Source organism: Schistocerca piceifrons, chromosome 5 (genome assembly GCF_021461385.2).
Source record: "Schistocerca piceifrons isolate TAMUIC-IGC-003096 chromosome 5, iqSchPice1.1, whole genome shotgun sequence".
Taxonomy (NCBI): Eukaryota; Metazoa; Arthropoda; class Insecta; order Orthoptera; family Acrididae; genus Schistocerca; species Schistocerca piceifrons.
This window is the reverse complement of record NC_060142.1, coordinates 72,026,778-72,170,956: the sequence shown is the minus strand read 5'-3', so window position 1 is coordinate 72,170,956 and position 144,179 is coordinate 72,026,778. Positions and strand designations below refer to the sequence as shown.

The 144,179-nt window shown below is 42.8% G+C and overlaps 1 protein-coding gene and 1 non-coding gene across 2 annotated transcripts; one reads left to right on the top strand and one right to left on the bottom strand.

Moving 5' to 3' along the window:
• Positions 1 to 23,452: 23,452 nt before the first annotated feature.
• Positions 23,453 to 23,525, bottom strand: Trnaa-cgc. The gene has a single exon. It is a non-coding gene; the product is annotated as a tRNA-Ala (tRNA).
• Positions 23,526 to 59,156: 35,631 nt separating this feature from the next.
• On the top strand, positions 59,157 to 143,554 carry LOC124798742 (UDP-glycosyltransferase UGT5-like). Its single transcript, XM_047262269.1, has 6 exons — positions 59,157 to 59,413; positions 120,473 to 120,643; positions 126,240 to 126,561; positions 134,999 to 135,009; positions 137,909 to 138,157; positions 143,269 to 143,554. The coding sequence occupies exons 1-6, from the start codon at positions 59,157 to 59,159 to the stop codon at positions 143,552 to 143,554; spliced, it is 1,296 nt and encodes a 431-aa protein (XP_047118225.1).
• The last annotated feature ends 625 nt before the right edge of the window (positions 143,555 to 144,179 follow it).

Sequence of the window (144,179 nt, the reverse complement as noted above, 5' to 3'; positions counted from 1 at the left end):
GAAAAAAATTTGTATATGAAGGCACAGTCTGCAAAAACGTAACACAGTTCATTAAAATTATATACGTTATTACTTTATTAATGATACTTAGTCACTGTTTGAAATACATACCCGAAATGTTTAAAACTGAATTTCCTGCTTCGTACCCTCTTGGCCGGAATTCCGTGTTAACACATTATAATCTCTTCGAAAAGAATTTGTCGGCTTCTTCCACCAGTTTTAAATGGGTAATTTTGCATCCTGTATATAACAATGTTTTAGATAACTAGGACAGTGGAAAAATACGTGGTACTTAGATCTTAGACCAATGAAATCACAATTTCAAATTCTTCGTTGTGGCTTTATCATAAGCACGACATTTTACTAACGAAAATTTATTGCTTGACGAGAGCTTCATTTCTCTGCCGCTAAAGACGTATTCTTCGGTCTGTCCGTTCTCGCTCTTCGGAACAAAAGAATATGGGACTGTGGTGAAAGCAATACGTGGTGTACTCACCGAAGAAGTTGTTATACTACAAGATATCTCCACTACGATTTTGTCATCAATACTGGAATATGTTTGGCAGTATTTTCTGGTAAAATCATATGCCTGTATTCGTAATTTGATATTTCTCAGAATGCAGAAGCTGCTCAGTACGCATTATCTTTGAAATTCATTATATACTGTAGGTTCTGAAACATTCCTACTACAATTACAAATTTTGAAAAATTACAGAATGCGCACTGACAATACTGAGTTATAACTCCAGAAGCCAGCAGTTAGACGGAAAGCGTGCATGCAATATCATCGTTACGCATGACCTTCACACTGTAGTGGAGTAATGTACGGCAGAGGGCACTAATCGTGACAGCGAGCGGTCATGGAGCGGTAATTTCCAGTGTCAAACACTCACCTAAAGATGGCTGATAGTTGTGAACCGAGATATCGTGCAGAGATGGCAACTTTATGTGGCTACATTCCCTAAACCTCATGGAATATTAGCGAAAATAGTTTTGAATCATATTGTGTAATGCAAAATAAATATTATTGCATTGTATCCCAACTATGTATTTACTATGACTCTGTACATGTTTATTTTTCCCAGAGGTAAAAATACTGTTAATGTTTAAACATACTGTTATACAACAACAGGAAAGTAGGCTCACTAATGCCTTTGGAGCGTCAAGCGTTTTGACGCGCACTGATATCATAGGCAGTGTCGTTCAGTCACTGTCAAAGTCATTTACCCTCAAATGCGTGCAGTGACACATTGAAAACCCTGCAATCAATATGAAATTACTTCCAATGGAAGACTATGGTGACAGGCAGGCCATCTTGAAGCTCACTCTACAATCTGGTGATCAGAAGCTAAATTTAGTACGGTGGGAATGCTACAAGTTGAGCAGAAAATGATATGCGTTGGTGGTTCAAAAATTGGAACTGGCATATGATTTTTCAACTCTAATAAACTAGGATCATAAATTGTTACTTTTAATTTGTTGATGAGCAATGAGCTTACATTATTCTGGCTTATCATTTGTGAAAAAGACAGTAGATGTGTTTGTAGTTTTGTGATAATGACTTTGTAATTATTTGACTCTGAATTTTCTACTTAATTCTCCCTCATTAGCGTGAAAAATGAGTTAACGTCCTGTGTTTACAAAAAATTTTATTTGGGTGGTATATTTGCCATGATTAATATGTTTGCATCACAGTAATTTTAATGCGGCACCCTAATATAAGTTGGCTTTTTTGTTAATTTTTTCTTGTGCAACTTAATAAAATAGTAAAGAAAGCCTCCTACACTATCTGATCAAAAGTGTCAAAAATGTCTGGACACCTATTAATATGAGGTGTGATCATCCTTTGCCTGTACGACTGGCAGGCAGGCAGGGGACACATTTTTTTAATAGAGGTGGAGCCCCTCCACGCCCACACCGGCATGATGGCCAACACAAAAGGTCTACTGCCATCTCTGCATAAGGGTTAGTATTCACTGAAGTGAGGTGTCGCAGGATGTGGGTACTGCGATGTTTGCGTACGTCTGGTTAGGGTTAAGCATTAATACGCGCTCATCTGGAGATAGATGGGTCGAAATCGGACGAAGGGTATCGGTGTGAAGGGCAGAGGAAAAAAAGTGCCAAGGCAAGAACCAAGGGAAAAAAACCTCTGCGATAGTTAGGTCGGGTGGTAAGAGCAGTAGCGGTTGTCTTGCTGCCTGCGATAGGTCGTGCAAGGATAGGCTTTGTTAGTAGTGGGTATCATGCGTGTCGATACCTTGACGTTGTGCGTTTGTGCTGCTCGGCGGCTGGCGCTGGGTGCTGGTACAGAGTCCTCGTTCAGCGTCAGCAACCTGCAACAGTTAGGTTTGTTATCGATCTTGTCCGATAGGTCATATACTGGAAGCACAGAGTGAGGGAATGTTGGCCGCTTGTTTGTGCGTCTGTGGGCGACCTCGTCGGTGTCCCTGCTGTGGCCTGTAGCAGCTGGTAGTTGCCAGTCAGTGTTGCTGATATGCAGGGGCTTACCGACGTTTGTCGCTGTTTGCGTATGTTAGTTTACCATAGGTGGCTATGCCCTAGCTAGCAGTGTCTTTGGCCGTTTGTGCTTCCACCTGTGGTTGTGATATTAGTTTCCCAGAGTGAGGATGAAAGGATTGTTCGAGTGTCTCGAGTTCCTGTATAGTCGTGTGGCGTGTTTGTTGAATACTTCCTTGAGGGTATCAAGGCGGTATTCATGGTGAAGATCCACGGTGCGTGTGTAGCGTGGAGCGTTGCTAATGATTCGTAGCACCTTGTTCTGTATGATCTGCAGGCGGCGCAGTCGTGTAGGAGCTGCATATCCCCAGACGGGAGCTGCGTACGTCATCAGAGGTCTAATCAGTGTCATGTATATGGACCTCGACACCCTCCTATTCAGTGTGCTTTCCCTGTTGAGCATTGGGTAGAGCTGTTTGAGCCTCGCGTGCGCTCGGTTGGCAACGTATTCGATGTGGTCCGCCCATGTAAGTTTCCGGTCCAGCCAGACACCAAGGTATCTGACTTTCTCTCGGAAACGTATTGGGCGTGTATGTAGTGTTGTTGGTCTACAGTGTTGATGTTTGCGCAGTAGTTTCGGTCTGCGTGTGAACAGAACTGCTTCGCACTTGTCGACGTTTACTTTAATACGCCATCGCTCCAACCAAGGCTCAGCTGTTCTGAGTGCTGTCTGTATTCGTAAATTGGTGTTCGACGGTTTCCAATCTTGCGCAAGGATGGCGGTGTCATCCGCGTAGACGGCTAACGTCGTGTTTTGTGTTGCTGGGAAGTCATTAATGTACAGGTTAAACAAGATGGGCCCTAGGATGCTTCCTTGGGGTACTCCAGCTTGGATACCGTGTCGTGTTGATTGTTTATCCTGCACGTTAGTGTTGAAACGTCTGTTCGTGAGATATGAATGTATGAGACGTACGAGTCCGTTCGGGAAACCAACTTCGCTTAGTTTGCGTATGAGTCCGTTGTGCCAGAGACGGTCGAAAGCCTTTTCGATGTCCAGGAACACGGCCCCTATGGCTTTGTTCATGTTGTAGCCGTGTGTTATATATTTGACTACGCGTAGGAGTTGTTGTGTTGTCGAGTGGTGATTCCTAAAGCCGAATTGCTCCGGTCTTAGGGTATCGCTGGCGATGCAATGCCTAGTGATACGTTTTAGTATTACCTTCTCAACAATCTTGCTGAACGAACACAGCAGACTGATGGGTCGGTAATTTTGTGGGAGGGAGTGGTCTTTCCCTGGCTTCCTGAACGTCAGGACCCTGGCCGCCTTCCAAAAGTCAGGGAAGTGTTGGTGAGTCAGGATGGCATTCGTTAAGTGTGTGAGGTATTCTACGGCTTTATCCGTGAACTCCTGGAGGACACGGTTTTGAATGCCATCAGGCCCAGGGGCTTTTCTAGCGTTGGTGTGCTTGATAGCCCATGTGATTTCATTTGTGCTAGTACATCTAATTTCGTTGTGCGAGGGCTGGGCTACAAGTCGTGCAACCTCCTGGTCCGTTTCAAGTGTGAATACTGGGTCTGAAGGAACCAGATTCGGCATGAAAGACGCTGCAAGTGTTGTGGCCATAAGCTCTGCCTTCTCCGTCGCGGAGTAGGCTGGGCCGCCTGGTCCTTGTAGCGTGGGAATGTAATGTTTCTCCCTGGTGAAGTGTCTGGCCAGCTGCCACACGCCAGGACGTGTGGTATCCAGCCCAGCGAGTTTCTGTCCCCATTGCTCGTTTCTGAATGTTTGTATTTTATCCCGTATTATGCCCTGGAGTCTGTTGACGTGTAGTTTATAGAACGGGCGCCTGGTACGCTGCCAGTATCTCCTGAGGCGATTCCTCATTGAGATAAGGCCCAGGATCTCCTGGGGCAGGGCCGTCGAGTGTTGTCTTGGTGTTGTAAATGGAATGGCGTCAGTCATTGCGTCTTGGACGGCAGTTGTGAGAGCCTCCACAGCCTCATCGATTTGCTGTGTGTTGTTAATTTCGTGGGTGTCAGGAATGCGACTATCAAGCGTTTCCTTGAACAGTGTCCAATTCGCGCGCTTGTAGTTAAGCATCCTGCGTGGTTCGATGTCCTGCAGTGTTTCTTCCGTGTGCAGTATTACAGGCATGTGGTCTGAGTCCAGATCGTTTGGTGAGCACGTGATGCCCTTTATGAGGGCTATGTCTAACACGTCTGGCCTATGTCGAGCCTGTGTAGGCACGCACGTGGGAACGTCCGGCCCAAGTATAATGTAGTTTCGGCCTAGTGCGTGTTCGTACAGTCTCTTGCCGTTGGAGATTCGTATTCGTGAGTTCCAATCAGGGTGTTTTGCGTTTAGGTCTCCAGCGGCGATTACCCGCGGTGCTATGTTGAGTACTGTGCTGATATCGCGTGTTACTATGTTTTTAGGAGGATTGTATATCGATACCAGTGTGGTGTTGGCTCCGTTGAACTTGAGCCTGACGGCCGTGGCCTCTAGTCTTTCAAGTGCTGGGAGCTCGATGTTCGTGTGTTCTATGACTCTGTGTATGACGATTGCCGTGCCGCCTCCCCTCCTGCCATGCGCTGGGTCGGTACGATAGACGCAATACCCTGGGATGTTTAGTTGTTTGCGAGGCGTAAGCAGTGTTTCGTTCACAAGAGCGATTCGGATACCCTTTCGCTCCATGAACGCGGCGATTTCGGCATTTTTGCTTGCGATCCCGTTGGCATTCCAAAACAGGATCTGTGGGTTTGTGTTATCGTTTGCTTTTCGGGGCTGGTGTGGTGTATTATCCATGTAGTAGTGTAAAAAGTGGTGTGATAGTGGCTTGGAAGCTAGTCCAGTTGAGCGTGCTCGACATTAACTGTGAAGAGTTGTGAGACATACCCCATAATCTTCGTGACTATTTCGGTGGTCGTGCGTCCGGGGAGTAATGTTTCCATTATTCTCTGGAATGTTGTCATAATGTTGGTCATGTCGGCTTGCGTGTTGTTGGTCGTGTTAGCGGCCGCTTGTTCCTGTGTTGGCGTCTGGTGAGGGCTGGCCTGTGTGTCAGCTGTTCGTGTGACAGTTGTGGGCGCCTGTGTAATCTCTGTGGTGAGTGGGTGTGTTATGTGGGTTGTTGAGTTGGTGTCCGGGTTGTGTTCGTGAGTGTGGGTGTCCTGTTGTCTGTGTACTTGTTGTGGTGCGGTCGTGTTCCTCCTGCTGTGGCTGTTTCTCCTTCTCCTCCTCTGGCGCTGTGGTCGTCTCTGTGTTGGTGCGTTTTCTGTAGCCTATGGTGGGTATCAGTCCGCGATCTCAGGGGGTAGGGTGGTGTTGTTGCTGGTGTCGTGTGGTGCGCCCGGTGCGGGTGTGGTGTCAGGTGTGTTTGTCAGTAGTGTGTCTGTTGCTGGGGGTGTTTTTTGTGCGTGTCCTGAGCTCTGGGGTTCCTCTGACCGTCCCGCGCTGCTGGGGCTGCCAGCGACCACTCCAGCGAAGGATACTCCACTTCTTACTGGGCGCGGGGGCGGTTTCGGAACTGTTATGGCGGTAGGTTTAGCGTGCTTGGCTATTTTGCGCCTCAGAGCTGCTTTGTAAGCAATGCACCCTCTGTAGTTTGCCAGATGGGCAGCACCACAGTTGGCACACTTGCGAGGTGGTGTACGGGGGAGTTTGCAGTGTTGGGTCGTGTGACCGCCAGCGCAAATGCGGCAGCGGGGTGCGAGACCGCATCTGATACCCGCGTGCGCAAAGCGCTGGCAGTTATGGCATTGTTGGGGGGTGCGCGGCGTGTTGTAGATCTCTACATTGACGACCATGTGAAGAAATAGCTTTAACTTCAGCAGGTCGCGGGACTTGGCCTTGTCAGCCAATTCCGCCATGTAGTTATGAGACGGTGTTGCTGTGCCGAACTCTGACATTCGGTTTACCCGAATGCACTCCCACCCGAGAGCAGAGAGTTCTTAGTGTACCGTGTCGGTCGGGGTTCCTGAGTCTGTCCCCTTTATCACGTACTGCTGTGTCTTTTCAAGGACTGTCCTGTACGTGAAGTGCTCTACCTTCCTTTCTTTAAGAAAGTCCAGTAGATTCGAGTAATCTGACTTGTTCGCCACGTACAGTGCGACGTGTTCCCCAGTGAGCTTCAAAATGGCTCTGAGCACTATGGGACTTAACATCGATGGTCATCAGTCCCCTAGAACTTAGAACTACTTGAACCTAACTAACCTAAGGACAGCACACAACACCCAGCCATCACGAGGCAGAGAAAATCCCTGACCCCGCCGGGAATCGAACCCGGGAACCCGGGCGTGGGAAGCGAGAACGCTACCGCACGACCACGAGATGCGGGCCAAGTGAGCTTAGAGTAGTATGTTGTGGGGTTGTGTTTTCTTGTTAAAATCCTTGTTTAGGAGACTGAGGTCTCCGTAGTTGTGTATGATGACTGGTGGGAAGCCAGTCGCAGTATTGTTTGTGTTCTGCGTAGCTGCTTGTATGTTTGTGGATGCTGCAGTCGCAGGTTTGTTTTTGTTGGTCCCTGTGCTGCCTTTGTTGTTGATTCGCGATGTAGTTGGAGTTGGCAACAGCGCTCGGCCGTTGCCTCGTGAGTTTGTGGGCTCACTTGTTTGTGTATTTGGCGGCTGTTAGCGTCTTGGGCCGATCTGCTGCCACGGCCCGTCTTCTTCGGTGTTGGTTGTGTCCTCCGTCGGCTCTGGCTCCGGTTCCGTCGGTGCCTGGGCCGCCAGAGGTGAAATAGAGGGCATGTTCTTCGGTTTTGCAGCAGGTGCCTGTGTATGTGGTGTGGGTGTTTCTGTCTGCGTGTGTTCACTGCTCTGCGATCAGCTCTGCGATCAGCTCCTGCTGTTCCGCAATTCAATGAGAGGTGTCTAAATGTCTGTGGAAGAATAGCAGCCCATTTTTCTCCAAAAACTGAAACCGGAGATGTTGGTGATGTAGGACGCTGGAGTCTGGAACAGAGTCGGCGTTCTAATTCCCTACAAACGTGTTCCTCTGGGTTCAGGTCCAGGCTTTGGGCAGGCCAGCCTATGTTGCTGTCCACAAACCATTACGTCACATATGTTGCATTGTCATGCTGATACACACAGCCATCATGTCCGAACTGTTCCCCTACTGCACACAGTACAAAATCCTGTCAAGTGTGTTCACATAGTTCTGTATTTGGCATTTCCTTAACCGCTTTAAGGGGACCATACCCTAACCATGAATAACGCCTCCATATCACAAAGAAATGTGAGAAAGAGGAGAAAGACTAATTGAGTTCTGTAACAAGTTTCAGCTAGTAATAGCGAATACCCTGTTCAAGAATCACAAGAGGAGGAGGTATACTTGGAAAAGGCCGGGAGATACTGAAAGATTTCAATTAGATTACATCATGGTCAGACAGAGATTCCGAAATCAGATACTGGATTGTAAGGCGTACCCAGGAGCAGATATAGACTCAGATCACAATATAGTAGTGATGAAGAGTAGGCTGAAGTTCAAGACATTAGTCAGGAAGAATCAATACGCAAAGAAGTGGGATACGGAAGTATTAAGGAATGACGAGATAGTTTGAAGTTCTCTAACGCTATAGATACAGCAATAAGGAATAGCGCAGTAGGCAGTACAGTTGAAGAGGAATGGACATCTCTAAAAAGGGCCATCACAGAAGTTGGGAAGGAAAACATAGGTACAAAGAAGGTAGCTGCGAAGAAACCATGGGTAACAGAAGAAATACTTCAGTTGATTGACGAAAGGAGGAAGTACAAACATGTTCCGGGAAAATCAGGAATACAGAAATACAAGTCGCTGAGGAATGAAATAAATAGGAAGTGCAGGGAAGCTAAGACGAAATGGCTGCAGGAAAAATGTGAAGACATCGAAAAAGATATGATTGTCGGAAGGACAGACTCAGCATACAGGAAAGTCAAAACAACCTTTGGTGACATTAAAAGCAACGGTGGTAACATTAGGAGTGCAACGGGAATTTCACTGTTAAATGCAGAGGAGAGAGCATATAGGTGGAAAGAATGCATTGAAAGCCTCTATGAGGGTCAAGAGTTGTCTGATGTGATAGAAGAAGAAACAGGAGTCGATTTAGAAGAGATAGGGGATCCAGTATTAGAATCGGAATTTAAAAGAGCTTTGGAGGACTTACGGTCAAATAAGGCAGAATGGATAGATAATATTCCATCAGAATTTCTAAAATCATTAGGGGAAGTGACAACAAAACGACTATTCAAGTTTGTGTGTAGAATATATGAGTCTGGCGGCATACCATCTGACTTTCGGAAAAGCATCATCCACACAATTCAGAAGACGGAAAGAGCTGACAAGTGCGAGAATTATCGCACAATCAGCTTAACAGCTCATGCATCGAAGCTGCTTACAAGAATAATATACAGAAGAATGGAAAAGAAAATTGAGAATGCGCTAGGTGACGATCAGTTTGGCTTTAGGAAAAGTAAAGGGACGAGAGAGGCATTTCTGACGTTACGGCTAATAGTGGAAGCAAGGCTAAAGGAAAATCAGGACACTTTCATAGGGTTAGTCGACCTGGAAAAAGCGTTCGACAATATAAAATGGTGCAAGCTGTTCGAGATTCTGAAAAAAGTAGGGGCAAGCTATATGGAGAGACGGGTCACATACAATACGTACAACAACCAAGAGGGAATAATAAGAGTGGACGATCAAGAACGAAGTGCTCGTATTAAGAAGGGTGTAAGACAAGGCTGTAGCCTTTCGCCCCTACTCTTCAATCTGTCCATCGAGGAAGCAATGATGGAAATAAAAGAAAGGTTCAGGAGTGGAATTACAATACAAGGTGAAAGGATATCAATGATACGATTCGCTGATGACATTCTTATCCTCAGTGAAAGTGAAGCAGAATTAAATGATCTGCTGAACGGAATGAACAGTCTAATGAGTACACAGTATGGTTTGAGAGTAAATCGGAGAAAGACGAAGGTAATGAGAAGTAGTAGAAATGAGAACAGCGAGAAACTTAACATCAGGATTGATGGTCACGAAGTCAGTGAAGTTAAGGAATTCTGCTACCTAGGCAGTAAAATAACCAATGATGGACGGAGCAAGGAGGACATCAAAAGCAGACTCGCTATGGCAAAAATGGCATTTCTGGCCAAGAGAAGTCTACTAATATCAAATACCGGCCTTAATTTGAGGAAGAAATTTCTGAGGATGTACGTCTGGAGTACAGCATTGTATGGTAGTGAAACATGGACTGTGGGAAAACCGGAAGAGAAGAGAATAGAAGCATTTGAGATGTGGTGCTATAGACGAATGTTGAAAATTAGGTGGACTGATAAGGTAAGGAATGAGGAGGTTCTACGCAGAATCGGAGAGGAAAGGAATATGTGGAAAACACTGATAAGGAGAAGGTACAGGATGATAGTACATCTGCTAAGACATGAGGGAATGACTTCCATGGTACTAGAGGGAGCTGTAGAGGGCAAAAACTGTAGAGGAAGACAGAGATTGGAATAAGTCAAGCAAATAATTGAGGACGTAGGTTGCAAGTGCTACTCTGAGATGAAGAGGTTAGCACATGAAAGGAATTCGTGGCGGGCCGCATCAAACCAGTCAGTAGACTGATGACAAAAAAAAAAATCACAACACCATCTACTCAGTACTCCATTTTTCACACTGCCATGATGGCAAGTTTCCTGGTATTTGGCAGACCCAAACAGTTGCTGTCGGATATGCGGAGGGCAGTTGTGTGATTCATCTCTTTAAATCGCTTGTTAGCACTCATCCACTGTCCAGTAGCGTCGTTCTATACCCTATCTCTTGTGGCATTTGACACTCTATTGAAGTGCGTAGCTTATGAGTAGCTGTTTGACCATTTTATCCCTGCACACATTCAGTGTGTGGGAAAATGTCTAGCTATGTGTATGAGCTACAACCATTAAACTGCATCCGCCTACAGGTTTTAATGGTCCTGTTCACATGCTCCAAAATACTTGCATTCATGTGGGACAATGTTGAATAGCTGTTTAGTCCATATCACTCCATTACCGACTTGAAATACTTACTGTAAAATTGACCTGCGTGGTCGATCTGCAGATTGTCAGGACACTGATTCGTACCAGTCTGCAGCAGTTGTTCAAACACCTGCGCTACATTCCTTTGTCTTCGCAGGAATGTCCCATGCGAATTTAGAATATGTGTCTACACCTACATCGACTTCTACATGATGACTCCTGAATTAACAATTAAGTGCCTGGCAGGGAGTTCATTGAACCACCTTGGAGCTATCTCTTTGCCGTTTCACTCTCTAACAGTTATGATCATTCTTCCCTATGTAGGTGGGCGCCAGCAAATATTTCCACACTCTGAGGAGAAAGTTGGTGATGCAAATTTCATGAGAAGATCGTGCCACAATGAAAATCACCTTTCCTTTACCGATTGCCACCCCAATTCACGTATCATATCCTTGGCACTGCCTCCACTGTTTCGCAATACAAAACGAGCTGCCCTTCTCTGAACTTTTTCGATGACCTTCATCAATTCTATCTGATATGGATCCCACACAGGACAGTAGTACTCCAGCAGAGGTCAGACAAGAGTAGTGTAAGCGGTCTCTTTCGTAGTCCTGTTCTGTGTGTGTTCAGCAGTCTGCAGTCTTTGGTTTGTTTTCTCCAGAATGTTATGTATGTGGTCGTTTCAATTTAAAATATTTGCTATTGTAATCCGTAAGTATTTAGCTGAATGTACAGCCTTGAGATTTGTACATTTTGTCCTGTAACCGAAATTTAGTGAAGTCCTTTTAGTACTCATGTAGATGGCTTCACACTTTTCATTATTTAGAGGCAACTGCACTTTTTGCACCATAGAGGTATCTTGTCCACACAGTTTTGCAATATGTTTTGATCATCTGATGACTTTATATGACAGTAAATGAGAGCATCAATCTCATACAATCTAAGAGGGCTGCTCAGATTGGCTCTTAATTCAGTTATGTAGATTAGTAACAGCAGAGGGCCTATAACCGTTCTTTTGGGAAGGATTTCTTCTGTTTTACTCGATGATTTTTCATCAGTTACTAGGAACTGTGGTCTGTCTGAGATGAAGTGACTAATTCAGTCGCACAACTGAGATGATACTCCATAGGAATACTACTGATTAGAAATCGTTTGTGAGGAACGGTTTCAAAAGTCTTCCGGAAATCTAAAAATTTGGAATCAATTTGACATCCCCTGTGGGTAGCACTCATTACTTCGTGACAAAAAAGAGCTATTTGTATTTCACAAGAACTGAATTTTTTGAATCCGTGTTGACTGTTTGTAAAAAAATCGTTTATTTTTTCGAGGTAACCTCTAATGCTCGATCTCAAAATATGTTCCGAATTCCAACTAAAAATCGATGCTAGCGATATGGGTCTGCCAGCGGATTATTCCTGTTTTCTTTCTGTCGACGTATAAACATTTCTTTCGCTTATGCTTCAGCCCATCGGGGTCAGCATGCTGCATCTGTGCGAATTTGACCATAGCCTACAATATACTGTCAGGGTTACGTTTTGGTACACTGCCTTTTATGCAGAATCTCATTGAAATTTGGTCTATACCGATCCTTACTTAGTTTCCTTGTTTTAGCAATAATCAGAAAACCGTACTGTGAGTAATTCCAGCAATCTGCGTATATGGTAACGAATTTTACATCTACATTTGCATAGAAATTCCTCTAGTCACCTTAAGGTGCGTGGTGAAGGGTGCCCTGTGCTGTACCATTACTAGTCACTTCCCTTCCTGTTCCACTCGCAAACAGAGTGAGGGAAAAACGGCTGTCTGTATGCCTCCGTATGAGCCCTAATTTCTCGTATCTTATTTTTATGGTCCTCACGTGCGATGTATGTTGGCGGCAATAGAATCATTCGACAGTCACTTCAAACGCCAGTTCTCTAAATTTTCTCAATAGCGTTTCTCGAAAACAACGTCGCCTTCCATCCAATGATTCCCACTTGAGTTCTCAAAGAATCTCCATAACACTTAAGTGTTGTTCGAACATACTGGTAACAAATCTACAAATGGTTAAAATGGCTCTGAGCACTTAACTGCTGAGGTCATCAGTCCCCTAGAACTTAGAACTACTTAAACCTAACTAACCTAAGCACATCACACACATCCATGCCCGACGCAGGATTCGAAACTGCGACCGTAGCGGTCGCGCGGTTTCAGACTGTAGCCACCCCGGACGGCCAAATCTAACAGGCTGCCTCTGAATTGCTTCGATGTCCTCCTATAATCTGACCTATTACGATTCCCAAGCACTCAGGTAGTATTCAAGAATAGGTCGCACCGATAAACCAAAGTCGGCTATTGGCCTCTCCTACCACAGTTCTCACATGCTCGTTCCATTTCATATCGCTTTGCAACGTTACGCCCGGATATTTAAACGATGCGACTGCGTCAAGTAGTACACTACTCATGCTGTGTCCACACATTACAGATTTGTTTTTCCTACTCATCAACATTAACTTACATATTCCCACATTTAGCGCTAGGTACCACTCATCACACCAACTACAAATTTTGTCTAATGACGTGACGTTTCCTACATGGGCTTGGTAAATATGCTTTATAAATTCAGATTGTCCTGTTTGAAAACTGTAACAAGGTTTGTATGCCGGCTGTGCCTGTATCGGTTTCAAATGTTGAATGAAGTTGACCACCACTTGAAACCGATACAGGTACATACACATAGAGAAAAACAGCACAGTTGAACTAGTTATTGACGGTGTACTACATTTACAAGCAATTTTAGATTACATAGCGAGAAGTGATGTCAGGGTCACATGAGTAGAACTGACTTAAAATCACTGAAGTTACGAAAATTGACGGAAAATACGTTTAAATTCAGGGAAAATACACAAAAATGCGGGGAAATTGTGGGAGTAAATCCATGCCTACTTAGTGCAGGAAAATTATTGTACAGAAAGACGAATACGAGGGAAAGTTGACATGGAAGCACGAGGAACCAGGGAAAGTCATTTTTCGTGGTCAGCGGTAAGAAGGCTCGTATAGATTGTGTAAAGTGGATTACCATCCAGTGTAGGGCAATAAATTTATATATGTCGGATCACAAGCCCAGGTGTGACCCCAAAGTTAGCGGCAATCATCTTATAGATTTCTATAAATGCCCCCCAGGGTGTTGTTACCCAGTCGTGGTGGCGGGGCTTGTGTGGTCAAATGATCCTGAGAGTTAGGCTGGGGGTAGATTTGCTACTAGTAGGTCAAAGGTGATAATCCAGGCCACCCTGGTCCTCCAGTTGGGCGTGGGGCCAACACCTCCACACCGTAAAAACGATGATAGTTACGAAAGGCCTAGAAATAGCCTCGGAGTCGGTACGGAACAACGGAAACGACCCCATCAAGCCAAAGGTTAATGCCAGGTGATCACGGAACAAACATAGAGTGAAGTGTGGCACCTGGGATGTAAAAAGACTATTCGCACCTGGAAAAGTGATCGTACTTGATGAAGAACTCAATAGGTACAGGATAGACATAGTGGAACTGCAACAAATGAGCTGGCCTGGAGAAGGAATGCATAAAGAAAAGTTGTATAACTACTTCTACGGTGGAAATAAAGGAGGTAAACATCGGTTTGGTGTGTGCCTTGCAGTAGCCGACACAGTAAGTGGAAATATCATGGACTTCAAGGCTGTTAATGAAAGAATATGCTGGTTAAGAGTAGAAGGAAAATTCTACAACGTAACTTTGGTTTCATTCCATGCACCTACAGAAGATACGGATGACAGTGAAAAAGACGGTTTTTACAAAGACCCAGAATCTGTGTATGAAGATACTCCATCATACGATTTGAAGTTTCTCCCTGGTGATGCCAATACTAAAGCAGGAAGAGAAGATATTTTGAGACTTTATTCTGGCCTTCATACTCTGCATGATTCGTCTAACAACAATGGAATGAGATTAGTCAATCTGGCAGCTTCAAAAATCTTAAGAATTATGAGTACCTACTTTCCTCTCAAAGACATCCATAAGATGACATGTAAGGTCACCTGACCAGGAAACTTAGAACCAAATAGACCACATATTTGTGGATGTCAGACACTGAAATGCTATACAGAATGTAAAATCTCAAAGAGGTGCAGAAATAGGATCAGACCATTGCCTTGCGGTGACAACCATACAGGAGAGGATAGAAAGTCGTAACAGCAGAAGAGAAGCAGACCAGAAAATAAATGCAGACCTACTGAAAGAGGTCAACATTATGGAAAGATTCGCACTTGAAATTTGAATGAGTATGCATTCTGGTTCGATTTGCATTAATAGGGAAGCATGCGAAAATTCAGTGTCGTACAATCCATCACATCCGATAAAGCGAAGGGCTTTGAGGACGTTCATGGAAATGAGGAATCAGGGGACTGCCCTAATCTTGGAAGATAGAGGGCGACTAGGCCGAAATTTCAAGGGAAAGATTTCAAAATTGCTATAGAGGAGTGATAACTGTGTTTCCATCCAGGGTAATACACATCGATCCAAATGCATGTGGAGTGCAATTGTTTCTAGGCACGCAGGATGAGATAGATTGATGGAGGGATATAGTGAAACCCAGGCTGAGTCTATAGTGAGGCGGATTGCATTCAGCTTACTCAACTTGCGGTAGTGGGAAGCTGCTGTGAGTGGGGCAGATTAACAGAAGCTGGACGTATAAGAGGTAGTGGAATACTGATTAATGGGACCACATGCAACAGAATAAGACTTTTCATCCACCAGCTTCAGTTTCAGGTGTCACACAACTGAACATCACACAGCCACAGCAGTACTGGCCAGTGGCAACGTTAGAAGTTTTGTCCAAACGAAATATAACCATGATGAATCAGGCTTTGGAGACAGTACAGTCTGTGGATCACTTCATAGACTACCAAGAGGGACCGGTCTCAGCAGAGCCGCTGATGCAGCATGCCACTTGTTACAGAGAAGGACAGCAGAGCACTAACCTGATGTATTTCAGTACATGACTTGAAGAGGTACATTCACAAAACACTGCTGAGTAAAAATAGGGGGTAGTCAAGTAATGCCAGTGCCCTTTGTGTCACAGCTGTCTTGGACAACAGCGCTGTGCTACACGAGCAGCCATTTGAAGCTTCCGACGGAGAGCCACAATTCCAGTCTGTGTCGGAGCCATAGTCAGATCGCCTGAGTTCAAAGGGGACTCAGAGCCAGCCAGCAGCGGGCCACACCAGGTCTTCCAGCAGCACGATCGCCTCCTGCCCGCAGGCAGGGGGCTCGCATCGTAGCTGCCGCAAAGGACATCCCCCCACGAGCATCCGCCTTCTGCTGTCATGAAGAGTGGGTCAGCGTGGCGTGCCACTTGTCGTTGGATGCCGGCGCGACCCTCACCGAACAGTTGGCTGCTGGGGTAGTGTGCCTCGCCGTTGCTGTTACAACTTGGCCACGGGCAGTGGGACTGCATTCTCAGCAAAGCAGAGCGACCAAACCACCGAGCGAGCGGAATTCTACGTGAGTGCCAGAATGAGATTTTCACTCTGCAGCGGAGTGTGCGCTGATATGAAACATCCTGGCAGATTAAAACTGTGTGCCGGACCGAGACTCGAACTCGGGACCTTCGCCTTTCTCCTGCAGGAGAGCTTCTGTGAAGTTTGGAAAGTAGGACACGAGGTACTGGTGGAAGTAAAGCTGTGAGGACGGGGCGTGAGTCGTGCTAGGGTAGCTCAGACGGTGGAGCACTTGCCCGCGAAAGGCAAAGGTCCCGAGTTCGACTCTCGGTCCGGCACAGTTTTAATCTGCCAAGAAGTTTATACGTGAGTGTGTGGACGGACCCCTGTACCGCCTGAGACAAAGGAAAGTATGTTTACAGATTACGGCAGTGTTGCTTTGGAGCCGCGAGCTGCCCTGTGCCCCGATGCACAGCCTCCCCTCCTGTAACAAGTTACAACCTTTCAGTGAAACGGCACTGACGTGTCATTCAACCTGCAGCTTTTCATAGCATGTAAACGTGGGTTAGGTGATGATCAGTTTGCTTTTAGGAAAGCTAAAGGCATCAGAGAGGCGGTTTTGTCGTTGCGCTTGATAATGGAAGCAAGACTGTAGAAAAATCAAGACACTTTCGTAGGAAAAAGCTTTCGAGAATGTTAAATGATGCAAGATGTTCGAAATTCTGAGAAAAATAGGGGTAAGCTATACAGAAAGACGGGTAATATACAATATGTTCAAGAACCAAGAGGGAACAATAAGTCTGGATGACAAAGAATGAACTACTCAGTTTAAAAAGGGTGTAAGACGAGTATATAGTCTTTCGCCCCAATTCGCTAGTCTATACATCAAAGAAGCAATGACAGAAGTGAAAGAAAGGTTGAAGAGTGGGATTAAAATTCAAGGTGGGAGAATATCAACGATTAGATTCGGTGATGTTATTGCTATTCTGAGTGAAACTGAAAAAGAATTACAGGATCTTTTGAATGGAACGAAATAATGAGAACAGTATATGGAGTGAGAGTAAACCGAAGAAAGACGAAAGTAATGATATGTGGTAGAAATGAAAATAGTGAGAAACTTTCCATCAGAATTGGTGATCACGAACTACATGGAGTTAAGGAATCCTGCTACCTAGGCGGCAAAAAATAATCCATGACGCACGGAGAAAAGCAGACCAGCACTGGCCAAAACAAGTTTACCAATGTCAAACACGCCGCGCGGGCTTAGCCGAGCGGTCTAGGGTGCTGTAGTCACGGACTGTGCGGCTGGTCCCGTCGGAGGTTCGAGTCCTCCCTCGGGCATGGGTGTGTGTATGCTTGCCCTTAGAATGATTTAGGTTAAGTAGTGTGTAAGGTTAGGGACTGATGACCTTAGCAGTTAAGTCCCATAGTGCTCAGAGCCACTTGAACCATTTGTTAGATTTGTTACCAGTATGTTCGAACAACACTTAAGTGTTATGGAGATGCTTTGAGAACTCAAGTGGGAATCATTGGATGGAAGGCGACGTTGTTTTCGAGAAACGCTATTGCGAAAATTTAGAGAACTGGCGTTTGAAGTGACTGTCGAATGACTCTATTGCCGCCAACATACATCGCACGTAAGGACCATAAAAATAATATACGAGAAATTAGTGCTCATACGGAGGCATATAGACAGCCGTTTTTCCCTCACTCTATTTGCGAGTGGAACAGGAAGGGAAGTGACTACAACTACATCTACATCTACATTTATACTCCGCAACAGAGTAATGAAACTGGAATTTAACATAAGTTAAACCAAGGTAACTTGAAAACCTTGGACTTGCACACATTATTCCACATCACGTAATAAACTGAAAATGAACTCGTATTGTAGCTAAATACAGACATCCTCATCACTGCAGACACATGCCTTGAAGTTACAGTGCGACGCAACTCGCCTTGTTGGGTGAATATTGCATTTAAAAAACTCTCTTTGCTGAAGGTATGTCATTTTCTTTCGTCGTGAGATAAAACAAAAACAAAAAACAGAAAAAAGCGTCGCACCACGAAGGAATTATCTGAATGGGACGGAAATCAGTAAATGTGATGTACATGTACAGACAAACAAATGATTACAATTTCAAAAATATTACATGGTTTGTTTAAGAGAGAGAACTTTACTAATTGAGCAAGCCAATAACGTTCTGGTCCATCTTTGGCCCTTATGCAAATAGATATTCAGATTGTCATTGATTGACAGAGCCGTTGGATCTCCTCTTGGAGGATATCATGCCAAATTCCGTGGAACTGGCGTGTTACACTTGAAAATTCCAAGCTGGCTTGAAGTACCAGCCCATAATGCTCCAAATTCCCAATTGGGAAGAGATTCAAGAGATTCAGTGACCTAGGGAGCGTTTGGAAACAAAATGGGGCGTAGAAAATCGTCGACGTACCGCTGTGCTGTAAGACTGCCGTGGATGACAATCAAAGGGGTCCTCCTCTGAAATGAAACGACACTTCAGACCATCAGTAGCGGTTGTCAGGCCAGTCAGGATGGCAACCCCCAGCTGAGGGGCCGCCTCCGAGCACGTCTTCGGTGTGGAATCTCATTTGCTGGAGAAGAATTGACTTCAGTGGTGAGCCCCAATGACTGGCGAAGATATATCCAATGTCGCCCGCTGTACGGCCCGACGTCCAGGAGTGATAGTATGGCGTGCTATTTCATTTCGTAGCACGACTCATGTGCTTTTAATCAGCGGCACCTTTACAGCAGAGTGGTACGTCCTGTTCTGTTGCCCTTCATGACAAGGGCTTGAATTACAGCAGGATACTGTCAACCCGGACAAGGCGAGAGTTTCTACAGCTCCTCTTCTTGCTTGCCAAACCCTGTCCTGGCCAGGAAGTTTGCCAGACCTCCCTAGCTGAGAATGTTTGACGTTTGGAGCATTACGGGCAGGGACCTCCAGGCAACTCGGGATTTTGGCGATCTAACGCGCCAGTTACTCAAGGGAACATCCAACAACTCTATCACTCAGTGCGAACCCAAATAACTACTTGTCTAAGGGCCTGAAGCGAAGCAATGCGTTATTGACCTTCTCGGTTAGTGAGGCTGTTTGGCTTGAACAAATCATCCAATATTTGTGAAATTGTAATAATTTGTGTTTGTGCATGTACATCACGTTGACCGATTTCCGTCGTCTCTTTTGTTTGTCTTAGAGGGTATTACGCAGAGAATGAATACAGTCTTACGTCTTACATACAAGTACTCTTCAAAGGTCACGTCAATTTACGAGGGCTATTCGAAAAGTAAGGAACGATAGGTCGCGAAATGGAAACCACAGTGAAAATCAAAACTGTTTTACTTGCAACGGTTAATTATGCCTTCCAGCTACCTCTTTACGCAGTCGACGCTCAGACTTAGACATCTGTCGTAGCGTTGTACCTACTTTTCAATTCCCTCTTTACAGAAGACAGCTGCCAGTGCTTTTCGACAATTTTCTACTCTGGACTGCACCTCGTTGTCTGTGTCAAAATATTGTCTTCACAGCCAGCGGTTCATTTGAGTAGAGATGAACCTCAGGGGTAGCCAATTACGGGCTTTATTGTGGGTGATGAAACACTTGTCATCGAAAACGCTGCAGCAGCATCTTCATTACCCCTGCAGAGTGCGGCCGAGAATAGTCGTGTAGAATGAACTGCATGACAGTTATGTTATGTGGATTGCATAGCTTCAGGCGAGATCTTTCGCCAGGCCCGCATACTTCGCGAGAGACGCTAATTTCTAGAAATCTTTACGTTCTCACTGAGAGCTCAGAACTGAAAAGAGCGACATGATGCGATCGACGCTCGCACTAGACACAGTGCCCAACGAATGTGTGCAAAGCTTCATCAGATTTTCACTGTATTTTCCATTTTGCGACCGATCGTTCCTTACTTTCCTTATAACCCTCGTACATGACCACACATAACAAAAGTCAGAAAACCTTGTGTTCACAGTAACGTTCATAATATCATTTAACGAGTGGAAGAGCAATGGAAGAAACTACTTGGTGACTCAGATGAATAAACAGAAAATCGATGTTGACACCAACGTGTTTCAACCAGGTTGCGAAACCGAACCGAGGCATAAATCTAGCGCACATGGTATAAAGCAGCAAAGTACCTAATGTGAATAAATCTGAAAAACCACGCGAAGTTCAATTACACCAAAGGCCACAAGAGCAAGCAACAGTCTAACCATATCTCCGACAATTTCGTTACAATTTCCTCATTTCAGTTTCAAAAAAATGGTTCAAATGGCTCTGAGCACTATGGGACTTAACATCTGTGGTCATCAGTCCCCTAGAACTTAGAACTACTTAAACCTAACTAACCTAAGGACATCACACACATCCATGCCCGAGGCAGGATTCGAACCTGCGACCGTAGCAATCGCGCGGTTCCGGACTGAGCGCCTTAACCGCGAGACCACCGCGGTCGGTCATTTCAGTGTCACAAGACAAGCGTCAGTACCTAATAGTTGGGCATGTTCCAATGCGAAAGCACAGCATCTTCACGGCAACATGTGGAAGTTCAAGGTGTGTTCTTTTCTCTTCGCCAGCCACGCAGGGCCTCGCTAATCATTTCTCCATGGCAAGCAATATCAATGGCTGACTGACCTCAGAATTTGAGTAGCGTGCTTAAGACATGGTTTATGCGGTTCTCAACCAGACCTATTCTTGAAGACGGATCAATATGTGTTCTTTGAGGCATGTCTGCTCTGCGAAATAGTTTGTTATCCGTGGCATCTCTGCCGAAAGCACAGTGCTGGTGCACGCACAACTGTTTCGGAGCACACTGTTCATGGTACATCGTTGACCATGGGGCTTCACAGCTGACAACCCCTACGTGTTTACATGTTGACCCAACGACATCGTCAATTTCGATTACAGAGGGCACGGGACCAGTCACATTAACGTACAGAATATCATTTAACCTTCGATTAATGGAAACGCGTCGGCTCTCCGGGTGAATCACATTTTCGCTACACTAGGTCGATGGTCGTCTCCACAAACCCCGTCACCGAGGTGAACGGCGACTCGAAACGTGCAGCGCGCCATTAACGCAAACTTGTGGATCCAGTATTATGCTATAGGAGACGTTCCCGTGTGTTTGCATAGAACCTGTGGTAGTAATCTAAGACACGCTGACAGCTGCGAACCACTTGCATGACTTCATGCTTGATGTCTTCTCCGCTGGCGATGTCATCTTTCAGCAGTATAATAGTCCGTATCTCGGAGCCAGAATCGTGCTATAGTGATTTGAGGAGCGTTGTAGTGAACTCACGTTGATGTCTCGGCGACCAAATTCGCCTGGTGTAAATCTTATGGAACCTATCTGGGTAGTCATTGGATACCATCACCGCGTACGCAAATCAGCGGCCCGTTATTTACGCGAATTACATGACATGTGCGTAGACACGTAATGCAACATACCTACGCAAATCTGCCAACAAACTCTAGGATTCTTGATAAGCATAATCAGTGATGTAGTTCCAAAGATGGACAAACAAGCTATTAAGCAGGTGGTCATGATGTCTTGAGTGTATCTTGAGAGGCTCAGAAAAATGGTTCAAATGGCCCTGAGCACTATGGGACTTAACAGCTATGGTCATCAGTCCCCTAGAACTTAAAACTACTTAAACCTTACTAACCTAAGGACATCACACAACACCCAGTCATCACGAGGCAGAGAAAATCCCTGACCCCGCCGGGAATCGAACCCGGGAACCCGGGCGCGGGAAGCAGAGGCTCAGAGACATATGTTAACACGAACCAATCGACCGTACGGGCGCGGAATTTTGATTTTGTGATTGCGTGGTCAGACGAGAAATGCACTGTGTGGCTGAATATTTCTTCGTTGGGATCTCTTTGGGGCAGAATGCCGTTCTGTGAGGTGTGGACTCTGGCTGCGGTATTCACCATGCTGCATTATACGCGTTATGTAAAATCGCAGCTGACTTTTATATTAAGCCGTCTTTTGACGCGTATCCTTGTCCATACGTGTAAAAGCATTCGTATTTCGAATCATGGTTAAGTATAGTAAATTTTCGTGCGGCGTGCTTATTGAAATTGAAAGGGAACTTAGCTCTGCTGTTTGATAAACACAGATTCGTGTGGGAGCTTGGATAATGGTATAACATTATTCTTAATTCATCCGTAAGCATTCGTGGCGCTCGGTACCTCTCTCAGTGAGTAATATGGAGCAAACAGCTCTCGTGAGTTAATTTTATGAATAAACTTGGTAAACGATGCTCTTGTGTGTAATATCTGAGACTGCATGTAGTTGCCTCTATAAAGCTGTTTATTATGTATCTCAAATAGCAAACATTAGCCTGACTTAACAACAGTATCCATATCCGTCTGCTTACTGCGTTGAAACTCCCTTTGTTTGTTCTTGGAACAAAGAAGTGGCTTATCATGTTTACTACCATCATTGGTCTTATGCTGACTCCTTTTTCTGTTTACCTATTAACTCTGTTTAAACAAGCTATAGACTCGCTTCTTAGCGCCACACAGGTCTTGATTTAGGCAGTCTTTCAGTGTTTCCGTAGTTATATGTATTGTACTTTGTAGATGAATGCAGTTCCGCTGTCAGCTCTATTTTTCAGATCAGCTCTCACAAAAGTTGTCGAAAATCACTAGAAGTTACAGGTTAATATTCTTCTGGGTAATAGTTCTGATTTAAGTGCTAGTTGAGACATAGATATGCACTGCACGAGTGTTTGTCTGCAAGACGAACCTCTTTACATTAAGAATCAATTAGCTTTGCATGTCTCCTTTTCTAGTACTAACCTAACTAGGCGCCACGAGGCGTTGACCAAGGATGTACTTATTCCAGTCTTGTGTTAGTCCATTTCGTGCTTCCCACACTGTCCATCACCTCCTTCCCCCTTCTAAGTTCGTCTCCTCGGCTCTTCCAAGTCAGTCTCCTTCTACGTCTTTGCCCGTGTCCCCCTTTGGCAACCTCCTCTTGCTCCCTCTGCCCTGTCCACTTCTCTTCCCCTCTGCTCACTCTACCACCAAGTTACCATCCCCACCATAACTCAAGGGTGGCGATTCTTACCTCCACAGTATTTCTTTCCAGATGTTGAGTAATATGTGTACCAAGTTTGGCTGATATCGGTCCGTTGGTTTAGGATGAGATATGCAAGATACACATATACTGCACATACATACGTTTTTATAATATGCATGGATACGTTTCATTCTGACATGCACGAGCGAAATTTACGGCGAAAGTTTAACCGATGTCGCTAAGTACTTTCACTCAGATTGCGTTATCACATCGGCTTGCCTGGAAGTTGGCTAAAAGTCAGTTAGAAAAGTTATTTAGTTCGGACTTGAAATCTCATTGGAGGGGGGGGGGGGGGTGGTTAGTGTTTAACGTCCCGTCGACAACGAGGTCATTAGAGACGGAGCGCAAGCTCGGGTTAGGGAAGGATTGGGAAGGAAATCGGCCGTGCCCTTTCAAAGGAACCATCCCGGCATTTGCCTGAAACGATTTAGGGAAATCACGGAAAACCTAAATCAGGATGGCGGGAGACGGGATTGAACCGTCGTCCTTCCGAATGCGAGTCCAGTGCGCTAACCACTGCGCCACCTCGCTCGGTGAAATCTCATTGGAGGCAGGCGACTATAGTTATATATAATGTGCGATAGTACTGTGTTGGAGCCAAGTAGTTCGATTCGACGCTCACTCAACTCCGTCTTCCCTTTCCCCCTCTCCCTCACCCTCTTCCTTCTTCATTCTCATACCTCACTATTTCTAACCTGCACGCCATTTCAGTGGATTACATTTTGTTATTCTACACCATGCATGTTGTCCACGTAAACATAATTTAAGTGTTGTTACTAAAAATATGCAACCTCTTCGTGTAGCACTTTCACTTGCTTGCATATCTTGTGTTTTTTTTTATTTACTTGTGTAAACTAGCTACCTTGTAATTATTACAGATATCAATCAGTAACGAACCACAGTCGTCTTTACAATATTTGCCACGGCTTATTTTTCTGTATACCATTGGTTTTTACACTGTCTGCAGCCCTGCTACATGAAGCCTATCGTTTGTTCATGACTGTTATGTATGGTTATGTGGAGTTTAGTAGTCACAAAATTTTCAGTTGATATTTGTACATTCTTACTTATAGTTACATTACAGTTTGTAACTTTTGTAAAAATAGGTTAACATTTTTGTATACGAAGAGTCAGATGTGACGCCCTTGGCGCCATGGTGTAGCCTCTGCCCTCTGTGTCTCTACGAGAACTAGTAGTCTGTCAGCCTATGTTATACATACGTCTAGAAAAGCAGGTACCCTGTGACCCTCGATATAGTTGGGTAGGTTTCCATGTATTGCATTTTGTATTTTGTTAAAGCCTCTTATATTTTTCATATTCTATGTACAAATTTGTTGACAGCTTACTTTTTAGACCTGATGATGAGAACAAAGCCGAAACACGTCAAGTGCCTGATGATGGAAATAAAGCCGAAACACGTCAGGTGAGTAATCTGAGTAATAAAATCATTTGTCACCGGAAATATGGGTTTTTTGGAGCGATCTCTTCAGCTCCAATACAGCACTATATTATGATTACAAAGGAGTTTCATAATTTTAACTAAACCTTCAAGCTAAAGGCAACGGTTAGATTGTAAGGTATTTAAAGTAAAAGGTTCTGCAGGATATTCCTAGGAGAGGTAATATGCTACAGGTGGAGGGTGTTGGTAGCGATGTAACGGTAGACTGACCTACTCTCGCCTCGGGACAGCTTATGACGCTGACAACGATGTAAGACGCGGGAGAGCTTACCTCGGTAGGTTACCGCTGGAATCGGCGACTGCCTGTCAGTCTCAGAAGCCGCACTCGCTCGCAACCATGAGGGTCAGCGCCCTCCCTGCCGCTGCTGCAGAACGCGGCGGTCAGCGACGCCGCCAACATCCTGGCCGCAGTCCGGCTCGTCTCGCCCAGCCACTTCTCCATGCTGGGCCGGCCGTTCTCGGAGCTGGCCGCCAGGGGCCACAACGTCACCGTGCTGAGCCACTTCCCGCGGCAGTCGCCCCAGCCCAACTACACCGACATCAGCATCGCCGGCAGTCTGGCCTCTTATGCCGACAAGGTACTTAGCCCGCTGTAGTGGACACTTTCAGTTGTTTATGTGCATCTTCTAGCTGCGTACTCGGCGTAGCCCACGGAAATATATACTCCAATCTTCTATTAGTCCATCTGCTCCTTTCCCCTGTCTCTGTTCATCTCCTTCAGCCCCCTCTCTCCACCTCCTACTCCCCCACTATCTGTCAGTCTGGTTCTCCCCCATGTCCATCTGCTCCTTCCCACACTGTGCATCCTCCTTCCTCTTATTCAATCTCCTCCCACCTCTCTATGCCCAGCTCATGCTCCCCCTCTCTCTGTCAGTTTCTTTCTCCTCTCCCCCCCCCCCCCGTCCATCTCCTCCTCTTTTCTTTCTCTGTCTATTTCCTCCTCTCCGCTCTCTGCCCATTTCACACATCATCCTCCCCCACCCTATCTGAGTCCGTTTCTCCTTCCCCCTCATTGTCTGCCTGCCTCCTCCTCCGTGCTTCTCTCTCCACGTTCTCACACTCACCCCAAGAGGTGGCTGGTGGTTCTTACCGCCACAGTATTGTTTTGCAAATTGTAAAGTATATTTCCCAAATTTGGTTGAAATCATTCCAGGGCATGGTCTTTTGGCCTGCATATGCACATGTCATATACTGGGTAATCAAAAAGTCAGTACAAATTTGAAAACTTAATAAACCACGGAATAATGTAGATAGAGAGGTAAAAATTGAGACACATGCTTGGAATGACATGGGGTTTTACTAGAAAAAAAACGAAGTTCACAAAATGTCCTACAGATCGCGCTGGACAGCAAAACTTCAGTGACTTCGCATGACAATCGTGTATAAAAGGAGCTGTAATGAGAATCAGTATTTTGACGTTACCTGAAAAGGCACTTTTAGTGAAGCTGTATTATCATAATGGGGATTGTGCTAGATCAGCGTTACGATCCTATCGCCATAGGAAGGGGATTCGAACGGGTTAAGGTCCGTTGACAAATGCAGCTGTGGCGAGAATGATTTCGAAGTTCGAAGCTACGGGGTGTTTAGACGATAGACCCATAGTGGCCAACCGAGCACAAGGCGTAATGCTGCTGAGACAGTTCAGGAAGAAAATCCTAGAACTGTCGTGGAAACTCCATTGCACGACGAGAAAGTCACGGTATGGGTTGTATTTACCACATCTACCGTTATCGGGCCTTTTCTCTTCGACGAAATGCGTAATTCTGGTTTTGTAACTGCTACCGTGACGGGTGAGAAGTACGCCGATATGTTACAGAATCGCATCATCCCAAATTTGGTTGAAATCATTCCAGGGCATGGTCTTTTGGCCTGCATATGCACATGTCATATACTGGGTAATCAAAAAGTCAGTACAAATTTGAAAACTTAATAAACCACGGAATAATGTAGATAGAGAGGTAAAAATTGAGACACATGCTTGGAATGACATGGGGTTTTACTAGAAAAAAAACGAAGTTCACAAAATGTCCTACAGATCGCGCTGGACAGCAAAACTTCAGTGACTTCGCATGACAATCGTGTATAAAAGGAGCTGTAATGAGAATCAGTATTTTGACGTTACCTGAAAAGGCACTTTTAGTGAAGCTGTATTATCATAATGGGGATTGTGCTAGATCAGCGTTACGATCCTATCGCCATAGGAAGGGGATTCGAACGGGTTAAGGTCCGTTGACAAATGCAGCTGTGGCGAGAATGATTTCGAAGTTCGAAGCTACGGGGTGTTTAGACGATAGACCCATAGTGGCCAACCGAGCACAAGGCGTAATGCTGCTGAGACAGTTCAGGAAGAAAATCCTAGAACTGTCGTGGAAACTCCATTGCACGACGAGAAAGTCACGGTATGGGTTGTATTTACCACATCTACCGTTATCGGGCCTTTTCTCTTCGACGAAATGCGTAATTCTGGTTTTGTAACTGCTACCGTGACGGGTGAGAAGTACGCCGATATGTTACAGAATCGCATCATCCCCAACCCGGCTCTTAAACACCTGCTGGAACGTACGATGTTTATGCAGGATGGCGCTCCACCCCATATTGCTACGCGCGTGAAAAATCTCTTGCGCGCGTCGTTTGGTGCTGATCGTGTGCTCACCCGCCCGTACTTTCATCATGCTTCGCCTCCCAGGTCCCCAGACCTCAGTCCGTGCGATAATTGGCTTTGGGGTTACCTGAAGTCGCAAGTGTATCGTGATCGACCGAAATCTCTAACGATGCTCAAACACAACATCCGACGCCAATGCCTCACCATAACTCCGGACATGCTTTACAGTGCTGATCACAACATTATTCCTCGACTACAGCTATTGTTGAGGAATGATGGTGTATATATTGAGCATTTCCTGTAAGAGCATCGTCTTCGCTTTGTCTTACTTCGTTATGCTAATTATTGCTATTCTGATCAGATGAAGCGCCATCTGTCAGACATTTTTTGAACTTTTGTATTTTTTTGGTTCTAATAAAACCCCATGTCATTCCAAGCATGTGTGTGAATTTGCACCTCCCTATCTACATTATTCCATCATTTATTCCGTTTTCAAATTTATACTGCCTTTTTGATCATCCGGTATATTTAGCACACATTTAACATATTTCCAACATATTTGTACACGTATTTCACCTGTATCTGTAGCGAGTTTCGCCTGCGGTTTCATTTTCACTCAGCTCAATGTTTACGTCATCACATGCCCTGACCTATGTGCTAAAGATCGATATACACACACATCAAAATAAGTTTTGCATCACCTCGGTTCCGAGAGTTCCGGAACCTGCATGGAAAATTGGAATAGAGATCAATATAAACATCATTTCCGACCTTTTTGTTGCTCACGAAAACCACATATTGCCTCTTCTACCACCATACAGCGAGACCTTCAGAGGTGGTGTGCCAGATTGCTGTACACACTGGTACCTCTAATACCCATTAGCACGTCCTCTTGCACTGATGCATGCCTGTATTCGTCGTGGCACACAATCCACAAGTTCATCAAGGCATTGTTGGTTCAGATTGTCCCACTCCTCAACGGCGGCTCGGCGTAGATCCCTCAGAGTGGTTGGTGGATCACGTTGTACATAAACAGCATTTTTCAAACTCTCCCAGGCATGTTAGATAGGGTTCATGTCTGGAGCACATGCTGGTCACTCTACTCGAGAGATGTCGTCGTCCTAAGGGAAGTCATTCACAAGATGTGTACGATGGGGGCGCCAATTATCGTCCATGAAGATGAGAGCTTCTGTAAAGTTTGGAAGGTAGGAGACGAGATACTGGCAGAAGTAAAGCTGTGAGTACCGGGCGTGAGTCGTGCTTCGGTAGCTCAGATGGTAGAGCACTTGCCCGCGAAAGGCAAAGGTCCCGAGTTCGAGTCTCGGTCGGGCACACAGTTTTAATCTGCCAGGAAGTTTCATATCAGCGCACACTCCGCTGCAGAGTGAAAATCTCATTCTGGAAACATCCCCCAGGCTGTGGCTAAGCCATGTCTCCGCTATATCCTTTCTTTCAGGAGTGCTAGTTCTGCAAGGTTCGCAGGAGAGCTTCTGTAAAGTTTGGAAGGTAGGAGACGAGATACTGGCAGAAGTAAAGCTGTGAGTATCGGGCGTGAGTCGTGCTTCGGTAGCTCAGATGGTAGAGCACTTGCCCGCGAAAGCCAAAGGTCCCGAGTTCGAGTCTCGGTCGGGCACACAGTTTTAATCTGCCAGGAAGTTTCAAGTTTCTACGATTTTATACTGACGTTTTATGCCGTTTTACATGACTATGGACCTTGTGGAGATGGCCTCCAGCCCGATTGGGCTCTTGTACAACTGGCAGTTCTCTGTGGATGCGTGCCGCAGCGTCTACGAACACCCAGAAGTGGAGAAGCTGGTCCACTCGCAAGACGACTACGACCTGGTGATCGCAGACTGCATGGCCATATTCGCGCACAAGTTCCGCGCTTCTCTTGTTAGCATAGTTACCAGCATGGCCTTCCCATCCGCCTACGACAGGGTGCAATACTGCATGAGCTGATAAAATTCTGAGACATGTTCCAGTAGTATAGAATTACGCCTGCTATTTTCGAACAAGTGGCCTAACATCTGTCATTAGTTAACTTATCATAAGTTTCTGAAGCTTTTTTTTATTCAGTCTGGAAATAGTGGTATAAATGTACCACTTCCCTCTCCCAAATTTCTACGTATGTGTCGCTTAACTGCTTTGTATGGGGTGTAATGGGTATAAATGAGGATGTTTCTATTGGTAACTGGGGTCAGTGTACGAACATTACATCAGCGTTTACTTCCCTTTCATACTAGTAATTGTGGTGTCACCGCCAGACACCACACTTGCTAGGTGGTAGCCTTTAAATCGGCCGCGGTCCGCTAGTATACGTCGGACCCGCGTGTCGCCACTGTCAGTGATTGCAGACCAAGCGCCACCACACGGCAGGTCTAGAGAGACGTCCTGGCACTCGCCCCAGTTGTACAGCCGACTTTGCTAGCGATGCTGCACTGACAATTACGCTCTCATTTGCCGAGACCATAGTTAGCATAGACTTCAGCTACGTCATTTGCTACGACCTAGCAAGGCGCCATTACCAGTTTATATTGAAATGGAAACTATGTACAGTCAAGAGAGATGTTCACCAATTGTGGATTAAAGTTAAGTATTACAGCAACTGCGTCCGTTTTTCTAAGTTCTCATTTCCTTGTAATGTTCCAGACCTCACGCCAGCCTGCGTGAGCTTAACGCGTGCCTTTCGGCATCCTCGCATAGTGACTTGGCTGTCTTGCCAAATCACAACAGTAATTATATCTGTTAGGAATAGTATGTTTTTACGTTGCTTGGTACTTCCAAGTACACATGGCAAGAGCAAGCCATTAATATTTATTTCCCCCTGCGTAGCAGGTTAGGTGTTGAAGTGTTGAAGCACACACGTGAAACAGTTAATCGATAGTGGCAGACGTATTTCAATTAGTGGCACAGTTACGACTGTGCAGAAAACATCAGGTCATAAAGGCTGTGATATGTTTATGGGAGGACCGTTCGATGCAGAGAAAAAACTACCACCACACTGATGCATATGCATATTAAGGTACCATATATAAAAGCATCTCCACTTACACTCGCTACACCCTGAGGTATAAAATAAGAACGTGTTAGATATTACTTGTGGTATGCACTGCTGGTGTAAGGTTGCCTGGGAGAGGAAGGACTGGACGAAATAAGGACTGAAAATCATTTCTACCAAGATTTTTATCGACACTCCGCAGGAAAAATAACTTTACCAGTTAGGTCAACAGATCCTTGACACATTAAAACTATGCAGTGAGATAGAACAATTTAAGAGCAATTATTGATAATAGATCAAGAATGTTGTAAAACATTTCAGTAGGGTTCAGATTCTTGCTCTCAACTCTCCAAAAGTCGTTCATGGGAGTATGAGAGTTTAGATATACAATATATGTTAATCTCTTTCCAACCAGCTAAATTTCCAGCAAGACGCCATACATCTGTCATTAGTCTATAAAAGACGTAATTGACAAGAAAATGATTGGAAGCAATGACAACACAAGTGTGCTGCTTCCCTCCATCTCTGAGACACGACTGATCGATTTCTTTTCAGGAGTAGGCCTGTGACAGTGTCTTATTTGGTTACCAAAACATTATGACCACTGCCCAGGGCAACGCGGGATGCCGCCTCGTGGCATTGCGGGCATCGGACACGGTAACAAAAGTGTCTAAGCTGGGCGGACACGGACGGGGGATCACTCTGGTGAAGATACGGTCTGCAAACGGGGAAACCCACTTAGATAAGCGACTTTGACAAAGAGTAGGTTATTATTACACAGAGCCTGTGATCGAGTATCTCGAAAACGACAAAGGGTCCAATGTTCAAGTCTGCTGTCATGAGCATCTAATGAAAGAGATAGAAGAGCAGCAAAACTGCCATTAGGCGCTAAATGGTTGAACATCCACGACTCTTCATAGAACCTGGGATTCAGAAATTTGAATGCTCTGTAAAGTAGGATAGATGGTGATCAGTGGCATCTCTACCGAAAGAGCACAACGCTGGTGCACTCACAAGTGTTTCGGAAGACACCGTTTTTGTACATTGCAGAACATGGAGCTCCTCATCAGAACACCCCAACATGGTGACCCAATGACATCGTCAATTACAACTGCAATGGGCACGAGACCATCGGGATTCGACCTTCGATCGATGAAAACGTGTCGGCTCTTCGGGTGACCCACATTTTTGCTACACTACGACTATGATCGTCTGCACAAACATCGTCATCGAGGTGAACGGCGGATCGAAACGTCCAGAGCGCCATGGACGCTGGCTGGTGGTGCCAGTATTACGCTATGGGAGACATTTTCCAGGCATCTGCGAACCACCTTCGTCCCTCCATGCTTGATGTCTTCCCTGACGGTGATGTCATGTTTTGTTAGTATAACTGTCTGTGTCTCGGAGCCAAAACCGTGCTGCAGATGTTTGAGCTGCATTATGCGAACATACGTTGATGTCTCAATGACCAAATTCGCCTGATGTAAATCCTATGAAACCCACCTGGGTCGCTGTCAGGTCCCATCACCGCGTACGCAAATCAGCGTGCCGTTGTTTACGCCAATTACTTGACTTCTACATAGGCATTTAATGACACACAGCTCCACAAACCTACCAACAAACAGTCGCATCTATGATACGCAGAATCGGCTATGTATTTCGTTGCACGAAAAAAACTATATAGCAGATGACCATAATGTTTTAGCTCATCAGAGTAAGTGCAGATATTTTTTCTACTGATGATTGAGGACGGTGTACTGAACGCATTGTATCAGTATTTACTTCATTTGCGGAGTAATGATTATATATATTAGAATTAGTTTGCTTTTTGGAACCATTAGTACCTGCAAGTACATGTGGCAAGAGCTTATTTTGCCCTAAGCAGCGGGTCAGCTGTTGAACTGTGGACTCATGGACGCAAAATGTGTAGCCTATACTGACAGGTTCAAAATGCTTCAAATTACTCTGAGCAATATGGGACTTAACATCTAAGGTTACCAGTCCCCTAGAACTTAGAACTACTTAAACCTAACTAACCTAACGACATCACACACATCCATGCCCGAGGCAGGATTCGAACCTGCGACCGTAGCGGTCGCGCAGTTCCAGACTGAAGCGCTTAGAACCGCTCGGCCACATCGGCGAGGAGGAGGGGGAGGAGTCTGATCCTGTTTGTTACTTGAAGAGGAACATTGCAATGGGGTAGCAGCAACAAGGTATTTGAAAAGGTAGAGTGGTGTACAAATACGCACAGGGTCAGTAGTAGCTCACCGGTCAGCATGCCTGGCTGCTATGCTGAGAGCGGAGGGGAGACACCTGTACGATCACCGTTATTGTCAGAGTTTTTGCTTGTTGAGAGGACAGTCAAGAAAGCCAACATTGGCAAGAGAGTGGTGTGCTGGCTGCACGCCTCTCCGTGTCGCATTCTGTTACGCCGTTGGGAGAGGATGACATGGCGGCCGGTCGGTCGCGACTGGCCCAGCAGGACTAGGACACCGAGCCTTACTTTACGTATCGTATCCCATGGTGTTACACAAAAGCTCTTACATCTACCATTGCGAAGATGTAGAAGAACCATCTGCAGGAAAACTGTTGAAGACGTTTACACATGACGGAAAAACTGGTGAAGGGAGTAGAAGGGAGATGATGTTGAATGAGTTGCGCTTAAATAGGAGGTCTGTTCAATAAAAAAATGCGACATTTTGTCCTGAAAGCAAATTTTTTTTAGTCAGGGTTCCAGTACACCATATTATTCTTCCCATTTCTGGCTACAAAACCGTACTTTTGAACATAATTTCCGTTCAGTGCGACAATCTTGCAGCAGCTTGCTGGGAGATCCTGTACTCTCGCATGGTACCACTCTACTGGTCGAAGTTGGAGCCAATGTTCTGTCCATCAAATAGCCTTCCCATCAGTCACGTACTACTTCCCGCAGAGTGCATTCTTCATTGCGCCAAACACTTGGAGGCGTGGGAGGATGAAGAAGAACAGTCCAGTGACGCTTTGTGAGCTCCTCTCGGGTCCGCAGACTTGTGTGAGGCCTTGTGTTGTCATGGAGAAGGAGAAGTTCTTTTGCATTGTTGTGCCGACGAACACGTTGAAGTCGTTTCTTCAGTTTCCTGAGGGTAGCATAATACACTTCAGAGTTGTTGGTTGACCATGAGGGAGGATATCAAACAGAATAATCCCTTCAGAATCCCACTCGACCGTCGCTATAATTTTATCCGCTGAGGGTGTAGCTACGAACTTTTTCTGTGGAGGACACATGGTGTGGCTGCACTCCATGGATTGCCATTTTCTGTTTCGGAATGATGAAACCATGTTTCATTTCCTGTGAAGATGTTCGTCAACAAATTGTCGCGGTCTGCCTTGATCTACACGGTGGCTCTTAATGGCCTTTTGTTAGGTGGCGTGGAACCAAGCCAGCACACACCTTTGAGTACCCCAAATGGTGGAAGAGCGTGTCAGTGCTACCAGCAGAAACGCCCAGTTGAACAGCGAAGTGTTTGAGTTTGATCTGTAGATAATCTCTAATGAGATTGTCTACACGAGCCAGCATTTATGGACAAGTACAGTAAATGTTTGATCCAAAGTGTAGAAAAGTTGTATTAACAAGTAGAAGCAAAGTTATCATTGAGTAGAAGTAGATTGTGCCTGACCTTGCTGGCGCGCGCTAAGTTATTCACGGCGTTGTTGAGTTGGGTTGAAATTCCACAAACAGTGAACAGTATTGCTGATGTTGTGTATGTAGTCTAAGAAACTTTCTATGATGTTTTGGAAACGTGTAAGATCGTATAACTTGATGTTGACGAGAGCGCAGGCTCGTGCAGTTCGAGAAAGACAGAAGTTAGCTAAGCGATCAGAAATGGCGGAAGAACGGAGAGTATCTCAGACAGATCAAACTCAAGATCTTGACAGGATAGAGATCGATGTAAACAAAAGGTATCGTGTACAGGTCACGAAACGGAACGTAGTGATAGTGCAGAGGGAACGGTAGCAGTTTCAAGGTTGGTATCACAGTCTGCGAATGCGCAAAAACAAACTAATGACGGAGCTAGTGGATCGGAAACAGTCAGAGGCCGAGCAATTTCGGGACGTTGAAGCGAATATAGTAATTTTGAACCAAACGGGGGAGTTTCCAACAGAAAGAATGTGTGTAAGTGCGTTCGAACTGTACACGGAAGTTGGGGAAACGCCACGTGAAAGACGGGAACGGGAAAATTTTCGTCAAATGGTGACAGGTGACGAGTGCGAAGAATCAGTGTTTTCGCATTATTGAAGCAACTCACTATGGTTGTAAAACAGACAAATGCAGGTTAGCACATTTGTGATTTGAAACAAATACAGTTTTAAAGAATTTAAAAACTGAAGCAAATGCAGGGTTAACGAATTTAAAGACAGCAACAGATGCAGGGTTAGCAGATTTAAAAACGGAAACAAATGAAGGCTAGAAGATTTAAAGACTGAAACGGCAAAGCTCCAACTTGAAACTTACGCTGGGTTCTATAAAGTCCGCGATGATGAGCAAAAATTACGAACCGAAGTCAATGAACAGTTTACTGAAATCCGGAGAGAGGAGAGATGCTCACACGAGCTGGTACAAGCGTTGATGGCTGACCAGAAAAAGATGCGTTCTGGCGTTGACCAGGTGAAGGATGCAGTGTCTAACGTTAATCATAGAGTGGATAAGTTACCACGTAAGTCGTCTGGTAAGGTGCAACAAATCGTGGAAGACCTCAATGCCAGAAAACGTGTCACGTGAGCCGCATTAAAAAGATTTGACACACGCATCGAAAACATAGTCTCGATAAATCAGAAACAGTTTGAAGACCATCGCACAGAACTGAAACAGTGTATCGAGAATCGTACAGAAAGTAGTAGCGAGGTGGCGGAATCGGTAGTGACATCCGGCATAGTGATTGACAGTAACCGAGAAAGAAAAAAGTCATTTGTGCAATCTTCCGTAGCAGAAACGGAAACTCAAATACTTCAAGAAATTACAGTCGTATATCCACAGGAGGTTGCGCCCATAATTACGGAAGAGAAACAAAAGCTAATAAGAAAAGAACAGTTAACACAGGCGAGCGAAGTACACTACTGGCCATTAAAATTGCTACACCACGAAGATGACGTGCTACAGATGTGAAATTTAACCGACAGGAAGAAGATGCTGTGATGTGCAAATGATTAGCTTTTCAGACCATTCACACAAGGTTGGCGCCGGTGGCGACACCTATAACGTGCTGACATAAGGAAAGTTGCCAACCGATTTCTCATACACAAACAGCAGTTGGCCGGCGTTGCCTGGTGAAACGTTGTTGTGATGCCTCGTGTAAGGAGGAGAAATGCGTACCATCACGTTTCCGACTTTGATAAAGGTCGGATTGTAGCCTATCGCGATTGCGGTTTATCGTATCGCGACATTGCTGCTCGCGTTGGTCGAGATTCAATGACTGTTAGCAGAACATCGAATTGGTGGGTTCAGGAGGGTAATACGGAACGCCGTGCTGGATCCCAACGGCCTCGTTATCACTAGCAGTCGAGATGACAGGCATCTTATCCACATAGTGTAAAGGATCGTGCAGCCACGTCTCAATCCCTAAGGCAACAGATGGGGACGTTTGCAAGACAACAACCATCTGCACGAAAAGTGCAAATGGTTCAAATGGCTCTGAGCACTATGGGACTCAACATCTTAAGTCATAAGTTCCCTAGAACTTAGAACTACTTAAACCTAACTAACGTAAGGACATCACACACACCCACGCCCGAGGCAGGACTCGAACCTGCGACCGTAGCAGTCCCGCGGTTCCGGACGGCAGCGCCAGAACCGCACGGTCACCGCGGCCGGCACGAAAAGTTCGACGACGTTTGCAGCAGCATGGACTATCAGCTCGGAAACGATGGCTGCGGTTACCCTTGACTCTGCATCACAAACACGAGCGCCTGCGATGGTGTACTCAACGACTAACCTGGGTGTACGAATGGCAAAACGTCATTTTTTCGGATGAATCCAGGTTCTGTTTACAGCATCATGATGGTCTCATTCGTGTTTGGCGGCATCGCGGTGAACGCACATTGGAAGCATTTATTCGTCATCGCCATACTGGCGTATCACCAGGAGTGATGATATGGGGTGCCATTGACTACACGTCTAGGTCACCTCTTGTTCGCATTGACGGCACTTTGAACAATGGACGTTACATTTGAGATGTGTTACGACCCGTGGCTCTACCCTTCATTCGATCCCTGCAAAACCGTACATTTCAGCTGGAAATTGCACGACCGCATGTTGCAGGTACTGAACGGGCCTTTCTGGATACAGAAAATGTTTGACTGCTGCCCTGACCAGCACATTCTCCAAATCTCTCACCAACTGAAAACGTCTGGCCAATGGTGGCCGAGCAACTGGATCGTCACAATACACCAGTCACTACTCTTGATGACCTCTGGTATCGTGTTGAAGCTGTATGGGCAGCTGTACCTGGACACGCCATCCAAGCTCTGTTTGACTCAATGCCCAGGCGTATCAAGGCCGTTATTACTGCCAGAGTTGGTTGTTCTGGGTACTGATTTCTCGGCGTCTATGCACCCAAATTGCTTGAAATTTAATCACATGTCAGTTCTAGTATAATTATTTGTCCAATGAATACCCGTTTATCATCTGCATTTCTTCTTGGTGTAGCAATGTTAATTGCCAGTAATGTAGATGATGTTCGGTCACCGCAGACAATGCCGCGGGAAGCGATAAATGCGAGCATTTCAGCAGAGCGGCAGGCGACCCTCCGAAAGTACGCGGGCGACGCGAGAGCGGAATACATTGCGACGACACATGCATCAATTCCACAATTTCCGAGTTACAGAACAACAGGTGACAGACCGCAAGTCAATGTGAATCTACACTCCTGGAAATTGAAATAAGAACACCGTGAATTCATTGTCCCAGGAAGGGGAAACTTTATTGACACATTCCTGGGGTTAGATACATCACATGATCACACTGACAGAACCACAGGCACATAGACACAGGCAACAGAGCATGCACAATGTCGGCACTAGTACAGTGTATATCCACCTTTCGCAGCAATGCAGGCTGCTATTCTCCCTTGGAGACGATCGTAGAGTTGCTGGATGTAGTCCTGTGGAACGGCTTGCCATGCCATTTCCACCTGGCGCCTCAGTTGGACCAGCGTTCGTGCTGGACGTGCAGACCGCGTGAGACGACGCTTCATCCAGTCCCAAACATGCTCAATGGGGGACAGATCCGGAGATCTTGCTGGCCAGGGTAGTTGACTTACACCTTCTAGAGCACGTTGGGTGGCACGGGATACATGCGGACGTGCATTGTCCTGTTGGAACAGCAAGTTCCCTTGCCGGTCTAGGAATGGTAGAACGATGGGTTCGATGACGGTTTGGATGTACCGTGCACTATTCAGTGTCCCCTAGACGATCACCAGTGGTGTACGGCCAGTGTAGGAGATCGCTCCCCACACCATGATGCCGGGTGTTGGCCCTGTGTGCCTCGGTCGTATGCAGTCCTGATTGTGGCGCTCACCTGCACGGCGCCAAACACGCATACGACCATCATTGGCACCAAGGCAGAAGCGACTCTCATCGCTGAAGACGACACGTCTCCATTCGTCCCTCCATTCCCGCCTGTCGCGACACCACTGGAGGCGGGCTGCACGATGTTGGGGCGTGAGCGGAAGACGGCCTAACGGTGTGCGGGACCGTAGCCCAGCTTCATGGAGACGGTTGCGAATGGTCCTCGCCGATACCCCAGGAGCAACAGTGTCCCTAATTTGCTGGGAAGTGGCGGTGCGGCCCCCTACGGCACTGCGTAGGATCCTACGGTCTTGGCGTGCATCCGTGCGTCGCTGCGGTCCGGTCCCAGGTCGACGGGCACGTGCACCTTCCGCCGACCACTGGCGACAACATCGATGTACTGTGGAGACCTCACGCCCCACGTGTTGAGCAATTCGGCGGTACGTCCACCCGGCCTCCCGCATGCCCACTATACGCCCTCGCTCAAAGTCCATCAACTGCACATACGGTTCACGTCCACGCTGTCGCGGCATGCTACCAGTGTTAAAGACTGCGATGGAGCTCCGTATGCCACGGCAAACTGGCTGACACTGACGGCGGCGGTGCACAAATGCTGCGCAGCTAGCGCCATTCGACGGCCAACACCGCGGTTCCTGGTGTGTCCGCTGTGCCGTGCGTGTGATCATTGCTTGTACAGCCCTCTCGCAGTGTCCGGAGCAAGTATGGTGGGTCTGACACACCGGTGTCAATGTGTTCTTTTTTCCATTTCCAGGAGTGTAATAGAAAGGCAAAACATGGAGACAGTAACGGGAAATGTAAACGAGGAACGGTACAATGTGGACAACTTCACACCACTGCGTAGATACTATGCTAAATGGGACATAAATATGTCAACTCAAGACCTAAATTTGGTAGAATAGAATACAATTAAAAGGAACGGGTAACAAAACGCCGTATGATGGAAGAGAAAAATTTGACAAAGATCGCTTTTTGACAGTCAGAAAATTCCAACATTATAAAGAAATCGCGAACGGCTTACATCCACGCACGTTCATAAATCAGTTTCAGATCGGTTTACGAGAGCATTAGCAGCTTAGCCATAAACTTGATTTCATTTGTGGGCATATGGACGGCGCAATAGCGGAAACCATGCAAAGGGTAGCGGCGCACTCTCATTCATATGAACAATTTAAAACTGCATTCTTGGAGCGGTACTGGTCCACAGAAACACAACACCGAATAAAGTATGAGTTGTTGCAGAAAGAGTTGTTCGAAAATTCCTGAGAAAAGAAACCCGTTAGATTTTTCGAAGATATGACAAAAAAATCAGTGTTTAAATAATCTATACAGTGATGGGGAACTGATACGGATGTGGACAATGCAGTTATCGTTACGTTATCAGCAGCCATTGATTGGTAGGGCAGGAGATAACATACAAGCATTTAACGCAATGTTAAGAGAACTTGAATTCATATTCAGTGAAGATGACGCAAGAAAACAACGTACAACCAGAGAAAACAATAGTAGGGGGAATAACAGCAACCGATCAGGTTTTAATAATAATTCCAACGGCAATAATAACGTAGTGAAAAGGTAATGGTTCTGTAAGGAGTGATAGTCGTCCATGGGACAACAGTAATAACTATGGTTTTGGTAACGCACAGATGGCGAATAACAATCATGGTTTTGGGGAACCGCGGAATTACAATGGGGCATTTGGTCCTAGAAACTACGGTGTTAACTATGATCCGATATATAATCCCCGTGCAAGCGAAGGCGGAAGGTTTGGAGGGTTTCAGCAGCAAAGTCCAGGCTATTCAGCTGGAAGTTGAATGGCCAGAACGCACAAAGTTTGGGAAAATCAAGCTTCAGCGGGACGAAACACGCGAAATGTACCGGTAGAGGAAGTCGAGGTGAGGCCACCAAACCCAGGGAAAAGACAAAATTGACGAGATAAGCGGTACGAAGAGCAGTCTCAAGCAATTCGATCGAACAATGGAGTTAACTGTATAATCAAACATGTAAATAGACTTGGTTTTGATAAGCCAGATTTTAAAGTCGGTTTACAGGGAGGTCGAATACAGTTACCAGCATGCTGGGATTCAGTTGACTGGGAATCGACCGATGATGACGTGGAACAGGAGTCAGAAACGGTGAATATAGACAGTAGGACAAAAAACTGATAATGATGACCAAACTGTAGAAGATGTAGCGCGTTTATACGAGACGGAGAAAGAAACAGTATGTCATGAGGATAAAGCGCCATTGATAACACCAATAGTGATACCTAGTTAGAAGTGAAGTCCCACCAGTGACTAAAGTGAAACATAGACATTTTGTAAATTAGCACCAAGTGATAGGAAGGGTACAGCGTTTAAAGTAAAATTCTTTCCTATATACAGAGGTTAGACAAAATAAAAAGAGAGTCCACTCGAGAATTTAGTTGTATTGAATGTCCTGAAATCAAAGAATAGGAAAGAGAGAAAAATGCACACAAATAAAACTTTTAACTTGTACTTATCCCGATTAATTAAATAAAATAAATTAGTAAGAAGGTAAGAAGATAATGATGAAGAAAAGACAGGAAAGTAACAACTGTTCTGCAAACGAAATGTGTTCTGGGGAAAGATTTGAACGTAAGGAGAAAAATAGAGATCAGCGTGTGGATAGTTTAACGAAATTGTAGTAGACTCTCTCTTAAAGCCGTAGTGTGAAGGAGGAGCAAGCAGATTTTTGTAGAAGGAAAGAAGTGAAGAAGTAGGTAAGAAATAGATGATTAAGGGAGAAGGAGATAGGCATTTTAATTTTGTTCCGTTGAGGAAGGTGAACAAATAACAGAGGAGATAGTTTGGGGAATATGTGAAGCATATAGGGTTTGTGGAAGTTACCACAATCTGATATTGAAATAGAAATATGAGGGAAATAAGAATAAGAATTCGTTAGGAGGTAACTATTAGGAAAGAGAATTGAAATATTATGCTAAGCAAGAAACATGTTATTTTGTGGAAGGAGGTAGAACAGTAGGAGGTTAAGTTCAGCCAGAAAAGATTTCTATATGGAAGAATGAGGGAAGAGAGGAATGTAAAAGTTTGCAATCGAGGGGATAAGTACGAAGTTAAAAACAATACAACAGATCAATAGCGACGGCTTATGAAGCGCAATAACAAAAAAATAAAAAGTGTATTTTGAGGTTCTGTTACAGCTAAGGACAAAAAGAAGAGATTGCAGAGAAAAAGACGCTGGAGTCGGAGTCAAGATACGAAGTTTTCAAAACAACATAATATACCTGTAGTTAGAAAAAAAGGGTACTAACATACTAACCGTCTCACACATCAATCTCACTCCTATCCATCGTGATGAAAATGAGGGAACCATGACCTTTATCTTAATGTAGAATTAAGGCAAAAGAAAAAAAAGGGGGAAACAAATTTTTGATAGAATTAATGATACTTTTTGTAAAGTCATATGAGAAATTTGTTTAAGGTTTTTAAAACTGATAGTGTAAAGTTGATAGCGTAATCTAAGAATGTAAGGAAGGAAAGATTGTCACATATTGGAGATGAGGTCTGCGGCCAGATCGACGAGACTGAGCAATTAGGCGTGAGAGGAAGGAACAATGAGTGTGAGTGCCTGGGACGTGAGCTCACGAGATGACAAAAGAAGAGGCCTTGGTAGAAACGACGTTCCTAGAGGATAACTCCTCTGTGGAAAGGTTTGGAGAGATACAACGCAGCCTGAATGCAAGCAACAAGTACCCTGAAGTGAGCTTTATTCCTACGAAAGCAACCCAAAAGCGTAACAACAATGGTTTTTGTGAAAGTGTTCGTCTGTTGACACTTCTATCGCAAGCTATTAAAAGCAGCATGTGAAGAGATAAACAATTCCCACTGAACCGGAACGAAGGGGACATATTACCGCGAGGACGAGCGGAGGCTTAGATTCACCACAGGAAGAAGAAGAAACGCGTTTCTGTAACTCAATGTGCAGAATAGCGTAAAACCATACGAAATTCAATATCTGCGTGACAATCCCTGACAACACATTTTGGACGGAGCAGGAAAAGGATGGAAGACTGTTCAACTTATCTAAATGAACAACGGGTTACAATGAAGAATAGGCAACACCTGTGAAGAAGACGCCATAAGAACGGATAAAAGATAACGATGTTAAACAGGTCTTCTATCTTAACTCCCAGTCCAGAGAAGAACGAAGACACAAGTAAGAAGACAGCAAGAAGCACAATGAACAGAAGACACATCACAGAAGATTTGGAAGAAAGAAGAGCCAGGACCAGAAGATATCAAGAAACCTTTTCAAATTACTTCCCATAAAGACCATTATTATATTTAACTACCAATGAGAACCTAATTTAACTGTTCTAACAGCATAAATATTCGATGTTCTTTATGGCAGATTGCAACACCTCCAAATGGCATACCAGAAAAATGAAAGATAACAACTCGTATGGAAATCTACCGACGAAATGACCAACAGTGAATCGGCATAATGATTCGACGAATGTGGAAGTGGAAAAGTTTTGCCTGCCAAATAATGGATCTCCAATTCAACAGCAACACAGGCATATGCATAACGGAAAAAAGGCTACCATGCATGCACGACACAGACCTTCAGACCTTTCTCTGTGCCGACCGTCATTCCGTACTCGATGTGAACACGGCGAGGCACGGGCGACAGTCATGTCACACTCAACGGAAATGCAGCGAGATGCATACCAAGCGTCATACCATACTCAATGGAGACACGTAGAGGCACACAGCCGACTGTCATTCCACGTTTGGCGAAAACACGTCGAAACTCTTGAAGAAAAAGTGAACCATGGTACAGATAGGAGAAAGACTACCTAGAAAAAAAAAAACAATTTAAATTCTTATTGTATTTAAAAATATGTTAATGTCAACTTTTCATGTGTTAGTGATAATTCTTTATTAACGATGTTTTTGTTACTCATATTGACAAGTCAATAATATTTTCTTATATTGCCGTTTTCCAACATGTCTAAGTTAATGCAAACTTACTATAATCAATTTTGAATGTAATCTATTCATAAAAATGTATACGATAAATAAACATGAATGGAATTTTCTATTCCAGGATGTCAATGCAAATTTTCTAAAGTAAAATTAGGTTTAGAAATTAAATGTTTGTGAAAGTCAATGTTGATAATTTTTGTAAAGTCATAATGTGTAGAATTAAGATTTTTGGAGAATGTAAATAGGTTCAGGAATAGGATTATAGCTGTAAAATCATGAAATAAGTTGAGACATAGCTTATCAAGTTTAATTGTAAGAATTAAACATGTTTTGGATTATGAGTAATACAAAAGAAAAACTAACATTTTTTATAAAATGGGGAAGATAATATTAAATGAAGGTTTCCTAAATTTCATTACATATCCATCAACATTTAACATAAATTAGCTAAATAAAATAAAATAGTCTCAAAATAAAAAGTAGAACTCTGAAATGATGTAAATTCACAAGTATATACTCACATTACTTGAATTTCAATAACATTTTATTATTGTCAAAAACATTTAAAAGAAAAATTTTTTTGATTAGTTCAATAGAATTGTACAAAAGATCAGAAAATCAAGTGCGATGTAAAGGAAAGAGACTGAATAGAACCACTGTTTAAATTATACTAAATATTAAGATGGAAGTTGGTCAGTAAAAAATGTCAATTGCTACAGTGAGTGTTTGAATCAGTTTGGCACTGTCTTCAATCAGTTTCTCAACCATTGATTGACCCAGTATAAAATTGAAGACGGAAGGAGGAGGATATGTAAGGTGGCAGAATGAATGTTCATTTTCGCGCCTTACATGAGACCTTTACACATTGCAATGAGAAGGTGAAGATGACACCTAATGTAATTCGGCTGTTATGAGAACATTTGTCTACCGGTATGTAATGCAAAAAGGGATGACAGTCAATCGACGGTAAATAATACACCATTCCTATACAATGCATGCCATTGAGCGGAAGGTGGAACAGGGAACGTGAGTCGCTTTTAGTTTTGAAAAGCCAGCCCAAAAATGGGGTAGCAAAGCCGTGCTGCGGGAGTTACGATGGAAACCACTTAAACGGGTGGCAGGAGGAAGGTCAGCGACCCCAGGCCAGGTCATTCAGGCTGGAGAAAGCGAGTAGTGGAACTTCTGCACGAGGGAAAGAGAAAACCTTTAGAAAGGTGCATTTCGGAATTCCAACGGGATACAAACAAAAGCCAGTGACACATTTTCGTACAGTGAGTGCCACACATGGAAAGTTCAATGTACTTTATGCGTCCAGAACGTGCACAAAACGTCCGATTGGCGGAAACGCACTAGGAAGGAGAAAAATACTGAAGTTTCGATGCAGTTTGATAGAAGGGACATTGTGATTGGTAGAGTGAGTTTCTACAAATAAGGGGAACGCTCCTATTGGTCGAAAAAAGCTGTGTGTGAAAAAGGAACCCAAGTGGAGGAAGTCGGTTCTGCCATGAGTAGGACAAGAGAGAAATTTTTCAGGGGACTGTTCTCTAACCTGGCGTCAAGTGCAGAACGGAGCGCTTAATGCTCTGTACAACGCAGAGAAGAGATTTGTGTGGACACTGCGTTCACAGCAGCTGCAATCAAGCTAGAAATTAGCTGTAGCAGCGTTTAACTCCAACTGTGGAGAAACAAAACCAGTCAAATTAGTTAATTGTTTTTGCGAGAACTGTGAGGGCACTATAATTTGCATGATGCTACAACCATGTGAGTGTATATCGCCACATAATATGACTAGGGCTGAGTACGTGTTTCCTCACATAACGAGAAACATAGGGAAAGTTTCTGCTGGAAAGTTCAGCAAAGGCCAGATTAATTTTGTAAGAATTTCAATGGGAGAGAGCTGCCTTGCAGACAGCAGCACGTCGCAGCTTAAGGTAAATACCGTGTGCCGAGGTGTAAACTTTGTTGGGTCACCAGCTTGTGTCCACTGTAAACTCGAGTGGCCTTGGGTAATCTTGTGCTCAGATTTGTCGCTTAACTAACCATCCACCGTAGACTTGATTGTCGTCCTAAATAGTACCGTACTTTGAACCGGAATCGGAAGATTTTCGTAGTACTGACCAACATCATAACGTATGTGTGGGAGCAATTTTGTAAAGAAACTTCCAATTAAACTTTCATAATATTGTGCTTCGGATAAAAGTTCTTTCAGAGAGTTAATATTTAACATTGTTGTGTATAAAATTATTTCACTTTTTGATGTTGGTAATATGCGTTATACATTTCACTGTTTTTATGTTGGCGTGTTGAAAACTGTTTAAAAGCTGTAATTTTGTGAGAAACATTGTAACATTAAACTTGTCATTTCACCTTACAGAGTTGTTCTCAGTTCTAGTATAAGCAAAACCAAACTGCGCCTTACTACTGTTGAAACGTCCCCTTAGAAATATTATGCATGACTGTGTTTAAACTGACACACAATATTTTTTAGCGAAACGCAATCTGACTTTCAAAAATCCCTACAAAAGAATGGCCCTGACTAACATTAACCTATACCTTTCACAAATCACTTACCTCACAAAAATCTACATTACTCAAACTACTGCAATACAGCGAGCGCCACTACTGCCAGCTAAATAAAAGATTCAAACTACTGAAGGCACTAACTACTGATAGCCATAGTTAGCAAATGAAAGATTTTGATAGAGAACAAACAATGTATTTACCTTACTAGTGTTCAAAAGTCATAATACACTCCTGGAAATGGAAAAAAGAACACATTGGCACAGGTGTGTCAGACCCACCATACTTGCTCCGGACACTGCGAGAGGGCTGTACAAGCAATGATCACACGCACGGCACAGCGGACACACCAGGAACCGCGGTGTTGGCCGTCGAATGGCGCTAGCTGCGCAGCATTTGTGCACCGCCGCCGTTAGTGTCAGCCAGTTTGCCGTGGCATACGGAGCTCCATCGCAGTCTTTAACACTGGTAGCATGCCGCGACAGCGTGGACGTGAACCGTATGTGCAGTTGACGGACTTTGAGCGAGGGCGTATAGTGGGCATGCGGGAGGCCGGGTGGACGTACCGCCGAATTGCTCAACACGTGGGGCGTGAGGTCTCCACAGTACATCGATGTTGTCGCCAGTGGTCGGCGGAAGGTGCACGTGCCCGTCGACCTGGGACCGGACCGCAGCGACGCACGGATGCTCGCCAAGACCGTAGGATCCTACACAGTGCCGTAGGGGACCGCACCGCCACTTCCCAGCAAATTAGGGACACTGTTGCTCCTGGGGTATCGGCGAGGACCATTCGCAACCGTCTCCATGAAGCTGGACTACGGTCCCGCACACCGTTAGGCCGTCTTCCGCTCACGCCCCAACATCATGCAGCCCGCCTCCAGTGGTGTCGCGACAGGCGTGAATGGAGGGACGAATGGAGACGTGTCGTCTTCAGCGATGAGAGTCGCTTCTGCCTTGGTGCCAATGATGGTCGTATGCGTGTTTGGCGCCGTGCAGGTGAGCGCCACAATCAGGACTGCATATGACCGAGGCACACAGGGCCAACACTCGGCATCATGGTGTGGGAAGCGATCTCCTACACTGGCCGTACACTACTGGTGATCGTCAAGGGGACACTGAATGGTGCACGGTACATCCAAACCGTCATCGAACCCATCGTTCTACCATTCCTAGACCGGCAAGGGAACTTGCTGTTCCAACAGGATAATGCACGTCCGCACGTATCCCGTGCCACCCAACGTGCTCTAGAAGGTGTAAGTCAACTACCCTGGCCAGCAAGATCTCCGGATCTGCCCCCCATTGAGCATGTTTGGGACTGGATGAAGCGTCGTCTCACGCGGTCTGCACGTCCAGCACGAACGCTGGTCCAACTGAGGCGCCAGGTGGAAATGGCATGGCAAGCCATTCCACAGGACTACATCCAGCATCTCTACGATCGTCTCCATGGGAGAATAGCAGCCTGCATTGCTGCGAAAGGTGGATATACACTGTACTAGTGCCGACATTGTGCATGCTCTGTTGCCTGTGTCTATGTGCCTGTGGTTCTGTCAGTGTGATCATGTGATGTATCTGACCCCAGGAATGTGTCAATAAAGTTTCCCCTTCCTGGGACAATGAATTCACGGTGTTCTTATTTCAATTTCCAGGAGTGTATATATAGCAGTACATGACATCCAGTCTTACAAATTTCAAAACTGCGCCATTTCTCTCCCCACATCCACCACTGCTGGCGGCTCACCTCCAACTGCACAACGCTACGCGCTGTTAACATCCACCGACCAACACTACAACGCCAGACAACAGTGCAAACTAGCCACAGACTGCACACAGCACAGCCACTGATTTTCATACAGAGCCCTACGTGGCGTTACCAATAAAAAAACCTAAACAGCCTAGTTACATAGCCCCCATGCTCCCCACAAAAAATTTTACAAATTGTTTTGGGCAGTGGCCAATACAGATTTGAAAAAAATTTTTCATAATTACAATAACAAAGAAATCAAATTAACACACTTATTGATACAATGTTGGTCAAAAGCTAAAATTTTCTCACAGTCCATAAAGACATTCCTGATCGTTCATCACAGTAAAACTGAAGCGTTTTTCTCAAAGTCTGAGCAGTAAAAGAGAATGCACACGGAAGTAGTGGAATTCCATGCAGTCTTGAAGAAGTAGTGTTGTCGTTCCAACGGAAAGACAGTGCTGACTCTTGACATGAAGACAGGTAATGGGCCACAACAGAGCAAACCCACAGCAGTCAGTCGAAGTTTTGAAGAATATTGGTAGGTAGGTCGTCACAGAGCAGACCCACTGTATTCCTGGTAGAGGTTACGGTATTGGTGGGCCACCAGAGGCGCAGACCCATTGTAGTCCTTGTAGAAATAATGGTATTGTTGGGTCATCAAATGTGCAGACCCACTGCAGTCCTTGTAGAGACGGCCAGCAGCCATCTGTTGCGACTGTGCAGGTGCACAATCACCATCGAAGAGTCTTGCGGAGAATATAGCAAGACCATCAACCACCACTTGTACATGCACAAAGTTTTTGGAATTGTCCTTAGAACCAGCAATGCTGTTAACCAGTCCCTTGCTGAATTTTCAACACACGTGCAAACACTAACAGTCCCTACTTCTCACATATTGTCCATATACTATGTGTTGTTCTTGTTGTTGTGGTCTTCAGTCCTGAGACTGGTTTGATGCAGCTCTCCATGCTACTCTATCCTGTGCAAGCTTTTTCATCTCCCAGTACCTACTGCAACCTACATCCTTCTGAATCTGCTTAGTGTATTCATCTCTTGGTCTCCCTCTACGATTTTTACCCTCCACGCTGCCCTCCAATACTAAATTGGTGATCCCTTGATGCCTCAGAACATGTCCTACCAACCGATCCCTTCTTCTGGTCAAGTTGTGCCACAAACTTCTCTTCTCCCCAATCCTATTCAATACTTCCTCATTAGTTATGTGATCTACCCATCTAATCTTCAGCATTCTTCTGTAGCACTACATTTCGAAAGCTTCTATTCTCTTCTTGTCCAAACTATTTATCGTCCATGTTTCACTTCCATACATGGCTACACTCCATACGAATACATTTCGAAAGCTTCTATTCTCTTCTTGTCCAAACTATTTATCGTCCACGTTTCACTTCCATACATGGCTACACTCCATACGAATACTTTCAGAAATGACTTCCTGACACTTAAATCAATACTGGATGTTAACAAATTTCTCTTCTACAGAAACGCTTTCCTTGCCATTGCCAGCCTACATTTTATATCCTCTCTACTTCGACCATCATCAGTTATTTTGCTCCCCAAATAGCAAAACTCCTTTACTACTTTAAGTGCCTCATTTCCTAATCTAATTCCCTCAGCATCACCCGACTTAATTACACTACATTCCATTATCCTTGTTTTGCTTTTGTTGATGTTCATCTTATATCCTCCTTTCAAGACACTGTCCATTCCATTCAACTGCTCTTCCAAGTCCTTTGCTGTCTCTGACAGAATTACAATGTCATCGGCGAACCTCAAAGTTTTTATTTCTTCTCCATGAATTTTAATACCTACTCCGAATTTTTCTTTTGTTTCCTTTACTGCTTGCTCAATATACAGATTGAACAACATCGGGGAGAGGCTACAACCCTGTCTTACTCCCTTCCCAACCACTGCTTCCCTTTCATGTCCCTCGACTCTTATAACTGCCATCTGGTTTCTGTACAAATTGTAAATAGCCTTTCGCTCCCTGTATTTTACCCCTGCCACCTTTAGAATTTGAAAGAGAGTATTCCAGTCAACATTGTCAAAAGCTTTCTCTAAGTCTACAAATGCTAGAAACGTAGGTTTGCCTTTCCTTAATCTTTCTTCTAAGATCCATATACTATGACCAACAGAAATGTGTGCAGTGAAATGTAAGTTACAACTTACTTGATTTGATGAACTGGTGTCATTTACAATTTTATAACATAAGGATACAATCACAAAGGTACAAAATACATCATTAAAGAACATAATAGTACAGATAACATTTGTAGCAATACAGGCTTTACAAAAGAATAGAAATAGACATATACATCAGTGTTACAGGAATTATGACATAAGTAAATAAATAAAATAATGAGATTAGTTTTCGAAACATTAATTTCACACATGAGAATTGAAACAGAACAGAATTAATAATGTGTAAACATCTCTACATAGAAAATGACATATTGTAAATGCAAATTATATTTGAGGATAACAGTATTCTTCATCATAGTGAATGTAGCTTGGTACTAGAATAATTCTACAACATAAATCGTATTAGCTAAACACATAGAAACAGGAAGAACACAAATACACAAGAGTACACAAACACTTAGCAGAATAATACAAAGGGAAAGGACAGGGTTTGTTTTACTGCAGTATTTTGCGAACAAAACTTTCTTTACTTCTTGGAGTTCTCCCTTCATTCATCATTATTCCCAAAACGTCTTATCTATGCCTGCTTTCTGTGTTTTATTCATATTTCTTTCAAAATAATTATTTCTCAGTGTACAATACTCATTTTGGCCCAAATCTTTTTCATATGACTTCTCAATGCATTCTTTCCCTATTCTCCATAGTTAGTTTCTTATATAGTCTACCCCCTCTTTAGGTAACTTAAATCTACTGAGCTCAGATATATATATACACTAAGGGACGAGGCAATGCAGCAGCACATAACAAATTAACACCAACAGCAACGACAAAAAAAATGCAAATTGGCAAAGCAAGCAGCAGTCAATCTAAATTAGCAGAGCAATTGCAATATTACAACTAATATGAGCCAATGTGCAGCAACAAGAAAAATAAATCAGTAGTAAAACTGGCTTAGCAGAGTAATACGAAGTGAAATTCAGTAGCACTATGCCTGGCAAACAGCAGCAACAAATGCTATAACTTATATCTAAACATGACAGAGCTCAAGCACAAAAAATAGTAGACTAAAGACAACAATGAAGATAAGGGAAATGTTTATTCATATCTTAATCTCTATGTAATTAAAGTGGTGCAACACAACAACTTACTGTAAAAAAAATATTACCATGTACTTGAAAAGAAAATTATGTATGCAGTTACTGTTACTAGTCCCTTCTTATTGTTCTTTAATATCCAAGAGCTCCTTTTTTGAAGAATGTGGATCATAAAATTATTATTTAACAGATCTGTTGACAGAAAGTTTTCACATTAGCAAACGCATTTAATTTTATTTTATATAACCAATGTTGTAACACAGCTGGAAACCAGATATCAAATGAAATAAGCAACTATCTAAAGCGAAGCATAAAAATATCATTCAATAGTCATGTGGCATTTCATAAGTTTAGTAGAAATTCTCTCAACTCTCGTAGAAAGACACTTGTCATAATCAGGTGTGCATATGTTAGAATATTACCCATCAGTTCACAAGCATTTCAGTAAGTAGCACAAAGTACAATATGTTTCCAAGTAATGAGCATGTCGTATTTGCAATGCCTTCTACAAAGGAATGTCAATAGCAAGGATAATGGCCTCATTTTTTTCTCCACCTTTGCCTCTGAAAGGCACACACTAATGGCTTTTTCCCAGGCGACTATCGCGCAGCTGGGTGCCCACCACGCATTATGTGAAGGCTACTTAACTTTCCTACCGAAATATTTACGACAGCAGTTTGTGCTACAGTGACAGTCTCATATAAAAAATTTCACAGGTCTAGAATTTGCGTCGCAAAGTTGTAGAAACAAATTCCTATAAATACAACAGCGTCCAAAAAATTTTCAGTGGCATTGTGGTACATTCACACATGTACACACATTTCATAATTCTAAAGTACGATTCTTTGTTTCCAACATCCTTTTCCACAAATCAGAGTCCCTAACCACTACTCATTATTCCTTACCTTATTATACATATACATATTCGTCAACACTTCTCCAATATTTCATCATAAGAAATACGTAGCATAATCAAATTCCTCATATATGGTAGCATCATCTTATTGATCATAAACATACCTCAACAGCATAATACATATTGTCATCATAATAATATCACAACATCTCAGTCAATTCTCAAAATCGTCATACGTTCCTCCAATAATTTCAAAACCTAAAAAAAATTCTCTGCTCATTTCAGTAGTGTCATCTACCTCAAACATACTTTAAAAATCATGACCCATACCAAATACATCATTACAAGATCTCATAGTATCACAATGGTTCCTAAAAAATATGAACAGTTCACAAAGTACAGACAAAATACAATTTCATAAGTGTAAGGTTATCCAACTGTGTAATTGCGTAAACATGTGTCACTGACGTAGTAAAAAAAAATTTTTGTTTCTCTGTTATATAATCAGGTAGCTGTGTAATTCTGTGTTAGAGAAATATGGTACCGATGTGTAAAGTTGTATAAGCAAATACCATATTAGCTAGGGACCCTTGTGCTTGCCAAACACATGGTACACAAAGTAAGCGTGTACCCCCCCTGAGGATATAGACAGCCTACTTACATAGCCCCATGCACCTCACAAAAATTTTTACAAATTGTTTTGGGCAGTGGCCAATACAGATTTGAAGAAATTTTTCATAATTACAATAACAAAGATATCAAATGCACACACTTATTGATACAATGTTGGTCAAAAGCTAAAATTTTCTCACAGTCCATAAAGACAGTCCTGATCGTTCATCACAGTAAAACTGCAGCGTTTTTCTCAAAGTCTGAGCAGTAAAAGAGAATGCACACGGAAGTAGTGGAATTCCATGCAGTCTTGAAGAAGTTGTGTTGTCCTTCCAACGGAAAGACAGTGCTGACTCTTGACATGAAGACAGGTAATGGGCCACAACAGAGCAAACCCACAGCAGAGTCAGTTTTAAGTTTTGAAGAATATTGGTAGGTAGGTCATCAAAGAGCAGACCCACTGTAGTTCTGGTAGAGAGTATGGTATTGGTGAGTCATCAAAGGTGCAGACCCAGTGCAGTCCTTGTAGAAATAATGGTATTTGTGAGTCATCAAAGATGCAGACCCACTGTAGACCTTGTAGAGACGGCCAGCAGCCAACTGATTCGACTGTGCAGGTGCACAATCACCATCGAAGAGTCTTGCGAAGAATATAGCAAGTCCATAAACCACCACTTGTGTACTCACAAAGTTTTTGGAATTGTCCTTAGAACCAGCAATGCTGTTAACCAGTCCCTTCTGACTTATCAACACACGTGGGAGCACTAACAGTCCTTTTTTTATTACATATTGTGCATATGCTATGACCAACAGAAATGTGTGCAGTGAAATGAATGCTTACAAGTTACTTAATTTGCTGAACTGGTGTCAATTACAATATTATAACATGAGAATACAATAACAAAGGTACAAAATATATCATTAAAGAACATAACAATACAGATAACATTTATGGTAATATGGGCTTTACAAAGGAATTGAACTAACATATACATCAGTGTTACAAGAATTATGACATAAGCATTAAAACAAAACAGAATAAAAAATGTCTAAACATCTTTACAAGGTAAATAACATATTATCAGAAAAACATAAATCTTATTAGCTAGACACATACAGACAGGAAAAACACAAATTCACATAGTGTAATAACACAAAAATACAGGACAGGGTTTGTTTTCAGTGTAACATTTGTTACTGCAGTCCAACCCAAAAACTTCATTCCATAGATCTTTCGTCTTATTTCAACATTTGTTTCCACCAAAAAAATCCTATCCAAGCATGCTTTCTGTATTTATATGTTCACATATTTCTTACGTCATTATTTATTTTCCATTATCTTACGTCATCATTTATTTCCAAGAAAATCCTACCTAAACCTGTTGTCCATAAACCCAACTTTTTTTGTTCATATCCTCCTTTAAAGACATTTTTGGCCAAACCATTTTCTTATAGCTTCTCAATGGATTTCTTTCCATTCATCACAACTCGTTCTCTTATACAGCCTAACCCATCTTAAGCTAACTTAAATCTACTGAGCTCAGATGCTAAACTAAGGGACGAGGTAATGCAGCAGCGCAAAACAATTAACACAAACAGCAATGATAAAAAATGCAAATTGGCAAAGGAAGCAGCATAAATTAGCAAAGCAAACGCAATATTACAACTAATATAAGGCAATGCGCAGCAAACAAGAAAAATAAACCCATAGTAAAACTGGTTTAACAGAGTAATACAAAGTCAAATTCAGTAACATTATGCCTGGCAAACAGTAGCAGCAAATGCCATAACTTATATCTAAACATGACAAAGCTCAAGCAGAAAAAATATTACAGTAAAAATGGCCATGTTTAATATCTATGTCACATCTTAACACTAGAGTGATGCATCACGATAACTTACTCTACCAAAAAAATTACCAAGTAGTTGAAAAGAAAATTATGTATGCAGTAACTGTTATTAATCCCTTCTTATTGTTCTTTCCTTTCCAAGTGCTCCTTTTTCGAAGAATGTGGATCATAAAATTATTATTTAATAGATCTGTTGACAGAAAGTGTTCACATTAACAAATGCATTTAATTTTATTTTACGAAACCGATGCTGCAACACACCTGCAAACCAGATATCAAATGACATAAGCAACTATGTACAAAGCAAAGCATAAAAATATCATTCAGTAGTCATGTGGCATTTCATAAGTCAGCAGAAATTCTCTCAACTCTCGTAGAATGATACTTGTCATAATCAGGTATGCAGATGTAAGAATATTTACCATCAATTCATCAGCATTTCAGTAAGTAGCACAAAGTACGAGTAATCATATGTTTCCAAGTAATGAACGTGTCGTATTTGCGATGCTTTCTACAAAGGAATGTCAATAGTGAGGTTAATGGTCTCTCTTTTTTTTTCTACCTAATGGCTTTTTCTTCAGGCAGGTGGCACAGTTGGGCGTCCACAACGGCCACGAAGGCCACTTAACTTTCTTACCGAAATATTTACGATAGCAGTGACAGTCTCATATATAAAAAAAATTTCACAGGTCGAGAATTTGCGTTACGAATGTGCAGAAACAAAATGCTATAAATATAAGAGAATCCAAAAAAGTTTCGGCGGCATTGTGATACATTCACGCATGTACACACATTTCATAACTCTTTAAAGTACGATTCTCGGCTTATTGATCATAAACATGCCTCAACAGCATAATACACATCGTCATCACAATAATAACATCATAATAGATCAATCACATCTCAGAATCGTCGCAGCTTCTTTCAATAATTTCAAGACCTACAATAAAGTCAAACGTACTTCAAAAATCGTGATTCCTTACCAAATACATCATTTTAAGCTCTCATATTATCACAATGGTTCCGAAAAAATATGAACAGTTCACAAAGTACAGACAAAATACAATTTCATAAGTGTGAAATTATCCAACTGTGTAATTGCGTAAATATGTGTCACTGACGTAAAAAAAGTTTTGTTTCTCTGTTAAATAATCAGATAGCTTTGTAATTCTGTGTTAGAGAAATATGGCACCGATGTGTAAATTTGTATAAGCAAATACCATATTAGCTAGGGCTCCTTGTGCTTGCTAAACACATGGTACACAAAGTAAGCGTGTACCCCCCTGAGGATCTAGACAGCCTACTTACACTGTACATAGGCACATTTTTATAATGTGCATGGATATGTTTAATTCCGAAATCCATGAAAGAAAGTTTAACCGTTGTCACTGAATATTTTCACTGGGATTGCTTTATTACATGGGCATGCCTGCAAATTGGCTAAAAGTCAATTAAAATGATTATATATTTCAGATATGAAATCTCATAGGAAGCAGGTGACCGTGGTTGTATCATACCGTACGACAGTTCTGTGTTGGAGCCAAATAGTTTGATTCGACGATCACTCAACTCTGTCTTCTGTTTCTCCCTCCCCTCCCCTCCTCCTCCACCCTCTTCATTCTCATACCTTCCTGTTTCTTACCTGCACGCCATGATGCCCCAGTACCTTCACCCCACTCAATAAATTTTTAGTTAAGCTGGTCCATTTAGTGGATTACACTTTGTTATTCTAGACCATCTGTGTTGTTCAAGTAAACATAATTTAAGTATTGTCATTAAAACTTGTGTTCATATCAAATGTTTTTTTTTCTTGCTTACTTTTGTAAACCAACTACCTTGTAACTGCATGGCTATTACAAATGATTGAAGCGATTTCATAAATTCACTGTAGCTCCATTCATTGACATATGGTCACGACACACTACAGATACGTAGAAAAACTCATAAAGTTTTGTTCGGCTGAAGCCGCACTTCAGGTTTCTGCCACCAGAGCGCTCGAGAGCGCAGTGAGACAAAATGGCGACAGGGGCCGAGAAAGCGTATGTCGTGCCTGAAATGCACTCACATCAGTTAGTCATAACAGTGCAACGACATTTCAGGACGAAGTTCAACAAAGATCCACCAACTGCTAACTCCATTCAGCGATGGTATACGCAGTTTAAAGCTTCTGGATGCCTCTGTAAGGGGAAATCAACGGGTCGGCCTGCAGTGAGCGAAGAAACGGTTGAACGCGTGCGGGTAAGTTCCACGCATAGTGATGTGAAAGATTCAGTGTTTAAACCTCCTCTACCAAGAAACGTGCCAGAACTGCGAGCTCGCATCAACAATGCTTTCGAACTCATTGATGGGAACATGCTGCGCCGAGTGTGGGAGGAACTTGATTATCGGCTTGATGTCTGCTGAATCACTAAAGGGGCACATATCGAACATTTGTGAATGCCTAAAAAAACTTTTTGAGTTTTTGTATGTGTGTGCAAAGCATTGTGAAAATATCTCAAATAATAAAGTTATTGTAGAGATGTGAAATCTCTTCAATCATTTGTAATAACCCTGTATTATAGATATCAATCAGTAATGAATCACGGTCGTCTTTGCAAAATGTGACACCACTTAATTTTCTGTATACAGTAGGTTTGTAAGCTGTCTGCAGCCTTACTATATGGCACTAAAGATTTGTTCACGATTGTTACGTATGATTATTTACAGCTTACCAGTCACGAGGTTTTCAGTTGATATCTCTACATAGCGCACTTATTGTTAAAATACAGTTCGTAACGTTTGTAAAGATAGTTAGATATTTTAGTATACGAAAACGCAGATATGAGGCCCATGGCGGCATCATGTAGCCCCTGCCCTCTGGTGGCCACCCTTGTCTTCCTTGCCCCTCCGTCTCCCCATGACAGCTAGTAGCGAGGCAGCTTACGTTGCATCTAGAGACGCTCGTACCCTGTGACGCTCTGTGAACTCGGATAGGTTTCCATATACTGCTCTTTGTACATTGTTAATGCCTCTTATATTTTTTCATATTCTATGTACACATTTGTTCTCATCTTACATTTTTGCTATGTGATGGAAATAACGCTGTGCTTCACAAAAGTGTTTGACAGAGTGCAACACCATAAACTTGTACAAATTTTGAGAAGACTGGACATAGACGGGAAAAATATTCGTTGTACAGAAAATCTGTACTGGAATCAAACCGCTGAGGTCAGAACTGGCGGCCAATTGACGGAAGCACAAAAAATCTGTAGAGGAGTTAGCCAAGGCTGTGTAATCTCACCACTCCTCTGTACTCAGAACATATATTCCAGGAGGCGCTTGAAGATTGTGAGATAGGTACAAGAGTAAATGGGGTACGGATTAACAATGTAAGATATGCAGATGACACAGTCTTAGTTGCAAACAACATGAACGATCTGCAAGATCTTCTGACTACAGCGGGAGAAGACAGCAGGAATATGGTTGTCAATATAAACACGAAAAAGTCCAATTTTGTGGTAGTCACACGCAAGTCAGATGAGCATCAACATGCAGAACTGATGCATAGTAATCAACCCATAGACAAGATGAATAGATTCAACTACTTGAGGATGTGATTGTGCGAAAATTAGTCATCGGACATGGAAATCAGAAGAAGAATAGAGCAAGCCCGCAGTGCATTCATGAAATTTAACAAAGTGTTCACTAGCACTGACTTTGGTCTTAACCTCAGAGTCAGATTTATGAAGAGCTGTGTGTGGTCAGTGCTTTTGTATGGCGTGGAAAGTTGGAAGTTGAAAGTGAACACCGTGAACTAGTTCGAAACATTCGAGATGTGGTTATATCGAAGAATACTTAAAATTGCATAGACAGCAAGGAAAACAAATGAAAGGATCTTGAGTATAGTAGAAAGAACCCGCGAACTGCTAACCACAATCAAACGTAAGGAAACAGCTTACTTAAGCGATGTGGTACGAAATGAAAACTATCACCTTCTTAAACTGATAATCGACGGGAAGAGTGAAGGCAAAAGAGGAATTGGCAGGGGAGAAATGTCATGGCTCGGCAAGAACTGACAGTGTATAGGAATTAGAAACGCCGGCGACTTGATCCATGCTGGAAGACATAGAGAAGACTGGGCAAATGTGATAGCAAACATCCTTTACTGGATATGTAGCAGAAGAAAATGGAAATAATTCCGAATCGCGTCAAGTGAGCAATTTCAGTAATAAAATCAGAATGACTTTTTTGGAGCGACCTATTCAGCTCCAATACAGTACCACATTATGATTAGAAAGGACTTCCAGAATTTTAAGTAAACATTAAACTTAATGTTGTAACCTCCCAACAGTAAAAATAAGTATATCTTTCACATTCAGTATAACCGCCCAACAGTTTATTATTTCGTAACTTTGCAATAATAACGTGACTAACCTCCCAATAAAAAATATGACTTCTATATACCCTTTCAATAATTAACTGACTGTGTATTTAAACTGGTAAATTTGGACGTCAGCAGTGCTGCGTCATGGCCCTGAAAGATCATTCTGAATAAATTGAAAATTCTTACCTCAATGAAGTCGCCGGATAACGCGTATAAATCTGCTCCTATAAGAAATTTTCTGGCTCAGCCCAGTACAATGCTGGCTGCTAGATTTGTCACGTATAGAAAGAAACAACTGATTTTTCTCAACGATAATCGGGATGACCATGGGTTGCAGAAATTAGTAAATTCTTTAAATTTAGATGAATGACTGTCGAAAAGTTAATTATATAAAAAAAGATTATTATTAAAAGATTTTTTGAAACATTTATATGGCACTTGATATAACAATAGTACAAATTTAGTTTAACAAACTACACATGCTCGCGGCTGTTTTTTACCTTATACCAAATCGCTCAGGTATCGCCATCGCTCCCCCCGACTGGCCTCGCGAACTCCATACACCAGACTGCTAGATACTACCACTACTACTGCAGCCAACACTGCTCTTTGGTCTGCGATTCTATTATAGCTTACATATCGCAGGCAACGCGTGAGCAATCCATCGAAGTCACATCTGCTCGAATGCGCTAGCAATAAATTCCTTACTCATGGACCTCTTACAAGCCAAAGATTAGGTTGTAAGATATTTAAAGTACTGCAGGATATGCTGGAAGCCGCAAAATGGCTCTGAGCACTACAGGACTTCACATCTGAGGTCATCAATCCTCTAGAACTTAGAACTACTTAAACCTAGCTAACCTGAGGACATCTCACACACCCATGCCCGAGGCAGGATTCGAACCTGCGACTGTAGCAGTGCCGCGGTGCCAGACTGAAGCGCCTAGAACCGCTCGGCCACTCCGGCCGGCCCTCTCTTGCATGTCGATATGAACTGTAAGGATCACATCCTACAGAGTGGGCCTCTGCGGTTCCTCGTTTGCCACGTACTTTGGTTAATGTTTGAATTGTCTGGTAGTCATTGTAAACACGTCCAACCTGAGGGAGCGGTGACTCATAAAAAGGACACATAAATATTCAAGACCATCTGATTCGTCAGCGCCGGCTGGGAGCCGCAATATACCGCAGATGGAGGATGTTGGCACCAATGTAACTGTAGACTGCCTTACTCTCGATTTCGGAACGACTGCGTCTCGAGATAGCTTATCACACTGATAGCGATATAAGAGGCGGGAGAGCTTATCGCGGTAGGTTACCGCTGGACTCGGCGACTCTGCCTGTCAGTCTCAGAAGCCGCACTCGCTCGTAACCATGAGGCTCGGCGGCGTCTCCTTGCTGCTGCTGCTGCCGTTGCTGCTACAGAACGCGGCGGTCAGCGACGCCGCCAACATCCTGGCCGTAGTCTGGCTCATCTCGCTCAGCAACTTCGTCATGCTGGGCCGGCTGTTCTCGGAGCTGGCCGCCAGGGGCCACAACGTCACCGTGCTGAGCCACTTCCCGCGGCAGTCGCCCCAGCCCAACTACACCGACATCAGCATCGCCGGCAGTCTGGCCTCTTATGCCGACAAGTGACTTAGCCCGCTGTAGTGGACACTTACAGTTGTTTTTGATTATCCACTAGCTGAGTACTCGGCGTTGCCCACGTAAATATATACTACAATCTTCTATTAGTCCATCTCTTCCTTTCTTCTCTCTCTGTTCATCTCCTCCTTCATCCCCCTCTGTCCAGTTCCTCCTCCCCCTCTCTCTTTGTCAATCTGTTTCTTCCCCCATCCACCTGCTCCTTCCCACACTGTCCATCTCTTCCTCCTTCCTCTAATTCAATCTCCTCCCACCTCTCTATGCTCAGCTCGTCCTCCCAATATCTCTGTCAGTTTCCTTCTCCCCCCTCCCCTCCCTGTCCATCTCCTTCTCTTTCCTTTATCTGTCTATTTCCTCCTCTCCGCTCTGTCTCCATTTCACATATCCTCCTCCCCCTGTCTGTGTCCGTCTCCTCCTTCCCCCTATCTATCTGTCCATCTGCTCCTCTCTCCCACTCTCTCCACGTTCTCACACTCACCCCAATAGGAAGCTGGTGGTTCTTACCGCCAAAGTATTTCTTTCCAAATTGTAACCATGTAACCAGTATATGCACCAACATTGGTTAAAATCATTCCAGGACATGAGCTTTCTGCCTGCGTACGCACATGCCAAATATATTTCGTATCGAATGAAATTTTCACTCTACAGCAGAGTGTGCACTGATATGAAACTTCCTGGCAGATTAAAACTGAGTGCCGGACCGAAACTCGAACTCGGGACCTCTGCCTTTCCCGGGTAAGTGCTCTACCAACTTAGATACCCAAGCACTACTCGCGCCCCGTCTTCACAGCTTTAATTCCGCCAGTACCTCGTCTCCTACCTTCCAAACTTCACAGAAGCTCTCCTGCGAGCCTTGCAGAACTAGCACTCCTTGAAGAAAGGATAATCCTAGTTCGGCAAGATTCGAGGGGGGCTTCTGTGAAGTTTGGAAGGTAGGAGACGAGGTACTGGCGGAATTAAAGCTGCCTGCGAAAGGCAAAGGTCCCGAGTTCGAGTCTCGGTCCGGCACACAGTTTTAATCTGCCAAGTAGGTTTCATATTTCGTATACATCTAGCGTATTTCACCTGTATCTCTAGCGAACTTCGCCCTGCCGCTTCATTTTCACGCAGCTCAATATTTACGACGTCATATGTTCTGCACTATATGCTAAACACCGATATATATTTCACGTACATCCATTGTTATGTGTGGCTACTGTTTGCGAAATGTGTTGTCAATAGAGTTAATAGAAACTAAGTAATAAGTAAAAACGTCGTGAATGATTTGGCAATTTTTCACGCATCTCAGTGTTTACGAAGTCATATGTCCTGATCTATCTGTCGTAGAATCATATATTTCTCTAGGTAGATTCAGTGACATACGTAGATGCTGCTTGGATAGGTAAATTACGGGTATTCATGCGTCCTCGGCTACATTGCGAACACAAATGACCGAACATCAGCTGGAGTGCGGCTCGAGTTCACTACCGTTTGCTCGGCTTCCGGTGCTTGTCGATCCTTTAACGAACAATCAAAGGAAGATCGCGAACTTTTCACTTCGGCACTAGAAGCCCAGAAGGCTTTTGTCTGCTGCCTTATCTGTTTCTGGTGTTGACATGAGTTGCGTGAGGGATCTCGGGGACTGAAAAAATGAAATGTTGCGTATAAAAATGTAAATGTCATACGTGTTTCCGGGGTCCAAGGGCTCCACAGCGCAAGAGCGAAAGAAACAGAAAAATGATTGACAGAAAATTGCCCTGTAACTTTCAAAGGTGCAGCTGGAGATGTGAGACAGACGGTAAGTTCATTATACGTTTGCTTCAGAGGGAAACAGAGTGAAGCTTTGCACGTGATTTCAGTAAAAAGGAGCTGTACAATAAATTTTATTCAAAGTTAATGAATGAGAATATGTATCTATTATTCCGTCTTCAGGCCACCAGTGGCCTACCGGGACCATCCGACCGCCGTGTCATCCTCAGCTGTGGATGAGGATAGGAGGGGTGTGGGGTCAGCACACTGCTCTCCCTGTCGTTATGATGGTATTCTTGACCGAAGGCGCTACTATTCGGTCGAGTAGCTCCTCAATTGGCATCACGAGGCTGAGTGCACCCCGAAAAATGGCAACAGCGCATGGCGGCTGGCTGGTCACCCATCCAAGTTCCGGCCACGCCCAACAGCGCTTAACTTCGGTGATCTCCCGCGAACCGGTGTATCCATATGTATATTTTACGCTGATTAAAGTTGAAAATATACCAAAGACTCTTTGTTTAAATTCATGATACCTGTAATTACGTGGGTGACGTGTCACTGTTATGTTAGATATTTCTGATCATAAATAAAAATGAGTTATGCGAAATAATGCAATTTGCCCTCTGACTGAATGTATAGCAGGTTTTATCACGTAGACAGTGTGACAGGCCGTGTGTATATGTCACATTTCATTATTCACATTTTATCGTTACTGTATTCTTCGTATGTACTGCAATAAAATCCTTGAACTTCTTCAAGTATGTTACTGAAGATGTCTTTTGATATAACAGTTACTAAAATCCTAACAGTCACTACAGTAACGTAAATGTCCACACGTCCACAGTTGCAAACTATTAGAGTGTAAATGCCAGCCTTTCTTCAGGTTATGTTGGTCGGCGGTAATAAGTGTTCTTCTTTTAAATTACCTCCTCAGTTGTAAGGAAGAACCAACGAAAAGCATTAACCGACATGTGTGTTAACTTTTGAATTAATGCAAAGGAGACCTGGAGTTTCAAACTCAGTGTTAAGTGGATTACCTCCACTCACTTACCGCATATGTACAGTTTCAGCCACGTAAATTCTTTCCTCTCTACATCGTTTCGCTTGCTTCGTCAAAAACAGTACTGTCGGCATGCAAAACAGCCTCTCTGAATATCAAAATTTTGCAGTGTGGCTCTAGCCGGCCGTTGTAGCCGAGCGGTTCTATGCGCTTCAGTCCGAAACCGCGCGAATGCTACGGTCGCAGGTTCGAATCCTGCCTCTGGTATGGATGTGTGTGGTGTCCTTAGGTTAGTTAGGTTTAAGTAGTTCTAAGTTCTAGGGGACTGATGACCTCAGATGTTAAGTCCCACAGCGCTCAGAACCATTTCCAATGTGGCTCTAAATGTATAGTGTTGCATCTCGTGTGCCGATGATTAGCGCCAACAAACAGTAATGTGGCATTTATACACGGAGATGACAAAAGTCACAGAGATACCTTTGTCGGACCTCCTTTTATCCGGAGTAGTGCAGCAACTAGACGTGGAGTTTACTCAGCAAGTTGTTAGAAGACCCCTGCAGCAATATTGAGGCATGCTGTCTCTGTAGCTGTCCATAATTGCGAAAGTGATGCTGATGCAGGAACTGACCTCTCGGTTATGTCCCATGGTTCGATGGCATTCATGACGAGCGATCTGGGTGACCAAATCATTTGCTCGAATTTTCCAGAAAGTTCTTCAAACCGGTTGCGAACAGTTGTGGCCCGATGACAGGATATTGTTGGTTGGTAACATGTACGGCTGGAAATGGTCTGTAAGTAGCCGAACATAACCATTTTCAGTCAATGATCCGTTCATTTGGACCAGACAACCCAGACCATTTCATGAAAACACAGCCCACACCACTATGGAGCTAGCCACGCAGCTTGCACAGTGCCTTGTTGACAACTTGTACCCATGGCTTCGTGGGATCTGCGCCACAGTTGAACCACACCATCAACTCAAATCGGGACTCCTCGGACCAGGCCACGGTTGTTCAGTTGTCTAGGTACAACAGTTATGGCCATAAGCCGAGGAATGACCATATAAAATTAATCGTCGGTAAAGCAGATGCCAGACTGACATTCATTAGAAGAATCCTAAGGAAATGCAATCCGAAAACAAAGGAAGTAGGTTACAGTACACTTATTGGCACACTGCTTGAATACTGCTCACCGGTGTGGGATCCGTACCAGATAGTTTGATGGAAGAAATAGAGAAGATCCAACGGAGACCAGTTCGCTTCGTTACAGGATCATTTAGTAATCGCGAAAGTGTTACGGAGATGATAGATAAACTCCAGTGGAAGACTCTACAAAAGAGACGCTCAGTAGCTCGGTATGGGCTTTTGTTGAAGTTTCGAGAACATACCTTCACCGAGGAGTGAAGCAGTATATTGCTCCTTCCTACGTATATCTCGCGAAGAGACCATGAGGATAAAATCAGAGAGATTAGAGCCCACACAGAGGCATACCGACAATAGAAGGGAGAACCGATAGAGGTACTCAAAGTACCCTCTGCCATACACCGTCAGGTGGCTTGCGGAGTATGGATGTAGATGTAGATGTCGATGTAGAAGGGCTGCAGGTGATATCGTGCTGTTAGCAGAGGCTCTCCTTTCGGTCATCAGCTCCCATTTCCCATTAAGGCCAAATTTAGCAGCGCTGCCGCACGTTTCACATTGACTTACGCAGTTATTTCTGGCAGAGTTGCTTGTCTGTTAGTACCGACAGCTCTATGCAAACGCCGCTCTTCTCGTTCGTTAAGTGAAGGCCGCCGGCCACTGCGTTGTCTGTGTTGAGAGGTAATGCCTGAAATGTGATATTCTCGGCGGCACACTCTTAACACTGTTGATCTCGCAATATTGAATTGGTATCGATTTCCGAAATGGAATGTCTCATGCACCTATTTCCAACTATCATTCTGCATTAAAAGTCGGTTCAAAAATGGCTCTAAGCTTAACATCTGAGGTCAGATGTTAGAACTACTTAAACCTAACTAACCGAAGCACATCACATACATCCATGCCCGAGGCAGGATTCGAACCTGCGACCGTAGCAGCAGAGCGGTTCCGGATTGAAGCACCTAGAACCACTCGGGCACAACGGCCGGTTTAAAAGTCTGTTAGTTTGAAACGTCCCCTTAGAAAAATTATTGAATTACTGTGCTGATAAACCTCTTACGTTATTTGATTTTCAAACAGCTGAGCTGAACTGAATGTACTCAGACATTTCTCTCTTTACTTATTCTGATCAACACTAAACTGCCACACAATATTTTTAGGGCAACGCAATCTGACTTTCAATAATCCCTACAAAAGAATGGCCCTGACTAATAATAACCTATACCTTTCATGACTCACTTACCTCACAAAAATCTTCGTTACTCGAACTACGGCAATACAGCGAGCGCCAATACTGCTAGCTAACTAAAAGATTCTAACTACTGAAGGCACTAACTACTGATAGGCATACTTAGCAAATCCAGTCTTACAAATTTACTGTCTCTGATGGACACACGTCCAGATCATCCGCTCTCAAAACTCCGCCATCTCTCTCCCCACATCCACCACTGCTGGCGGCTCACCTCCAACTCCGCAACGCTACGCGCTGTTCACATCCAACTGCCCAACACTACAACAGCGAATATTACAACAATGGCAACCAGCCACAGACTGCACACAGCACAGCCAGTGATTTTCATACAGAGCGCTACGTGGCGTTACCAGTATAAAAACCTGAACAGCCTACTTACAAGTTTCCGTCGTGCGACCCTAATCACGTATGGAAGCCTTTCTCATGAATAACCCGATTAGAAACAGAAACTTCGCCAATATATTGCCATGTTATGTAAATGTGATACTAACGTCATCTGTATATGTGCTTGTGGCTATCCCATGACTTTTGTCTCCTCGATGTACGTTATTCCCAATATCTGTTACCTTCCGTTCCCTCTAACGTAAACGCTCGTCTGCACATACAAGCGAACGGTAGTGATCACTGTCGAATTTTCTGCGAATGCTCGTTCGCTAGTGTTCGCTTTCGCTCGCTCTGGTGTAAAGCAGGAGAAACAAGAGAAGCATATCCGTAACAGGTAACTGATTTCGACCCCATTTCACACGATTCTACTCTACACATAGATGTAGCATTGCTGCTCCAGTACGATACACTTCTCTAGTGTTTACTTTCACCTGCCTGTTGCATATAGCATGAGAGCACCAGCTGTGATAAGAGAAATCGTCTGAAGCGGGAGGCTAACAAGACAATGGTTCAGTCCGTCATATCGACACCCACCGTGAAAGCTTTTATGCATGAAGAGTATAGGGAAAGCAATCACTGGTAAACTTTCAGCTGCTCTGTAGCATTGTAAGTATTTTTTAAAAAAATGTTGAGGTTACTCGTTTCGGTCGCACGAAGAAGCGCTTGAGACAGCGGTTTGTAAAGCCCTTCCTGCCTATCGTGCAGTCGCTCGGGACAAGAGAGCGTAGCGCCGCGCAGTGCTAATGTCTGAAGCATCTAATCTATAAAATTAATGTGATGTCTCATTGATGTTTTGAATAACAGGCAGTCTCCACCTTTTGTCTGAGAGTCGTTCCGCATCGAGCGCCGAGCGGGAAAGTTGTTAATTTATCGTCTCACCGCTGCGCCCCGCGCGCCTGGACAGCTTTCCCTCGGTCTCGTTTGTGTCTTCGTGTGTGTCGATTCGTTGTTTAGTCCACAGCGTTAGTTTTTTATGTACGTTGCCAGCAGCGTAGTCCGCTCTTAACGTCCGCCACGGCTTCCTGGTGTGTTTCAAGAAAAGGTACAGTCAGCCTTAGTTTCGGCAAATCCAATCGTTTCGTGCAGCCCCGATCTTTCGAAATTCATTATTGGCAGGTTGACACAATTCACGAAACATCTGACCAGGTTCATAATGCCTATTTTGATTCCGGTAACTATATCTTCTTGTAAAGCTTTGGGTCCTCTACAAATAAATAGGTTGCTTTTGCGTCATGGTTCTCAAGTTCCTTTTAAGGAATGTGATGGTTTCGTAAGTAAGATGCTTCTTGCTAACGAGGAAATAGATTTTATCAATGTACGAGTGTTCAATCTCCCGTCGGGAGTCGACAACAGTTTACTTATGGATGTGCTGCACCCTTATCGTGATGTGAGGGCTATAAGACGCGAACGTTGGTCCACTCAGTACCAGCTGCAATGTTACAACGGGATCCGTTCTGCGGAGATGGTAGTCAAACGTAATACTCCTTCCCATCTGCAGGTCTGTGGTTACCCCATTCATATAACATATAGTGGGTAAGTGGGGACATGCTTTCTCTGCAATGGAAGTGGACATTTTAGATCTAACTGCCAACGGCGGGTATTTATACTGAAGTTTCGTTTGAACGGCCTCGAAAATCGACGTTAGGTGATGTCGTTTCTACTGTTGATGACGTTGGTGCTTTACTTCCCCGGGCCCAATGGAACAACAGTGGGTTGCGTGACTTACTGCTCCCGACTTCCCGCCTCCACCCTCGCGGCACAGTTCTGAAATTGTTGTTGCCAAACCGTCCGTACCCCAAGTGCAAAATAGGAGACGATGTACGCAGGATGGTGAGGAGTCGGACACGTCCGCTCCTCACCCTCCACTCCTTGAAGTAACTTCTTCGGTTGAGGCATCTTCTAGTGCTAAGTCCTACATTCCTGATGGGATCGATAGTGCGAAAACAGATGCTGAAGTCTCCAGTGTTTCTCCTAGTATTCCTCTCGTACTTCAAGTAACACTTCTGGAACCACTCGACGGTGAGGAAATCGTTGAATGAATCCAATGATTCAGCAGCTGCTAATTGAGACGCCCATTAAATTGACGTCTCCCATTCAGGTATTGTCGGAACGACCAATTGTTGTTACTACTGAGGATGCGACTGGTGGCCATAAAATCCTACCTGTCTACCCCTCTATTGCATGTCGACATGAATTGTAAGGATCACATCCTACAGATTGGGCCTCTGCGGTTCCTCTTTAGCCACCTACTTTGGTTAATATTTGAACTGCCTGGTAGTCATTATAAACAACATGTCCAACCTGAGGGGGCGGTGATTCGTAAAAGGAAGATACATAAAGATTCCAGATCATTTGATTCGTCACTGGACTGAGCAGTGGATCTTGACCACACACTGATTACGTGATTCAGTTGGTCAACAGCTCGAATTTCGCTTCTCGTTGTTAAAGTACGCAGGTTTATACATTTCTTTCTTTATGTTAATATGGTGGAATCAGACCTGGGCTCCTTTCGTTGAGTAGATTTATTTATAATTCGTGTGCGGATGTCGTATTCTTTCATGAAGTTCAGTTTACTTGCTTCTCTCCCTGGTTTTTGCACAGTGTCTAACGTTACTCCCGAATGTCCCACTGAGATTGCCTTCTTTTTAAGAAGAGCAGTCCCATTGAAGGAATTGAAGTGCTTGATATTGGTAGAGGAGGATTAGGATGTACTTTTCTTCTCCTGACCTTGATTCTCCTTTATGCACCGTCCGATACTGGCCGCACTTTGGACCGCTCCTGGTTCTATAAGGATAAATCTGCTATTCACAAAAAGTCCTCAGAATACTTTGATAGGTGGTGACTTTAGTGCGTGTTGCATCCTGTAGATCAACCTCGAAATTTTGTTTACCTTTAAACTGTAAGATGTTTGGGTCTGCAAGTATCCGACTCTTGTCAAATACACCTATTTCACTGCTACTTCTATGGCCGTTGATGTCATCGCTGCAAGCTTCAGTGTACATCGTGCAATGACTGTTGCTTTAAATCACTCGCGCCAGTCGGTGAAATTCTTTACATCGCCATGGATGCTCAATGTAGTGCACTTGGATGATCGCTCTGTCGATGAGGTGGTAAAGGAAGTCTACTGCATCAACTGAACGATAGGCCTCCATTTTGGAGTGGTGGGTTCAACTGGCAAATCCGAGGCTCAGACAAACGTTGATACGGTACTGCGCCGATAGAGCGCAGGAACTTTACTACTCTCTCTTACGTGACCCTTATGAAAGAGCTCATCAGGCACCGCTGTGGATTTCAGACAGCAGGCGTCTAAAAGCGCCATTGTTATGGTTGACGCAGCGTCAAATGGAAAGGTTAGGAGTGCGATAGAAACCACGTTCCGAGGTAGCGGATGAACTGACTTCCCTATATCATCTGATTCGACATTAGACTCGTCGTCGACCTGCGTGTACCACGTCTCTCATGACAGAGGACGCCAGTGTTGCAATGGCACAAAAGGACATGTTGCATTCTGTACATCAACTGTAAGTTGGGTTGTATGAAGTACCCGTTACTGTCAATACGACATCCGATTTATTTCTTGAGTCTCTGGATCGGAGACTTATACCTGCTCGTAATGCTGCTGCATTTTAGAAGTTACGCAACGTGACGATGTCAATGACATTATTGCCAGAACGCTTTCTCGCAATACGCTGGGATTGGATGGTCTGCCTAAGGCGACTTTTGTGCGTTTGTGGCCTTTGTTGCGTACCACTTTTACATTGCTTTAGAACCAAGAGCTCGTTCAAAGTTGGAAAAAATTGTGTTAATTCCTTAAATTTCTAGACAGGTAGTAACTGATAAATTTCGTCCGATTACCTTATTACATTCTGATTTCAAGACAGTGGCTACAGCGCTTGATAGACGGCTGTCTGCGTTGCTGGGGAAATTTGTTGCTGACCATCAAAGTAGTATTTCTGGTCGTAATGTTCTGACCCCGGTAGACGAAATGTCGTAATATCATATCCGTAGCAGCTGTTAAGTTGTTCCTGGTGCTCTGGCATTTTTGAATTTTGAGAAGGCGTTCGCCCGTGTTAGCCATGGTTTCCTGTTGTATGTGCTGAGTACGGCAAACTACAGGGACTTGCTTAGTTTGTTTACGGGTATCCAGGCTTCCATGGCTGTCAGTGGCCAATGACACTTCTTCAGGGAAGTCCACTTTCACTGTCATTGTCTATTCTATCACTTTAACGGCTTCTCCGAAGAATCGTCGCACAGTTACAAGGATGGACACTCTTGGCCGAGACGATCTCGGTGCGCACATACGCGGATGATGTGATGGTGTTACTCCGTTCCCCGCTGAGATTCCATTGCTCAAGGCTATGTTGCACGTCATTTGCCTACTATTTGGTGGCCGCATCAACATAGCCAAATGTCATTTGATGAAATTACTGGGTTTTGATAATGCTGTCGTTTCGAGGGCGACGGCCTTCGAAAGACATAAATCTCTGGGAGTCACAACTGACCGCTCCCCGCTCCAAATGGCTACACTTAACTGGAAGTCGGCGACGATGCAAGTATCAATCCTTGAACATGAACCGTATTGCCTTAACATGCTTCGTAAAGTTCGGATTCTTGACTCCTACGTCTTGGGCAAAGCATATTATATCGCTCTGATCTTTCCCCTTCCTGAGATGATGGCTCTGAAATTAAAACAGTTGTCTAGTCTTTTATTATCACATTTTGCATGGGGGCTTAATTAAATATGATTGAAAATATTTTTGGTTTTTTTAGGTAGCTGTATGTCCGATTACGCAAGTCTCGTAAACGGTTGGCCCTGTCTATTATTATTACGCAATCTGACTGCAAAGAACAACAACAAAGAATGAAATGAAAATTTTCATTAACACAATTAATTAATTAAGTCCCCAGCAACTATAAAACTACAAAACCAAAGCACAAATGTAATTGTTCTGTGTGTGGGAGTGTGACTCAACGCACATCTGGCACAGTTCTTCTTCACAAGACAAGAAATTTCAAATACCATTATACTAACGTGATAAAAGAAAATTACAAATACTACAATTGCGTAAGGAAAGCAGAATTAAACTCTAATGCAAGAACACACGCCAGATGCTTTGTTGACTGAACCTGTAATGACTCATTATTTAAAACATGGAATTAATGAAAAAACACGCAATATTTTACCTTCATATATATTGACGAAAAGCACTCTGATCGTTACAGTATTTCCATTAGAATAACATCTGCTATCTCTCCCATCAAATAACTGCATAAAACATGGAACAAACACTCCTTACTACCACATCTCACTCCGACTTCACGACAAGCAGTGCCCACTAGCACATCTCGGCACGAACTGTCTTCTACGAGCTCTGCCCACACACTGACTGCTACGAGTTCTTAACAGGCACTGTCCTCTACGAACTCTTGACAAGCACTGAGGAGGCGGCTTAATAATACTCTTTGGCGCAATCTCTGGCGCAGTGGCTCAGTGTAGCCACCTTTTATATGCCCCTCCTCCACAGGCCAGAATTTGATGGTATTTTTGCCAGCATTGGTGGTGAAAATACCACCAAATTCGTCCAGAAAAATACAGACAAAAATAAAAAATAATATTAATACCTAAATATCACATAATTAGTTAAAATTTTGGCTTTGCACTGACCTTTCACTAACCTAATATATGAAACACAGTAAGCAATACAACTTCTTTTCATACATGTGACTTTACATAAGAGTTCACACAATACACAAAAAATCAGTTTATACAAATGTTCACATAAAATGCCTTCAATGATTAATTTATACAATAAAAAGACACCAACAGGTGACATCTTTTCAATAGAAGCAGTCCATCAGTGGCACCCAGTAAAGTTTAGCAGGTACAGACACCAACAAGTGACATCATTTCAGTAGAAGCAGTCCATCAGTTGCACCCAGCAATGTTGAGCAGGTGCAGACACCAACAAGTGACATCATTTCAGTAGAAGCAGTCCATCAGTTGCACCCAGCAATGTGAGCAGGTGCAGACACCAACAAGTGACATCATTTCAGCAGAAACAGTCCATCAGTTGCACCCAGCAATGTTGAGCAGGTGCAGACACCAACAAGTGACATCATTTCAGTAGAAGCAGTCCATCAGTTGCAATGTTGAGCAGGTGCAGACACCAACAAGTGACATCATTTCAGCAGAAGCAGTTCCATCTGTGGCACCCAGTAAAGTTGAAGAGGTACACACAGCAACAAGTGACATCATTTCAGTAGAAGCAGTCCATCAGTTGCACCCAGCAATGTTGAGCAGGTGCAGACACCAACAAGTGACATCATTTCAGCAGAAACAGTCCATCAGTTGCATCCAGCAATGTTGAGAGCAGGTGCAGACACCAACAAGTGACATCATTTCAGTAGAAGCAGTCCATCAGTTGCACCCAGCAATGTTGAGCAGGTGCAGACAGCAGTCCATGATATTCATTATCACCGATCACTCAGTTCAAGCATGAACAATAGTTTGAATGCACATACTAATCACACTGTTCATCAGCAAAAATTAAACATGTCCTAGTGACACCAAAGAAATAGTACAAGTAACAGTCCATAATATTCACTATCACTGATCACACAGTTCAACAGCAGAAATTAATCATTCCTAAGTGTCACACATTATTTTGAAAAAGTGCAGGTAACAGTTCATAATGTTTACCTTCACTAATCAGACAGTTCAGGCATGAACAATAGTTTGAATACACATACAAATGCCTTTAAACACTAAACATATAAATTCTAATAAACACAAAAATGATATCAGATAAATGTCATATTAACTATTACAGATACTCAAATATCAGTAAACCTATAATATTTATGGGTGTCAGTGCAAGCCACAACAAACAAATAAAATAATATTTAGGAAATAGGTGGGTAGGATTAGGAAAGGAAAACACACCAAACACACTCACTCATCTTTCGTCCACATTAAGTACTACTGTGTAATTGAATAGTGTTAACTGTGTAAATGTAATTCTGTCAAAATCTGATGTTCATCATGTGTATCAAGTAGTAGTGGCAGCAATGTATAACAGTCAATAATAGTTAGGTCAACGTCATAGTCATCATGTCAAGACCAATGTTTGCCAAGCCAGATCAAATGTACTGTTGTTGAACAACTGTCAGTGAGCCAAGATATGCAAATACTTCCTCTCTTCAAAAAAAAAAGTATATACTGCTTAGTGATTTAACGAAGTGTGTGTATAGACTACCTTCCTTCTACTTTAGTGTTCTTGTCTGCTATCTTCATCCTCCTTGTTCCATAAGACCAACAAAAAAAATATGCTCCTCACTTACTTTACCTCTTATACACCAAAACTCCAATAATCATCAGCATCACATAATCTCAATACTTCACTAATACTTCTTACGTCGATACATATAACTCTTATCATCAATATCATTTACCTTACCTCTTGTCCACAAAAACTCCAATAATCATCAACTTCATATAATCTCTATACCTAAATAATACCTCTTTAATACGTCGATAAATATGAACCTTATTGCCAATATCATCTCACTTCCACCACAACTCTTCCCTCTAGTCAGTCTCCTCGAACAAGTACAGATAAAATCCTAATGCAAACCTCATCATCCCATACAATCCGAAGACACATTGTCAACACACAACCTCTGTGTAATCCATCTGAGCCCAATCTTCCACTCATTATGAATTATAAACAAAAGACATGCATACATGACCTCTAACAGACTTAGTTCGAATAATTCTCAGTAATTAAGTACGATTACGGAGTGTGAATAATCATAATATTTCACAGTGTGTACACCACTTCAAGAATTATGGCAGAAGCAAACATGTGGAGTATTTCTTGTATCAAGTGTCACTTCCTATTTCAATTGCTCACGAAAAATGCAGTGTAATAACTGTAAATGGACTAAACCTAGTAATGGTATGTCATGTCGTTAGCTTCCTTCCTATTAGCATAAAGTTATACAGCTTCCATAAAACCTCCAGCTCATGTGACTTCTATGAAGTTTCTTGTACTAATGTCGTTCGTCGAATTATAGCAGTTCATTTTTTTATCTTAAAAATATAAGGCACTTAGCGTAAGCAAAACAAGCAATAGCGAGTAAATATACCAGTAGAGAACAGAATGTCAACAAGTGTATGCAGCACAATTCCTACAACGAGGCTCTGCCAAGCGAACAATCTATAATTAATCCAATAGTGTGACATAAACTCTCTGTTTGTACACAGTATATCAGCATTTCTATACACCAAATTAAAGAGTAGTTATGACAACAACAGAAATGTATAAATATGCAATCCATACGCATAGCAGCAAACAGGTCATTAGCATCATATCAGCATAAGCAAATAAATGTTCATATGTCATCCTAATAAGTAAACATGAAGGCGCCACATCAGCACAATAAATCAGGTGACAATTATAATTTAAATAAATAAGCACAGCAGGCACATAATTAAAAAAAATATGACATTAGTGAAAAAGTAGTGCAGCCAAGCGATGCATAATATACACAAATAACAATCCTGTTCATTAATAAAACATTGACAAAAATCAGCAAATGTACGCAAGCACGTCGCTTCACACGTAAATTCATAGAACATGAAATTAGCACAAAGTATGAATCACGTAATCGCGAGCAGCAAACTACGTCTAAAGTACGTACCTAAGTGGAAATATGTTACCTGAAAAATGAACTCAATTAATAGTTACCTTTTTTAGTTTATTAGTTTCTTCTTCGAAATTACATTCTTCCTGAAAATTTCTCGATAGCAAGTCCTCTTAACGTCGGAGACACACAGAATTTACCTGAAGTTCTTAAATATTTTATACAACCGTATCCTGAAAAATACTGAATGTTAATAACATAATTCATCAAGTCACTATAGCTTTATACTGAATTTAATCGGAGAAATTAGACTGTGTATTTGTTTACGGCTGTCAGTGCATTCGCACTGAGCGCTCGATCACCTGTAGGCGCGTGACGTAGGAAGCAATTGTTTTCAGTCAACGACTGCCTTGTGCGGCGCGCAGACTCGACTGTTGCTTTGAGTATGTGCCGCCGCCAAAACACAGCGCGGTATCCTTGTACTCTCCGCATGTTTACATGTAGCTGTTAGTTTCTCACAAGTATGTCATTCCACAAAAATTTTAACGTTTGATATATGATGTATTTCTTTAGAGCGTCGAGATTTAAGAGTTTCTACTTCGACAGTGTTATCATGAATAATTTTGCGAATCCTATATGGACCGTTATAAAGCAGAAAAAATTTGCGACACAAGCCTTTTCCTTTGTGCGACAAACGATGAGACTTAATTAACACTTTTTGACCAACTGACAAGATTTTTGAACGACCAGGACGCTTAGCTGATTTCTCTCTTCTAGCAGCCGCAGATGCAATATTTTGCAGAGCCAGGTTGACAACTTCAGAATGCCGCAGTTTCCGTGAAGGCGGAAAAGGAACGATTTCAGATATGCGATTTGTCGGTGCCTTATTTTTTAATACCAGTATAGGCGGTAAAGAAGTTAAATCATTAGGAAGTTCATTCAAAATGTTTTGAAAAATATGAAGATACTGATCCCAAGTTCTGTGATTCTGATGACAATAAAGACGACACAATTTATTGATTTCCTTCATCCATCTCTCTGAAGCGTTAGATTGGGGGTGAAAAAGTGAAATGAAAATTGGTTTAATTTTACGACGCTGTAGAGTACGAAGCCAAATTTTAGAACGAAACTGTGATCCATTATCTGATATAACCTTATCAACATGACCAACTTCTTTAAGAAAATGTTTGATGAAAGCATTCGATACTGAACGAGCTGTTGCTTTGCGTAAAGGTGTAAAACACACATATTTTGACGTCAGTTCCACTGCTACGAAAATGTACGCAAAACCATTAGTAGAACGAACCACTGGACCGAACAAATCGACTGCAGCAATCTCCTTTAATTTCGCTGGAATGATAGGAAACAACGGTGCTCTATGAGAAACTGTTGGCGGCTTAGCCTTTTGACATAATTTGCATTTGGCCAGAACAGATCGAATACGTTTTTCCATATTATTGAAGTAGCAATTTTCTCGTAATTTGTGAAAGCATTTTCTGGGACCAAAGTGTGCATAACTGAAATGCGTATACCAAATCAGCTTATTAACCCACTCATCAGGAATACAAAGTAACCAAACAGAGTTGTCGACCGATTTTCGTTTAAAAAGAACTTTCCAGATAGATCGCAAAAAAGAGGTGTGGCCAAATCGTCCAATCTAACAAAGCGTCTAAGAAAATTACAGACACCAAGGAAACTACGAACATCACGTTTTGTGGTAGGAACAGCATAATTACGAATAGCGTCTAAATTTTCTGGATCAGGGAGAATACCTTCTGTAGAAATAATGTGACCGAGAAATTTCACCTGTGAACGACCAAATTCAGATTTTTCCAAGTTCTCTGTAATGCCAACTCTTGCAAAAATACGTAATAATGAATCCAAAATTTTGTTATGCTCACTCCAAGAATGTTTAGCAATAAGAATGTCGTCAGCATACGAAGTAATATCGTTACGAAGATAAACAGGTAAAATTTAGTTTAAGCTACGAATGAATGCTGCAGAAAATACAGTAAGTCCAAACGGTAATTTCCGAAGTCACTTTTAGGTAAATTAGTCAAACCCGGTTATTGTTTACTTACTCTCTAGATAGATTGATAGTCGAAGAGTTGGTTTGACAGATGCAAAGAATAGTAAAAGAGTAGGCAGCGGTACAGAAAACTAAAAGAGAAATAGCACCACTACAGCTCGGGGCCCTATGCTCGCTACGGCACATATTCACTTAGAGTAGTGAATCCCCTGAGGACATTAACAGCCGCGCATAATTTCTAGTTTGTGACTTAGTGGCAAATTTGGCGGAAGTGCGTACGTAAATTGATCTAACCATGCACATGGATGTATGTCATTCTTAGAATTGCGGAAGATCTTAAATTTCCGAACAGTCAAAAAGTGTTTATAGTCAAAGTTTTCGCCTCCTGGCGACAAAGACCTACCGCAACTGTCCCAGTCCCAATAACGATTATTGCCAAGTTCACGCGCCTGGCGCTCTCTTGTCGCATCCCGTAAATGAAACAAATTATTTTCTTCAAACCCCTCTGTTATCTGTGATTCCAAATTTCTTTTGCTGTCTTTTCCTACAATTTCGCCTTCGATCTGTTTGACTTGCTTTCGTAATGCCTCAACTTCCTTTTTAACGCGTTCATTAAATTTTCCCTGATTCTCAACATGCTTATTTATGTTCTGATACTCTTCGGTTTCTGCAAATGGTAATGGGGCTGTATCATCGGAATCTCTGTCCCCATGTAAACTAAGATTTGTCAATTTGTCTGAAATCTCCTCAACTCTTTCCGATAAATCACCTATTTGTTCTTTCTGTTTATTTACGTCTTCCGTAAGTGTCGCGACTCGGGTTTCAGTATTGACACATTTGGTAGCTAACTGTTCATACTGTTGTGTTAGGTTATTTAATCTGTCATTTGGTACGGATTCCTCGATTCTTTCAATTATTTCTTCCTTATCTTTTGCACGTTGTAAATTTAACTCTGAAAATTTCTGTACTATCACGCGATCTTTTTCTTCCTGTTCCCTGCCCTGTTCCTCTTGTCTGATTTCTGTTGAAATTAAGCTATTATTGTGAGCCTTCAAAATCGGTTGCACATCTCCTCTAATTTCTTTATTTGATTCGTCTTTCATGTATTTGAAACATGTCCCTGTTCGTGAGCCTAACTGTGTTTCCTTTGTTCCCATATCAGTTTCTAATTCAGATCGTAACTGTGATCCCACTGCTTTCATCTCGGTTTTAATTGTTCGTATTTCTGTTTCAATTGTTCCCATTTTTGAGCATAACCGTGTTGTCATTGCTTTCATCTCAGTTCTAATTGTTCCAAACTGTGAATCTAACAGTGTTTCCATTCGTGATCCCAAATTTAATATTGCACTCATCAACCGCTCCGTTTCCTCTGTCGTTAACCACGTAATCTGTGAATTTTCTGATCGAGAAAAATTTTGAACTGTTTCCGGACTATTTTCCCTGCTTATTAAATTGTTTTCAACACCATTATTCATCATACTGTTGTCCTGTGTTGGCGAGGTCGCCATGTCAACAATTTCGTTATTCTGACTATTCATCATTGTTGCCTTTTTCATAGATCGCGTAATCATTTACAAAACATAAAAAATTCGTCACTGTACGAAAATTACACACAATGACTCTTTATCCCCAACAATACTATTCACACGAGATGTTTCCTTCAAACACGATTAACGAACAATTGACATAATTGCACTAGATTGTCAAACGCGTAAACAAGACAACAAATCAAATTCTGAGAAAAAAATATCATTAGAAGAATGCCAATTACCAAATCTACACATGCAATATAACCTACAATTACTAAACTACAAATTACTACAACAATACTACAGTCTACAATTTTCACAATCAGAAGAATCCAAGGGACGATCCGAAGCAGCGGTCGCCACGTGCATGGGGGCTTAATTAAATATATGATTGAAAATATTTTTTGGTTTTTTTTAGTAGCTGTTATGTCCAATTACGCTGTGTCTCGTAATCGGTTGGCCCTGACTAGAATTATTACGCTATCTGACTGCAACAAACAATGAAAGAAAATTTTCGTAAACACAGTTAATTAATTAAGTCCCCAGCAACTATAAAACTACAAAACCAAAGCACAAATGTAATTGTTCTGTGTGTGGGAGTGTGACTCAACGCACATCTGGCACGGTTCTTCTTCACAAGACAAGAAATTTCAAATACCATTATACTAACGTGATAAAAGAAAATTACAAATACTACAATTGCGTAAGGAAAGCAGAATTAAACTCTAATACAAGAACACACGCCAGATGCTTTGTTGACTGAACCTGTAATGACTCATTATTTAAAACATGGAATTAATGAAAAAACACGCAATATTTTACCTTCATATATATTGACGAAAAGCACTCTGATCGTTACAGTATTTCCATTAGAATAACATCTGCTATCTCTCCCATCAAATAACTGCATAAAACATGGAACAAACACTCCTTACTACCACATCTCACTCCGACTTCACGACAAGCAGTGCCCACTAGCACATCTCGGCACGAACTGTCTTCTACGAGCTCTGCCCACGCACTGACTGCTACGAGTTCTTAACAGGCACTGTCCTCTACGAACTCTTGACAAGCACTGAGGAGGCGGCTTAATAATACTCTTTGGCGCAATCTCTGGCGCAGTGGCTCAGTGTAGCCACCTTTCAATTTTTAGACAACCATACATGGTGGTCACGCGTGTGCTTTCCCGATAGACAAAGGAAACCGTCCGTGTTGTTCGTCCCGTGCTCCGCGCTGACCATATCTGACAACACAGTCCACACATTCACGTCTCGGTTATTTTACTATCTCGCGCCGGGAAGTCTTGATTTGTCTGTCGATGTTGGTCCAGTGAATTTCCAGTTAAAACACGTCCGTCAGTTTTATATTGCTATCAGTTATTTGGCGGCTGTTATTCCACAGAGGCAGCTTCTCACACCACATTTTTGTAACTGCGCGAAAGAAGGATTGACAGTACGGCTCTGGCTGAACGGGTATCATAGCACACTTTTTGGAAGACGGTGCCATTTCTTCTAGCTATCCCGTTCTACCAATGGTGGTGGCGTACTCATGGTATCCAGTGGTACACAACCTATTATCCACCAATGACTGTCTGTTTCGTATCGGACTTGAGACACGGGTCAATGTACACTACTGGCCATTAAAATTGCTGCACCACGAAGATGACGTGCTACAGACACGAAAATAACCGACAGGAAGAGGAAGCTGTGATATGCAAATGATAAACTTTTCAGAGCATTCACACAAGGTTGGCGCCGGTGGCGACATCTACAACGTGCTGACATGAGGAAATTTTCCAACCGATTTCTCATACACAAACAGCACTTGAACGGCGTTGCCTGATGAAATGTTGTGATGCCTTGTGTAAGGAGGAGAAATGCGTACCAACACGTTTCCGACTTTGATAAAGATCGGATTGTAGCCTATCGCGATTGCGGTTTATCGTATCGCAACATTGCTGCTCGCGTTGGTCGAGATCCAATGACTGTTAGCAAAATATGGAGTCGGTGGGTTCAGGAAGGTAATACGGAACGGCGTGCTGGATCCCAACGGCCTCGTATCACTAGCAGTGGAGATGACAGGCATCTTATCCGCATGGTTATAACGGATCGTGCAGCCACGTCTCGATCCCTGAGTCAACAGATGGGGATGTTTGCAAGACAACAATCATCTGCACGAACAGTTCCACGACGTTTGCAGCAGCATGGAGTATCAGCTCGGAGACCATGTCTGCGGTAACCCTTGACGCTGCATCACAGACATGAGCGCCTACGATGTTGTATTCAACGACGAACCTGGGTACACGAACGGCAAAACGTCATTTTTTCGGATGAATCCAGGTCCTGTTTACAGCATCATGATGGTCGTATCCGTGTTTGGCGACATCGCGGTGAACGCACGTTGGAAGCGTGTATTCGTAACCGCGATACTGGCGTATCACCCGGCGTGATGGTATGGGGTGCCATTGGTTACACGTCTCGGTCACCTCTTGTTCGCATTTACGGCACTTTGAACGGTGGACGTTACATTTCAGATGTGTTACGACCCGTGGCTCTACCCTTCATTCGATCCCTGCGAAACCCGACATTTCAGCATGATAATGCACGACCGCATGTTGCAGGTCCTGTACGGGCCTCTCTGGATGTAGAAAATGTGGTGTCACCGCCAGACACCACACTTGCTAGGTGGTAGCTTAAATCGGCCGCGGTCCATTTAGTACATGTCGGACCCGCGTGTCGCCACTGTGTGATCGCAGACCGAGCGCCACCACAAGGCAGGTCTGGAGATACGGACTAGCACTCGCCCCAGTTGTAAGGACGACATTGCTAGCGACAATACGGACGAAGCTTTCCTCTCATTTGCCGAGAGACAGTTAGAATAGCCTTCTGCTAAGTCCATGGCTACGACCAAGCAAGGCGCCATTAGCCTTACCTAGTTTGAGAGTTATCGTATAAATGTCTAAAGAAGAACGTTGTAAACCAACAAAGAATAAAGTTAAGTATATTCCAAAGCTACGTATTTTCTTGATGGCAGTCATAACGTATCCTGTTCCAGACTTGACGCCAGTCGTCGTGTGTGTACGCGTGCCTTTCGGCTCCCTTCTCAGTGTGGCGTAACTAGCTTGTTACGCCACAACAGAAAATGTTCGACTGCTGCGCTGGCCAGTATATTCTCCAGATCTCTCACCAACTGAAAAAGTCTGGTCAATGGTGGCCGACCAACTGGCTCGTCACAATAAGCGCGTCACTACTCTTGATGAACTGTGGTATCGTGTAGAAGCTGCATGGGCAGCTGTACCTGTATACTCCATCCAAGCTCTGTATGACTCACTGCCCAGGCGTATCAAGGCCGTTATTACGGCCAGAGGTGGTTGTTCTGGGTACTGATTTGTCTGGATCTGTGAACCCAAATTGCGTGAAAATGTAATCACATGTCAGTTCTAGTATAATATATTTGTCCAATGAATACCTGTTTATCATCTGCATTTCTTCTTGGTGTAGCAATTTTAATCGTCGGTAGTGTAGTTGCCATTGAAACGCTACAACATAGATTTATCTGTCATGGTCACGAATCAAACTGGCATTGGCTAAAAAAATAATTTGCGTTTCTAACTCCATCAGTTGAGACTGCCTTTTCAGCTGACAGCCTATTGTATCCGGACTCTCCTACTTTCCTAGGGCAAAGTCAAATATTATTGCATGGTTTTTAGGCCCCTATATTCATTACAGCCGGCCGGAGTGGCCGAGCGGTTCTAGGCGCTTCAGTCCGGAACCGTGAGACTGTTACGGTCGCAGGTTCGAATCCTGTCTCGGGCATGGATGTGTGTGATGTCCTTAGGTTAGTTAGGTTTAAGTAGTTCTAAGTTCTAGGTGACTGATGACCTCAGATGTTAAGTCCCATCGTGCTCAGAGCCATTTGAACCATTTTTTGAACTAAAACGACTGTTCACAATGAACACATGAGACTGGCTATATACGTTCTGGCTTTCGGAAAAGCATCATCCACATAATTCCGAAGACTGAAGGAGCTGTTAAGTGTAAGAATTATCTTACTACCAGCTTAAAAAGCTTATGAATCCAACTTGCTGATAAGAATAGTACACAGGACGCTGGACACGTTCATAGTATCTGTTGACCTGGAAAAACCGTTCGACATTGTCAAAAGGTGCAAGATATGCAAAATTCTAAGAAATATAGGGGTACGCTGTAGCAAAAGAAATCTAGTATACAATGTGCAAATGAGCCAAGAGGGAACAATAAGAGTGGAAGGCCAACAATGACGTACATGGATTAAAAAGCACGTAAGACTGGAATATAGTCTCTCACCCCTACTGTTCGACCTCTGCGTAGCAGAAGCAGTGACGGAACTTAAAGAAACTTCAAGAGTAGAGTTAAAGGTGAAAGGGTATCGCTGATAAGATTTTCTGAATTGAATGGTCTAATGAGTACGGAATATGGATTGAGAGTAACTCGATAAAAGACGAAGGTAATGAGAAGTAGTAGAAATGACAACAGCAAGCAACTTGACATCAGAATTGGTGATCAAGAAATAGGTGAAGTTAAGGTATTCTACTACATAGCGAGCAAAATAATACCTAACGAACGGAGCAGAGAGGAAGTAAGAATACAAACTGGCATTAGAAAGAAAGGGCATTCCTGGCCGAGATAAGACTACTATTGTCAAACACGGGCCTTGATTCAAGAAAGAAATTTCTGAAAATGTACGGTTGGAGCACAGCATTGTGTGTTAGTCAAACATGGGCTGTGGGAATACCTGAACAGAAGAGAATAGAAACATTTGAGATGTGGTGCTATAGAAGAATGTTGAAAATTAGGTGGAGTGATAAGGTAAGGATTGAGGAGGTTCTCCACAGAAACGTCGACGAAAGGAATATATGAAAACACAGACACGTAGAAGGGCAGGACGATAAGAAATGCATTAAATCATCGGGGAATAATTTCCGTGTTACTGTACAAGAGGGAATTGCAAATGGTGAACGCTGTAGAGGAAGACAGATATTGGAATACACCCGGCAAATAAATGAGGACGTAGATTGCAAGGGCCACTGTGAGACATAACTGTTGGCTCGGAAGACGCATCCGATGTGGACCGCGTTCAGAACAGTCAGTCGACTAATGACGGGGAGAGAGAGAGAGACAGTTCGTATCGACAGTAGAACTGTTGGATACGTAATTCTGACTGACAGAAGAAAATAAACCAAGGCAGTGTTTGATGTTACATTATAGACAACCTGCATCAGTTGTGACTAATTCATCGAACTGAAATATTTCTTATGCGTACATCATTTTACATTTGCTGTGGCACAGTTCCTTTGGTAATTTTTGAATAATGTAGAATTAGTTCCTCGTTTATTCCCTATAGTTGTCACAATAGAAGGATGCGTCGTTTGAATGACTTTAACAAACATTTTTCTTACACCAGGCACGTCCGACGAAAGAAAAAATAATGCTTTCGGGCACTCCACGCTAATTACTAGTGTCGTTTAGACAAAAATTGCGTTGGATTAAGAACTGGTCTTCGCCGTTGTTCTGTGTATTGTGCTGCATACCTGACATACATGAAGCGATTCGTAAAACGTATACATTAAGCTGATAACGCAGTCACGACTGAAATATTTGCTAATACTCTTCTCCTGCTGAACCTCAAACGGCACGGAGCTATCGGAAATTATGTTGTCCGACAACTTCCTTTAAATTATTTTCCAAAGTGGAAAAAATTCTTTATCAAGAGATACATTATGGGTGTTCCACTAAATTGCATCAACTCTTTTCGTCGTCCATCTGAAAGACAGACATATCGTTATGTCCAGACCAGAAGCCCAACAAAAGTAACGAATTACTTTCTGCGGTTTGTTAGTAACAATTTCGAACGAAATGTAAAACATTATTCTTTCTCAAATGTTCAAATGCCTGTGAATTGCTAAGGGACCAAACTAATGAGGTCATCGGTCCCTAGACTTACACACTACTTAAACTAACTTACATTAACTTACGCTAAGAACAACATAAACGCCCATGCCCGAGGGAGGACTCGAACCTCCGGGGGGAGGGACCGCGCAATCCGTGACGGGGCGCCTCAAACAACGCGGCCACTCCGCGCGGCTATTCTTTCTCATTTTTCCAGGTATTGAGAGATCCATTATGTTTTTTGCCTCTGAACATTTTTTTTTATATAAATCTTGGTCCCAATACGTCTTGAGGGCCTGAAGACAGATATAAAGCTGCAGAAACCCATACTTACAGCTGTTATTGTTCTGTCTGATTGTCATACAGCATTAATCAGTTGCTCAACAACCTCCTTTTTTTCACCTCGAAATGGTAAAGTGCGGTTTGCCAGTTTTTTCATGAAATCATGAAACCTGAGTGGGGAGGGCGGGATAAGTGCAGATTTTGTCTTCACGTCAGCTCCGAATCAATAGCATATCCTCTACACTTTCACTTGATGCAAAACTGCGTTGTTTTGCGAATTCCTATAGTGTCTGATTTCTTGAATTTCCTCAAATAGGTCGAAGAAGACTTGAAATCAGCAATTTTAATGTCAACTGCGATTCGGAGGGCCTAGTCTCGTAATCTCCATCGGTAACGGTGCATTGCCTCACACGAGCAGCCTCTACACCATCCATACCTCAAACAAACACCTCAAAAAATTATTGTTCGAGTCATTTATTTAAGTTTAGAAGTTTATGTTGGTTATTAATGATGCTAAGGGGACTTCATGGCTACCCTGTACAGTGAATCTTTCTGATACATTTTTCTTGTAACATTTCGCAGACTTTCGTTTTTGCGCGTATTCATTTTTAAGTCTGTATTGCATTTATACAGTTCATGGCTAGAGCTTACAAAGAAAAAGCGTGGTTGCACAATGCTTAATATCAAGCGTTAAACAAAATGAATATTGTTGGGTTGGTGCATAAGTTTGTAGCATTTTTCCATAAGTTTAATAGACACAACATATACACATAACAAAGACTTTAGTCATCAATCATGTGTTCTCCTTCACAATTTGTAACAGTCTGCCAACACTGAGGGGACTTACCGTTCACGCGACATAAAACATCACGTGGTTTTGAGGCGAAGAACGCGTCGAGCCATTTTCGGAGCACATTTTCTTCAGTACGGGAAGTTCGTTGAATTTCGTCCGACAGAGAGAGACAGAGAGTGGAAAAGGTGAAAATCCGAGGGCACAAGATCTGGTGAATAATGTGGGTGCGGAATGACTTCTCAACCCAGCTCCTTTATTGCGTTTTTCGTCAGTCTAGCAGAATGCAGGCGGGCATTGTTGTGGAGTAGCATCACTTCACGCTGTCCTCCTGTTCGTTGTTCTTGGATTGCATTTGCAAGACATCTGAGTTATTGATAACAATTATCAACAGTGATGGTTACACCTCGAGGAAGCAATTCGTAGTACACCACACCGTCGCCGTTCCACCAGATGTATAACTTTATCTTCTGCAGAAGCGCGCAGGTCTTTGTATGGGAAGTTAATGCTTAGTTTGTCCTCAGTCATCCCTTTCTTTCCTTACTTTAGTATAACGATACCATTTCTGGTCATCAGTAACGGTACAGGTGTTGTTCACGAGCCAACAGATGGTAGGCATGCAAAGATGCACAAGTGGCCATCTGCAGATTTTTTTCATTTTGACTGATGTGTGTGAAGGTGGTAACCATACATCCGATTTTTAAACTTTTCCCACTACAAGAATATGTCGCACAATGGTGCAATGATCACAGTTCATGACATCTGGCAGTCCGGGGTGGCCGAGCGGTTCTAGGCGCTACAGTCTGGAACCGCGCGACATCTATGGTCGCAGGTTCGAATCCGGCCTCGGACATGGATGTGTGTGATGTCCTTAGGTTAGTTGGTTTAAGTAGTTCTAAGTTTTAGGGGACTGATGACCTCAGAAGTTAACTCCCATAGTGCTCAGAGCCATTTGAACCACATCTGCCAACTCTCGAGGGTACTGACGTGGACGAGTGTGGTTTAATGCGTTTAAACGAGCTTCGTAAAGTCCCGAAGGTCTTCCTGAATGTGAAGAGCCATTAATGTCAAAACGGTCCTCCTTAAAACAAGAAAACTATCTCCTTGCCTTGTTGTGTCAAGTGGCATTATCCTCATAAACGGTGCAAATGTTTCTGACTGCCTCCGCTGCCGTCGCCCCTCTACTGAACTCAGAGGAAAACGCCGGAAATGTTTCCATACTTGGAACTCTTATTTTCTAGCGCCCGCCGCTCAACGCATTATCTCCTAAAAATAAAATGACAAGTGTAAACTCAAATAGCAACAGTGGACTACAGTTAAAAAACGACAATTGATAAAAAAACATAGCAACTTAAATACCACATGCAAAACAAAAACGCTACGAACTGACGCATCAATGTGTTAATTCAGTTTTACTTCTAGTTCTCATGCTACCACAATAACAAACGGTATTTATTTTGAATATTAAATGTGTTGCAAATTTGAGTGAACATTAACTGTAGACCAGGGCTTCCCAACGTGTGGTCCGCGGACCCCTTAGGTGTCCGCCGGCTCTTTCTAGGGGGTCCGCGGCCACCCGTCGCCAAATCGTGTAAAATAATGAGTAAAATTATTGAATAAAAATGAGAATGTCAAATTCATCACTATTTTTTTGTGTGAAAAAATGTACTTTTACTTCAGGTCGTATTCCCAAGCAGCCTTTGCTGTTCCTAAGTGAGAACGCATACACAGTTTAGTGCCGGAGAATGCGGCTTCTCTGATCGACTGTTTCGCAACAAAACGGGGGTCGTTTGTGCGCCGGCTCACGGCGATAAATGCGCTGAAACCTTTTACGCATGCACGGAGCGAGCTTTGTCGACCAATCACAGCACTCGCTGGCACGTATGCGGCCCCAGGCATCATTAAATGTTAAACTTGCTTTGTCAGTGCACTACCTATTTCATAAGTCGACTTTTGACCTTCAAGTTGTTTTCATTCATCTCTAAACCAAAGACTATTGATACTTCGGGGGGGGGGGGGGGGGTCACAGGGAACAGAGTAGGGGTCCGCCATAGATTTTCGACTGAAGAAGGGGTCCACCAGCTGAAAATGTTGGGAAGCCCTGCTGTGAGAAACTGTAAACAACTACTGAAATTCGATGTACAAATTAGGTTCGAATCCTGCCTCAGGTTAGTTAGGTGTAAGTAGTTCTGAGTTCTAGGGGACTGATGACCTCAGCTGTTAAGTCTCATAGTGCTGAGAGCCATTTGAACCGCAACCTGTCAGCTGTTAATCGATTCACCGTCAACAAAGGACACGCGCCCGCCATATTGCCCTTGTATGCCTCCCCCTGAGCAGCCTTATACAGGTCCCTCAGGGGTGTACGTTCCTCCATCTGCTTGGCGAGCCACGAATCTGGCAATTCTCAACGTTCTTTTCAAATATTTGCAGTGCGTCTTAGCAGCTACAATTTCAAGGGCCTGTTTGTCGCTACGTTCCTCCCCTATAAAAAATTCAGGGCATGTTTTGATATGTCGAATTGGACCAATCCCTTGTATGCCTCCCCCTACTGCATTCCAGCTTACGATTGTTTTCTACCAATCCAACACACACCTGTATCGCTACAGCGAATCATTTTTCTTCGGAAGGAACCAACAATAATAACGATAATCATAGCGGAATTTCCTAAATTTGACGAACGGATTGCCGAATGCTTCTGTATCGCTGAAGGGCCAGAAAGAATTATCCGATCGTGAAAACTTTATTGTATTTCACTGCATAGCGCTGCAGATGTTGATATTTTCGAATTCGTACCTCATCTTCATCTAAATGGATACTCTGCAAATCACTCTGAAATGCCTGGCAGAGGGTTCATCGAACCACCTTCACAATAATTTTCTATTATTTCAATATCGAAGAGCGCGTAGGAAAACGATCGCACCTATCTTTCCTGCGAGCTCTGATTTTCCTTATTTCATTATGACGATCGTTTCACCTTACGTACGTCGGGGTCAACGAAATATTTTCGCATTGGAAGGAGAAAGTTGGTGATGAAAATTTCGCGAGAAGATTCCGCCGCAACGAGAAACGCCTTTGTTTTAATTATGTCCACCCTAAATCCTGTATCATGTCAGTGACACTGTCTCCCCTATTTCTCGATAATGCAAAACGTTCTGCTCTTCTTTGAACTTTCTATGTACCCCGTTAATCCAATCTAGTAAGCATCCACTCCAAAAGAGGATGGACAAACGTAGGCAGTCTCTTTAGCAGATATGTTGCAGCTTTGGTACGTCTTCTGCATAACATTCTCTATATGTTCTTTCCAATTTAAGTAATTCCCACGTATTTAGCTGAATTTATGGCCTTTACATTTGACTGATTTATCGTGTAACCGAAGTTTAACGGATTCGTTTTAGCTGTCATGTGGATGACCTAATACGTTCCATTATTTAGGGTCAGTTGCCAACACCTACGCTGAATTACTCATTGTTTACGTCAAAAATGATTTCAGAATGTTACTGAGATGTGTTTTCTGCTGACATTATTAAAAATAAAGTGTGCGTGGCGAAAAGTGGTATCCATAAAATGAACTTTGCGTAAGTCTGCATTATATTTTCATGATTTTACAATGGATACCACCCAAAACTCTGATGACCTACAAAAGATAACGAATTCTTATATATGAAATGACTTAACTATAGCAATGTTTAGATTCGTACATGAATCTGTAGATAAATATTCACTTTTTCACAAGTCTTTACAACATCTCTGTTGAAACTCTCAACAAACGTATCACTATGATCACCATTATCGCTGTTGTTCTTTTCCGAAAATAACAAAATAATTTCTGTATTGTTAAATAATTATATTTTATTATATTGATCACTGAGAATGCCTAATATGGATAGGTGAACCAAGTTTTGCAAAAGCAAATTAAACTTTCAGATTCAAAAAACGAATAGTTTTTGTCCTATCTGTTTAATAAGCATAATGCACCTGTGCTACACAACGCTGTGGTGCATTACGCTTACTACCTGAGCCCCCATCTTACTCTGTTACTCGCCCCTGTGAACGGGAACGCGTAATGCAGATCTTGGTGCCTCTCGCGTCCATCTAGGAAAGGTAATGATTTCACTATTTTATATTTCTAGTGGTTACTGAGTTTAACGAAGGCGATGTTGGTCTGATACATTCTACGATGCCCTTTGGCTACTCTTACTGAAGGATTCTTCTAAAAAATACCAAATTAAGGTATTTGCTCTTTCAATAGTTGATCTGTTTACACATGCTTATAGGTTATCCAAGTCTCCACAACGCGATCACGATTCTTAAATAGATGTATTTGTTCTCTGTTTTCTATGTAGATAACCTGAAGATGACTAAATAAGGCGAAACGCGTCGTTGAAAAATAAAAAAAACTAAAATTGCAACCAAGACTATTTTTAACCAATAATAAAAATATAGTATTGAAGATAAAATGAAATTTTGTTTGTAACTAGGCAACAGAATCAAAGACTGATGGCATTGTCTTATCGTACCAAGTCACTGTAATGATTATTTCAACTGATAAATATTTTTAAATGCCTGACATTCTTTGGACATAAAGCAGCAGATCAATTTTTTGAGATTGGTAGAAAGCAACATTATCATTTCCGCGCGTTTTCATGACTGCGATGTTGTCATACCCGGATCGACACTAAGGGACCAAAAAGTTTACTGACTTTAAAAGAAAAACAACACTACACATTTAAAAAGCATTGATTCAGAAATGATAGGAAAACGATTATATACCTCCTGCCACAATGCTGTGTTCGGTCCATCAGTGTAATCATAAGTTCTGGAGATAAACTGATGCAAAATGATCAACATACAAGTAGTGAGGTGTCGGTGGAGTCTATCAGCAGGACGGGTTTCACTAGACATGGCCTGCACCTCAACAGGTATGGGAAGGGGAGGTTGGCAAAGCTTATAGGTGACAGCATAGGTGGGGATGGTGGGATCACTCATGGGAAAATTCCTGTACTAATGGGTGTTAGAGCTGCACCCTTTTCAGATTGAAGTCAGCTGATAGGTATTCCTGCTTAAGGGAAGTCTCTCTAACAAAGGAACCACTTTCGACAAAGCTTAGGCATCCGAGTAATGAGGGAATTAGTATATTTCATCAAAATATACTTAGAGATAAAGTTAGTAAACTGCTTATAGACGTTGAATCTGAAATAGTTGGTATATCTGAACACTTCTTAAATAAGGAGATAATTCAGAGGCTTCCTTTACCAGGATACAGGTTGGCTGGCAGCTTTTCTAGGAGCTCTTTGCGGTGTGGGGGAGTAGCCATGTATGTGAAGAACGGCATCCCATTTGAGTCAATTGATGATTCAAAGTACTGCACTGAAAAGGTGTTTGAACGTTGTGCAGGTGTGGTTACATTTAGTGGAGCTAAGCTTCTAACTGTTGTTATTTATAGATCCCCAGACTCCGATTTCACAACATTTTTGCTAAAGCCAGAGGTGGTTCTTGGTTCGCTTTATAGGAAATACAAAAAGTTTGTTATATGTGGTGACATACAATTAATATTGAAGTCATTGTGATTGAGCAAGGAAAAGGATGATGGTAGACCTCCTGAATTCATATAATCTTATGCAAACCGTATTCTTTCCAATGAGAGTGGAAGGAAACAGTAGAACAACCATAGACAACATTTTTGTTCATTCCTCATTACTAGAAGGGCATTCTATTAGCAAAAAGGTGAATGGCCTTTCAGATCATGCTGAACAAATTTTAACTCTGAAAGATTTTTGTGCTGCAACGCATGTTAAATATAGTTATCAACTTTTTAGGGAAGCTGATCCAGTTGCTGTAGAGATTTTTGTAAACCTTATCAAGGAACAAAAGTGACAAGATGTTTATAGTGCTGATACAGTAGACGTTAAATATAATGCTTTCCTCAAGACTTTTCTCGTGCTCTTTGAAAGTTGCTTTCCGTTAGAACGTTCAGAACAGGGTACTAGCACAAACAAGCAGCCTGGGTGGTTGACAAGAGGGATAAGAATATCTTGTAGAACAAAGTGGCAATTGTATCGAAACGTTAGAAACAGTAAAAATCTAAATGCAGCAGCCCATTACAAACAGTATTGTAAGGTGCTTAAAATGTTATTAGGAAGGCAAAAGGTTTGTGGTATGCAGATAGGATAGCTAAGTCTCAGGATAAAATTAAAATCATATGGTCAGTCGTAAAGGAAGTGGCTGGTCTGCAGAGACAGGTCGAGGATATAGAATCAGTGCGTAGTGGGAATGTCCGTGTTACTGATAAGTCGCATATATGTACAGTATTTAATAATCACTTTCTGAATATAGCAGGTGAACTAAACAGAAACCTAGTCCCAACAGGGAATCATATAGCGCTCTTAGAAAAAAGTATTCCGAGACTGTTACCTGAAATTCTCCTCCATGATACTGGCAAGAGGGAGATTGAGTTAATAATTAAATCAGTAAAGACCAACAACTCTCATGGATATGACGGGGTATCCTGCAGAATACTGAAGTATTGCTCTATGTATGTTAGCCCAGTACTTAGCCATATCTGTAGCTTTTCCTTTAGGAGTGGTCAGTTTCCTGACTGATTAAAGAACTCTGTAGTGAAGCCACTTTATAGAAAGGGAGACAGGGATAATGTTGACAGTTTTAGACCTATTTCTATGCCATCAGTGTTGGCTAAAGTTATCGAGAAGGTTGTATATACAAGGTTACTGGATCATTTAAATTCACGTAATTTGCTGTCAAATGTACAGTTTGGTTTTAGAAATAGTTTAACAACTGAAAATGCTATATTCTATTTTCTCTGTGAGGTTTTGGACGGATTAAATAAAAGGTTTCGAACGCTAGGTGTTTCCTTTGATTTAACGAAGGCTTTTGACTGTGTTGACCACAAAATATTACTGCAGAAGTTGGACCATTATGGAGTAAGGGGAGTAGCTTATAGTTGGTTCGTCTCTTACTTTAAGAACAGAAAGCAGAAGGTAGTTCTCTGCAATATTGAGAGTGGTAGTGATGTTCAGTCCCAATGGGGCACTGTTAAGTTGGGTGTTCCCCAAGGGTAAGTGCTTGGGCCACTGCTGTTTCTTATTTATATAAATGATATGCCTTCTAATATTACAGGTGATTCAAAACTATTTCTGTTTGCTGATGCCACCAGCTTGGTAGTGAAGGACCTTGTGTGTAATATTGAAACAGTATCAAATAATGTAGTTCATGAAATAAGTTCATATCTTGTGGAAAATAATTTGATGCTAAATCACAGTAAGACTCAGTTTTTACAGTTCCTAACTCACAATTCAACAAGAACTGATATTTTGATCAGACAGAATGGGCATATTATAAGCGAGACGGAACAGTCCAAGATCCTAGGGGTTTGGATAGATAGTAAGCTGTGGTGGGAAGCCCATGTTCAGGATCTTGTTCAGAAACTAAATGCTGCTTTATTTACCATTAGAACAGTATCTGAAATAAGTGACAGTTCAACACGAAAAGTAGTCTATTTCGCATATTTTCATGCGCTTATGTCGTATGGTATTATTTTTTTGGGGTAATTCTTCTGATTCATAAGGGGTATTTTTGGCTCAACAACGGGCTGTTCGAGCTATATGTGGTGTAAGTTCGAGACTTGTCAACCCATATTCAACAGTCTGGGAATTCTGACATTGCCCTCACAATATATATTCTTTTTAATGTTGTTTGTTATTAGCAATATTAGCTTATTCCCAAGAGTTAGCAGCTTTCACTCAGTTAATACTAGGCAGAAATCAAATATGCATGTGGAATGCACTTCCTTGACTCTTGTGCAGAAAGGAGTACAGTATTCTGCTGCATCCATTTTCAATAAGCTACCACAAGAACTCAAACATATTATCAGTAGCCCAAACACTTTTAAGTCTAAACTGAAGAGTTTCCTCATGGCTCACTCCTTCTATTCTGTCGAAGAGCTCCTGGAAGAGCTGAAAAATTAAGCAAATTCCAGTGATTGTTGATTTTCTTTATTTAAACTTACAACTTGTCGCCTGAATATGTTTCTTACATTTCATTTTATCTGTTTCTACTATCGTGTTATAATTTAATGTATTGACTCGTTCCATGACCATGGAGACTTCTCCTTAATTTGGTCCCACGGAACAATAAATAAATAAATAAATAGATGGAGATACTTAAGGATAATTCGTCTAAATAACCACACTTCATGTACAACACACTTTTTTTAATGCTGCGTACCTTTTATATTACAGTTACAATAGCTGGTGCGTATTAACAAAAGCCTTGCACATAACAGGCAATATTTGAGATTAATGTCCTCGTAATTAATTACATAAACATATACGTTCTCTAATTGAGAAGACAATTAGCACATTTACAGAATAATTTCCACAAATTATGAAACACAGATCACGGAACGCAGCAAGTCCGCGTCTGCCTTTCATGGAATAGAAGCAGTAAAAGGTGAAGCGCTCAAGGCCTCATTTGTCTTGCAATAACAGAATTCTTTTCATATCATTAATCGATACGTGTACATAGAATTTACAGCCGCCCCACAGGAGTGGCAAAGATAAAGAATAACAGATTCTGCTATGCGATGGTTCATTTCATTTACATTACAATTGTTTGATAGCTTCAGGCCATCATGCGTTTACTATTGAGCGTATACTAATGTTTGCGAGGCGAAAATTACCAATATTACACTGCCTCCCATGAGGAGGGAAGGAATACCGAAGGTATCACTTTCATCCTAATGCCCACTGGAATATTTGTAATTTTCGGGTGTAACATACAGGCTATTAAAAAGAATTTTCATTTCATATTGATTCTATAATAAAAGACCTGGTGTTAGAATTTGCAATTACTGACCGTTGATCAGTGTGAATTTGTTCTGGGTTTCTTTCAGTCTCTGCATGGTTTCAGTCTTCCTTGATGATTCTTAAAATTAAAGCTATAGGTATACATATTTACAAATGTTACAAGAAAAAAATTATCACACTTCATCTTTCGTCACTGCAAAAGTAAGTTTACAATAACAACTGCTACATAAAATTTTTAATAGTATTCCTTGTATATTCATCATCTTATCAGTTTACTGCTTTGTCGTTTTGCCAAGCTTCATTAGCTCGGTCGCATTTAATTATGCATTTGTTTCTGTCGCACATACACTATTTATCATAGACTTGGATTATAGAGCGGCCACTGCTGATGGCTTCGACAAGGAAGTCCGTATCTTTCACTTTCTTGGCTCTAGAGTGGCTCTCCGAATTATTTCACATATGAAACAGATAAATATCTTATATTAGAATAGCTTACAAAACTAATTTTATGTACATATGCGATGGAATATAGAAATGATCGGATCCTTTGACGTTTTATCGTGTGATTATTTTCATTTGAATCGTGACCTTTCTTTAAAGTTTGCATTTCAACAGTGTTCTATGGTGACATTGTGACTTATTTCTGTGAATGATCAGTCATTGGACTAATTACGCTAATTTCTCTATCATAGAGTCTCTCAGAATGTTCATGGTATATACAAAGATATATTTGCTACAGGGTGTAGTACACAGCAACAGCTGTTAACAGTTGAACGCCTGCATTATTTCGTCACACGGTGGCTTTCGGCCTCCATTGTTGCGAACGGTCTTATAATTCAGTCTGCACGTGCACATTACCGGAGCTTACTTGCGGTACGTCAATATAGCGTCTGATGTAGCGTGCGTAACTTTCGTTCGCCGGATCGTGGCTTCGAGCTTTTTAAATTGCTGGAGGGAGCTCCTTCCACTGCAGCTGCCTCACATCACTTTCTGTCCACTATCCAGTTACGGATTCACGGGTAAGTGATGGCCATCGCAGCAACAGCATGTGTGGAACGACACGAATCATGACTCGTCGCACACATTGATGAACAGACGTATTGTGCAATAGAATACTGTCATTGAAAATCGTCAAACTTTACAATTTCACTTGCACTGTGGTGAGTGTCTGTGTGAACATTGTATTTGGTGAAATTCTCACTTCATAACATTATACTCTGTTTACAAGTTGACTTACGTACTAATATTTACAAGAGTTAACTTAAAATCGAGGATTAATTCAACTGGTCACTTTAAATCAGAACAACTGTTTCTTAGTTCGTCTTTTTACCCTTTACATCTACGGTCACATGTAAACTTTCAAAAGTTCTTTTTCTTGGACTAAATTCATTCCAATCTCCTTTACAAATTAATTTCTTTCATAGTAATCTTTATCACGCTTGTTTATTCATTTTGAATATCGAATACTTTTTTAATGCTCATCTTACTTAGTGTCTTGTGAGTAGTTCCACATTTACTTCAAAGTTTCTTTCGTGTGTGCTTGTATTTAAAAAAAATTCGAGGGCAGACTTGGAAACAATAGATCCGCCTCTTGCTTTTGTGTAAAATACAAACAGTCGAGAAAGAATAGTGGGCAAAGCGGGCCTACTCTAGCATCGTCGACGAAATTTAAATTACTCCTCAAACGGGGTCGAAGATTAATTTAACATTACACAATGCAAAAGCAATTTTCTTAAGTAGTGCCTCACTTGCCAAGCACACGTGCATTTTTACGAGGTGATCCTTGGGAGTGGATAGGCTCACAGAGGATTTGCACTTAGGAAAGGGATTCATTATTCACATAATCACAGAGAAAACAATTAATATTGCACACTTAAAATAAATTTATCACCTCAATATGTATATTTAATATGCAACTTGCTGCAGCTTGCTTACTGCTCCTTCTTCATTTATTAGACTAAGTCAAGTTCATGCATTACGCATTTGGGTATTAATTATCATTTGTATATTTGCGTAACCCTCTCACTAGAGCATTGTTGTCTGCTGCTCTGGCGATCTGTGAAGCTTGGGTGAGATTCTTAGTCTATTTGCTGCTAGCTTGTGGGTTTGCACTGATGCTATATAGTACCGTGAAGTTGCCATAAGAAACAATGTTACACATGCATTCTTTTCTCAGCTTGTTTATAACTTGGACTCACCTTATTTTTAATTATATAATTAGCTTCCTTTTTATTTCATCACTCTTTTACTTCTTGGTTATCGTCAGGTCTTTTTTTTTTTTTTTTTAAGATTGCGTTGTGTTATCTATCTATTCATACTTTATCCTAGGTATTGGTTTATTTCAAAAGAGATGGTATTCTATCGCTGGCACAGCACTGTGCTGGAACTTATAAGTTAAATGTAGCGACGGCTTTGTGCTAATGGGTGGTGCCTTATTGACTTCGTTGTTTAAATTAGGGAATAGCCTCATGGAATCGAATCTTTTCAAACTACTTTCCTTCTTTGACTGGACGTTGAGTATTTTCTTTCAAAATAGGTCATTGATTTGTCCTCGATTAAATTTCACTTTTTAATACTTCGAGCATATAATCATCATTTTCATTTTGCTATTTGGCGAGAGAAGTGCATTGTTCGCTCCTTCCTCTTTCCTCATTTTAGTATCTTGGGGCCAATACCTCTCGAGTACACCATACTAACTTACAACTAAAATTGGAAATCGTCTCAGGGACATGTTTTCCTGCTTGCATTAAGTTCATTAAAATAAATACTTGTCTACAGCCTATTCTGTATTTTATTTTCCAGGCAAGTTATTTTAATACATAAGGTTTCCTTTTAGCACCGATTAACGTCCGTAGTCGGCCCAGTTTAGTTCTTGTCACTCATTGGTTAATCCTGATCTGCAATATCTTAGAATTTTCTTAGAGCCTAATTAATTTAATTCCTGGCGTTATAAATTTTTCTTAAATCATGATGGTGGAACAATCCTTTGATTTTATTCGTGGCAGGGTCAGATAACAAATAGCTACCTATGTGTAGTTTCCTCATTATCACAAAACTACTTCATAAACGTGTTGGCACTTACGATTCTTCTTTAACAACAGGGATGGTTTAAAATGAGTTCTAATACCTTTTCTTCTTCTCTGAAAACGATAACTCTGTTTACTTTCTTATCAAATTCCTTTTTTCGGAGTTTAGCACACGTTGTCAATGACATTAAAACTTGCCAGATTTTTGCTTCTAGGTCCGACCCGTTGTCTTGTAACTTTGGAAGAGGGTCTGTCCACTCATTCCCTTCTTTTAATCTTGACATTAACTCATGAGGCGTGAATCCGGTCGATAGATGGGGAAGATGGTTTACGATCTGTTCGAAAGGTCTTACGAAGTCTATCCACTTAGACTGCTTATTCGGAATAAACCTGTTAAACTCTGTGAATATTCTTCTGTCGGATTCGATTGGGGCCGGAATCGGAATATCAAACTTTGTTTGATCCCATGGCGAGCAAGGAATGCACGCCACTGGTATAATGTGAAATTTGAAGCATTATCGGACAGGATCGACTCGGGAACACCGAATCGTGGGAAATAATCATTTTCAATGTGACGAATTATTTCCACAGGTAGATTTCACTGTGTACAGTCTTATGTGCTTAATAAAATTGTCCAGAATTGTGCTACTAAGTATTTAGCGCCTCCCATACCGGTGGGTAGTGGACCTGCCAAATTGATATTAAGAAGCTGGTTTGGCCTTTCAGCAATTATTGGATTTAATGGGATTGAAGTGGAAATGTTTAAGGATTTTGCCTTTTGACAGATGATACAGTTCCTTAATAACTGATGGATTCTCTGACGTAGATTCAGAACCTAACTGTAAGTCGATATTTTTCTTTTGCATTCCTCTGGTCCTTAGTGGCCCCATGAAATGAGGGTGTACCACAGATGTTCAATGAAATTTCGAGTAATCCACCCACACCATCTTTCAGATGACTTCGACGTCTTATGAAATAGCAGTTGGTTATGAACTTTAGAGAACTTTGACAACTTTTGGGCTGGATTTTCGTGAAGAATTTGTTTAACCTTTCTCCATTTTGGATCTGTGTTTTGAAGAATCTGAATCTGCCTACATAACTGAAGAAAATACTTTCTGTGAATTGGATCTTTCATTAACAAAATTTTATAATTAGGCATTTGTTTCACCAGTTCACTGGATTCTGGCAAGCCGTCAGGTGAACGAAAAAGTGCGTCTGCCATAACACTATCTTTAGCTTTTATATATACCACATCAAAATTCCTGTAGGAATAAGCACCATCGAGTAAGGCTGTTGCAACTTGCATGTGAGGAGAAATTATAAGGCTTGATGGTCTGAATATACTTTAATTTTTATTCCTTAGTTGAATCGTCTTAAAGCCCATACAACGGCGAGAGCCTCCCATTCCGTAACTGAATAAGACTTTTCACATTCAGATAATACTCGACTCGCAAAGCTGATCACTTGGATTTGCTCGCGTCCATCTACTAATTGAATATGAAAGAGGCAAGCGCCGATACCCATGAAGGAAGCGTCAGATGCAATGCAAAATTCCTTATCCATCTGAGGATGATGGAGAATGTTACTGTTAATCAGACTGTCTTTAATTTTCTGGAATCTGTCCTGGCATTCCGGGGTCCAATTCCAATGTGAGCTCTTCTTCAAAAGGTTGGTAAGAGCGGAATTGTTCATTACTTGATTGGAAACAAAACTTCTGAAGAAACGTGAGACCGACAAATCCTTTCTGTTGCCTTTTTGTAACAGCGGTTGGAAAGTTCTTTATTGCAGACAATTTTGCCGAGTCAGGTTTAATTCCTTCGGGGGTGAGATGATGTGTCCTAAAAGTTTAATTTCGCTTTTCCCGAACTTGGAGTTCTTGAGATTTGCCGTGACAACATACTCTATGGTCCTCCCCGATAGCTGAGTGGTCAACGCGGCGGTCTGTCACGCCAAGGGGCCCGGGTTCGATTCCCGGAGATTTTCTTCGCTTACGAACTGGGTGTTGTGTTGTCCTCATTATCATTTCATCCTCATCAGTGGAAGGCGACGGGAAACCACCACTGGAATCACTTCCCTAGACGCTCATGCGGTGGACCTCTCTGACGTCGCTTCCCCTATGACAAGACTTGCCGTAAGGCAGAACACAAAGTTTTATACTCTATGAATCTTTGAAATACCTTTTTCAAAATTGCCACATGATGTTCCCAATTTTTCGATGCTTCAAGAATGTTCAGGACCTAGTACATAGTCAAGAGCTCAAATAAAAATTCCGGAGCTCACATTTAGTCCAAACGGAACGACTTTGAAATGGTAAGATCTGCCTGCAGATATAAACGGAGCGTACTTCCTAGACTCCTGCGCAAGTTCTACTTGCCAGTAACTGCTTTTCAGATCAAGGGTACTCAAATTCCTAGTTCCACGAAACTTCTGCAGATGCTCTTCAAGAGCGTCACATCTAATTCTTATGGGTACTATGATTTTATTTATTAATCTTGCGTCCAAGACTAGTCGTACGCTACCATCTGATTTCAGTACAGACAATAAAGGACTCGAATAAGGTGAATGAGATAATTCTAACACATTCCAACGTAAAATTTCCCTAATCTCGCTCTTAACAGCTTCGCGTCTTTCATATGGGATTGAAAGGCTTGTTTTACAGTAGGTTGAATGGGACAGCACCGCCATTCGATATTCAAAGCCTTTTATTAGTCCATGTTTCTTAGAAAATATTTGAACGTAATCGACTAACAAATTGTGAAGTTCATTTTTATGTTGTTCGGACAGATCAGTGGATTCCCTAGCTTTGACGTTTAATTTATTCTGATTTGGAATTAGGTCTTTATAGTCATCGTCATTAACGCTTTCAAACTCTGTCATGTGTTACCGTCGTCTGTTAGTCCATTGTCGTACTATTATTTGATGCGCGCTAAACTTTGCCCTCACTTTACCTCTTAACAAATTTACTGTTACCTGTTGCTGAGTTACTACTAGAGTACAGGTTCCACACTCGATGTCAATTTTAGCTTTCGTCTGACTCAAGAATTCCATGCCCAGGAAAATGAATGGCACTGACGGGTTTTTAACAATGAAAAAAATGTTTGTACTGAAATGGACTCTGTCTTAATTTGAAGCTGAGTTTGAAGATTTCCGTGTTGTGTTAGTGGACCAGCTGCTCCCGAAACGGTGCAACCTTGAAATGTAAGTGATAAAACTCTGCACACAGAAGATATTTGCTTAAATAAACATAAAGATAAGAGATTTATATTACCTCCTGTATCTACGATGGCTGTTACCGGTATATTGGCAATTGATATTCGTATGGGAGCTTGAACTTGTTAATCCCAAGCGTCATCATTGTCTTTCCTCTTAGTGTCTGCTACTAGACCATCCTGTAATTTTATCTCTTTGTCATACATGATTGCATTAATTTAGTGTGAGCCAATGAACATGGTGCCTCCATTCAAACCTGCAGCATCCACTAGAAGGCTCAAAGGTGCTGCATTTAATTTTCCGCTCGGCGTTTACGTTCCTGCTCGTTCATGTTTCTCAAAGTTTCTTCCGTCTCAACTGGTGTGGCACGAACTCGGATGGAATTGGGTCTTGTTCTTGTGGTGTATTCGCTTGCACATAATAAATTTGCGTATTATGCTGGTGTTTAGGCTTCAGATTTCCCGAAGGTCCATTCGCTTGTTGCGTGAAGTGTACATTCTGTGGCTGAAAATTGTTTTGCTGTGGCTTGTGTAGAGTGTAACCGTTGCTGAAAGATGTATGTTGGCCTCCACCTTGGCCATTTATTTCCTTTCCACTGGTGATGTGAATTGTAAGACTGATTGTCTTTGGTCAGTTGCGTGTTTCCATATTGCTGGGATTGTGTGTTATAATGTGCGTTTCCGTACTGCTGTGGTGACGAATTACATATTGTATTGTATCTCTGCCTGTTTTGTATTTACTGTTGGAGTACGTGCTGTGTTTATTTTTGAAATCGTTGTGGGGTTGGTGCTGGCTGTCGCTGCGGCGCGCTTCCACTCGGCTACCATTGTTGCCTGCGTAATCTGTATCGTGCTGGCTGCCTGCACTGAAGTAGGCGTTGCCAACATTAACTCTAGCGTCCTCATAAATCAGATGTAAGGAGTCTAACGCTGATAGGAAGGTGTCAGTAACTCCCTCAGAGACGTTTACTAACTTTTCTCTAATCGAAATTGGTAGCTTTGTTTTTAGGATCATAATAACGTCTTTGGCGGTGATCGGTGAATCCCAGAACTTAATTTTCACTAAATATTTCTGGAAATACCTCCTCAGGCTACCGCGCTGGCTGTTAAACACTTCGTCGTTGTAAACCTCTTTTCTCAAGTGCTGCTGCAACCCAGAACTCTAGAATTTCTCTAGACATCTGTTTGAACTCCTTGTAACGACCATTTCGGTTCCCCATAAGGCAGCGTCTCCTACAATAAACCCAGTAACGAACTGAATTCGCTGGTGGTCACTCCGGCTATTCGAAAATTTCGGAGGAATACTATAGGATGATTTTCTGTTTTCTGTGGGTGAATATTCGGAAAAACACGATGCTTGATCACGCTTTATTCCTGCATAAAACTGACAAAAGTTGGTGGGCTGGTACCCGGAATTGTGTTTCTATAGAACTGTGGGTTTGAGCGTTATCAAGTGGCGAACGGTGATGCATCTGCTCAGTGCTTAATTTCTAAACTTTTAGGTGCCGGAACGCACCACCTTCTTCAACCTCACCCAACCCCCCACCCACCCGTCGGCCAGAGAGAGAGAGACTTGTGATAAGACTTACAACGAGAAATCATTTTTTAGAAAATATTGTTCTGAAATTCAGGTTTTTAAACCATAATGTTGTTGTTGTTGTGGTCTTCAGTCCTGAGACTGGTTTGATGCAGCTCTCCATGCTACCCTATCCCGTGCAAGCTTCTTCATCTCCCAGTACCTATTGCAACCTACATCCTTCTGAATCTGCTTAGTGTATTAATCTCTTGGTCTCCCTCTACGATTTTTACCCTCCACGCTGCCCTGCAATACTAAACTGGTGATCCCTTGATGCCTCAGAACATGTCCTACCAACCGATCCCTTCTTCTAGTCAAGATGTGCCACAAACTTCTCTTCTCCCCAATCCTATTCAATACCTCCTCGTTAGTTATATAATCTACGCATCTAATCTTCAGCATTCTTCTGTAGCACCACATTTCGAAAGCTTCTTTTCTCTTCTTGTCCAAACTATTTATCGTCCATGTTTCACTTCCATACATGGCTACACTCCATACAAATACTTTCAGAAACGACTTCCTGACACTTAAACCTATACTCGATGTTAACAAATTTCTCTTCTTCAGAAAAGCTTTCCTTCCCATTGCTAGTCTACATTTTATATCCTCTCTACTTCGACCATCATCAGTTATTTTGCTCCCCAAATAGCAAAACTCCTTTACTACTTTAAGTGTCTCATTTCCTAATGTTGTGGATAGGCAAGAGCGCCAACCCACTATGAGAGGAAGCCGAAAGGCACGCGTTTTAGCTCGCGCAGGCTGGCGTGAGGTCTGGAACAGGACAAGGAAGTTAGACTTTAGCAAAAAAGGACGTAGCTGTTGGAATACTTAACTTTAATCCGTAAATGGTGAACATTGCTCTTGACGGTACATGTTCTACAGCATCAATAGTAACTGGTAATGGCGCTTTGCTAGGTCGTAGCAAATGACGTAGCTGAAGGCTATGCTAACTATCGTCTCGGCAAATGAGAACGTATTTTGTCAGTGAACCATCGCTAGCAAAGTCGGTTGTTCAACTGGGACAAGTGCTAGGAAGTCTCTCTAGACCTGCCGTGTGGCGGCGCACGGTCTGCTATCACTGATAGTGGCGACACGCGGGTCCGACGTATACTAACGGACCGCGGCCGATTTAAAGGCTACCACCTAGCAAGTGTGGTGTCTGGCGGTGACACCACATTCCTCCCCCGCAAATCGGCGTACGGTGGTGTTATCAGGCTTCCGCCCGCCGTGGGGAGGACCCCATGTTGTATGCGACGAGGTGGGGAGCCTAACAACAGGCGAGACTGTGCCACCCGCACCCTGCCATTCGGTCCGAGGGGAGCTAGGAAACGCCTGAAAACCTGCTCCAGGGTGCACGCCAACATGCGGTGTATGCGCCCGCAGAGAGACAGGAGGGGCCGAAGGGTCGATCTCCGTCGGGGCTGGGCACCCGACGGGCGAAGACGCCATATGGTCCGGAGCGGGCAAGAGGTCCATGTCGGAGGACAACTGGTCACGGGAAGCGATCGGCGGCGCGTGACCCAGGGAGGCGCCCGGCGGTTGCAGCGACGCGTCGACTGCGGGCGTCGCCGGCGGGAGAACCGGCGGCGGCGGCGGTGGCGGCGGCACGTCGCCATGGGGCAAAATGGGAGGCGAGCCAGTAGATGGGTCCCCCGGGCGCTGACCGGATGGCCCCGTCGCTGAAAGCAGACGGGGAGCGGCAGATCCCGTGCGACGACAGAGGCGCAGCTGGTTAAGATGCCGGCGCACCTCACCAGAGGCCCCCAACACCAGATGCATAGCGCGGCCGAGGCAGCGAAGAATGCGCCCTGCAAGCCAACGCCGTGAACCTCGATAGTGGCGGTAGTAGACAACGTCGCCTGGGGCAAAAGCAGGTGTCTGCCGCTGCACAGGAACCTGAGACGGCGGATGTAGCAAAGACATCAAGGTTCGATGAGGACGACCGTGGAGCAACACAGCCGGCGAGCGACCATCTCGGGGCTGAGAGCGATACGAGGACAAAAAGAGCAATAACGCGGCCTCCCGAGAATGCGACTCTTTTAACTTCAACATCTGTGACTTGAAAGTCCGGACCAATCGTTCAGCGGCACCGTTTGACTGAGGCCAAAACGGCGCGGATGTCAGATGTTGAATACCATTGGCGTTGCAGAATGACTGAAATTCTGCGGACATGAATTGTGGGCCATTGTCGGAAACAATAGTCTGTGGAAGACCTTCAATGCAAAAGGTAGCAGATAACGCTTGGATGGTGACAGATGACGTCGTGGAAGACATCCGGACAACAAAAGGAAAATTACTGAATGAATGTACCACAACCAACCATCGAGCATTCCAGAATGGACCAGCAAAATCGATGTGTAAGCGTTGCCAAGGGGAAGTGGCTGTTGCCCATGCAAAGAATTTCCGCGTTGGTGCGGATTGTTGTTCGGCACACGCCATGCAAGAAGAGCACATATGCGTAATCGCAGCATCGATTCCGAACCAACTACAGTGCTGACGAGCAAGTTGTTTCGTTCTCACTATACCCCAATGTCCTTGGTGGAGAAGCCGTAAGAAAGAGGACTGTAACGTACGTGGGACCACGACCCTGGACTGATCATTAGCAGAACGCAACAGCAAAACACCACGTCGTACAAAAAGTCTCTCCTTGTGAGCAACAAATCGGCGAACCAACGGATCCCCGATCCGTGACTTTGACAAGGGCCATTGAGTAGCAACGAAACGCAGAACGGTAGCCAGGACAGGGTCGGCAGCTGTGGCTGTAGCTACACGACGAAAATCAATCGGAAACGAGTCGACCACGTCATCGGCTTCCGCATCAATGAACATGCAAGCAAGTTCGGAGGAATCGAATGCTCTATCCTCAGCAACAGGCAAATGGGACAACGCATCGGCGTTTCCGTGCTTAGCAGTGGACCGATACAAGATATCGTAGCGGTACTGCGAGAGGAAAATAGACCAGTGAATGAATTTCTGCGCTGTACGTGGAGGTACAGGCTTGGTCTGATGAAAAAGCGATGTCAGAGGTTTGTGGTCTGTGATGATGGTAAAGTGACGACCATAAAAGAAAGCATGAAACTTTGTAACACCAAATACGAGAGCCAATGCTTCTTTCTCGATCTGTGAATAATGTCTTTGCGCAGACGAGAGCAATTTGGACGCAAAGGCAATAGGGCGATCGTGCGAACCATCTTTGTGCGCAAGCACAGCACCGATCCCGAAATCCGATGCATCCACCATCAACAAAAGGGGTTTCTGGGGATCGAATGGCGTAAGGCAAGTAGTGGAAAGCAACACCAATTTCAACTGGCGAAAGGCCACCTTTACGGCGTAAGCGATGAAGCGGGGCTGAAATGGAAGAGGCGTGCGGCACATAACGATGATAATAATTAATTTTTCCCAGCACACTCTCTAGCTGCTTCAGATTCTGCGGCGAAGGCAGGTCTTGTATGGCACGGAGGTGCTCTGGACTGGGATGTATGCCTTGGGCGTTCAGTACATGTCCCAGATAGGGTAAGTCCCGAGCAAAAAACACACATTTGTCCTTCCGCAAGCGAAGACCATTTTGTCGCAAGTCCTGAAATAATGTTCTGAGATTGGCTAAATGTTCTTCTTCCGTCTTTCCGGAGATCACAATATCGTCCAGATAGTTTGCTGCAGTAGGGACCGACGCACAAACAGTTTGCAGACATTCCTGAAACAATGCTGGGGCGGATGCACACCCAAATGGCAGTCGTTTGAATCGATACAAACCAAGATGCGTGTTAACCACCAAAACGCGCTGGGATTCTTCGTCCACCGGTATTTGCAAGTAGGCATCTGCTAGGGCCAACTTCGAAAAATATTTACCCGGGCACAGTTTGTCAAAAAGATCTTCCAGGCAAGGTAAAGGAAAAGATGCAATCACTAGTTGTGGATTCACAGTTGCCTTGAAGTCCACGCAAAGTCTCAATTTTCCGGAAGGTTTTTGCAAAATTACTAAGGGTGATGCCCAGAGAGAAGCCTGCACACGTTCCATTACACCTTGTGATTCCAAATCGTGTAATGTTTCTGCGACCTCATCACGCAATGCGTGGGGAACATTGCGCGCTCTGAAAAATTTCAGTTGAACGTTTACTTTCAGTTCCAAATGTGCTTTATAGTTCTTAGTGCAACCAAGGCCCGGTGCAAAAAGGTCTGCAAATTCTTCACATAGACGAGAAACACTGTCTGAAGGCACAGTCTGGTTCACTGATAGGACCTGATTGACTATAGACAAGTTAAACAACTGATACAAATCGAAACCAAACAAGTTCACTGCAGAAGAAGAACGAAGGACATACAATTACACAAGTTTTGTTTGTCCCTTGTATGTTGCAAGAAGGCTGCACTGTCCTAACACAGGGAGCCCGTGACCTGAATATGTAGTTAGCTTAACATTTGCGGCACGCAACGGAGGTGTGCCCAGCTGTTTGTACGTGTCTTGAAATGGTTCAAATGGCTCTGTGCACTATGGGACTTAACATCTATGGTCATCAGTCCCCTAGAACTTAGAACTACTTAAACCTAACTAACCTAAGGACATCACACAACACCCAGTCATCACAAGGCAGAGAAAATCCCTGACCCCGCCGGGAATCGAACCCGGGAACCCAGGCGTGGGAAGCGAGAACGCTACCGCACGACCATGAGCTGCGGTACATGTCTTGATTGATCAGTGAAACTGCAGCTCCGGTATCGAGCTGGAATGGTATCACTTTGCCGTTAATGTCCAAGTCTACAAAAAGTTTATTGTCCTGCTGACAAGAGCGACTGTCTCTTGCAACATGAACTGACACTGGTACAAAATCACTTGCGACTTGACGGGATTTCCGGCGATGTCGACGCACACTATTTGTGGGACGAACACAGTCACTGTTAGAGAGAGTGGCACTGGGCGGAGTGGAATGAACTACATGAATGTCCATGGACGAAGTGTCACGAGCCTGAGTATCCTTGGTTCGATTCCGATTCCGGTGCGAAGCAAAGGACCTGGAATGGTTGTGAGAGTCCGATCTGAGCTTTTTCTGGCAAACACTCTGAACATGTCCTTTTTAATGACAGAAAAAGCAAATAGCCTGGTGTGACAGGCAATTCTCAGGCGAATGTCTAGTAGCACACCGTGGGCATGATTTTAGCACTGCAATTGCTTGCCTGGGCGGCACACGTGGCTGAGAGCCTGGTGGCAGCTGCGCGGACGGGCGCGAGAGCTGGGCTGTTTACTGTTCCGTGCAGTGTGCCCGGAGGGCCGATTAATGTGACACACTGCTGGTGAAGTTTCAAATTATTTCTGAGCAAAGTCAAGTGTGTCCTGCCGATCCAATATGTCCATCACTTGTTCAAGGGAGGGATTGACTAGTTTCAAAATTTGTTCCCTTATACAAACATCAGAAACGTTCTGTGCAATTGCATCACGTACCATAGTATCTGAATAAGGGAGTCCACATTGACACTCAAAAGCACAATCTCTAATAATGCCTTGCAAGGTTGCAACCAACTCCCTATTAGTCTGGCCTGCCGTACGTTTTGTACGAAAGAAGGTATACCTTTTTGCAACTACATTGACTGATTCTTTGAAATATGCATCTAACGCAGACAAAATTTCGTCGTAGGACAGAGTTGCTACGTCGCGTCGGGGAAATAATTTCACTATCACACGGTACGTTTGGACGCCTACGGAGGAAAGGAGAAAAGGCTGGCGCTCATTACCTTGAATTCTGTAGGCGGCGAGATGGAATCCAAATTGGCGTGACCACTCCGTCCAGCTTTCCAGTGCCACATCAAAAGGACGAAAAGTTGGTGCAGCTGCGTGAGCGGTGGAGCGGCGGCTCCCGCGTCGTTTTTCATTGCACGTTGACCCTGGACGAGCTGTCCAAGGGCATCCAATAAGGCCTGCGTCTGCTGATTCTGTAAGCGATAAAATTCGGACAGTACATCTGGAGATGGTGGCGAAGCCATTTCGCAAGTAAATCAGGGCAGTATAGCTATGAACGCGGTGTGGCCTCGTCGCCAAATGTTGTGGATTGGCAAGAGAGCCAACCCACTATGAGAGGAAGCCGAAAGGCACGCGTTTTAGCTCACACAGGCTGACGTGAGGTCTGGAACAGGACAAGGAAGTTAGACTTCAGCAAAAGAGGATGTAGCTGTTGGAATACTTAACTTTAATCCATAAATGGTGAACATTTCTCTTGACGGTACATGTTTTACAGCATCAATTGTAACTGGTAATGGCGCTTTGCTAGGTCGTAGCAAATGACGTAGCTGAAGGTTATGCTAACTATCGTCTCGGCAAATGAGAACGTATTTTGTCAGTGAACAACCGCTAGCAAAGTCGGTTGTTCAACTGGGGCAAGTGCTAGGAAGTCTCTCTAGACCTGCTGTGTGGCGGCCCTCGGTCTGCTATCACTGATAGTGGCGACACGCGGGTCCGACGTATACTAACGGACCGCGGCCGATTTCAAGGCTACCACCTAGCAAGTGTGGTGTTTGGCGGTGACACCACACCTAATCTAATTCCCTCAGCATCACCCGACTTAATTCGACTACATTCTATTATCCTCGTTTTGCTTTTATTCATGGTCATCTAATATCCTCCTTTCAAGACACTATCCATTCCGTTCAACTGCTCTTCCAAGTCCTTTGCTGTCTCTGACAGAATTACAATGTCATCCGCGAACCTCAAAGTTTTTATTTCTTTTCCATGGATTTTAATACCTACTCCGAATTTTTCTTTTGTTTCCTTCACTACTTGCTCAATATAGAGATTGAATAACATTGGGGAGAGGCTACAACCCTGTCTCACTCCCTTCTCAACCACAGCTTCCCTTTCATGTCCCTCGACTCTTATAACTGCCATCTGGTTTCTGTACAAATTGTAAATAGCTTTTCGCTCCCTGTATTTTACCCCTGCCACCTTCAGAATTTGAAAGAGAGTATTCCAGTCAACATTGTCAAAAGTTTTCTCTAAGTCTACAAATGCTAGGAACATAGGTTTGCCTTTCCTTAATCTGGCTTCTAAGATAAGTCGTAGGTTCAGTATTGCCTCACGTGTTCCGATATTTTTACGGAATCGAAACTGATTTTCCCCAAGGTCGGCTTCTACCAGTTTTCCCATTCATCTGTAAAGAATTCGTGTTAGTATTTTGCAGCCATGACTTATTAAACTGATAGTTCGGTAATTTTCACATCTGTCAAAACCAGCTTTCTTTGGGATTGGCATTATTATATTCTTCTTGAAGTCTGAGGGTATTTCGCCAGTCTCATACATCTTGTCAGGACTGGCTCTCCCAAGGCCGTCTGTAGTTCTAATGCAATGTTGTCTACTCTCTGAGCTTTGTTGCGACTCAGGTCTTTCAGCGCTCTGTCAAACTCTTCACGCAGTATCATATCTCCCATTTCATCTTCATCTACATACTCTTCCATTTCCATAGTATTGTCCTCAAGTACATCGCCCTTGTATAGACTCTCTATATACTCCTTCCACCTTTCTGCTTTCCCTTCTTTGCTTAGAACTGGGTTTCCATTAGAGCTCTTGATATTCATACAAGTGGTTCTCTTTTCTTCAAAGGTCTCTTTAATTTTCCTGTAGGCAGTATCTATCTTACCGCTAGTGAGATAAGCCTCTACATCCCTACATTTGTCCTCTAGCCATCCCTGCTTAGCCATTTTGCACTTCCTGTCGATCACATTTTTGAGACGTTTGTATTCCTTTCTGCCTGCTTCCTTTACTGCATTTTTATATTTTCTCCTTTCATTAATTAAATTCAATATTTCTTCTGTTACCCAAGGATTTCTACTAGCTCTCGTCTTTTTACCTACTTGATCCTCTGCTGCCTTCACTATTTCATTCCTCAAACCCATTCTTCTTCTACTGTATTTCTTTCCCCCATTCTTGCCAATTGTTCCCTTATGCTCTCCCTGAAACTCTGTACAACCTCTGGTTTAGTCAGTTTATCCAGGTCCCATCTCCTTAAATTCCCACCTTTTTGCAGTTTCTTCAGTTTTAATCTACAGTTCATAACCAATACATTGTGGTTAGAGTCCACGTCTGTCCCTGGAAACGTCTTACAATTTAAAACCTGGTTCCTAAACCTCTGTCTTACCATTATATAATCTATCTGAAACCTGTCAGTATCTCCAGGCTTCTTCCATGTATATAATTTTCTTTTATGATTCTTGAACCAAGTGTTAGCTATGATTAGGTTGTGCTCTGTGCAAAATTCCACCAGGCGGCTTCCTCTTTCATTTCTTCCCCCCAATCCATATTCACCTACTATGTTTCCTTCTCTCCCTTTTCCTATTGACCAATTCCAGTCACCATGACTATTAAATTTTCGTCTCCCTTCACTATTTCATCATACATTTCTTCAATTTCTTCGTCATCTGCAGAGCTAGTAGGCATGCTTACCCGCATTCCTATTTTCCTATTCGTTATTAAACCTACTCCTGCATTATCCCTATTTGATTTTGTGTTTATAACCCTGTAGTCACCTGACTAGAAATCTTGTTCCTCCTGCCACCGAACTTCACTAATTCCCACTATATCTATCTTTAACCTATCCATTTCCCTTTTTAAATTTCTAACCTACCTGCCCGATTAAGGGATCTGACATTCCACGCTCCGATTCGTAGAACGAGAGTTTTCTTTCTCCTGCTAACGACATCCTCTTGAGTACTCCCCGCCCGGAGACCCAAATGGGGCACTATTTTACCTCCGGAATGTTTTACCCAAGAGGACGACATCATCATTTAACCATACAGTAAAGCTGCATGCCCTCGAGAAAAATTACGGCCGTAGTTTCCCCTTGCTTTCAGCCGTTGCAGTACCAGCACAGCAAGGCTGTTTTGGTTAGTGTTACAAGGCCAGATCTGTCAATCATCCAGACTGTTGCCCCTGCAACTACTGAAAAGGCTGCCGCCCCTCTTCAGGAACCACACATTTCTCTGGTCTCTCAACAGATACCCCTCCGTTGTGGTTGCACCTACGGTACGGCTATCTGTATCGCTGAGGCACGCAAGCCTCCCCACCAACGGCAAGGTCCATGGTTCATGGGGAAGTAAACCATAATATCTTATCAAAAACATAACATCACCAATATAAAGAACTGCTGATACCCCCTGCTGCCGTACCAGTGTCACTTTGCTCCATAGTTCTGCTTCATACCAGGGTGTATACGACCCGGGAGATCCGGGAAAATCCCGGGAATTTTTTAGAATTCCGAGAATGTTTCATTGTTTTAGTTTTCAGTTAAATTTTTGGTAGGAACCAATACTCCATCAAAGGATATTACTGTATCCCGCGTCTGCAGGATAATACTGGAGCAACAAAACATTAACAAGAGGAACAAAAAACGAATATAAAACTTAAGTCGCAAAGGAAATCCGCCATATACAACAACAAAACATAGTGCTCATACAAGTGTCTGCCAACAGCAAAGTGTGTCAAAGGCTTTAGAAAGACTATGCAATGATTCATAACGACAAATTGCCTCCGATGAGCGTGACGTGACAGCTGTTGACATTAGATTCGTTTGAGCAGTTGCGGGCGGGTTCTTGTGCACGCGCAGTTGAGTCGCATATGGGTAGTACCCTCTCCCGCTCCTGGCTACGGATTTGTGGCTAGGCGCCACTATCTAGTATTGCCCCGGTTCGGAAATATCGTAGATCAGGGGCTGATGCGCAGAGCAGTCCGAGTTGTGGTGGGGAGGTGGGTAGTCTCCACGTGACCTGTGTTTACGTTCAGTGATTTTGCTGTTTCCTATTCATTTATTAATCTCACATCAAATGAAAACAAAACGGATTTCTGTGGCCGGGAGCTATCAAATGAATTAAAATACGTTCGCATAATTACGGAAGGCTAAAATATGTTATTATTTTCAGGTTTTATTTCCACCTTTCTGACAGTCAAGCAGAACAATGAAGTTATTTTTGTCGATTTGCTAAAGAGATTTGGCTTTTATTAATCTTTTGCGCTGAGGCAGTCAATTTATTTGAAATGATGTCTTTAATTTCACACTGTTGGTTCGTTTCAACTGTTCGCTGCATGTCAAGTGCACGTTTTCCATCTTCTAACTCTTCTAACTCGCATGTCATTATGCCACAATAAAGAACCAAACATGAGATAATACAGTACTGGTACTCAAGAAAATTTACATCCGAATCTGGACATACGAATGTGCACTTTAAACCCAATTATGCATTTTAGCATGGTTCACGAAATTCGTATGAACTTGAAGTGTCCTCTGATGTCTTGTTTCTTTTGTGACATAGTGCAAGAGCTTTTAATGTTTTAGACGTACGAACATACGGGGTTCCTGTGTCGTCGTAGCTGCGCAAGAGCGGTGGCGCCTGTTATCTGGCACTGTCTGGCAACTGCTGAAACTAATCAGTTTCTAACAGGGCACGGCAAAACATTGCGGATGGTGGTTTGAAAAGCGTTACTTTCGAAGTAAATTTCCTTTTATACTAGATGAACTATATGCGAGAATGTACGATGAATTTCTATAATCGCAGAGCGTTTGACTCTCAATTAAAAAAAAATGGCTCTGAGCACTATGGGACTTAACTGCTGAGGTCATCAGTCCCCTAGAACTCAGAACTACTTCAACCTAACTAACCTAAGGACATCACACACATCCATGCCCGAGGCAGGATTCGAACCTGCGACCGTAGCGGTCGCGCGGTTCCAGACTGTTGCGCCTAGAACCGCTCAGCCACTCCGGCCGGCCTCAATTAAAAATAAACTCTTTGAGGACGACCATCTAGAATAATTTCGAGCACAGAAGGTCAGACATCTACGTCGTTATAAAAATTTTACTAGCACATTTGTGTGATATATCTTAAAGTGTAGCACGCGCAAAAGAGATCAACATTACATGTGGAAGCTTAGCTTCTCCTGCAGCGTCTTAATCTTCGAGACTACGATTATATGTGAAACCTCTGTTTTTATTGTAGCAACACTATGTATATTAATTTAAACTATCAACTTTTCTTATTTGTGTGTTCGCGCTACTTACGAGTGATCTTGCTGTTGTCTGACTACATCACGTGTCCTATGCTGTCATTAGCTGGCGAGATCACGTGCCATGACCTATGACTGGCTCACAAAAGCGCTTCGCAATCTCGATTTCAATGCCTTGGAAAGTAACATGGGATGTTTTGTGGAATTCGAATTTGTATCTTCGTAACACGACAATATGCAGCGTACATGTTGCTGCTGCACATCAAATATCTTACCAAAACGTGTTTCCCCCCCTGAGTTCCGTTTTGTAAAATGCAGGGAAATTCTACGTCGTCGTATAAAACCATAAACATTCAAAAGACTGGTAAGTTTTACAGTGCCGAGGAAAATTACACTCTCACATAACACGGGGAAAAATGTATTTTCACCCGGGAGAAAGTGTATTTTCAACCGAGAAACCCGGGAATTTTTTTTTCCTTGTCCATGTATACCCCCTGCATACGTGTCGGCACAAGTCGGTAGTCTTCGTGACAATGACATGTTTTCAGATGCTGCCAGCCGCAAAGTTCGAGCAGTTGCTTTGTACCTGCTCTATGAACGTGTGTTCAGTATTACTCAACAAAGCATTTAGCGGTTAATGACGATGAAGATATTCGTGCTCTTTCTAGGTCTCGTACAATTCCGATTTCCCACGTCTTCACGAAACGTTAATTCCGTGTGCATTTTGTACCATAGCAGCTGATCGTTGCGTCGTGTTTGAGTTGCAAGATAAAGTTAAAACATTCCACCCGTCCCACCCTGAGGCTGCAGAAATCTTCCTCCTCTCCTCTCCCCACACCATGTTAACACTGCCACGGAGAAAAACTATATGTTATGTTTCCATAATGAGATTTTCACTCTGCAGCGGAGTGTGCGCTGATATGAAACTTCCTGGCAGATTAAAACTGTGTGCCCGACAGAGACTCGAACTCGGGACCTTTGCCTTTCGGGGGCAAGTGCTCTACCATCTGAGCTACCGAAGCACGACTAACGCCCGGTACTCATAGCTTTACTTCTAGCAGTATCTCGTCTCCTACCTTCCAAACTTTACAGAAGCTCTCCTGCGAACCTTGCAGAACTAGCACACAGTATTAATCTGCCAGGAAGTTTCATATCAGCGCACACTCCGCTGCAGAGTGAAAATCTCATTCTGGAAACATCCCCCAGGCTGTGGCTAAGCCATGCCTCCGCAGTATCCTTTCTTTCAGAAGTGCTAGTTCTGCAAGGTTCGCAGGAGAGCTTCTGTAAAGTTTGGAAGGTAGGAGACGAGATACTGGCAGAAGTACAGCTGTGAGTACCGGGCGTGAGTCGTGCTTAGGTAGCTCAGATGGTAGAGCACTTGCCCGCGAAAGGCAACGGTCCCGAGTTCGAGTCTCGGTCGGGCACACAGTTTTAATCTGCCAGGAAGTTTTATATGTTATGTTCTCCAATCAGATTTTGTCATTTTAAACTTTCACAATAGTGAGAGAAAAAGAAATTAAGTTTTATTTATACAGGTAATAAATAAATTCTCTTCTAAATGTAAAATGTCACTAATAGAATAAAAAATATCTATGACCCTTAACTACTATGGTCATTCATAGGAACACAATTACTATGGAGAGGTGTCACAGACCGCATTTTTATATTTTATATATCAAACGAGAATTTTGCAGAATATGTATAATTTCTTGACTTTCTGTCATTCATTACACTTCTTAGAGGTGGCCTTAGTAGAAATTTTTTTTTAAACAATGCAGTATTTTAAACACTTCGACAATTAAAACAAAGCGAAATCTGGAGTGTAATTTTATTTTACGAGTTACGAAAATAACAGCAAATAGTTAGCTCTCTACTCACACACAGATTTCCATCAGAGGGATTATATTACAAATTGGCAATATAACTAGGTGGAAAAATCCAACTTGACATACGATAAATTGTGTGCGAACTCAGCTTTCAGTTTACGACTCATCTTTGCAATGTAGAGCGAATATTTCAGTCCATAAGTCGATGAATGGAGAAACTTTGTCACATTTTACTACTAAAATTTCAAGTAAAAACTAAATACTTTCTCTCATGTGGCACTGAATCATACTTTAGTCCATTTCCATCTGCAAACACTTCACGCAAACCTTCCTGGAACACTCCAGATAAATCGGAACACCACACTGTTGACCTGGATACCTTGTTTTCCTCTTCAGATGAGGAGGGCAACAGGCACACGTTTCTCGATTTTCGAATTCTTCTTTCGGTGTCTGACGCTCATCTTGTAAGTGAAGTATTCTTCTGATGGCGCCACTCAACTCTCGTGGCAAGCGTCCAATAGAAATTCTACGCTTCATATGAGGTTCAACTAGGTCTCTTGCCAGAGTCTTCATGAAGTTGAATCTCGTCATTAGCTCTGCCTTTGGAAAAGCTTGATGTAACACGTAAGCTTGATGCACCGCAAGCAACATCCACTGACGTGAAGAAAATGGCCAAAGGCCATCTTCTTGTCCGGCGACTTGACGAATAAGCTGCACACCTTTGGTCGAGACAGTCCACACCACCTTTTGATGTGTTATAAAACAGGATGATCTCAGGTTTTCCTGATTCAGGATCATTGTTTGCTGAATGGTGCATACAAGAGATCAGTATTGCAGCTTTGGACTTCTTGGGCACGAAGGAAACCAGAGTCATGTCTTCTGTAAAACCGTAAACAGATGTCTTCCCACCACGTTTCTTGTTAGGTAAGAAGTTCTGCGGGATCTCCTTTTTGTTCTTTTTCAGCGACCAACGTATGTGAGACCTTTTTTTGAAAGTTCATTGACTAGTTCTCTTGATGAGTACCAGTTATCACCTGTAGCATTTCGCCTTGTGTTTTCAATGGGTTTCACCAATCGAAGAACAGCCTGTGTGGGAACACTGTGACCTTTCTCATGGCTGGGAAGGGTGTGACCGCCGCTGCCTTTTCCAGAATAAATGTATGCACTCTACAAGTAATTTGAATGTGCGTCAGTCTAACACTGAACTTTCAGGCCGTATTTTGCCGGTTTGTTTGGCATGTACATTCTAAAACCGCATCTTCCACGAAAAGGAACAAGCATTTCATCGACACACACACTGTTGCACCTACAGAGTAGCAAAGTTGACTGTTTTCGATGAAACGCAAAAAGATTTGTGAAATTGCTGCTGATTTGTCTATTTTCTTTCTTTCCACCCGATCGTCTGGATTATCAAATCGTAATGCAGACAATAAAAACAGAAATATTTCTTTGCTAACAGTGCATCTGAAAACATCTCTGCCTGTTCCATCGGTTGCAAACAAGCCGTAAACCGACTCGTTCCCCAACTTGAAAATGGCTGAATACACTAATAGACTAATTAAAGCCTTCAATTCAGTAACATCAACATCTTGTAGATAGGATAAGTGATCGTTAGCATACTGTGCTCTAAGCTTAGATATTTTCAGATTTGTCCATCGAATGATTTCGTCTAGAATGTCTGGTGTAAAGAACAGTTTCCATACCTCCACAACAGCAGGGTTTTCTCCAAGGCTTTTCGCCATCGGTCACGGTCCAGGAAGCTGCAAGACGAAGACGATGTTGTGTTGCCTTGTTCTTACGTTAGCTGGTGGCTGCCTTTTTCTCCATCGAAAACATCTGTTATTACCGAAGAACTAAGTTCCATCGTCACCAGTTGTCACATCTTCATCACTTTCAGTTTCCTCCTCTGAATTAGTGTCGTGATCACTAAATGTCTCAAAATCAGGGCCATTATCGCTGTCATCGAAGTCTTCATCCGAAGATTCAACGGGGCGATCTTGAACGTCCACATAACACAAGTTGCATTGAAGGCCCAGCTTTCCCCCACCATAGAGAAACAGTAGCATGCAACAAAAATGCGGCACGCAAACACTATGGTACGTCTGTGAGACCTGTCAAGGCTAATAATTACGAAACAAAGAGCAGCAACAATGCAAGAATGCTGGTACGTGTAGCTTGACAGCCAGTAGGAAGGTACCCGGAAGAGCCCATTTGGCTTTGCAGGAGTGTGAGAAATATCTCGACACAAAAATTTGTAGCGGTCTGAGAGACGGTCGATAGTAGTTAAGTGATGACTTACTTTTACATTCGTAAAATAATTAAATAGTTTCTATGTTACTAGCCAAAGAGAAAGATCTTTACAATTTAATTAACATGAGACTACGTGTAAAATTGAACTGAAAAACCACTATTGTTGTTTGTAATTTTTGGCGGCCTTGACACAACTCCACTCCGTGACGCCGCTGACAGGGCCAAGCAGCGGGTCGCCCCATATGAACAATCGGCACGTAACTTCAGCATAGTGGTAACAATGGCGGCAGCATCAAAGCTGGTCGCGGCGGCATTAAAACCGCTCACAGGAACAGCAGCACACGTTGCCAGTGATGGCATACTGATCCGTGCCTTTTGAATGCTGTGGCGCCCAGACAACCGATTCTCAGCGGTGTCGTGTGGAGAGGCCCTTTGCACTTACCTCAAAAAGTCAGTTCCGTCTCTTTGTTTCTGCATTTACTGATTATTTCTCTGTAATCCAACTAAAACATGAAGCGCACTTGAAAGTGCCAGTGAAACAGGTTAAGCATTGTAATTTGGAAAGTAATTCTGAATCTATACGGAATGTAGGCCTAATTGCTGTTGTGGCGCTGCACGACGCCAAAACATTGTATTCAACTATTGTCAGTACTGTCTACAAAGTCGTTCAATAAACATTACCTTTTGTTCAGCTCGGGCTATTGAATATACATTATTGTAAACACAGAACACAGGCTATTATGACCCCACAGAAATTATTTTAAATAAAATTACTTCTAATACAAAACTGTAATGCAGCTAAGTTACAATATGCCAGACTATAAAATACGCACCCACGAAAACAATAGTTGTAGAAAATACCATTTAATTTAAATCTTTCAATATCTTGCTTCCCGCAGTGAGCATAACCAAAGAAATGCTTTCTCTGTCAATAGCACAGATTCACACAATAACAATTTACTCAAATATATACAGAAATTAATTGATGGAAAACAATTATGAAAATTCAAGGATCGTGGGATTTTATTGTTAGCAATTAAAGAGAGATCTGATAAAAAAATGACCAATTTTTTTCAGAACTAACCATTAAACTGGGAAATTCTGTGACGCTATACATTACGTTTATAATAATCAGAAAATGATAAACTCGTCGTAGAGATGACAGTTTTGTTCTTTGCTATAAGCCCATACTGTCTTTTAACTGAGAAAAACATATTTCATGAGTAGCCGCTACAAACTGAATATTTATTAAACCATAAACAATCAAAGGGACTTGTTATAAATGTTAACACATTTGCTGCAATCTGACTGAAAAACGTTTTACACGTAGAATCCATCTTTAGCGAATATTTTACATAAGGCGAGGTACTGGCAGAAGTAAAGCTATGAGGACGGGGGGTGTCATGCTTGGGTGGCTCAGTTGGTAGAGCGAAAGTCAAAAGTCCCGAGTTCGAGTCTCGTTCTGGTACACAGTTTTAATCTGCCAGGAAGTTTCATATCAGCGCACACTCCGCCGCAGAGTGAAAATCTCATTCTGGAAACATCCCCCAGGCTGTGGCTAAGCCATGTTTCGTTTTACATAAATATCAAAGCTTCATAAGTCGTATTCAGCGCTAATATTGAGATTACAATTTTGTAGGCTATGAATTAAATTTCCCTCCACTCATAAAATAACAAGTCCTATCAATATGCAGTATATATATATCTAAGGGTATACAACTTTGTTTAAATACTGTACTTCACTTTAAATTTCATTACAATTTCAACATAGCATATTAACGTAAAATGACAAACATATGTTATTCTGACTAAACTCAGTGGCATATGACCAGTCAATTTATACAGAATATATGTTGTATATTTATTGTTAAAAAGTACCTTTTTAGGACATATTCAATTTGAACTGAGCTCTTAGTTTTAATTAAGTTCATACTCAGTGGCTCAAACAAAGGAAGAAATTATTTCAAACACGATCAATCACAATCAGTTTGAGATGGATTAAGAAAAACATTTCCATAATACAATATTGTCTTCATTATAAACTTATCACATCGTGCTAGCCGGCCGAGGTGGCCGAGAGGTTCTAGGCGCTACAGTCTAGGACCGCGCGACCGCTACGGTCGCAGTTTCGAATCCTGCCTCAGGCATGGATGTGTGTGGCAAGGACCTGGTCTTTATTACGCCATCTTTCGGCCTTCTCATTTTCTTCACGGCCCTTTTTATCAATTTTTCCTGCTTTTCATGTTCCCTTCTTTGACTTTCGAACTTGCTTCCCATTATTGAATCGATCATTGCAGCCAGGTCACTTTTTTCAAAAACAGGAATAGTTTGCACACTAGGACCGGCTTCTAAAACTTCGATCGTGGCTACTTCTGCCTCCGCACCTGGATCTACTGTGCATGATCGTAATGGATAGGAAGGTCCATTCGATCCCCGCCGTTATCTGCTTTTGTCTGTGTCCGCTGTTTACCGTCAGCCACGTTCGCGAATCATTTGTCGAACGTCAAGAGGCTACTGTCACTGCTGTCAGTCGTTTGTCTGTGACGTAGTGCAGGAACCTCAGATGAAATTTTAACTGCGGGTAACAACTGACGTTCACGTACGCCAAGAAGACAAGATGGTTCGTATTTATTACAAACAAATGAAATGACACACGTTTTACCACTTTTCAGTGTAGCTATCCGCCATATTGTAAATTTTTTTGCGCAGCACTGACAACAATAGTACACTTTCACTCAATTTAACAACAGAAGACTTGACTATTGAAAAAATGGAATAAAGCACTTTCAAGGCGGGAAACGACAGGGTTAAGTTTTGATCAACTCGAAAAAAGCTACGTCACTACGAAAGCTTGGCTACTGCGTATGAAAATTTGACTTACTTTTTGCTGTCTTGATAGCTGTACGGTTGGATACTCGCGTTTTTTGGTATTTCCTGCATTCGTTCTTCCAGGTCGACTAAATGGTTTATTCCACTTCTCTTTCTCGGATGAACTGTATCCACATGAAAAAATGAAACAGTTATTAGAACAAGCACTCAATTTTATTAAACACAGTCATGAAATGATTCTTGATCAGTCCCTGTTCGGGCGCCAAGTGTAGTGTTATAAAAAATATAGCGTTGAAGATATAATGCAATTTTGTTTGTAACTTGGCAACAGAATCAAAGACTGATTGTATTGTCTTATCGTAACAAGTCACCGTAATGATTATTTCAACTGATAAATATTTTTTAAATACCTGACGTTCTCTGGACATAAAGCAGCAGATTAATTTCTTTGAGATTGGTAGAAAGCAACATTATCATTTCCGCACGTTTTCATGAACGCGATGCAGTCATACTGGGATCGTCACTAAGCGACCAAAAGATTTACTGACTTTAAAAGAAAAATAACACTACACAGTTAGAAAGGACTGATTCGGAAACGATAGGAAAACGATGATGTTCCTCCTGCCAGATACGTAAGGATAATTTGTCGAAATAATCACACTTCATATATAACACACGCTTTAATGCTACGTACCTTTTCATATTACAGTTACAATAGCTGGTGCGTATTGACAAAAGCTTTGCACATAACACACAATACTTGAGATTAATGTCCTCTTGATGGTATATGCTCGTAATTAATTATGTAAACATATACGTTCTCTGATTGAGAAGACAATTAGCACATTTACAGAATATTTTCCACAAATTATAAAACACAGATTGCGGAACGCAGCAAGTCCGCGTCCGCATTTCATGTAATAGATACAGAAAAATGTGAAGCGCTCAAGGCCTCGTTTGTCTCGAAACAACAAAATTCTTTTTATAACATTAATCGATGCGTGTACATAGAGATTTACAGAGGCCGCGCAGGAGCGGCAAAGATAAGGAAAAATAGATTCTGTCGCTGCTATGCGACGGTTCATTTCTTTTACATTACAATTGTTTGTAACTTCAGGCCGTCAGGCGTTTACTATTGAGCGTTTACTAGTGCTTGTGAGGCGAAAAGTACCAATATTACATCTCAGCGGACGACGCTTAAATGAAGCTCGTAATGTACCACGCTCACCTATCTGACTATTCAGAATCGAGATAGATATCGACTGATAGCGGCATTCATGTAGTGTGCCTTTCTGGAGATCCTTCATGTGATTCTTACAACTGAATGCAACAGTTTCTCATTACGTTTCGGGTGGCATGTTTCTGTTTCACTTTCACTAAATTACAGCCGTTTTACGTGGGGGGCCCGTCCTATTACGAATTTTGTTCATTCCGCATACACTTTAGTTGTGTTTCCGAGGTGGCTACTCATGTATCTCCTTTCTTATCCCACACGGTAGTGTCAGGTTTTCTCGGGGCTAATCTTTGTTCTACAGGTGCTTCGGGAGAACAAACGAGCAATAGATATCTCGTACATGCAAACTGGATTCCAGTACGAAACACTGCTTTGGTGTTCACTTAGGACCCACTTGCTGCATTTTTGTTTGTCTCTTGGAATGGATTTGTTCTTAACACTGAAAGAAATAATGATACAATTACGTTTCTGCTATTTTATACTGACGTTTTTTTTTACCTTTTTACGTCACTATGGATCTTGTGGACATGGTGTCCAGCCCGATTGGGGCACCTGTACAACTGGCCGTTCAGTCTGGATTCTTGCCGCAGAGTATACAAACATCCGGAGGTGGAGAAGCTGGTCCACTCGCAAGACCACTACGACCTGGTGATCGCTGAGATCTACGTCGACAGCATGGCCGTGTTCGCGCACAAGTTCCGAGCTCCTCTTGTTAGCATCGTTACCAGTATGGCGTTCCCAAGCGCCTACGACAGGGTACAGTACTGCATAAACTAATAAATTCTGAGACATTTTGTAGTATTGTAGAATTACGCCTGCTGCCTTCCAACAAGTCGCCTTACATGTATCTTTACTTATTATAAGGTTGTGAATTCTTGTTTACGTTCAGCCTTGAATAGCAGTATGAAAGTACCACTTTCCTCCACAAATTCCTATGTATGTGTAGTTGTAGTGACTTGTACAGTGTGTAACACGTATAAATGCAGATGTTTCTATTGGTGATTGGTGTCAGTGTACTGAACAACATTACATCAGTATTTACTTCACTTTCAGACTAATGATTATATCTGTTAGGAGTAGTATGTTTGTAGGTTGCTCTGTACCTACAAGTAAGTGCACGTGGCAAGAGCAAGCCATTAATGCTTATTTTCCCCCGCGCAGCAGGTCTGGTGCTGAAGTGCTGAAGCACAGTTGTGAAACGGTTAATCGACACTGACAGGTGTAGTTCACTTTGTGGTACATTTACAACTTCGCAGAAAACATCAAGTCATAACGTTTGTGATGTATTTGTGGGAAAACTGTTAGATGCGGAGAAAAAACAACCAACACACTCATGTGTATGGATATTAAGGTACCACTTATAAAAATTTCTGGGATTATATCCATTACGCCCTATATGTATGTCTAAGGTATAAAATCAGAAGGTATTACATATGATTTGTGGTATGCATTACTGGTGTTAGGATGCCTGGAAATGGAAGAACCACCCAAATTAAGGACTGAACATCATTTGTATCCAGATTTTTATTAACACTCCTGAGAAAGATCACCAATTAGGTCCATAGGATCTAGACACATAAAGACAAAAACTATACAGTTATATAGAACCATTTAGGAGAAATTACTGGCAGTCGATCAATAATATTATCAAATATTTCAATGGGATCAAATAACAAAAAGGTTAGAGCGTTAATTCAGATACTTGCTCTCAACTCTCCAAATGTCATTCATAGGAACATGAGGTATGGAAATTTAAATTTACAACAATTGTTGTTCTCTTTCGAAAAGTATGCAAATTTTGTGTGCCGCTCGTTACTATTGCTGAAGTATTTATTGCAAATTTCAATAAGAGAAGCAACTGAAGTTACTTAACAATGTCTTCAAATGTTTTAATGAAACAGTCTTCAAAACAGACAGGTCATAAACAATCTAAGAATGTGTTTGACTAAAATACCGGTACAACTGATAATTCAGGCTTACGTAAAATGGAATTCATTAAAAGGAAACAAAAACATTTAAAAGTGCTTGATACAAAACCACCGCAGGTCAAGCAGTGTGGTCCAGTCGAACAAACCAGAAATTGCTTATGTCAAGGCCCGATAAGCTGCTCGCCGCACTCTTCCTTTTCTAAGTGACCAGTGGGGACACGCTCAAGGCACAAACATACAATGATAGCCTACCTAACAGAGAAGTAATTTTTAAGTTAAACAATTAAAAACCTAGGTCATCAGATTAGAACGCTGGCAGCTGAGACAAAAGAGTTGTCAAAAGTCGCTAAAATATAAGGTAACTGTCTAAGAAAACCATCTCCACTTACACCAACTGAGAATCAGCTTCAAGTCATGCCCAGAGCCCTAAACGGTAAATATTTAAACGTTGCGCGCGACGGAAAACGTAGATGAAAAGAAGACGTGAACACAAGTGTGATGAACCTCACCAATGTAGGCAAAACCTTCGCTTGGAAGTATAACCCAACACAGTACATGCAACGAGATTTTCCCCAGTAAGGAACATAAGCTTGGGGGCTCAAAAAAACTAAAGAAAGCGACTTGGCGGTTCAGTGCACAACGTACCATGCAAAAAAGAATGTTTTGGATGTCATGAATAATGATAATTGAACATAAAAGAAATGTACAGGATCCCAATACTTTAAAACACACGATCAAATTAGAACTTTATGACAATTACCAATGGAAGCTACTACGTTATGGGCGGCTGGTGTGGCATAGCGGTTTTAGACGCTTCAATCCGGGACCACGCAACTGCTACGGTACTTAGGTTAGTTAGGTTTAAGTAGTTCTAAGTTCTAGAGGACTGATGACATCAGATGTTACGTCCCATAGTGCTCAGAGCCATTTTTTTTACTACGATTTGATACGAGCGACACAATCGTCGAATCACATGGCCAGAGACAGGAACAGGGATCAACGACAACAACAACAACAACAACAGGGAGGTGAACCGAGTGTGATATAGAAGCAGCAGGGCACAAACACGAGCAGGAAGCGAACAACTCATCATTATCACGCACACAGCGGGGAGCACTATCAGTCTACGAAAGCCGCGTGGTCTCGGCACTGAAGCAACGAACTAAAAGTAGCTCACTGAGCATACAAAGCTGCTGAGCGTGGAAAACAGTGGAATAACTTAAAACCCACCAGCAGATGTGTGGATGACAGCGACCGTCCGATCGCCTCCAGACCTGCTCGGCTATAGGAATAATGTGTCGACTCTCGTTTCCGGTGCAGGTCCCTCGAGTTCGGAAAAGCTCAGCCAGACCAAACTATAAGTCGCACGTGTGGTACAGTGTCGTGCAACAAACAACCGGCTGCTTGCCCCGCAGACCTGCGCTGTCCACGCTTCTTCAGTGACTGCCTCTCCCAGAAAGCAGCCTCAGCGGCATTAGCAGTAAACATGCCATGCACCTTCACGCCAAAGTTGGTATTCCAGGAAATGTGGCACGACCTATCGATCGCAGGAAGTTTCAACTTGTAGCGACTTCGTAGCTCCACTACCACATCAAGGAAAATATACTGGGATACGACAAAGGGATATAGGGTAGCAGTAGCAGGTTAGAGCTTTTCAAGTAATCAGAGATATCGAAGAAGAATAGGAAACTGCAAGGCCGATGATTCCATGTACGTGTAGAGCAATGTTTGACAGCGAGATAGCGAAAGTGAGGAGTCGGGTCCCACTTGCGACGTCAAGAGGAATATTTCGGTGGGACAGCAACAATAAGGTATCTGAAACGGTAATGTGGTGTACAAATATGCTTAGACTACATACCCTGCCGGCAAGCTCAGTAGCAGCTCAATGGTCAGCACGTCAGCCGTCACGTGGAGGACCTGGGTTCGAATCCTGGTATTGCCTGGGATTTTTTCCTTGTGAAAGGACATGAACAGCGTGAAATCAGCCTCGTCACGAAGGTGGAGGAACTGCTTGATTGAGAAGTAGCGGCTCCGAGGTCAAGAGAGCCGACGGCGGGGGGGAGAGCGGTGTGATGAACCCTCTACCCTCCGTGCCGCATCCTATTACGCCGTTGTCAGAGGATGACACGGTGGTCGGTCGGTCGGTAGCAAATGGCCCAACAGGGCTAGGACGCCGAGCACTGTTTTATACGAGGGTCAGTTAAATGAAAACCTTAAATTTGTAATGACAAATCGAAATTTCGCGTCGTTATCCTATAAGTTGGTAAGCGTGCTACAAACAGCGTGCAGAATGGCCTGTAGGTGGCAGCATAGTGCAGATGCACACATACCGTCGCAGTATCAGTATAAAGATGGCCGCCCCACTTGCGACTTGCACCAGGGAAGAACAGCGTTCTGTTATTCGGTTTTTGAGTGAAAACTATTGAAATTCATCGACGAATGAAGGTTCAGTACGGTGATGCATGTTTGTCACAGCAGCAAGTCTACGAAGTTCGCAAATGGTGTGACTTCAGTGGAAGATGCTCCTCGTCCAGGTCAGGCACAACGAGTTGTGACTCCACAGAACATTGCAGCAGTTGAAGCCATAGTGAAGGAAAACCGCCGAGTGACACTGAATGGCGCAATGGGTGTAAAGAAGTTCCGTTCTGATGGAGAGATACGCCACGTGATGCATGAGTGGTTGCGCGGGCTACCAAAAGAATTTTTTTCTAAAGGAATTTATGGACTTTGTAAGCGCTGGAGGACTTGTATTGAGCGTGGGGGAGATTATATTGAAAAGTGATACAGCTTTGTACCACTTCTGGACAATAAATAATATTTAAAAAATATTTAAGGTTTTCATTTGACTCACCCTCGTATATCGTTACCCGTGGTTTTATTTGTATAGCCAGATACAGAGAAGCTCTTACGCCTAACATTGTGGAAATGTAGAAGATACGTCTGTAAGAATGACGTTGAAAACGTTCCATTTAAACACGAGAGCAAAACTGGTGAAGGATGTATGGGATGGAGATGAAACTGAATGACTTGCGCTTAAATACGAAGGGCGTTCAAAAAGTAATGTAGCAGTTTTTACCTGACAGCATGTTGTTTTCATTCAGGATTCCAAAACACCGTATTATGCTCCAGTCTTATGACTACAAAACTATATTTATGAATATAATCTCCGTTCCATGCGACGACCTTGCGCCACCTTACTGGGAGACCCTTTACGCCCGCATGGTACCACCCTATTAGTAGGCACTGGAGCCAACGTCTTGCTGCATCAGTAGCCTCTCCAGCAGTCTTGCACTGCTTCCAGCGGAATGCATCTTTCATTGCGCCCAACACATAGAAGTCGGAAGGTGAGAGATCTGGGCCATAGGAAGAAAAATCCAACGAAGCTTTGCGAGCTCCTCTCGGGTGCACAGACTTGCCCAACTCCTTGCAGTTTCATGGAGAAGGAGAAGTTCTATTGCATTTTTGTGCCGACGAACACGTTGAAGTCGTTTCTTCAGTTTCCTGAGGGTAGCACAGTACACTTCACAGTTGATCGTTGCACCACGAGGGAGGACATCGAACAGAATAAACTCTTGAGATTCCCTTACGTCCGTCACCATGACTTTACCAGCTGAGAGCATAGGTTGGAACTTTTTCTTCGGAGGGGAGGTTGTGCGCCAGCACTCAATGGATTTCCGTTTGGTTGCCAGTTCGAAGTGGTAAACGCAATGCATCAAGGCTCGTGATGAGGTCCGGTACAAAATTGACACGACCTGCCTCGTAACACGTAGATGGTCCTTAGTTGCTCTTTATTGTTTACTGTTATGCAGCCAGGTACCCAGCTTGCACACACCTTTGAGTACCCCAACTGGTGGAAACACTATAAGCAGAGACATCCAGTTGAGCAACATGGCGATTGATTGTGATCCATCAATCACCTCGAATGAGCGTGTCTGCACGTTCCCACTTCGGAAGAGTTACAGCTGTGTGTGGCCCACTGGCACACAGATCAGACGTGTTTGTGTGATCTTGTTGCGGTGATGAGAGAAGCGTCACCCGACGACTCACCGTGTTTCTGTTCACTGCCACATCTCGACAGACAAACGTCTAAGAACATCTGAGATGCCCCTGTTTTCCGCATAAAGAAATAAAGAGACAGCTCTCGGAATGCCCGCGGAAGGCAAAGGTCCCGAGGTCGAGTCTCAGTCTGGCACACAGTTTTAATCTGCCAGGAAGTTTCATATCAGCGCACACTCCACTGTAGAGTGACAATTTCATTCTATGTTTGTGTTGATCATACAATGAACAGTATTGTGAGTCTTGACTAAATTACATGCCACTAGATTGCCAAGTGTAGTGTATCCATCTACTGTATTGGAAAATATAATTTAAATAATGAACATAAACACATTTTACAAACTTCTTTTTTTTTTTTTTTACTCTGCTACAGATGGGGAAACCCTGACCATCCGGCCTACATGGACTCGTACTTCTCTCCCCACTCGGCGCCCTTCACCTTCTGGCAGAGGGTGAAAAACTCGTTCCTGCACGTCGCGGCCCGCTTCTGCGACTGGTGGTTCGTAGAGCGAGGGATGGACCAGCTGCTGGGAGAGGTGTTCGGCGATGCAGTGCCCCTGATTAGGGAGATAATGCGCCACACGAGTCTGCTGCTCGTCAACAGCCACTGGAGTTCCGGCAACCCCATACCCACGGTGCCGGGTGTCGTTGAGGTGGGCGGCCTGCACGTCAAGGAGCCGAAGCGTCTGCCACAGGTATGAGGCGCGCAAAATATCTTGGAGCGTACATGCACAGGCAGCGAAGTAGGAGAGGGGACGGCGGTGTGGTGGGGGCTCCCCGTCGACAGGCACTGTGTGGCAGGCGCGTTGCAATTCGACAGCTGAGAGCGATGCGCAAATACACGTTCATATCTCACATAACTAGTAAAGCTACTGCTAACGCGTCAACAGTCATATTAAAACGTTGCATCACTATGAGTAAGAAATCGACAAATATCGTCATTCAAAGTCAATAGTTTCTCACTAGAGTCCTGAAAGAGAATTAGTCATACAGATCATGGCAGCACAAGTCGAAGCACACATGTCCACAATAAAATCTCATAAAACCGAAAATATGTAAAAAATATAGCATAGCGGACAACGTCACCTATGCAATACTGAAAACTGAAAAGAAAAAAAGTAGCTTACGTGTATATTTTGTCAAAATTTTAAAAAGTTTTCTGTAATTTGAGGAAAGCAGCGATCTGTGTGAAATGCTGAACATCAAACAAAAACAGTCCAGCAATGACATCTGTACTTCTATGAATCTCGCTCCATCCGCCGCCACCAGCAGCCGTAATGGCGGGGAAAAGCCTGAAGATAGTCGGAGGAAAGGGCCGAAACCGGCTGCTAATGAATAAAAATCTGAAAACGCGGTCGAGACTGTTTTGATTTGATTTTTAGAATTGTCATTCTCTGGGAATCTTTTCGCCAATACTACGTAAGTATTAAACTTTAGTCTCCTTCTTCCACATCTGAAGTGGTGAAACCATGGGAAGTACTTGCACCATGTTCCCCCACCTTCATTCAAAGAGCACACTTTATACCGAGAGTTGTACTTCGCCGTTTGCATGTTCCAGTATGTGAGTACACTTCTATTTTCAATCTTCAACGGGCCCTAAATCAATATCTAGTGTGTATAAAAATTATTATATTAGTAAAAATGTACAACACCACTGGCTACTATTATTCCAGGTAATGCATCAGTAATATGAAAGGATTTTTGTTTTGATAAACTACCTCTTGGCTTCTGTCTTGGGTTCTTCAGCCGACGTTCGTCTGATGATTTTTCTTACGTTTCACCAGCATGAGTGGCTGGCATCGTCAAAGTTTCACCATCCATTGCTGGTGATGGACAGCGACTGCAGACTATATATACTTGGCGCACCAACGTGCTAGGCCTTCTCCGCAGTCTTTTCTGGTGTGATGTTTTGACTGTGTACGTGTGCTAATGGTTAAGGTATTGGACTATGCTTCATTATCCAAAAGATTATGTTTTGATAGCGAGAAGTATTTGAACTAAGAGGAACTGAACCAAGGTCCTGGTGGTTATAAAGTAAACTGCGGCTAAAGCCAATAAAACAGCTGCCAGCTTAATTAGACAAACTGGTACCTAGAGATTACACTGATAACGAAATTGACTATTATGTATGAGTTTACTTAGTACTAAAGTCTGGTTTGCCACATAGGAGACGAAACAGTGTCACCATCTTGCAATCCAACACACTTCTTTCGCTGTTTGACATTCAGTTTTAGTATTAACTAGTGCATTATGAGATCTGTACTAAAATGCGTTTAATATTCATAATCATGTACTACTGCTTCAGAACTTCTCTCCCCCCTCCCTCGCCCCCCCCTCTCTATCTATCTCTCTTTCCCTCCTCTCTCTCTTTCTCTTCCTAACCCCCCTCTCTCTCTCTCTCTCTCTCTCTCTCTCTCTCTCTCTCTCTCTCTCTCTCTACCTCCCGTTCCCTCCGTCTATACGCTGCTAGCCATGACAGTTGCTACACCACTAAGTAGGCATGCAAGAAAAGTAGAACTGGCTCCACTTTGTGTACTACATGATTGGATATGAAAATGATGAGTAACTGCACGCAGTAGGTGACCCTGTATACATTCTGCATATAAGGAAACATTACGCAGCGATTTTCGTATTCAGAAAGGCCTATTGAATGTTTTTTGCTTGCTAGAAGGTCGTGTTACGCCTCGTACATGAAGGAGATGCGTCCAACAGCACGTGTTCTAATTCCACAGTGGCAGCGTCTGGTCCTATCGAGATTACGAGCTATCGTTCCGCGATATTGCTGCTCTCGCTGATAGGGATCCAACGACTTCATTCAAATTATCAGTCAATAAAACGGATAGAGGCACAAAATATTACGAAATAATCTGAGATTACGCAAGACCACCAACGCACAGACATACATTACTACACTGGCTTTACCCTATACGGCATCACTGGTGTCACGGAAGAATTGCAGTGTGGCGGCGAATGAAAAGGATGTGTGAAAATGGTTCAAATGACTCTGAGCACTATGGGACTTAACATCTGAGGTCATCAGTCTCCTAGACTTAGAACTACTTAAACCTAACTAACCTAAGGATAGCACACACCTGAGGCAGGATTCGAACCTGCGACCGTAGCAGCAGCGCGGTTCCGGGCTGAAGCGCCTAGAACCGCTCGGCCACAACGGCCGGCAAAGGGCGTGTAAACACCTGTTTATTTACCGATAAAACAGTCATCAAAATGGGGGTAAACTCATATAACTACGTTACGTTTAGAGTTTTGACATACGGTCAGAACATGCATCGTGTTTGGCTGTAATTTTTTGTACAGCAGACGGATGATGCAAGGAAAGGAACATGTCTCAATGCAAGCATAACTAGAAACAGCTCACGCATTTTTGTTTTTGTACTGTTTGTAACTGTAAATAATTATTCTACAGTGTGTCTTATCCGAAATATCGGCAGTGCTGAAATAATTTATAGATTTTTAAACAGACGTAGCTTTGTAGAAAGTGAAGGCAATCTGAAAATTATATCTGATAACGAGTCAAATCTAGTACAAAGAACCGTTATTACTCGAAGAACACTAATAGAGTGTACTTAAAACAAAGACACAGTAACTGAACCACGATAACGTATGGACGTCAAACCCATTTAAAGTATATAACAAATTGGATAACAACGTTTCCTAGTTAGTATTTACTGGTAATATTAGGAATATTGTACCACAATTATTGAACAATTTACTTACAGATAACCTGACGTCGACTATTTGTCGACAGGCCTGTTGCAATGATTAAAACGATCTGACGTAGCAGCGTTTTTAGAATTGTAATTACAAAATGTGGAATCGATGGCAAGGAGGGCCATCTCAACGCCATGTAAGAACATAACGTTCCCACGAGACTTACGTACTGTGCCATGGAACTTCAACTACTTAAACTGAACTCGGAAAACGAGTACAGGGTGACATCTATTAAGATATTAACATTAAATGTATGAACTACGGGGGATAGGCAAAATAGTGTGAAGTACTTCCTTGGGAATCGTTTATTAATAAGTGTAAGATCTCCATTGGCCCATAATACTTGTGCGATTCTTCTTGGAATATTGACATATAATGATTGTATAGTTTTTGATTGTATAGTCTTCAGTGGAATGTTATGCCACTCTTCGATCAAAACCTCTTCTAACTCCTGTAGCGACGAGGGAGGCGGAAATATGCTCCGGAGTCGGCGCTCCAATACCGCCCACAAGGGTTCGATAATGTTGAAGTCCGGGGACTGTGCTGTCCAGGGAAGACGCTGCAGTTCAGTTGCATGCTCCTCATACCACGATTGTACTGTACTGGCTGTGTTAATAGGTGCATTATCGTCCTGAAATATGGCATCATTGTTTGGAAACAACATATTCATTGGGTGCACCTGATCACATAAACTGTTCACATAATCGATTGCTGTAACACGGCCTATCAGAGTAATGATGGCAAAAGCGGAATAAAATTATATGGCTACCCACACCATCACCATTCCACCTCCATGCTTAGCCGCTGGAATCAAGCAATCAGGATAGTAGGCTTCTTTTAGCATTCTCCAGACGTAAACACGGCCCGATGTTGGAAATAACATAAACATTGACTCGTCGCACAATATGGCATGTTTCCACTGATCAGCCGCCCAGGATTTATGCTCCTGACACCATGTTTTACCCTTGTTTGCCCTGCTTCTCGTGACTAATGGTTTTGGTATAGCAGCTCGTCCATGAATATTCGCTTTATGGAGTTCTCGGCGGACAGTGTCGATAGATACGGGGTCTCGAAGATGGCTATTGAGCTCTCCAGTAGCTACCATAGTTCTGTGTTGGTTTGACAAAATTCGTGTTAGCGTACGACGGTCTCTGTCATTTGCTTTTGATTTGCGCCCACTGTTACGTTCACACGATGATGTTTTTCTGTGTTTTGTGTAGGTTGTCATGACTGTTGAAGCAGTTGCTCTTGACCCATTCAATAAGCTGGGTGGCTCGGTTGCTGCTGCTCCAGCTAATCGGGCCCCTACAATCTGCCCTCTTTGGAACTCTGTTAGATCTTTCGTTGTACGTCGACCTCGGCCTCTGAATGCAAATACGAAGTGTGCACTACTCGTAGACAACTTGCACTGATGGCTAGTTCGCACTGAACTTGCACAGTCCAGCGCGGCACGTGCCTTACCTGCGTTGTTGACCATCAAACACATCCATCACGTTACTACTACTGTTCACATTGTTTTGCCTGTCCCCTGTATGATACGAAAATCCTCATAATAAAGCCTTCATGGGATAACTGACACGAGTAGTTTACGGAGCAGGATTAATTTATGAGCAATAAGCTGTTACAGAAAGACAAAGTTCATCATGTGTCAGCTCCATTTAAATTCTAAAGCAATATCATACAAGTTCCCTTACATTAACTGCAGACATATAAGTTAGCTCACATTTCATAGTGACAATAACAACCCCATAATACTGACAGGACATATATGGCTCCAAATCGAACCCAACTCAGAACCATTCCAACACAGATTTTTGCGTGAACCTTTCAGGTATTCCCAGTCGTTCTGTATCCACACACTTCGATTTTATAATTTTATTCTTAGGGCGCTCCACACTCTTATTTGAAAATTTTCACATAAGATCAGCAATTGCGTTACTAAAACCTGAAAGCACCAATAGCATTACTAAAACCGAAAAGTAAATCTCATTCATTCAATAATAAATTTAAAGGGACATTGATATAGAACGTAAGGATCATTTTTTATCACCAATGTGGCATTGTTCCAATCTCCTAACCACTGTTATTTGTTCGGACCTCCCTGTTTACTGTCCACACAGAAAACTGATAGTTCAAATGGCTCTGAGCACCATGGGACTTAACTTCTAAGGTCATCAGTCCCCTAGAACTTAGAACTACTTAAACCTGACTAACCTAAGGACATCACACACATCCATACCCGAGGCAGGATTCGAACCTGCGGCCGTAGCGGTCGCGCGGTGCCAGACTGTGGCGCCTAGAACCGCTCGGCCACCTCGGCCGGCTAACAGATAGTTACTATACCTAAGGTTCATCTGCTGCCCGAAGGATACAGAAAAATCTATGTGAGGTGCAATGACACAGTTAGAACTCCTCAGTTAGGTGAAAATGATTTGATATAAAAAATGCACTATAACCCAGTTCCCACATCACTGTCCTGTGGACTTTATACTCACACATGTGCTAATGTGATAAGTAAACAATCACCAATAACCTCTCTTTCGTTATGTGAAGATACTTAGGGGGTGACAAGGAAAAGACCAGCTATACGATACATTATATTTACGGTAAAACACAATGACAACAAGCAATGAGTAATGTCATTTCAGCACAGCAAATTGACTTACATATGGAATTAATCAAAGAGACTACCACATAACAGTGCCTTGTGTCGGGCCTTCTCTTCCAGGGAACAAGAGGCTGTTCCTACCTGCTCCATTACACGGAAAGCAATATCCCACATGTCCATGTTGTACAGGCCTCATTCCTCTCTGAAGGCGATGACTCAAAGTCTCCACAGTTAAGCACGGTAACCACCGCAAATTTCCACGTCAGTCACAGAAGAACGACTGCCATAGCCCCACTTGTTACACACACGTTCCATTACAACCTGCCACAGATAAACCCTGCGCTTCCTTGTTATCGTTAACGACCTTCCTGGTTGCCGTCGCCATCCTCTCAGTGGTGCACTTCATGCAGCCCATCGACCGCTTCGAACCTATCGATAGGCAAAGACATGCCAAACGGCACAGTATGAGAGGGCAGATAGGGTCGTCCAGTCGTGTCGCGAACTTAAATTCAGGAAATTGACTTGTTAGCAGAAAGGCGAGTAGGTTTCAACGCAGGCAGCGTGAGGACATCCGAAGCACCACGGCGCGTTAGCATGGTGAACACTGTTGCCGATCCGCTGCACATTTATACGCTGTAGTGGGCCAGTCCATGTTACCCACAGTCGTAGGGTTTGTGCCGTGTGGGGCTGTGGCGAAGATCTGTTAGACGCTCGAAAGCATTAAGAAGATTTATGTTTTAATCAGAAGTAGACAGTAAATCGGCACCTTACGCGTGCTTTTGGAGCACACCCCAGGCCAGGAGGTGCTGATCCATACACGCTTTGCAAGCTCGACGTGGCAACTGTTGCGTCCCAAGTGGACTACGATCCCAGTAATGCTAACAACACAGGCAGGACAGTGGCATGCAGCTCTGCTAATTGATCTTCAGAACATTCTTGTTGAAGTCGAAGATCAGTGCCCAGGAGTGGAAGCCTCCAGCTCTGCTTGGAGTGTGTGCAGTTGTGCAGAGGAGGGCTGCAGCCTCCCTTGAGGCTGGCAGCATTGTGCCTGCTGCAGATACCAGGAAGAAATGGCTCACCTTCAAGATGACAGATGACGATCTCCTACTGGGCCCTAGTCGTCAGACCTCCAGAAGGCCAGATGGTTGGTTACAGTCACAGTACCCCGTCATTCTCCGTTCAGTAACAGACACTACAGCTCTGAAACTCACAGCAGAAAACGTCCCTCCAACAGGACATGGTGCTTCAAGGAAGTCTAAAGGCGACTAGTCAAGCACAGTGTCGACCAACAGAAGCCTCCCCTCTTGACTGGACCTCTACAATTGAATAGATATTCACGAGGACAGCAATAGTGTCTATGTTGCGTGCGCTTGTGTTGCCTGGTAAAGTGAGGCAGCAATGATATCATACGTCCTGGCTTTCCCATTTGGTTAGCTCTATTGGTCGCTTCAGAATTTCTCAACTTTGCCTTTCAGAAGCTTTTTTATGTTGTGTTGGTAAATGAGTAGCTGCTCTTACGATTGATCTGTGCTTTTTTTGTGACACTCTGAGCAGTCACCATTATGACGCTATCCTCCTTTGTGCTACATTTACAAGTAAGTCACATTTATCAAAAAGTATTTCTTGTTGTTGACCTGTGCTGTAACGAATCGAAGCTCGCCCCATGTATAAATAAAAGGAGAAGAATGTTATAGAAATATGTGTAGTATTAGTGACCTTCGGCAGTTATATTTCTTCTTTTTCATCGTTTCTCCCGCAATATAGTGGGCTCCGCTCTTCCTACTCCCCAGACTTCATGTGGCGCCATCTTGTTCTTCTTAAGGCTGGAAACCCGCCCTCTTGAGGTCAATATGAAGCGTATCTCCGCATCGTTGCTTAGGTCTCCCGATACGTCGTTTACTTACGTCATTCAGAGAAAACAAACGATTTGCTGTTGTTTCTTGATCTGCTCTAAGTGTGTGTCGATACCAATGAACATGGTTTCCCCTTGGTTTTCAACCATAGGTACAACTCCATACCGCCTTGGAATTTCATCATTAGTGACATGATAATGAAATTCTTGGGCAGACATCCACCGAAGTTTCTATGTTTCCATAACAGCAACACATTATTCTGCTCCTTTCGTTGTTGGCCAACATTGTGCGCTGTATAAGGCAACTGGGCAGATTGCAAACTTGAGTCTATTTGCATCTTCATATGGCAAGACACACGAATAATTCTCAACCATTTAAAAATACATTAGTTAGTTATCTCATTGCATGTTTGATACACGATCTGAACGACCTTTTTATTGAAACAATGTGTAGCGAGTAAGTTTACAGGACATTTATACACTATTACTATTAATACAATGAACACATGGCAGAATGTTTTGTTCCTACTCATGGAATTACACTTAAAGACAATATTGATTTTTGCTCGTAAAGGATTTGGTGGTGAAATACTGTTAATGAAAGTGGATTTGATAGTGATGTTATTTGGTTAATTTAATTTATATTGGCTCTGAGGTGTTTACACATCGCCCATAATCTCATTATGGATTATTCTAGTAGAAATTTTAAGATTGCTTCAATACAGATGAATAAGCGGTAACATAGTAGATGTACTGGAAAGTGTATCTAGGAACAGATTCAAGATGTAACTTATTACTAAAGTAGTTTACTTACAATGAAACTTTTTCTGTGCAGATCAGAATGACTTGAGTATAGATTTTATTTATTTAGTTTTTATTTATTTAATTATTTAATAGAAATAATTATACTTTATTATATTGTCTTATTATTTTTAAACTATAGTTTATGGTAATGTAAGTGATTTATGCAATATTACATTAAATGTGTTAGAGTAGATTTAATTTGTTGTTCCTTTTGTTTAAGGATTTATCAAAATTTTAGTGTTTATTTTGCTTGTCTCATTTCAGGTTGATTTACAAATAACTTATAGTTATTGTGTCGTAATTATTGTTAACTTATTTGAAGAAATGATATGTTAATCGTTTTCTAAGATATCTAGTTTATTAACAAAACATTAATTTTTTTAATTTGATACACTTAAACTTATTTTTTTAAATTCAAATGTGAACTTATTTATTCTTTAAGGGATAAGATTTAAAGTTAGTAATGCATAATTTACTTATTTTAGAATTTAATACAAAACATTAAACCATCTATTTAAATGTTTAATTTAGATGTTTTGTTAAGATTTTAGATTTAATTTAATAATCCTTGTAATAATGCTAAAATTAGTGTATTTATGTGTATTGAATATTTGCTGCTGTTAACTTGTAAGAAACCAGGCAAAATCGATATCAGCCTGTTTATTAAAAACATGTTCTCTTGATAATTTTCGACATTTGGCCTGGTCACTGAGTGTTTTTTTTAAAGAGCCACATTATTTTGACCATACAAAGGTAGTATAATCATTAGTTTCTTAAATAGTGGGTGGAATGAATTGCTTGATGAGAAATCAATGTCTCTTAATAAAGTTTTGAATGTAACTTTAAAGTACATTACTTACATTTATCTTTAGGATGAAGAGGCTCTATAGAGCTTAACATTTTATTTTATGTAGTTTTTGGTTGGTCTTTCTATATTTAATGATAATGTTTTGTTCAGGTGACATGAAGAGTAAATAAACTTCATTATTAAATCATTGATTTATGTTTGTTATCATGATCAATAAGTCATGATTGTAAGTTTAAGTTACCTTATGGATAACAGCATAACTGTTTTCAAGAGCTCATACTGACACAGCTAATTGTGACCTTGATGTTGGATAAACAAATATTTTGGGTGCAGGAGCCTAGCAATTAGTTCCATTTGACCTTTAAATTATTACATGATCTGACTTCAGACTAGTGTGAGCCAGTTTGGTTTAAGGACCATGTGGATAAAATATTTTTATATTACTGATTGATATTAATTGATTGATATTTGGCAGATTAATGTGTTGAATTTAGGATTCATTTATGTAGATTTTTCTAGTAATATTATTGCTACTTTATGATTTATTTGTATTTATTTTAATTTTTCTTCTTTTAGTTATTTGTGATTTTCTGGAAAAATGGTTTGGGTTAGCTTTAAAAATTTCTTTGCTACTTGCCAGACATTTTATATAACTGGGCAAAGATGTTTGTTGTTGGATATTGACTAGCTTTCAGAACCACTGACATCTTTACTTATGGATAATGAAGTTCATTTTCCATCAAGTGTTGTAGGTATGGATCTCATTGTTCTTCTTAAATTATGTTGGATTAATTATGATGATTGTAATTATGGAATGTATGAACTGTGATAGCACAGTTAAGATGCTTAGATCTTGGAAAAGATACCTAAATGATGTCAATGTGCGAACACCACACATTTTTCTTACTGCTCTCTTTTGTGCAATCAGTACTTTACAAGCTATGTCATGAAATTAATTAGTGTGTTTCCGAGTTTAACAATTATACAAAGAACAAAATTGGCTGAACTCAACTATTTCAGAAACTTAGTAACATCTTCGAGTTCAAGTTGCAATTAACATCTAAACACAGAATTTTGGAGCATGCTACCATATTTACTGGCTTCTGCTTATATGCTACATCAGTTTTTGTATGACTGTATTTGCTGCACAGAACTGAATATAGTGCTCCTTTTTTTAAAATTTGGAGCGAGTCACTTTTCTGAGAATGACTTCATAATTCTACTGTTGCTGTCCCCATAGTGAGGTTTATCGTAGCACTAGTATTGTCTGCAAAAAGTATCTGTTCTTGTTGCTTAATGTTAAATGGGAGACCATTGACATATACAGGGTGGGTTTTTCCACTGTGTACAAAGTCTAGGGATTGATCGATGAGAGGATACAGAACTTATGTCTGGAAATGCATGGTTTCCGTGACCATTTACTCAATCATACTCTGTCTCAGAAGTATCGTGTATGTAGAGCCCATTGAGGATGTGGAGACACCGGAGGAGCATATTCATGCCGCCTTTGACGCTTTTGATGTGAATGTGTGAGACAGAATATGCTACAGAGGGTACATGTATGCACTGAGGCACATGGAAATCATTTTCAACACATTCTGTAATATTGGCTGCATGATACAGGACATACTAGGCCGCGGTCTCTGTAACAATGTCTGGAAAGAGCACAGAAAATAGGAACTGACGATATTTTATTATTTAAGGCTTTGATGAGTGAATGTATAAACAGCGTTCTCAGTCGAGCCAACCTTCTGGAATCTAAATTGTGATGTGCTAAGTAAATTGTTTCTAATTAACTGTTGGCCAACTCTTGAGGAAATTTCTTTTTCGAAGTTTTTTGGAAAACGTCGTCAGTAAGGAAACTGGGCGATAACTGTGTCTTTCTTGCCACCTTTCTTATGAAGAGGTTTAAAAATGGAGTATTTGAAGGTGTCTGGAAAATTTTCCTTTCCAGTGTGCATTACACGCCTTATTAAGGACATTATTTATGAAGTTCAAAGAAGTTTTCATAATTCTGTTTGAAATTATGTCAACATCACATGAGCTTTTGGCTTTTAGAGATTTATTAATTTCGGTGAAAGATGTTGCTGCTAGTTCTAGTTGCTTAAAGCTTAATGGAATAACATTTTTAATATGTCCTCTTGCTTCTCCAACTGCACCCTGTAATCTGTATAATATAAAACCATATTGTGTTATTACATGTATGAGGTGTCTGTTAAAAGTGCTCGTAACTTGGTGCAGTTGGTCACTGAACGTGTTGCCGCTCGCAGACCACCCGCACGTGCGCGTCTTCATCACGCACTCCGGCCTGATGGGCACCCAGGAGGCGGTGGCGGCGGGCGTGCCCATGCTCGCCATGCCCATGTTCGGCGACCAGTTCCTCAACGCGGACCGCGTTGTGGCCGGCGGCAGCGGCCTCAAGCTGCTCTACCGAGACCTCAGCCGAGGCACGCTGGCCGCCGCCCTCAACCAGCTGCTCAACGACCCGAGGTGAGCCGCCTCCAATCTGGCACCCCTTCACACTTCTCTTAAATATTTTCTAATTCTGCACGAGTTTGCTGTTGCGAAAGTCGAGATAAGTAACACCGAGGGAACACAGAGAGAGGCAAGTGATGGAACAGCGCCTAGAAAATGGGGCTTAAACGATAACCATCCTCGCAAATGCGATAACATTATGAGATCTGGATATCTACATACACCTCCATACACCCCAAGCCACCTAGCACTCTGTGACGGATGACACTTCTGCTGCCACTGACTTTTCACTCCTTTCCTGTTCCAGTGACAGTCTGGAACCGCGCGACCGCAACGGTTGCAGGTTCGAATCCTGCCTCGGGCATGGATGTTTGTGATGCCCTTAGGTTAGTTAGGTTTAAGTAGTTCTAAGTTCTAGGGGACTGATGACCTCAGAAGTCCCATAGTGCTCAGAGCCTGTTCCAGTCGGGAATGTTGCCTGTGAAGAATGACAGTTCATAAAGCCCCGTATGGCATGTAGTTGAATGATTTTCACGTCGTCATCATTTCGCGAGATGTATGTGGGAGGAAGCAGCACTCTCTCGGAATTTCAAATATAAACCTCTCCGAACTGTGCAACTCCTCCCTTGTAGCTTCTGCCGCTTGAGTTTTTTGAGCATCTAAGTAATTCTCTCGGTCTATTAATACAACTTGGTAAACCTCCAAGACTTACGAACAATAGTCAAGAATCGGTAGAACGAGAATTTCGTAAACCAGTTATTCAGTGGTACAACTACGTTTGAAATTCTTGCAATGAATGTCAACCTGGCATCCGTTCTTCTATGAGTTTGTTTTATGCGGTCATTTCACTTCAGATCGCTCCGAACGCTTACTCCTATGTATTTTTATGATACATGCTGGTCCCAGTGATGCATTGCTGGTGGAGTAATCGAGCGCTAGAGAATCTCTTCGTCCTTTTATGCGCAATAAGTTACATTCACTTACCTTCAGAGTCAACTGCCAGTCCTTGCACCATTTGTCAACGTTCTGCATGTCTTCCTGTATCTCACCACAAGGGCAACGTTGATACAGACAACACCACCGCCCACAAACGGCCACTCCGGCCGGCTTCCATAGTTATCCAGTAGATCAGGGCTGGCCATGGCCTGCCAAACTGCACACGAGCCCAATGTGCCAGCTGTATGCAGACTGACGACCAGCCTCTCTCGGGCTTTGTCTGGCACTTCTCAGCAGCACTCAGTAAAGCGCGACGCTTCATTTTGAATCGCGACTTCCTTCTGTCGGCACAGCTTTCTTCAGTTCGGTATAATCGTGGTTCCTTACCCTTTGCTATTTGTTTGCCTTTGCTGTTTGTTTGTGGTGAAAAATAAGTTTACAGATCCAGTGGCTGTTTGCAGAAAATTGTCTATCGTCACAAACCTTTAAAAATGAAGATGAACGATAGAGGATAAGTCTAAAAATTCTCTATACCTATTATGAGATACAGTTGAGGGACTGATGACCCTGTAGTTTTGTCCCTTTATACCCCAAACCAAGCAACCAACCAACATACAGTTGCATAACCAACACGCACTGCAAATGTGCTATGGAATTACATTAAAAAATGCCAAAAGAATTTTAAGGTTTACCCGATAATGAAAGTGCAAAAAATTACAACGAATGATAGGATTCATTGTTCTGTGCAGGAAGAAGCACTTTGTGCTAAATTTGCAGGCATGGAGCATATGAAGGAATTGGTGGTACAAACTGTAAACTTTCTGAAGTCGCACATATTATTCCACTGTGAAGGAACTGGTGCGAGGATGTTGCACTGTGCCGGAGACGTGTGACCACCTCGACAGAGGACAGTTGTAAGAAAAGAATGATCGATTCGATCAGATGCATTGCTGAAGGTTAAGGATGCCAAAGCTGCACTCTAATATTGAGCTTGAAGGAGGGCAATCAGGTCTCTGTAACAGCAGTAGCTCAAGCTAGCTATGCCTGATAATAGGACACAGCATGAATGGCCATCCTCTAGAGTCATGCTGCCGAAAGATGTATAAAAATCTTCATGTCGTTATTTAGCAGGGTCAAGAAACGATAGTGTCTGATGTGTGGACCTCAATGGGGTTTGTGAATAGGGGCAATGAGATCTTGCAGGAAGACATCGGGGACCCTCACCATGGGTTCTCCACAGATAACGTGGGCGTTTAGGAACATTGGAAAACACGTTAAAATTCGAGGGTGATTCTGTCAGTGTCAGGTGACTTGCTTGGAGCTCCCACTTGGATAGCATTGAGGACTTCGTCCTGTGTTAATGGTGCCTCCAATGCCAATGCCTTCTCCTCTGGTATTGTACTGAATGTGAGCCAAGAGACTTCTTCAGTAACAGCTGTGAATGGGAGTTGTTACTGTACCACATAACGTAATGGACGTGAAGGGCACGTCCAATGCCCCAGCAGGTGCTGCCTGCCATCGTCATCAGTGAATCAAAGCTCAGAACCATCGTCAGTTCTCTGCTAGAAGGTGGTACATCAAAACAGTTTCCAAAAAAAATGGTTATAACTGTGTGCTAGCACCACCATCCCTTCAAGGTAGTAATAATAGTTCAGGGATAGCCTCCTCCAAACTGCCAAGTCTGTACTATACGCCATCAAACAACATGGATGGATAAGCACTGCCGCAGCGACCACATGACTCTGAAGCCACCTCGTTAAGCTGCCGACCGTTGGAGGACGCCAGTGGGGCCACATTCAGCTTCCAAATACCCCTTCCATGCCACATCCTCTGATGACCAAGTGTGAACGTGCAGACATACACTTCGTAAAAGCGTGACGGGGCAAATCTCACCCAGTTGGGTTTCTACCACCAGCGAGCAAGAAGTATAAAAGCGACCAATGTGTGGTGTACTGCGTGAAACTGAGGCGGTCGTCTTGAACTTGTTCCGACGTGTCCACAAGTCGGAGACGGCTGACGATCCTGCCAAACTCTGTGCAAGGTGAATGTCTCAGCAGTTGATCGTTGGGGTGGAGGATGCAATTAATATTACCATCCAGCACCAACGCATCATGCCGCCCTACAAAAAGAGGTAAGACTGCCGGCAGAAAGAAGGTGGAGCATTTCCTACTCTTTCCCAATCCTCAAAGAGCATAGTTGTTAATAATTCGGACACAGAAGTGTGTGAGAGATATGCCCCTCGTATCCAGTAGATATTGGACGCCGACAGGTAATCCTTCATGGGTGAGGATCGCCACACCGCTACCGGTATCTGACTCATGGGAGACGAAAGGAATTTTCCGAAACTGGTCAACGAAACTACTGATATGCACTTCTTGTAAGAGAGCCACCTCTCAGTCCGCCACTCGAAGTGTATCGTTGAGCATCTCCAGTTTATTTATGGCAGGAGTGATGATGACAGGCCGTAGATAGGCGATATGTCTGTTCCGGCACTCCTACAGTCGAGAAATGGGGTCTACCAGTGGCAGTCAGCCGGGGTAGACCGCAAAAGACAGTCCAAGCGTGGTGGTTACTTTGATGAAGATAGTGGGAGGTACGCAGCTGGTGGAACACGCCAACCCACGGAATATACAACGCATTCCAATTTCTCCACTACATCGTCCGCCAAAGAAACAGAAGCAGCGCGTTGTCCAGTGGTAGACCCATCAAGACACTACCACGTGGCGGTGACCTCCATATGCGGTTTGCCAAAAGAGACTACAGATGGTGGAGGAGAAAACGACACAGGCTGTGGGAAGACAAACCATTGAGGTAAGTGGAGAAAGAGTCACGTTCAACAGCAGGTCCTCTTAGGTAGATTCATTTTCTGACGGCTGTTCACCATCCCTTGCGGACATCCTGGGGATACAATAACCATCTGGCATAGGACTGCATTTCTTGTGCTTCCTTTGTGACTTCTACATCCGAAATTGTTCCGTATGAGAGTGCGACCGACCGCCGTCTGGCGCCACCCGAACGATAAAAAAAGCAGAGGTTAGCTAAGAACATCCCGATCAAACCATCTTTAAATAAATAAATAAAAAAGCTGTAATCAAAACTGACTCTTCAGTGCAGGTCTTTGTCTGAAACTAATCCACGGCCACCAGTGTCTCTCTTCAGGGCTCCAAAAGTATAGAAATCGGGTGGAGTGTGAGAAAGGGCTTTCCAGCTTTCCATCTAGACTTCTGCTGCATATTCGAAAACAACCCCATGTGATATTTTGGAACCCTGAAGAACGTCCAACCCACCTTCAAAAATTTACTTCGGATGGAGAGTTGCATGCCTGTGTACTATGATGTTCCACACAGGCAACCGCAAATATTTTCACAAGTGAAAGGAAAACAGCCCTCGGTCACTATTTTTAACAAATTAGCCTAGTTTCAACACTGCTAGGAGTGTCTTCCTCAGAATTTAAATCAAAAAATGGTCTATATTCTATAACATGGTGACAGAATTATGACTAAAATCGTATGATATGGTATAAGTACGGAATCATCGTGAAAGGCTGGCAGTACTTATATGTCATTTATAAAATACTTAACCCTATCACACTTTTTAGTCATAATTCTGTGACCATGTTATAGAATATAGACCATTCATTGATTTAAATTCTGATGAAGGCACTCCTAGCAGTGTTGAAACCAGGTTAATTTGTTAAAAATAGTGCACGAGGGCTGTTTTCCTTTCAACGGTCTCTGAACGTGCAGCCAGGTACAAAATTTCGCAAATACTTTTCTGTGAAGGCACTGAACTACTTGACTCAAACTAGGATAAATGAATTAAAGATATACGGCGATTTCAGTCAGATATTCAGATGAAAGTAAATCGAACAAAGTGAATCAGTAATATCTGTCAGTTTATCGTGTTATTTTCTGTCTTCTGAAAATAGGCGGCCAGTTTTATTTGCCTCGTATTGAAGAATTCCAGTTGCCTATATGTTCGTTACATATAGGACTCTAAAGAAAGTCGTCAGGTTCATCGCAAGATTCAAATACTGAACGCGTATCGTTACCTGTTGTGCACAATTACGTAACTGCCTCTTACCTAGTGACGATAATTTGTTTTTAGGATCTGAGGAGTGGATAATTTCTCAGAAGTATTATGTTGTCAGATGTTGTTCTAACTATGCTCTGTCCTTTCCTCTTTTACAGGTATTACGAGCGCGCCAAGCAGCTGTCTCGGCTGTTCCGGGACCGGCCCCGGCCGCCGCTGGAGGAGGCGGAGGCGGTGTACTGGGTGGAGTACGTCATCAGGCACCGGGGGGCGCCGCACTTGAGGTCCGCCGCGCTGGACCTGGCCTGGTACCAGTACCTGCTGCTAGACGTCGCTGCCTGCGTGGTGGCCACGATGGCAGCGGCGCTGCTCGTCATTCGCAAAATATCGTCCTGCTTGGTGGGGGCCTCTTGCCCCGTGCCGAAGGGGAAGAAGAGGAACTGAGACGATGCACACCACAAGCCACGATAACAGTTAAATGTACCACGCACCGTCGCATCTTTGGATAGGCTGTATTTGGGACTGTCGTAGATATGTTAGCAGAGCTGTACAAAATAACTGTGTTAATTTATTTGAACCAGTTTCCGATGACATTCTGGAGCACTGCCAATAATATTATGAGATTGCCTGTAAAATACTTGATGCAGGTGTTTGACAGTGGGTCTAACATCTCACAGTGTCTATTGACTGATTTTCTATCCTCGTGTACTCTGTTATTAAAACACTTTTACGAGTAAAACAAATAAAGCGTACTTTCTAGAAAAGTATCGGTCAGATGAAGCGCCACATACACATTGCCTAATTCTTGACACAAAAATAATGGTCCTGCTCGGATGACTAATGGAGTGATTGTCGTAGTTTGTTAGTTACCGACTGCTTTATACCATTTATCCATACCTTGTTCTATGACATCAAAGTATAACTGGGATTCATACTGTTGAAAGGGGATATGAGTGCTAAGCCAAAAATGAATTGTTACTTAAATTGAGCAGAAGCATGCAAAGAAAATGCTGCAGAGCAGGCAGATTGCTTGCAAAGTAGAAAATCGTTTTCAACAAGTACACACAGC

Excerpts from the sequence above, each read along its gene's own strand:
- LOC124798742 (XM_047262269.1), top strand. The coding sequence starts at position 59,157 with ATGAGGCTCGGCGGCGTCTCCTTGCTGCTGCTGCTGCCGTTGCTGCTA. Across the intron at positions 59,414-120,472 it reads CTGGCCTCTTATGCCGACAA|AGTATACAAACATCCGGAGG; the intron begins GTGACTTAGCCC and ends TTCTTGCCGCAG. Across the intron at positions 120,644-126,239 it reads AGCGCCTACGACAGGGTACA|ATGGGGAAACCCTGACCATC; the intron begins GTACTGCATAAA and ends ACTCTGCTACAG.